The following is a 125,020-nucleotide window of genomic DNA, read 5'->3' as shown; positions in this document are numbered from 1 at the left end:
GAAGGGGAGGGGCAGAGAGACGGAGAGAAAGAATCCCAAGCAGGGTCCGTGCCACCAGCACAGAGCCCGACGGGGGGCTCAACTCAAGACCTGTGAGATCATGACCTGAGCAGAAATCAAGAGTCAGACGCTTAACTGACTGAGTCACCCAGGAGCCCCGTTCCTGCCAATTTTAAAAAATGAGTTGTCTCGGGGCGCCTGGGTGGCGCAGTCGGTTAAGCGTCCGACTTCAGCCAGGTCACGATCTCGCGGTCCGTGAGTTCGAGCCCCACGTCAGGCTCTGGGCTGATGGCTCAGAGCCTGGAGCCTGTTTCCGATTCTGTGTCTCCCTCTCTCTCTGCCCCTCCCCCGTTCATGCTCTGTCTCTCTCTGTCCCAAAAATAAATAAATGTTGAAAAAAAAAATTTTTTTAAATAAATAAATAAAAAATGAGTTGTCTCTTGTTGATTTGTAGTGGCTCTTTATATATTCTGGCTACCAGTTCATTGTCAGATACACATATGACAAAGATCTTCAGCCGTGTCTAAGGCTTTGGGAAATTTTGTCGCTTCTCTGTGTCTCTGTTTCCTCATCTGTGAAATAGAGATAAAGACAAGACACACCTCATAAGGATGTCATGAGGCTTCAAGGAGATAATGTCGAAAAAGTGCTCAGAAAGATGCCCGCATGTGGTAAGTACTCGTGTTGTCATCAGGCCTGGCATCGGCCAATCCAGGAAGAGGGAGCTCCTTGGATGGTCCTGAATTCAAGGGGAGCAATAAATGGTCTTTTGCCAGGGTCCACAACGATTTTGTACAGACGTGCCCTGGGACAATGGCCCTCCAAAAAGAAAGTTCTGCTCTGCGGTGTTTGCTAATTGCCATGGTGTAAATACTCCCTTCGTGGCCACTTTGAAACTAACGTGGTTTCATATCCGGCTCGCAGAAGCAGACAACAAGACCCTCCCTAGCCAAGATACGCTGGGGGGGGGGGGGGGCGGAGGCGGTGGAGAGGAGTGACTGAGATAAACAAGGGAACACGTGAAATAAAAGAATCGTGAAATAAAAGAATCCCAAGAGCTACAGAGACAACAAGGGAGCTGTGGTGTTAGGAGGGGGATTACTTTGGCTTCTCAAATGTGACATCTGATCAGAAACAGTCTAGTGCCAACCCGGTGGGAAGAGCATTTCAGCAGAGGGAACAGCCGATGCAAAGTCCTGAGGCCACAGCGAGTTTGGCTTGAGGAACAGAATGAGGGCCGCGGCAGCCGGAGCTGAAGTGAATGTTTGAGGCCGGCAGCGACATCAGTGTGCTGGCTTGTGTGCTTAGTGGTTTTTGATCTGAAGGTGGAGACAAAGGTAGACCAGGGCACCGCTGTGGTCAGAGCAGTGCTGGGGTGGGGGTGGGGGGTGGCAGCTCTAACTGGGGAGAGTACTGAGGACAGGGACAGGGAGGAGGGGACAGAGTAGAAACCGTTTTAAAGGCAAAACCGGAGGCTCTTGCAGAAAGACTGGATGTGGGGGCAGGAAGGGACGATAGATGTGCTTGTGAAGTCAAACAGCCCCTGTGGGGTGACTTAGAAACTCCTGACCCCAAATGTCACAGACTGGGAGGCTGAGACTTCCCTTGCTTCAGAGGCCTGTGGCGGAGGGGTGGGGGGAGGGCGAATGGGGACAAGCAAGCCTCTCCTGGTGGGCCCAGGGAGAGAGGACCCGAGAGGGAGGACAGTACCTAGGAAGTGAGTACATGGTGGGACCAGGAGGAAAGAACTAATCACACGTAGTTGGGAGACACCGAGGTTCTGGGAAGAGAAGGGACTCATCTAAGGTCACACAGCCAAGTAAGTGAAAGAATGGGGAGTCTAGAGTTTCTGCACCTGAGCCCTAAGCCCTGGGTTACCATCTCCTCCCCACTTGCATGATCAGGTCCTGGTCCTGCCCCATTTCCCCTACTATCCTGAGGATGAGGACTGGAGTGAAGAGAAAAAGGAAATTTCACCCCAAAGGCAGTGTTATTTGTGAAATAAGAGGAACTGGGATCCTGGACTCCAGGGTCTGAGGGAGGAGGGGCTGGGGGCAGGACTTCTGGGCCTGAGGGAGGAGGGGGCTGGGGGCCTGGACTCCTGGGTCTGAGGGAGGAGGGGGCTGGGCGCAGGACTCCTGGGTCTGAGGGAGGAGGGGACTGGGGCAGGACTCCTGGGTCTGAGGGAGGAGGGGTCTGGGGCAGGACCCTTGGGTCTGAGGGAGGAGGGGGCTGGGGGCAGGACTCCTGGGTCTGAGGGAGGAGGGGGCTGGGAGCAGGACTCCGGGGTCTGAGGGAGGAGGGGTCTGGGGCAGGACCCTTGGGTCTGAAGGAGGAGGGGGCTGGGGGCAGGACTTCTGGGCCTGAGGGAGGAGGGGGCTGGGGGCCTGGACTCCTGGGTCTGAGGGAGGAGGGGGCTGGGGGCAGGACTCCTGGGTCTGAGGGAGGAGTGGGCTGAGGGCAGGACTCCTGGGTCTGAGGGAGGAGGGGCTGGGAGCAGGACTCTAGGGTCTGAGGGAGGAGGGGGCTGGGAGCAGGACTCTAGGGTCTGAGGGAGGAGGGGGCTGGGGCAGGACTCCTGGGTCTGAGGGAGGAGGGGGCTGGGGGCAGGACTCCTGGGTCTGAGGGAGGAGGGGGCTGGGGGCAGGACTCCTGGGTCTGAGGGAGGAGGGGCTGGGGGTCAGGACTTCAGGGTCTGAGGGAGGAGGGGGCTGGGGGCCTGGACTCCTGGGTCTGAGGGAGGAGGGGCTGGGGGTCAGGACTTCAGGGTCTGAGGGAGGAGGGGGCTGGGGGCCTGGACTTCTGGGTCTGAGGGAGGAGGGGGCTGGGGGTCAGGACTTCAGGGTCTGAGGGAGGAGGGGGCTGGGGACAGGACTCCTGGGTCTGAGGGAGGAGGGGGCTGGGGGCAGGAGTCCTGAGTCTGAGGGAGGAGGGGGCTGGGGGTCAGGACATCTGGGTCTTAGGGAGGAGGAGCTGGGAGCAGGACTCTAGGGTCTGAGGGAGGAGGGGGCTGGGAGCAGTACTCCTGGGTCTGAGGGAGGAGGGGCTGGGAGCAGGACTCTAGGGTCTGAGGGAGGAGGGGGCTGGGAGCAGGACTCCAGGGTCTGAGGGAGGAGGGGGCTGGGGCAGGACTCCTGGGTCTGAGGGAGGAGGGGGCTGGGGCAGGACTCCAGGGTCTGAGGGATGATGATATTGGGCCCCGAAGCAGAAGGGAGGTGGGCTCAGGAAGTGTCCCCGACCCGGGGTTCTGGGGATCCGAGGTGGGAAGACGTGGGGACGCCCCGGGCGGGAGGGGGTAGGGGCCGGGCCGCAGTAACAAAGGCCTCTCCCTCCAACAAGCAACCCCCCCTCGGCCCCGCCTCCCCGGCCCCCCGCCTCCCCTGATTGGTCGGCCTTCCTGCCCGTCAGCGCCGCCCCCCTCCCCGGGTCTGCAGCAGCTCCGGCCGCCTCGTCGCGCCCCCCCAGCCCCCTCCCCCCGCCCCCGCCGCCCCCCGGGCCGGTGCAGCCGCAGGCGGGGTCCCCCTCCCCCTCCCCCTCTCCCCCCGGCCTCGCGCGCCCCGGACCGGCCCCCCCTTTCCCCTCCCCCTTCGCGCCGCCGCTGCCGCGATGCCCCCCCCTGCGCCCGGGGCCCGGCTCCGGCTTCTCGCCGCCGCCGCCCTGGCCGGCCTGGCCGTCATCAGCCGAGGTACCGCAGCGTCGGGGGCGGGGGGCTCGGCCGGGACGCCGGGGTCCCGAGAGGGGACTGGGGGTGGGGGGGGGGCCGCCTCCCGGGCGAGGAAGGGGAGGGCCCCGGACGCCGAGGTCTGGGCCCGGGGGCGGGGGCTGCACCCCCTGGCCGGGAAGGGGGTCTCGGACGTCTGGATTCGTGCCCGGGGGCAGGGTTCCGCGTCCCGGGGGCTCGAGCCTGGGCCTAGGGGCGGAGGTCGGCTTCTCCCGGCCGGCGAGAGAGGGGTCGCGGACACCTGATCCCGGCCTGGGGGCGGGAGTCTGCGGCTCCCTACGAGGGAGGGGGGATCAAACGCTAAAGTAAGGGTCCCTGGGCAGGATCTCTGAACTGAGTTGGGGTGCGGAGGGGAAGCGAGATGCCCCGTCGGGGGTCTTCGTCTCTGAGTGAAGACGGTCCCTGAGGGGGGTCCTGGCCTGAGGGCTGGGGTAGGCGTTTCTGGGCAAGGGTGGGGGGATGGTGCCTTCCCAGGGTCTGTAAGAGAAGGCGGCAGGGGTGTCCGCAGAGCTCCAGACCAGGGCCAGGAGAAGAAGGGGGGCTCTGGGCTCCCAGCTGGGTCATCTAGGTTGGGAGAAAGTGTTGGTGTTTGGAAGGTTGCAGTTACGTGGGAGAAAGGAAGTTGGGGACCCCGGCTGGGGACTCAGATGTGGGAAGCCCCTGCTGGGTAGCAGGGTTCAGAGGCTGGACTGAGAATGGGAGAGGCAGATGGAGAAGCAAGGGAAGGGAAGGGTTAACATGGGGTCAAAGGGTTAATCTCAGTCCTGGTGGTGCAGGAGCAGGGGGCTGGGGGTTGTTTGTGTGGAATGGGGAGGGGTGACCTGGGCCATCTCTGGATAGCAGGTGTGCAGCTGGACTTTGTGTGTCCCCGTTGGGCCAGCAGCCCAGAGATGGTCCAGGAGGTGCCCCCTGAGGACAGGAGAGAGAGCAAAGAGGCAGGAGGCAGGCACCAGGGTTAATTCGGTGCTTCTGGAGGATTCCCCCAGGCCCTGCCCCGAACCGAGGATCACAGAGTCTGGGACACAATCGGGGACAACATAGAGTCCTCAACAGTCTCAGGGAGGCAGCCACTCTCAGCCTTCCACCCACACACAGCGGGTCACGCACAGACACATAAACACCCGTCACCGAGTCTGACCCAGAGCCGCACCCGCAGACACCCACGGTCTCACAGACATGGCCCCGTGTGTTCAGGACGCCTGTTTCCGCACTCGGGACCCCCAGCCCCCGGGCCTCAGCTGGCTGGAGGCTCAGTGGGTCTGAGGTCGGAGCGTTCCTCCAGCCTGACCTGTCTGAATCACCGTCTGACTCTCTGACTGCTTGTCTGCCTCTCTGTCTCTGACTCTCTCTAGGTCATTTCCAGAGGCTCCCTAGCTCTGGGGGACATCCCATTTGTCTCTTTCTCGGGGTCTCTGTCTCTCCATCCCTGCTGGTCTCAGCACAATTTGACATCTGTCCCTCCCTGCCTGGAGAACTGTTTCTCATTGTCACACACGCGTGTCCCTGTCTCTTCCTAGCCCCCCTCACGTGCGCCTTGGTCCGTCCGTGTGCCTTTCACTTCTGGGAATTCACGTCCCCCCTGGCACCTCTCATTTTTGTCCTTGTCCTCCCCTTGCCTCTTGCCTTCTGCTTCTCCTTCCCCCACTCCTCATACCCTGTACCCTCATGACTCCCTTCCTCCCCCCCCTTCCCTTTCCCACCCCCTCTTTTCCTTTGATCTCAAGATAACTTCCCATTTTCCACTGAGTCTTGCAGATCCCAGAAATCACTGTTGTACGCACATCCTGGGCTGGGAGCTTCTTGGAGCCAGGAGGCGGTCTGTGACCTAGGTCAAGTCCTTTCCCACTCCTGGGCCTTGGGGTCCCCGGGGGACAACAGGGGACGGGGCGGGGGAATGCGGGCTGAGACAGAGCCAGGTGGCAGCCAGACAGCCCCACCCACTGTCATTTGGGGCGCTCTGAGAAAAAGCCTGGGTCCGTGTCTACAAAACTGCATCTTCTCTCCTCTTTGATTCATTTGCTGGTTTCCAAATTCCGGAAGGAATGCCTGCAAGGGAGCAATCCACCACGAGTCTGTAAATCCACCTTGTCCCCGCCCCGCCCCTCCCAAAACGCACACTCCACACTCCGGAGAGAGCCGGTCCCGGCTCTCCCCCTCGCCCGTGCGAAGTCAGACACGCAGAGTTGCACTTATACGCAAGGTACTGGTTTGTTTGTGGATGTTTCTCCCGAGATAGAAACAAAATAAGCCCATTTCTCTGCCACTGGCTTTTTTCCACTTAACCTTAGTTCCCTGGCATCCATAGATATCATTCTGTGTTTCATTTCTTTCCTAAATTCTTTATGCCAACACACACACTCACACCCACGCTGACACACCCACACCCACACATATGTATTCACTTCCAGAGATGGTGCAGGCGGTTCCTTTGCTTCCTGGCCGGCTGGCGTGGGGTATTAGGTGGCGTGGGGCCAGCGGAATGAGGCGTGCCAGCCACTGTCCACGGGGCCCTCCGGACCCCCGGTCTGTCTGGACTGGATATTTGACAAATATTTACTGAGCACAAAGTCTCCTTTCTGGGCACTGGGGATCTATCTATACGTACACAGCAGTGAGCAAGCCAGACGAACTCAAGGAGCTCTCAAGGAGCTTCCATCCCAGTGGGACGGAGAGAGATCAAAACCTCAAAACAAGCACGGAAGGCAACAGGTCATTTCAGAGAGTGACGGGTAGCCTAAAACAGTAAGACTGACTCAGGACGCGCTGCGCATGTGGTCTCTGGTGGTTGAGGAAGCCCTCTCTGAGCCGCTGGGAGGGGAGTTTGGACTAAAAGGAGAGCAGTCAGCCTTTCAAAGATCCCCAGGGAACAGTGGAGGCAAAGGTCCTGAGGTGGGAACCAGCAGAAAGGAGCAGTCAACACGTTGTGGAAAGTTCCAGGGCTCTTGGCTCAGCGTCCAGACTCCGGGAGTCCGGGGCATCGGTGCTGGGAAGGCCTCTACACTTCAAGCTCAGCTCAGAGGAAGAGGGGGTCTTCTCACCGGCTCTTCCCTGCCGGAGCCACACCCCTCCCAACACCTCCCCCACCCCTCCCTCAGGCCAGCCTCCCCTCTGCCACAGCTCCCAGAGTGACCTTTGCAAAGTCACACAGCTTGCGGGCCTTGGCTTCCTGTCGGGGGAATCCAAGCATCCCCCCATTGGAGGGTCCCAGCTTCACTTATGTCCCTTTGAGGGGTGGCCCAGGGGCCTCCATCTTGTTAGAAATCTCCTTCTCTCTTAAGGAGAGGAAACTCACCTAGCCGTGACCTTCATCGCTTGATCAATCAAGCCCTCATACCTGCTCCCTGGCCAGCTACTAGTCCAGACTGGCAGAGACCTGAGTGGTCCTTCTGGTCACCACCAGCCCCACCCCCAGGACAGGCTGGCACCTGCCGCCTCATCACCCCAACAGCCGGCACACCTATAGCTGTTGGCTAGCACCTAACCAGCAGGCTCTGCGTTGAACCTGTTGCTTGGATGACCTCCTTTCATCCTCACCACCACAACTCGGGGGTGGGAACCCTGAGTCCCAGGGACCTGAAAGTAATTTGTGCAACTAAACGGCAGAGCTGGGACTCGAACCCCGAGCAGCCGGGTTCTCCAGTCTGTTCTTTCAGCGGCCTGGCCATGCTGGCGTGGTGGTGTGAGAGCAGATGCTGACAGGGCACCTGTATGCCAGTCGCCGACTCGGGGGTGCTGGGCATAGAGCGACCTACACCCTGCCCCCACCCCCACTCCCACCCCCAGGGGACTGACACCGAACCAGGGATAGCAATAGATGTTTCCTAAAAAAGAAGGTACTGTTAGGAGCAGCTCGCATTTATTGGGCCCTTTCTGCATGCTAAGCGCTGAGTTAAACGTTTTTCTTGCATGTTCCCATGAAATCCTTCACAAAACCCACAGAGGGAAGAGCTGCTCTTTTCCCCCTATTCAGAGATGAGGAAACTGAGGCTCAGACTGCCCGGGGGTCCCCCGGCCAGGAAACGGTGGCGCAGACATTTGATCGCGTGGCACGGATTCCTCGGGGCTTTCTTATCCAGCCTCTCAAGACCAGTCATTCTCCCTACAAACACGTCCCTGCTCTGAGCTAAGCCCAGCTCCGGGGGACACAGCCAAGAATTGGGCCCCTGGGGAACACCTGGTCAGGTGGGGGAGGCGCCCTTGAACACTGCCCCAGCCGAGTCAGAGAGGATCCAGTAGAGAGTGGAGACACTCTCGGTCTTGAACAGTCAGGGAGGTCCTCCCGGAGGAGGGGGCATTTGAGTTTGGGTCTTGAAGAAGGAGTAGGAGTTCAAGAGCTGGAGACACATGTTGTAGGTATCTCTTTACGTTCATCCTTCCAGTAAGTATTTCCCAAGGCCTTCCAGGGTCAGGCCCTGTGCTGGGAGATGCTGAGGGTACATACAGACCTGAGTCAGACCCAGGCTCTGCCTTCGAGAAACTTCTAGTCTGATGGGGGAAACAGACACAGATGGTCACCACAGTGTGTGATATGAGCTCTAAGGGAGGTAGTCCAGGCATTGTGGGAAAACAGACCAGGCTTGGAGGGGTAGGGAGGGCTCCCCAGAATTGAGAGAGAGTTTTCCAAGCGGAATTCCTACCGAGCGGATCTCATGTGCACCAGCTTGCTTATACATTAAACATCTCGCGAGGCCTCCTATGGGCCAGGCCCAGAGCCAGCAATGCTGGAACCCTGGAGGTGGGTCAGACACAGGCCCCACCCGGAGGGGCTCCCATCTGGTGAGGGAAGCAGGCTCAGACAGGATCCAGGGTGATCAGGACCGAGAGAGAGAGGCAGGAGCCGTGCTCAGCGACCAACTGGGTGTGAAATGACTATTCCCACCCCCACCTCCACTTACCAAAGCCCAGAAAAGGGAAGGGACTTGCCCAAGGTCACACAGCAGGGAGGGGGTTCCTGATCCTGGAGTCTGGGAATTGTGTGAGACAGAGTCACGGACCCAAGACATCCCGATTTATAGACACGGGGACCAGGAATCCAAGACCCGCCTGAGACGTGGAGTCCTTCATCACAAAGTCTCCTGGGACTGCCCTCGGCTGAGCCTGGAGCTGGGTGTGCCGGGGACACAGATGGTCTGAGCCAGGCTCTGGCTGGGAGGAGCAGGTTGGGGAGGCAGCTGAGTCTGATCCAAGGTGCCCTGGGAGCGGGGCAGGAGCTCATCCCGGCACATATGGGCTGTGTCTCCTAGGAGAGGCCTCATTATTCCAGACCCCTGGAGAAGGAGAAACATTTTGCCATAAATGGTGGCAGGATGAAGAGAAAGGTGGGGAACACAGAGCTGGGCCACACATGCACGAGGGGAGACAAAGCAGGAGAAGCGACCCCAGGGCCCCGGATCCAGGTTGCGGGGCTGGGCCTTTGTCCTGGAGGCAGCAGGGAGCCACGGGAGGGGCCCCGGGCAGCTCTGAGGGTCGGGGATTTCCCTCTGGAAGGAGTGTGTGCCTGTGTCTGTCAGGACATATGATTAAGGTCCTGCCTGCCTGTGTCTGTGGGCCTAGCTCCTCTGGGTGGCTCCTGGCTGTGGTCAGGGGCTCAGCCCAGGAGCCCTCAGTTCCCAGGGGACCTGGGACAGTTCCGTCCTCACCCCTAAGCCCACGTTTCTCCTGTAACCTTGGACAGTGGTTGTCACAGGGGGCGGAGGGGGGATTTTTGCCTTCTAAGGGGCATCCGGCGATACCTGAGGCATGTATGGTTGTCACCGCTGTGAAGAGGGGGGAAGCTACTGTCATCTGGTGGGTAGAGGCCAGGGATGCTGCTGAACATCCCGCACTGTGCAGTCCCCACGGGGAAGAATTGTCCGGCCCCGGCTTGGGAGTGTATGAGCAGGAGTGTGACCAATCCTCTGTGTGTGTGTGTGTGTCTGTGTGTGTGTGATCCGATCGTAGGTGACAGCGTGACTGTGTGCACCCGATTCTTGGCCCAGGGCAGCCCCTTTGTGTTGCGAGGCTGTGGCCGTGTAACTGTCTCATTGCACACCGTAGCTTTCTGCACGACTTTCCAGAGGGCAGGGGCGTGGGCTGCTGAGCATGGCCCTCAGGCTGGCAGTGTCAGTGTGACTGATTAGGCCAGCGTGGGGGGCGGGTGAGAGAGAGAGAGAGAGGTGGCCCCCTGGATGGGGCTGTAACCGCTCGTGCGTAGACTGCACCTGCGTGTGGGGGGCTGTTGGCATCAGCACGATTGTGTGGGTCTAGTTGTGTGTGGTAGGGTGACCTTGGGCTGGCTGCGTGTCCTGGGCTGCGTGTCAGCGGGACCGTGTGCGCCCCCGTGCCTCTGAGCAGGCCCCATCGCCGTTCCTGTGTCGGAGTGCGGGACCGTTTCCCCCTCCGGCCCTGGCTCCGTGTGCCTTCCCCGGCCCTGGTACTGTGTCTGTCCCTGTGTGCGTCCGTCCCCTGGCCGTCTCCTGCTGCCACCAGGGCCGTGTGGCAGCGTCCACCGCACGCAGCTCGGGGAGTGACTCTGGCCGGGCTAAGGGGCTGCAGGGTCCACCCGAAACCCCACGACCCGGGGAGCCCACCGCACTGGCTCTGCCCCAACCCGGTCCTGAGGGGCTGCTGATGGAGAGGGCCCCCGGGAGTCATTGGGGACGGCACGGGCAATTAATTCATTAGATTAATTAGCTCCTCATGCCAGGGCGGGGGCAGGGCGGCCCCGTTGCGAGGCCCTCCTTCCCCAGGCGTCCAAGGTCATCCGGCCTCCTCTCCCCCGCCTGATGCCGTCTCCAGCCGCCGCCTCCGAATGCCCAGCCCCCACTCCCTGGCCCCAGTCCAGCCCGCTGGCCACGGTCCACAGAGAGATGAATGGGTGGGGGTGGGGGCTGTGCCGGGCGACGGTGCCCATGAGCGGCGCTGGGGGGGCGGGGGGGTGCGGGCAGGCGTGGGCGGGCCCCTGCAAGTGTGCCCCGTGGCCACGGGCAGGCGGGCGTGTCTGCAGACACGTGTGTCTGCCGAGGTCTGCGTGTGGCTGTACACGGTGCCCAGGGGGTGTATTTGTGCGTCTGTGATAGATGTGCGTCAAGTGGATATACGCGTGCGTCTGTGTCTGCGTTTACGCGTCTGGGTGTCTGCATCCGCATGTGTGGGTGGCTCTGTGTGTGTTTCCGTGTATTTCTGAATTCGTGTGCCTACGCGCGAGCACGTGAACGTGTCTGAACATGTGTGCGTGCGCCCAGGTACACGGCTGTCTGTGTCTCTGCACGTGTGTGTCTGTGTATATACATTTAGGTACTTGTGAGTCTGTGCATGTGTATGTATGTGTCTGCGTGCAGTATCTGTGTGTGTGTGTGCGCGTATATCCACACGTGTTTATAAGCTGTCACCGGGGTGCTGTCTTAGTATCTGGAGGCGTGTAGGTCTGTGCGTCCAGGTCCGTCTGGATCAGTGTGGGCTATGGGAAGGAACACGTCGCATGTGCTTGCTCTGCGCGCGTCTGCCGTGCGTCTCGGGAAACACCGAAGGATGCGTGTGCCCGCAGGGTTGGGAGATGCCTGTGTGGGCCAGGGCACGTGCGTGTGTGTGCACATGTGTACGGTCCCCGCTGAGCTGCTGAGCCGAACTGGCCCTCCCGTCCGCAGGGCTGCTGTCCCAGAGCCTGGAGTTCAGCTCTCCAGCGGACAACTACACGGTGTGCGAAGGCGACAACGCCACCCTCAGGTACCTCCCCCCGCCCCCCCATCTCGGGGACTCAGAAGATCACCCAGTCCGACTCTTCACCTTCCTTAGGGGAAGCCAGTCCTCACCTGCAGAAGCAGCCTGGTCCCTGTCACTCAGGAGAGGTGGTGAGGGGCACGGACTCTGGGCCTGGCTTCCTGTCTGGGCCTCCGTGTCCCCATCTGCCAAATGGGTAGAGGAATGATAACCACTGTAGAGGCTGTTGTGGAGATTCAAGATTTTGCACACACTCTCTGAGTTTAGAAAGCAAGGCATATTGTGACTGCTTAGCAAATGAGAGCCAGCCTTATTTCCCCCCAGATCAATGCTGCTCCCCACACTGGGTCTGCCCCCCTCTCCGGGCCTCTGTCCCCTTCTCTGGATCTCTGCCTCCCTCTCTCTGGATCTCTCTGTCTGCCCCCCCCCCGGGTCTCTCTGTCCCCCCCGCTCCCGGGTCTTTTTCCCTTCTCCCCAGGTCCTTGTCCCCCTCCCCCTGAATCTCTGTCCCCCTTCCTCTGGATCTCTGTCCCCCTCCTTCTGGATCCCTGTCCCCACTCTCTGGGTCTTTGTCCCCCCCCCCCCCGGGTCTCTTTCCCCTCTCCTCAGGTCCCTGTCCCCCTCCCCCTGGATCTCTGTCCCCCTCCCTCTGGATCTCTGTCCCCCTCCCTCTAGATCTCTGTCCCCCCTCTCTGGGTCCCTGTGCCTCATCTCCTGCATTTCCGTCTCTCTTTCTCCCAGAGTGCCCCAGATACTTTTCCAGTTTCTAGCACCCAACAATCACTCAGTAACCATCAGCTACCATTTCATTGTGCACTTAGGCTCACACTTTCCCTCTCTGAGGCTCAGTTTACCCACCTGGAAAGTGGGCACAGTCACCTCGGCCTCACGGGGCTTCAGTGGGAACTGACCGTGCAGGAGGCCTTCCTCCCCCCCACCTCCAAGCCCCCACGACGGTAGAACCTGGGGGGACAGGCGGGGGTGGGGGAGACAAAAACCGTCCTCCCGTGTCCTCCCTGAAGCTGCTTCATCGACGAGCACGTGACCCGCGTGGCCTGGCTGAACCGCTCCAACATCCTGTACGCTGGCAATGACCGCTGGACCAGTGACCCGCGGGTGCGGCTGCTCATCAACACGCCCGAGGAGTTCTCCATTCTCATCACCCAGGTGGGGCTCGGCGACGAGGGCCTCTACACCTGCTCCTTCCAGACCCGCCACCAGCCATACACCACTCAGGTCTACCTCATCGTCCACGGTGAGCCCTCAGCGGGGCCCTGGGTGGCGGAGAGGGTGGAGGGCGCCGGGGGGTGGGGTGTGGGGAGACTGTCCGTATCCTCGCCAAGTGCCCGCTCCCCGACCCTGGGGACACGTGGTGTGCGAGGCGGACACACCCCCTGTCCTTGCAGATTTCAACCGAGCAGAAGGAGGGACGGGCACCCGGAAAGTGACCCTTCAGCATGACAGCTGCTAGGACAGGAGAGCTACAGGGGTGAGGGGGTGCTCCAAGGAAGATCGCGGTCATTCGCTCAGCTCTGTTGGTTGAGCGCCTGCCATGTGAAGGCACTGCTCCAGGCCCTGGGGCTCGAGGGGGCAGGAGACAGAGAGAGTAACGGGACAGAGCTCAGGGGGCTGCCCCACGTGGCACCAGAAATGGTCTGGAGGGCCGGGGGCCGGTGGACAGACAGGAACCCAGAGACGGAGACAGCCCAAAAGGGCCACGACGAGGCCCGACTCAGGAGCCAGACCACCCCCCCTGCTGAGGGACCCTGAGCATCCGAGGAGGCCTCGGACTCGCCATCTGCAGAGCGGGGAGGACTGTCACACGTCAAACCCAAGACTTCGTCAACTGGAAGGGGCAGCTTCATTTTACGCTCTGCCAGAAAAGACAGAGAGAAAGCACCCCGTCATTTAAACGCTGGCCTCTCATGTGGTCTGATTGGAGCCACGTTCAAATGGCTGGAAGAAATAGCCGTACACATTCGAGCTGCCGACCCTGGCAATCTCTGGGGCACCTGGGCGGCTCAGTCGGTTAAGGGTCGGACTCTTGATTTCCGCTCCGGTCACGATCTCACGGTTCGTGGGATCGAGCCCCACGTTGGGCTCTGTGCTGACACTGCACAGCCTGCTTGGGATTCTCTCTCCCTCTCTCTCTCTCTCTCTCTCTCTCTAAATAAATAAATAAATAAGTAAACTTTTTTTTTTTTTTTTTAAATAGCAACATTAACCTCAGAGGGTGGTAGGGTAGTGAAGGTTTAATGAGCTAACTTTTGTACAACATTTAGAACGGGGTTACCACGCTGGAAGCACCATATGAGTATTTGTTATATCAACTAATTGTTTAATATAAGAATAATAACAATTAATAAATAAACGTAGACAGAGATAAGGGAGAAAGTCAAACCAGAGGGCAGAGGAACCAAGTTAGGAGGAAGGTAGAGAGAGAGACAGAGACTGAGAAAGAACGAGAAAGGCAGAGATCAGGAGTTAGACAAGGAGCCAGACCCAGAGGCAGAGGAGAAACACAGAGGAATTCTTACAGAAAGACAGAGGAAATATTGGCTGGACTCCTGGGTCTGAGGGAGGAGAGGCTGGGGGTCCGGACTCCTGGGCCCTGGGAGGCCGTATTCACCCTCTCGCGACCTCTCCCCTCCCGGCCTGCAGTCCCCGCCCGCATCGTGAACATCTCCTCGCCCGTGACGGTGAACGAGGGAGGCAACGTGAACCTGCTCTGCCTGGCCGTGGGACGGCCGGAGCCCACAGTGACCTGGAGGCAGCTCCGAGGTGAGGACCCCTCCCCTGACCCAAAGCCCCTTTCCCCCACTCCACAATCTGGGCCCCTCGATTCCCCATATCCCTAGCTAGACTCCCGGACTCCTCCTTTCCCCCTTCCCTGGTCCCCCTAACCTTTGTCATGGTTTGATTCCCCCACCCCCACCTGGTCCCATTATTTTACCAACAGCCCCCAGAGCCTTAGAGCCTTCACCACCTGCCGTCCCAGGCCTGGGCCATTTCCTCTGAATCACCTGCTGGATTCCAGCCTGCCCCCTGTCCCCACCGCTAGTATCCCTGGTCTCCCCCCAGCAGCTCACATAATTCTGGGTTCTGAATCCCTACCACTAACCCTGAGTCAAGCGATGGCCAGTGGCCCCCATCCCTATTCCCATCTCCTGGTCACCTCACTACATCTCGCTGGATTCTCTAGCCCATCAGTTCTCGAAGTTTGGTCCCCAGACCAGCAACAGCAGCATCACCTGGGAGCTTGCCAGAAACGCACATCCTGGACCCATCCCAGACCTAATGAATGAGAACCCCACCTCACCCCACCTGATCCCCAGCTCCCCGCCCATACCACCACCACCAGTCCGTTTTAACAAGCCCTTGGGATGATTCTGGTGATCGAGCTGAGAACCACTGCTCTAGACTACCCCCAAACATAGCAGCAAGGTACCGGAGCCTGAGATTCCAGATCGCCGGATCTCTCTCACCACCGTTTTCACCTGGATCTCCACCACCATCCCCTAGATCCTCATTGACTGGGTCTTTGGAGACCAATGGTGCTTAGCACTCAGCCCAATAACTAGGTGTCAGATCCTGGATCCTTTCCCGCTGGGTCATCTGAGCCCCACAAGCCTGGGCTTGAGATCCTGGCTTCCTGGATGCCCTTAGTCCAAAATGTCTTCTGAGCCCAGTGATGTGTCATAAGACCCCAAATACCCGGATTGCTGATCCCAGTCACTAGATCCTGATTCACTGAACCCGAGAACTAGATCCCAGAACTCTGGATCTGCCCCCACCTTCCACCCTCACCCCTGCCTTGGGTCCGTATTATCTGGAGCTTTCCGAGCACCAAGGTCCTGGGACTGTCCCCACTGGGTGCTCTAAGCCTCATGATCTGAATCATGAGCTCCCAGATCCCTGGATCCTCCCATGCACCCCCCAATTCTAGGACCCTCCCCGTTGGGTTCTAGTTACTAAGCCCCAGACCCTCATTCCCTGCCAGACCCCTAGCAAGAGATCCCAGGTTGCTGATTCACCCCCCACCCCAAACCTCCCGCAAACCCTTCCTGGCTCCCACTGACCCGGGCACTCCAGGCCCTGCGGTGCCTGCCCCGCTGATGTGTGTCCGTGTTGTGCCCGTGTTGTCCCGTGTTAAGTGTTTGTGTCTGGCCCCGCCCCCACCCCTTCCCTCCCCGCACAGACGGCTTCACCTCAGAGGGCGAGATCCTGGAGATTTCGGACATCCAGCGGGGCCAGGCCGGCGAATATGAGTGCGTGACTCACAACGGCGTTAACTCTGCGCCAGACAGCCGCCGTGTGCTGGTCACAGTCAACTGTGAGCCCCTTGGCACTGGGCACGAAAGGGGGGGCAGGCCCTGGGTCCCTGGGGAGGGGGAAGGGGAGTGCTGGACTCCTGGGAAGGAGGGAGGAGGGGGATGGGGACGGAACCCCCGAGGTCCCGCCTGGCTAGGAGAATTCGCTCACTCTCACCCCTCGCCAGATCCTCCGACCATCACGGACGTGACCAGCGCCCGCACAGCCCTGGGCCGGGCCGCCCTCCTGCGCTGCGAAGCTATGGCGGTGCCCCCCGCGGACTTCCAGTGGTACAAGGATGACAGACTGTGAGGACAGCACCGGGTCCGGCCCGGGTGGGGGTGGGGAGGTGGCCGAGCCCTAGGTCTCGAGAACTGGGGGAGTCCAGCTTCTGGGGGATGGGGCCCAGCTTCTAGCGAGACTGTGGGGACTTGCTGAAAACTTGGGTGTCACAATGATGAGCGTTGGAGCCTGGTCTCAGGCTGTTCAGGGAGAAGTTCAGGGGTCGATGCTGAGGCTGTGGCGGGGAAGCTTCAGAGGACCATTGGGGCTGGGGTCCAGCAGAATCTGGGAGCCCGTAGAGATTGGGGGCCCACGCCAGGAGAGTCCAGTGTCCCTGAGGGGCCCCTAGGGGTGCCTGGAGAGAGGGGTGTCAGTGCGAATGGCCCAGAGATCCATAGGGGGCTAGAGCCTGAGGCTAGGGGCCTCTGGGGTAGGGGGCAGAATACGGGGTCTCTGGGAAATCAGGGAGCCCGAGAGCTGCGTGCAGTGGGATCTGCGCCCTGAGGGGGTCCCAGGCCAGGGTTCCAAGGCCCGGTCCCTGACCCGGGTCCCCGGCAGGCTGATCAGCGGCACAGCCGAGGGCCTGAAGGTGCAGACGGAGCGCACCCGCTCGATGCTTCTCTTCGCCAACGTGAGCGCCCGGCATTACGGCAACTACACGTGTCGCGCCGCCAACCGGCTCGGAGCGTCCAGCGCTTCTATGAGGCTCCTGCGTGAGTCCGAGAGGGAGGGGCGGGGCCGGGGCGAGGGGGCGGGGATCGGCGGGGGGGCGGGGCCGGGGTCGGCGAGGGGCGGGGCCGGGACTGTCCCCCAGACCGACTGCCAACTTAGGAAAGAGGTCGACCCTGAGACCCAAGCAAGGCGACTGAGCAAGAAACCCATTCCCTCAATGAATGTCGATTCACTGAGTGCCCACTAAGGGGAGGGCTTTCGGCGCTGGGGACACAGCAGTGCCCAAAGGAGACAAGGTCTGGGGACTCGCAGAGCTTATGGCCTAGTAGTAGTAGAAAGGCAGTAAATAAGTAGACACTTAAATAAAATAAAAAGCAAACAAAAACGTACATAAAGAAGCACCAAAAAAAAAAAAAAAAGTGGATATCGATAAGGGCGACAGAGAAAATAAATAAGGATTGGGAATGGTAGCGTTAGATAAACTCATCATCAGAAGTTTCCTAGAGAGGGTAACATTTGAACTGAGACCTGAATGGTAAGAAGCAGCCAGCCCGGCCAAGATCTGCAGGAAGAGCTTTGCAGGCAGAGGGAACAGTATATGGAAGGGCACAGTGAGAAGGCTAGCATGACCTGAGCACAGTGATCACGTGAGGCTGAGACGAAAGAGGAAGGGGGGCAGAGTCTCATGGGCCATGGAAAGGATTTTGGATTTTATTCTACTGCAGAGTGAGGCCACCAGAGGCTATTAAGCAAGGGAATGACCTAGTGGTTGGTGCTTCAAAAGAGAAATCACTTTGACTGCTATTTAAAGAATGGCCTGTGGGGGGGGGGGGTGCAAAATGGAGGCAGGAGGCCCCGCTCTGTGGCACAAAGTCTCTGTATGCGGAGACGTTTTGAAGGTGGAGGAAGAAGGAAGTGGGGGTCGAGGCGATCACAGGTTTCGGCTTGAGCACCTGGGTGGGTGGGCATGTAGTAGTAAAGTATTGAAGTGGAGAGATGCTGGGACAGGTGCAGTAGCCAGTCTCGGGGAGGAAAGTCAAGAGGACCATTTTGGATGTGCCGACTGCAAGACCCTTGGTGGCCATACTGGATAGACCAAAACTGTACGACGGAGAGACCGACGTGGAGAGAGCCCCGGGCTGAGGCGGTGAAAAAGAACATCTGGGAAAGACGGAAAAAGAGAGAGGGACTGAGTGGCAGACAAAAACAGTATCGATAAGTGTCTTAGCGTCTCTGCCCCCAGAGACAGGGCAGACACAAGGCACCGGGAAACACACATGGGGTCTCCCCTTCCCAGGCCACCCCCGCGACCCTCTGTCTTTCCCCAGGCCCAGGATCCCTGGAGAACTCAGCCCCGAGGCCCCCGGGGCCCCTGACCCTCCTCTCCGCCCTGGGCTGGCTGTGGTGGAGGATGTAGGAAGAACCCAGCGCAGCTCGCCTCCCCCCTGCGAGGGGCCTGAGGCGGAGAGCGAGAGAAAAAGGGAGAGCCAGCGCCGTGGGTCTCGAGGGGGCGGAAGAGCTCTCTGCCACCGAGGAGGAAGAAGAGAGGAGGAGAAGCAGGAGGAGGAGGAGGAGGAGGAAAGCTCTTTAGAGAACCCATCACTGTGAGGGATAACGCAAAATTATGCATCTTTCTACAGCCATTTTCGCCACCGTTCACGTTTCCGATTGCGACCCACCCCCGGCCACCCCACACCCCTCTCTTAGCTCAGGCTGTCAACTGGATCGTGTGTATGTAGTGGGTGTGTGTGAGCATGAGCCTGCACGTGTGTGTATGTGTGGGGGGAGGGGCTCAGCAATCTTCCCTCCCCTAACACCCCCATGCCCACTGCCCCCCAGTGCTGCTGCCTCTCTCCTCTGGCTGGAGGTAGGTATGTGGGCTTCGCGGCTGGAGCTGTGAGGGGAGGTTTTCCAGGCCCCCTGCTTCCCCAGTGTATGCACGCACCCCACCCCTTCCCCTCCCGGTTAAAAGAGCGTCTCCTGGGCAGGTTGGGGGTGGGGAGGGGTGTCACGCTCGCCTGTCAAGCTATCATTCAGCCTCTGTGAGCAGGTGAGCGATCTCCATCTTGGCCCGGGGCCTCATTGCTGTCAACCACCAGCTGCCTGTAGCCAGAGGCCCCATCGCTGGCTCAGCAGCCTGAGACCTTCCCACTTTCCCTGCCCCCCACCCCGACTTTCTGGCCCCCTCTGGGCCAATCGGTGCTTCCATCCAACTGTCAGACCGGTGCCTGTGGCCACCTGTCTGTCTCAGTGCTTTGCCCTCCCCGACCCCCGACTCCCCTTGGCCGCCCGCAGCACCAACCAGCTGCCCTCCGTGCCCCCGCAGCTTCCCACGGGTGTGGGCTTGCTGGTCCCCCACTCCCCCACTCCCTGGCCTCTCTCCCAAAGGCTGACCTGACCGCCCTCACACACACTCACATAGACACACACACACGTACCAGCGACCGTGGCCAGCAATAGGCCCCCGGGCTCCGGCTGCACTGCAGCTGGTGACTGGCTGTGTTCCCCCCGAGGGTGGGCAACTTGTCAGGAGGGCGTGCTGAGAGGCTGTAACCCCAGCTCTGAGGTGGGAAGACACGATCTTGGCACACATCACACAAAGTGAGGGAGAGAGAGGCGTCACACAGGCATCCCCAGTCCAGTCCAAGATGTCAAGTCTCCAGCTCCGACTCCTGGGGGACCCGCTATAAACACTCACCCCAAACCACACTACCCAGAGCTTGGTGGGGGGAGGAGCTCAGAGCAGGGGCAGGGGGGCAAGGGGCAGTGACTGTACCTCAGACGGGGGCGTGGGCCCCATCCCACATTGTCTTCCATTCCCAGGGTCCAGGGGATGGGGAGGGGAGGGGGAGGGATGCAAGGGAGGGGGCGGGGGGCCCTGGGGGCCGTGTGTTCCGATTCATGGGGAGTGTTGAGACCACCACACCAATAAACGCCTTTTTCCAAAGTCTCTGCCTGCAAGTATCCGTGTCATTAAGGATTTGAGTGAGTGGAGGGCAAAGGGTCATGGTCATTGGTGGTGCCTCTCCAGCATCATTTCTGCCTTCTCTGTCTTTGGTAGATTTTGATTGGCTTCAGCCCCTCGGCTAATGAGTTCCAGAGCTGTATGGATTCACAAGATGCTATTCCACTGGATAATGTAGCTCAATGGTGTGAGGTGTATCTAGATGAGTTGCTTTTCTCCATTACATGGAAGATCTTGGGTCTGTGGGGATAGCAATGGTGGGGAAGATAGCACGTAGAGCCTGAGAATGATACAAACACTGAAATACAGAGTGGCGGGGGGAGGGGGAGCGAGCTAAAGAAACTGAGCCCACAATGCCATCATTTGAGTAGCTGGATCAAAATTTACCTGATGCCCACTTTCACTTACATAAGCAACACAGCCCCCTGTATGTAGAAGCCAACGTGTGTTAGGTTCCTCCCTCTAGTGATTAAAAAGGAAATGAAAGCTCTGATACAGAAATGATATCAAGGATCCAGGTACCCAGGACCCCAGGCTTCACCTTTCCAAAAAGATCTAAGAGCTCTATTTCCCAAAGGCCTCTTTCACCCCAATCTTTAACCAGAATACCTCACAGCCTTTCCTTCCCTGAGACAGATACCGGTTGCCCTTGCTTTGGTTGTTTCCTCCTTCTTTGCTCTCAGACCCGCCTCCCACGACACAGGCTGAGATACTTGGTTTCCCAGCCTCACTTGCAGTGACGTGGCTAGTTTGGGGTCAATAAGGGGACTTTGCCAGTAGGCTTCCAGGAAAGTTTTTTCCTCGCTAGTGAGGTTGGTCGAGGGAAGGGGTGTGGGAAGGGAGCCTTGCTCCCTTCCTTTTGCCTTCAGATACAGTTGTGTGAAGAGGTGATGCCTGGCACTGTGGGAGCCATCTTGCTACATAAGACAATATGCCAACCCACTGGGGGTGGCCGAGCAGGATGTAGAGAGCTCAGGTCCTTGATGGGGTCACTAAGTTGCTGAGCCAGCCTGAAACCACCATCCATTTTGCCACCATTTATTTTGTTTCTTGCGGCCAAGGGAATCTTCATTGATGCACTCCCTAAATTTCCAATGAGAAACCCAGCTAAAAAAGAAAGACATCATTGGGGACAGCAGCTGCAAGCCCAGCCTTTCGCTGGCACCGAAACATGGGCAGTATTTATTGATTGCCTGCTATGTGCCAGGCTCTGTGTTAAGTGCTGGGGATAAAATGACACGCACATTCTCTGCCTTCCTGAAGTTCTCAGTTTAGAGACGGAGTCAGAGGCTAAACAAGTACTTCTGTACTTATGTTCGAGGAGCAGAAGGGTCAGGGTCAAGGCAGGTTAGGGTCATGGGTTAGGAAAGGGTCTCCTAAGCTTGTAATGGTTACATTTTTAGGGTTTCTGGACCTGATCGCAACATTGGGGGTTCCCCCTGTGAGAAGTAAAGGAGATGATTCATTTTCAGAAATATCAAATAAAAGCTGTGCTGTCTAATTAACAATAGATTTACAACCTATTGGAAATATGTACGCACCTCCCCCACCACCACAATGGACTCCCAAACTCTTAGACACTTCACTTCCTGGTTTTTCCCCTCTCCGCTTTGCGGGCTTTGCAATGGGCATGCAATGGGCATGCGCCAAAGAACAAAGGGAGAAGGGACTGAAAGTCTCTGCATCACCTCAGGGAATGTACATTTATTCCAATCAGTCTACTGTTTGCCTTATATGGGCATAGGCAACTTCCGGGTCAGGCTGTAACCTGTAGTACTCAGCCAATGAGGAACCAGGGGAGGGACTTGCGTGCTAGGAGATAAATCGTCTGCTGTAACTGCCCCAAGTGTGCCTGTCAGTCAGATACTCACTCTTGCAAGAACATTGATTAAAGCCTCGCTTCGCTGTGCTCTGAATCTCCACATCCCTCCTTTGATTGGGTTGATGGGCTTCTTTCTAGCAGCCCAACACCAAGCAATTCTCAGACACCAACTCAATTCTGACACTCTGCCCAGAGGTAGCATCAGATTCTCCAGGTGAAGGGTGCAGTTCTACGAGATTACCACCTCCATACCCCACTTCAGACACCAGCTGCAAGCCCCAAACTGCTACCTGTGCTCCTGACCGACTGGCTACACATCGGAAGTTCCAAAGACCTCTTCCTTAGATTTGGTTAATTTGCTAGAGTGGCTCACAGAACTCAGGGAAACAGTTATTTACATTGATCAGTTTATTAAAGGATATGATAAAGGATAGGAATCAACAGCCAGACAAAGAGATACACAGGGCAAGCTCCCAAACAAAGGAACTTCTGTCCCTGTGGATCTTGGAGTCCAGCTTAGTGGTACGTGGGAGCACTCTGGTTCACCAAGAGTGGAGGCTCTCCCAAAATGGACCAAAGCACTGTTCCCTTGGGTTTTCATGGAGGCTTCATTATATAATTATGATTGACTAAGTCACTGGCCATTGGCTGATTCAACCTCCAGTCCTTCCCCTTCCTGGAGATGGGGGTGGGGGGGGCCGGATATGGGTCTGAAAGTTCCAGATCCCCCATTTGCAGGTTTGACCCTCCAGGCAACCAGCCCCGCCTTTGGGGGCATCCAAAAGTCACCTTCATTAATAGCAAGAAATGGGTATTTTGCTTTTATGGCTCTGAATCATTTTCAGAAACTGTGGATCAAGACCAGATATATCTGCAAAACATATTTTGGTCATCTGAATGACCAAATATATATTTCCTATAAATCACTGAAGTGGACAGCACAGGGCAAAAAGTGGTATTTCAAGCAGAGCAACCTCTGGGGCAAAGCCCTGGAGGCCAAATCCAGCATCTGGTGAAAAAAAAGCCTTGTGTTAATCAAGTAGCAGGGGTAAAAGTGAAGGAGGGGGTGGTCAGAGGCCAAGAGGCCAAACCATAAGGCTTTGAAAATCACAGTGAGGATTCAGGAAGATTTCTGAAGGGCAAAGGGCAGCCACGGAAGGGTTTAAAGAGAAAAGGACCCAGTCTGAGCTGTTTTAAGATGAAGACCCTGGGGACGCCTTAGCGGGCTCAGTCAGTTAAGTGTCTGACTTCAGCTCAGGTCACGATCTCACGGTTCATGAGTTTGAGCCCTGCATTGGGGTCTCTGCTGTCGGTGTGGAGCCTGCTTGGGACCCTGCCTCCTTCTCTCTCTACCCCACCCCCACTTGCACACGCTCTCTCTCAAAAGTAAACATTAAAAAACAAAAAAAGACAAAGACCCTGGGAGCTGCATGGGAGTGGCCTGGAGAAGCAAGTGGACGTAGGAAGGCCCCTCGCTTGCCTAGAGGGTGTGCAAACCACACTGGTAGATCAGCGGGGGTCTCTCCCAGCCCAGGAGCCACAGCGGCTTGGTTGTGCAAATACAAGTGGAGTCTTCTGCACTGAGAAGGAGACAGGAAGTCCCACTTTCAGGGTCCAGTCTTTAGTCACAGCAGGACAGGATGGCCCTGCCTACCAGGAAGTCCTACCCAAAAAATCCTGTGCAAAGCAGGTCACACCTGTGTGGCTGCCCGAACAGTCCTTGGGCGCCCACCCAGAGAGATGACTGGACTGGGGCCAGTGGCCTGGAAGAGAAAGGAAGGGAAGGAGACAACCTCAGAGGTTACCCTGAATGTGACATGCTGAATGTGACATGACTCACGCTTTTCTAGCGCTAGCTCACGCTAGTCAGAAATTAGCCGGGTTCCCTCCACTTGCAAATGGAGAATAAAAAAAATGTTCACCCACCCTTGGGAGAGACAAGACATGCAACAACCCAGCTTTTTCAGGGAAGAAGACATTCCCTCCCACTACAGAAAGAAAACGGGAGTTTTGCCAATTTTTATGGAAGAGTAAAGGAGTATTCTCTCCTTTGGAGGTAAGCTGGAATTTCACTCTTAACATGACAAAAGTTGGGTGGGAATTCCCGTCCGATTTCTATATATTAAAAAAAAAAAAAGGGTGGGGGGAGGAAATTTACTAATTTTGTAAACCAACAAGTAAACCTGGAGGAAGAGAACTCAGACTGTCTCCTCTCCCTGATTAAAACATAAAAGGGGAGGGGCGCCTGGGTGGCGCAGTCGGTTTAAGCGTCCGACTTCAGCCAGGTCACGATCTCGCGGTCCGTGAGTTCCAGCCCCGAGTCAGGCTCTGGGCTGATGGCTCAGAGCCTGGAGCCTGTTTCCGATTCTGTGTCTCCCTCTCTCTCTGCCCCTTCCCCGTTCATGCTCTGTCTCTCTCTGTCCCAAAAATAAATAAACGCTGAAAAAAAAAAAAAAAAAAAACCATAAAAGGGGAGACCGGGTGGCTCAGTCGGTTAAGCATCCGACTTTGGCTCAGGTCATGATCTCACAGCTCATGGGTTTGAGCCCCGCGACAGGCTCTGGGCTGACAGCGCAAAGCCTGGAGTTTGCTTCGGTTTCTGTCTCTTTCTCTTTCTCTCAAAAAGTGAATAAACGTTAAAAAAATTTTTTTTTAAATACAGAAGCAAACAAACAAAAACCATAAAAAGTTCCACCCCTATTCCAGAAGGACACTGGGGCACCACTCACCTGGTGAGCCTTGTTTGGGCTAGGGTCCTCCAACGGGACTTTGAGGGGCAGAGGCAGTGGCGTCTGCACTGGGGTTACACTCTGCATCTTCTTTTCCAGTGGGGGAACCACAGGTGGCAAAGAGGGGGGATGCTTCTTTTTCTTCAGAGAGTCTCCTGGAAAGAGGAGGAGAAACACAAACATGCGATTGGCTGTACCAACATACTAACCCAGCCAATGAGCAGGGAAGCAAGGTTGAGAAGTGGAGCCTTACTGATTGGCTGATATGGAGGTGGAGGCGGGATGAATGACCTGTGACTGCGCTGATTGGTTCAGCCAGGTCTCCAGCGGGTCTCTTCCTAGGACCCTCCCAGATGGCCCCTCACTTACCCCTAAAGCTGCACAGGCAGCAGATGCTCAGGTAGAGAAGCGCTGCCAGGAGCGCCAGGCCCAGTAGGGAACCCAGGACGATGCCAGCAATGGCCCCTGGGCTCAGGGTGGGGCCTGGAAGACCAGAGAGGATAATTAGAAGCAGGAAGAACCAGAGCTGGAGCCAAGTTTCCTAAGCTCCCTGCTCCAACGATTTTATAGGACCCAAGAACCTGGGACCCCAGACTCTTGATTCATTGTGCATTTACTGAGTAACTGTGGTGTGCCTGGCACTCTACTGGTAACGATCCATTGGTGAGCAAACCCAGATCCCTACTCTCATGGGGATTCATTTTCAGGGAAATCAGAAATGAAGGCACAAATTAATATCCTAATTATGGGTTATGCTATGACAAAAACTAAATGTGCTATGACAGAAATAATGTGCTATCATAGATATAGAGTCAATCTTCTGCAAAGACTCTTATTTCCAAATAAGGTCACATTCACAGGTACTGAGGGTTAAGATGTCAATATAGCTTTCTGGGGGAGACACAATTCAACCAATCAAGTCAAGATGAGATCATGAGGATGGGCCCGAACCCAACCGGACTACTGTCCTTACAAGAAGAAGACAGAGGTGTGCACAGGGAGGCGGAGGCTGTGGAAAACTGGAGGCAGAGACCAGGGCGCTGCAGCTACAAGCCAAGGAACTCCAAGGATTCAATCCAAGGACTAATGGCCATTATCAGAAGCTGGAAGAGGCCAGAAAAGCATCTACCCAGAGTCCCAGAGGGAGCACGGCCCTCATTTCCATTAGAAGGAGGACTGCCGAGTTGTGAGAGAGTATCTTTCTATTGGTCCAAGACACCCGGTTCATGGTACTTTGTTAAAGGAGCCCCAGAAAATGGATACAAGCAGAGAAGGGGGATAAACGAAACAGACTGAGGGTAGCAGCCCAGGAGAAGCCTCCAGCAGCCCCAACTCACGGGCCTGGTAGACTTGGCTTTGTGATGGGGTCCCTGGCTGGCCCCCCAGGGTGGGCAGGATACGGAAGGCCCAGGTCTCAGGGTTCCGATGAGGAAGGGGCACCACAGCTGACCGCTCCTGAGGCTCCAGGGTGAGCAGGGTGATCCAGTCCCTGTAGGTGGTGGCTCTACCCAGGTTGGGGCCTTCTGTTCGTGCCTGGACCTCAAAACCACTGATCAGGGCCCCGCGTTCCACATCCCAAGTCAGCACTGCTGCATCCCGGGTTCTCTGCAGCCTCCACGAGGAGATGGAAGGTCCTGGGGGAATTAAGGTGGGGGCTGGATTTGTGGGTCCTAGATGGGAGAGGGAAGGGGGCCGTGGACCTGGACCCATAGGTCCTGGGGTAGAGGGTCTGGAGATCCAGACTTCTAGGCCTACAAGCGGAAGGGGACTGAGGGCTTGGACTCTTGGATCTGATGGAGAAGGGGCTGGGGACCGGGTTTGAGGGAAGAGAGGACTTCTGGGTTCTGGGAAAGGAATGGACTCACCAATGAGGGTGATCTGGTTGCCCCCGGCACCCAGCGCCCCGCTGCACAACACGGAGTAATTTCCCAGGTCCCAATCCAGGCTGAAGTTGCTAATGAGGAGCCTGCGCCCATCTGGGCTGAGCCGCAGGCGACCCCCTCCTCCTGGGGCCACGGGCCGCCCTTCCCGGGCCCAAGATGCTCTGGATGGTGGAGGACAGCCAGTGACCTCCAGCGCCACCTCTGCCTCCCCCGACCGTGTTTCCTCCACTGCAGGACGCAGCAGCACCTCCCGAGGGGCCTCTGCAGGTAGAAGAAACCGGGCCGAGTCCAGACCTGACCCTGGAGTCAAAGACCAAGTCCTGACCGCTTTGGTGAAGCAAAGAGCTGTCAGCCAAACGAGGAAGCACTGCCCATGTCTCAGTCCATCATCCCCTGATCTCCTTAGCAAGGACTTATTAGATACATACTATGGCCCAGGTGCTGGACTGAGGAACTCATATTATTCTCAACCATTTATTGCTCTGGACACGTAGGAAGATGTCAGCCCTCTTCCTGGGTCCAGGAAAGAAACTGTGGCCCCTTCCCCTGCTTGAGGTACTGGTGCTTCTGTAGGTTTGAAGACAAAGGAAATCTCTTTTCCTGGAGTTAGAAGTCCACCTTTCGCATTTCCTAAAGGAGCTAAAATGTATACCCCTTCCCCAGGAAACAGGAAAGAAACCCCACCAGCTCTCACCCGGGGTAACCGTGCAGGTGCGCGTGGTCACCAGGTGGCGAGCGAGGCAGGTGACGGGGACGCCGCTGAGCCGGGGGTGAGCGGGGACAGCCGCCTGGAGCGCAGAGGGCGTCGGCCCTGCGCGGACGCCTTCAGGGAGACCCTGGAACTGCAGGGAGGCCGCGGGGACCCCGCCGGGCCACGAGCAGCGGAAGCGGAGGCTGCGGTCCCCTGGACCGCCTTCCACTGAGCACTGTGGGGACCCCGGAGGCAGATCTGTGGAGCAGAGGGAGAGAACAGGGGCTCGGCCTCTCTCCCCTCGCCCCTCGAGCCCTTCATCTCCGCGCGTTCACGCCCACCCCTCTTCACCTGGACCCGCCCCCTAGGCGTCCCTTTTCCCAGAAACTTCCGGGCTGAGTGGGCAGCGGCAGCCCCACTGACTGCCCCTCTCTCCTAGAAAAACATCTTTGCACGGATTTCTTTCCTTGCAAACATAACCCCCCCCCCTTCCTTTCTAGTCCTCCCCCTTCCACCAAGTTACTGGGAGCCATCAACCAGACATCTATCCCCCTACGGATGCGACACCCCTCCCCCCGACCTCTTCTAAGATAACTCGGCCCTTTCTAGAATGGCCCAGCCCCCTTCTCTTATGACTCCTCCCCTTTCCCCAGGTAATTTTTTAAAAAATATTTATTTATTTTGAGAGAGAGAGCATGAGCGGAGGTAGGGGAAAGAGAGAGGGAGAGTCTCCCAAGCAGGTTCTGCGCTGTCAGCACGAGCCCAAGGTGGGGCTCGATCTCACTAACTGTGAGATCATGACGTCAGTTGAAATGAAGAGTCGGTAGCTCATTGACTTAACCACCCAGGGGCCCTCAGGTAATTTATTTGCTGATCCCACTTAACAGGCCCAAGCAACTGAAACTCCGTCCCTTTCCGGCCTCCACTCTTCACCATTTGATCCTCCTCTTAATTTGTTGAGATTGCTCCTGGCCCGGGAATCTGGCCCCCTCCCCTCTCGTGACCTTCCTCACCCAGTCGAGCAAGTCCCGCCGGCCCTCGTTGGCCCCGCCGCTTATCCCGGGCATCCCCGCCCCTTTTACGGGGAGTCTCCTCCCTCCCTTGCTGGCCCCGCCCCTCTGCTGCGGCCCCGCCCCCTCGGCGAAGCCCGCTCCGTCCCCGCTCACCTGCCACGGTGAGGTTGAGCAGAGAGCGGCGGCGGCGGCCTGTGCGCGGGTTCGCGGCGAGGCAGGCGTAGGCGCCGGCGTGGCCCGGCCCGACCGCGGGCAGCAGGAGACGCGGGCCGGCGGGCACGGCGGCCTCCGTCGGGTCGGCCAGGCTCCACGCGATGTCGGCGGGCGGCCGCGAGGCGGCGGTGCAGCGCAGGGTCACGTTACTGCCCTTGGTGACATAGAGGGCGGGGGTGGCGTCGCGGTCCGAGGAGACCTTGATGACCGGAGGATCCGGGCCGTCTGGGTGGGGGAAGGGGTCGGAACCGGGAGAGTTGGGGTCACCCGGGACTCCGCCACGACCCGCGAGGACTGGACCTCCAACAACCCCCTCCTCCCCAGGGAGTCGGGACCCCGAGCGCCCAGATCCTAGCCCCCGACCGGAGGCATATCCCGACTCACAGAAGACACTGACGTCGGCCGCAGCCTCCGCGTGGCCGAAGGGGCTGCGGACGCGACAAGTGTACCGGGCGTGGTCGCTGCGCACAGGGTGCCCGATGAGCAGCTGGTCGCCCTCTGTGCGGATCCGCGGTGGCTCCGCTCCCTCAGGGTCCGCTGCCTCCAGGGTGCGTCCGTCCCGGCTCCAGCTCAGCTCCCCGCGACCCGGCCCCCACCCTCTGCAGCGCAGCCGGAGTTCGGCCGCCCCCTCCTCTATCTCCGGGGCCTCGGGCTGCACAGACAGCTGGGGCAGGGGCTCTGGGAGAAGGGGAATGGGCTCAGGACCCGGTCCCTGGCCCCCTCGTCCCCCAGATCCAGGGCTCCAGGCCCCGGCCTTCAATCCTCACACCCAGGACTTCAGGGTCCCAAGCCCAGGATTCCTGCTTCTCAGGGACCCACTAAGTCCCCCAGCGCCCGCCCCCCCCCCCCCCCGCCCTCCCTTCCCCCACCCCCTCTTCTCCCAGAGACCCGTGATTCCAAGTCCCCAGGAGTCTTGATCCCCAGGCCCAACTTCTCTCAAGAACCCCTGTCTTGGCCCCCAGCCCCTATTATCCTTCCTCCCTCTAGCCTAGAAGTCCTCTCTCCCCTGTCCAGGAACCCCTTCCCCAGGGGAGAAAACAGGTCAGACGGCAGTGATCTGCCCAAAGGTCTGGCAGAGCAGACCCTGCGGCCTGCACTCTGGACCTCAGTGCCCACTTACCATATACACCCACCATGAACTCCCGAATCTGCCGGGAGACCCCAGCCCGAATGACCTCAGCGGTGTAGACCCCAGCATCCTCTAGCTGGGCAGAGGCAAGTTCCAGGCCCCCCTGGGCCTGGTCAAATCGTAAGCGGTCCCGGTGAGCAGGATCCAAGCTGATCAGGGGGGCCCCCGGCCCCAGGCCTCCAGCTGCCAGCACCTTGGAGCCTCGGCGCCAGACCACCAGAGGCGCGGGAGGGCCAAGGCTGGGAACTGGAACCAGAGGGAGCTGGATGGTGGTCCCCACTAGCACCGACAGAGGCCTCCCCACCTGCTGGGGGAAGGTTTCCACTGGGTGGGCTACTGCAGTTACTTTGGATTCGGGCTTCTGGGCAGATATTTTAAGATCCTGATCCTTAGGGGAGAATTGTGAACCTGGGGTCTCAACTTCAGTCTCCAGGGCCTGAGCAGAAATGTTTGAAGCTGGGGTCTTAACCGAGGACGGCTCTGAGTTTTCGGCAGGAACTTGAGAACCCAAGATATCAGAAAATACTTCGGAACCAGGGACCTCAGGGAAGGTAGGAGGATCCGGGCTCAACTTTTGGCCCTCAGCAGAAACGTTTGACCTAGGCACGTCGTTAAAATTTGAGGCCTCAGGAAACCGTTTGGAATGAGGGATAGCAGCAGTGGTTTTTGAACCTGGAGACTGCTCTGGAAATTTCCAGTCCGGGGGGTTGATGGAGGAGACTTTCGAACCTGGGCCCTGGAAAGAGCTTTCTGAGTCCAAGGAGAAATTGGTTTGCTGAACTCCAGAAGAGGCTCTGTGGGTGACGACCCCTGCTCCGGAGGCTGCAAGAAGAGGAGGGGAGGGCGTTGGGGAGCTGCCAAGAGGGCGGACTGGTGGGGAAGGGGCTGCGCAGGGGACTTACCCAGGAGCAGGAAGAGCAGCAGAGCCCGTGAGGTGTCCATGGTGCTGGCCGCACCTGTGAGGACACTGCAGCGAGACTCCAGGACCTGCACCTGTGCCTCCCAGGTCGACAAGTCCGACAGGACTGGTAGCTTCCTGGGCGGGGAAGGAAGCCAGACCCAGAGGGAGGTGCCCCCACCCCCAATCTAGTGGCAGAGCCAGCCACCCCCACCCCACTGGTCCTCGTCAGCTGGTCCCATCTGACTCTGCACTCCCCACATGCGAGGTGAAGATGGCGAGAAAGGAGTCCCAGTGGAAACGTGGAGGTAGCAAACCCATGGGGGAAGGCAGCCAGGAAGACTTCTTGGAGGAGGGTGAGGTGACCCTTCAGAGAGTTCCACCTCTGATGGCCTTGGCCTCAGTTCGGGCTTCCTCCTCCTCAGCTTCCGGCTTCGAGTCCACTCTGTCCTGCCTGCAGCACCTGCATTTGACCCTGCTCCTGCTCTGCTCCAACTCCTCCCATGGCTCCCTGCTGCCCTCAGAACCAAGTCTCAATTGGCTCCCTCCCACCCAGTCCCTCTCCAGAGACCCATAGCTGCATCTCCGTGCCCCCCAGGGCCTCAAGTGCCCTGCATCCCCCGAAACTCAGCGTCTTCCCTCCAACACAACCCCCTTCCCGGGCTCTCCATCTCAAGTGCCGTTGCACCATCTACCCAGAGGCTGTGGGGCGTCTTCCCTCCTCTCTCCCCATCCCCTCCTGCTCTGCCCCCTGAATCTCTGTCACAGCCTTTCCTCTGGGTTCCCACTGGCCAGACCGTAGCACAGGCCCTATCTGCTCTCTGCCTCCTCCCTCCAGCCTCCAAATCTCCACCAGTGCCAGTCCCTGGATCCTCACATGGCCCCTCTTTCTGCCCCTGCCCCTCCCACAGCTCCCCTGTGCCCTCAGGAGACATCCAAGGACCCTTCCAGACCCTGAGTGGCCCAGACCCACCCACTCCAGCCACACCCTCCACCCTCTCACTCTTTGAATACCTTGTCATTCTCATGCCCCATCTCTCGCCTCCCAGATTTGTGGGCACTCTTCTCTACCTGGAATGTTCTGCTCACTCCCTGCCCCCCCCCCCCCAACAACTTGTCCTGCAGCCTCACCTGATTAAGAATCATAATAATAATTACCACCTCTCCCGTGCCAGGAACCATGCGAAAGCCTTCCCAGGCATTATCTGGCCAAACACTTCCAAACACCCTGTGAGCTGAGGGTCATTATCCTCGTGTTACAGGCTAGGAGACTATGGCTCAGAGAGGTCAAGGGACCTGGAGGAGGTTGCACAGCCAGAGAGAGGAGTTGGGCTTTGGCTCAGGATGGCCAGACTGCTCACTCCTTCAGAAAGCTACCACCCCACGGGGCATCTGGGTGGCTCAGTCGGTTAAGTATCCAACTTCGGTTCAGGTCATGATTTCACAATTCGTGGGTTCGAGCCCTGCATCAGGCTCTGTGCTGACAGCTCAGAGCCTGGAGCCTGCTTCAGATTCTGTATCTCCCTCTCTGTCCCTCCCCCACTCATGCTCCATCTCTCAAAAATTAAAAAAAAAAACCATAAATAAATAAATAAATAACATAAAAAAACACACAATGAAAACAGAAAGAAAGAAAGCTACAACCCCATGCTGGGCTCAGGATCTCTGCTCAGCATCCAGTCCCCTGAGCTCACCCAGGGAGTTCTCACCATGCTGATGGTAATGACAAGGGTAATAATACATAGTGAGCATTTTCTGTGCGTTAGGTGTGGTTCTGGAGGTGCTACATTAATTCCCTCAAAACCTCATGGGGGAAGTTTTGTAACTTAAAGATGCCAGCAAATTCCTCCCTTACGGAGTCTATGTCCCCTCCCCGTGGATCCAGGTAGACTCTTACTACCAGACCAAGAGACTACAGCAGAAGTGCTCCCGTGCCAGTGTCTGCATGGAGGCCCAGAGACGGGCATAACCCACCTCACGGGTCGTAGAACACTCCCTCCTGGAAGCCAGCCACCATGCCGTGAAGAAGCTCGAGCAGCCCCCGGGAAGGAATTGTGGCCCCTGGTCAACAGCCAGCTCAAGCCAACAACCCCAGCCAGCCAGCATGCAGGCCAGGTGACTGAGCCATCTCGGACACGTATCCCCGGGCCCCATTTGAGACCCCAGCTGACGCCGCGTGGAGGAGAGGCGAGCTCTCCTGCCAAGCCCTGCCCAGCTTTCAGATGTATGGGCAAACTAATGATTGGTGGTTTAAGTCAGCGAGTTTTGGGGTGTCTCGTTATGCCACATCAACCAACCAGAACACGGGTATTATTACTAACGCCACCTGAGGGAGGAGGAAATTGGCGTTCGGAGAGGAGGAACTTGCCAGGGCCTCAGGATCCAGACCCCAAGCCCTTAACCACTACACTAAGCTCTTACTATTTTGATCAGCCGGATGAGGAAACCGGAACTCAGAGATGCAAGGTAACTCACTCAAGATCCCACAGCTGGGAAAGTTGAGGGAGGATCTAAAATCAGGGGCGCCTGGGGGGGCTCAGTCGGTTGAGCATCTGACTCTTGATTTCGGCTCAGGTCACGATCTCACGGTTCGTGGGATTGAGCCCCGCGTCGGGCTCCGTGCTGACAGCGCAGAGCCTGCTTGGGATTCTCTCCCTCCCTCTCTGCCCCTCCTCCGGGCACGTGCACACGCGCTCTCTCTCAAAAATAAATAAATACACTTCAAAAAAATAAAATAATGAAATCAGAGTGTGACTCCAGGCCCCGGCTCCTCATCCCCACCTTACATGTTGTCTGTGTCCCCAACCAGAACTTCCAGCCGTGCTGTCTCCTGTTCCCCAAGTCTCCACGGGGGCCTGGCACCTGCGAGTTCCCAGCAAAAGCTCTGCAGCGTGACACCCCCTCACTGATCTTCGTCCTTCAGGAATTCAACTAGGATGCCATCTACCTGGGAAGTCTCCGACCCCACGTTCCAGGTCAGACGCCCCAGGTGGGCTCCTCAGTGTGTGGTGTCACCTCTGCTTACAGCTGGCTCTGCCCACGTCCATCCCAACCACCCCCCCCCCCCCCAACGTGGAAGCTTCTCAGGGACTGGATGTGACTCACCTGGGTCCCCGGCATCACCCAGCACAGGGCCTGGCACACGGGAGACTTAAGTAAATGTTTGTTGAATGAATCAAAGAACAGGTCTCCACGGAATGAGTTAACAGAGACGGTCGTCGGGAGGGTCATAGTTTTATTGCTGAGTGTCAGGGAAGGGGCTCAAATCCGCCCAATCTCCCTCAGCTTGGCCACCAGGTCCTCCGTGGTCTCCACCTTGACGCCGGCCGTGCGCTGGGGCGGGTCCTCCACACTAACCACGGAGAGCTTGGAGGTAAGGTCCACACCCAGGTCTCCGGGCTTGATGACCTCAATCTTCTTTTTCTTGGCTTTCTGCACATGGGCAGTGACAGTTCACAGGGCTGCTGAAGCCCTGCCCAGCCTCCCACAGCCTCCCACCCACGAGTGCCATGTCTGCAGAACCAATCCCATTGCCCGAACTTTTCTGGACCCCGCTAGCCAGACAGACATGACCTACTGGGAAGCCCTTCTGCTGAGGGTCCCTGTTTACTTAGCTGTCTTGAGAAGCCCTTCACGGGCTGAAATGGACTCCCAAACTCAACCTTCTAGCTTAATGAGTCCGGCCCATCTGACCCACGGAACCCACCCTTCTGAGACGACCCACTGAACTCTCCCTGGTGGCTGAGATGATCCACTGAACCCTTCCTATTGGCTGAGATGATCCACTGTACCCTTCCTATTGGCTGAGATGATGCCCTTCCTATTGGCTGAGATGATCTACTGTACCTTTCCTATTGGTTGAGATGATGCCCTTCCTATTGGCTAAGATGGCACACTAAACTCTCCCTATTGGCTAAAATGACCCAATGAACCCATCCTACAAGCCAAGATGAACAGTAAACTCTTCCTTTCCGCAGGGTGATGATCCCTTCCTTCGTACAAGAAGTCCCTGGGCGTGCAATGCACTCATGCATCCTTGGGCCCTTGGTGACCCATCTGCTAAGTGCTCACCATGATGTTGGGCAACGTGGCATAGCGAGGTTCGTTGAGCCGCAGGTCGGCGGTCACCACGGCAGGCAGCTTCAGGCGCAGGGTCTCCAGGCCCCCGTCAATCTCCCGCTCCACTTTCACCTTGTCCCCTTCCAGTGTCACCTGGGAGGCGAATGTGCCCTGGGGAGATGGGAGGGTGGGTGAGGTTAATTCACGGCAGGCACAGAGCGACGTGAGCACATGCACAGGTGATTGAATGAATGAGAGAACAGAAGAGAGTCCTGCAAGGTAACCTTTAGACATCAAGTTCACAAACAGGAAGATGCCACAGAAAGGGAATCTCAAAAATCTGTACTTTCACTGGCAGCCAACGTGTAGGTCTTAATGACCTGAACCTGCCAGTTAGGTTCCGACCTATTATTAACCTTCCTTAATAATGATGAACATGTATTGCGTGTAAACAACTTCCACGCACTAAGTCATCAGGCCCTCAGGAACTCTATACGGGAAACGCTATTATCCCCACTTTACAGATGAGGAAAATTGAGGCAGGGCGAGGCTCAAAAATGTGCTGTCACCCAAGAGCTGGCAGTCTGGCTCTAAGCTCCATGTCATGCTCCCACTACCCACCATTCTGTCCCCAGGAGTTCCCTTCGAGGCCCCTCTGCTGGGGTAACAACAGACTCATGTGCTCACCTTGACCCTCGAAACACCTGCTGGGACCCCATCTTCTTTGCTCAGCGCCCACGCCCACACTCTCGCCAACGCCCCTCTGTGCCTCAGTCCTGAATCAACATTTCCTGATGTACCTACACCCTCTCTGTCTAATCAGCCAGTTGTCTCCATTCGCTCACTCACTGGACAAACCTTTCAAGTCTTAGCCGGGATGTTCCGTCACCCCTAGTCTCATCCGAACACCCCATGAGCCAGCCCTGGGGATATACAGTGAACATGACCAACAAGGCCTGGGCTTTCACGGACATTTATCCTGGCCGGGAAGACTGCTGGTAACCAAGTGACCGGTAACCAAGTAATAACGGTAATCAAGTGGACTCACGCGTGTTCTGAGCATGTGAAATGTGGCTCGTGTGATTGAGGGATGGAATTTTTCATCTTACTTTATTTTTTTTTTAAGTTTGTTCGTTCGCTTGTTTGTTTGTTTGTTTGTTTGTTTAGAGAGCATGTGCGTGCATGCATGCAACCGGGGGAGGGACAGAGAGGAGGAGAGAATCCCTAGCAGGCTGTCAGTGCAGAGCTGGATGCCGGGCTCGATCCTACGAACCGACAGAGATTAGCACCACCCCCGCGCAAGGATGACACACAAATTCGTGAAGGGTTCCGTATGTTTGATGTAAATTTTAAAAAATAAAAAATAAAATTAAAAAGAAAAAAAATGTGCAGTTTATTGTAGACCACTTACATCTCAACAAAGCTATTTAAAAAAATACTCAATGCGATCACTGGAAAACTTTGAAGTGTGTTTGGGACAACCTGGGTGTGTGAATCTACGTTTTCAACTGTGGATTTTAGGAATCTAAATTAAGTATTTCTGATGAAAATTCAGCATCTGAATGGAGATGTGCTGTAGATATAAAATCCACCCTGGAGGGGTGCCTGGGTGGTTCAGTCGAGTACTCATCTGACTCTTGATTTCAGCTCAGGTCATAATCTCGTGGTCTGTGAGTTTGAGCCCCATGTTGGGTTCTATGCTGACAGCAGGGAGCCTGCTTGGGATTCTCTCGTTCTTCCTCTCTCTCTGTCCCTCCTCCACTCTCACTCTCTCTCAAAATAACTAAACTTAAAAAAAATAAAATAAAATAAAATAAAATAAAATAAAATAAAATAAAATAAAATGAAATAAAATCCACACTGGATTCTGAAGACGTCATACAAAAAGAAAAAAGAATATGACAGAGCTCAGGAGTTTTTATATTGATTATATGTTGAGATGATAATATTTTAGATGTGTTAGGTTAAATAAAATATTATTGCAATTCATTTTGCCGGATTCTTTTTACTTTTTTAATCTGGCTGTGAAAAATTCTAAATTACCTAGGTGGCTCGTGTTTCTACTGGACTGGCAGAGGTGGGGAGTGGGGAATCTGGAACTGAGGAGGGGACATGAGGATTTCATACAGGGTGGGTAAGGAAGGCCTCTCTAAAGAGGTAATAACTGAGCACAGACCTAAAGGAGAGAGTGGGAAAGGCATGAGGCAATCTGAGGGAACCATGTTCTGGGTTGAGCAAGTGCACAGGCCCTGAGGCAGGGATGACGTTGATGTGTGGTTGGAGAGTGACAGGGCTGAAGACAGAGCACCAAAGGCCTGGACGAGGCCTGGCGTCCTGGCTGTGCACTTCTCCTTCCTGCCAGCAGGAGTAGCCATCCTTGCACATGCCTTCCTCCAGAAAGGCAGGGACAAGGGTGGCCCTGTTCTGAGCCCCCAGGTCTAGCCCGCAGAAGGTACTCCTCACTCCAGCCTCACCTGTGGCCAGTCTAGAAATCCAGCGGTCATCTGCCCCGTCTGGTTACAGTCATCATCGATGGCCTGAGTGGAGAAAGAGAGAAGACTGTATGACAATGGGTCTTTTCACACACCGTTTGGGCCTTTGTCTAGATGGGGATTAGCAAACATTTTCTCAATATCATGCGGTCTCAGTCACAGCGATGCAACTCGGCCACGGTGGTACACAAGCAGCCATAGATAGAAATGTGCCTGTATAAAGCAACAAGCTTGGTGGTTGTTTATAAAGCTTTATAAAATCAGCGGTGACCATGGGCCATAGTTTGCTGACTCCTGGCCTAGAATGACCCCATCCCTTCACTTGGGCCTGGTGAGAGGCAGTCACCTGTCCCGGGGCACACAAGGACATCTGGCATCCGCAGTGCCAAATCTTTGCCCCCTGTATAATTCACAGAAGCCTCCTATGAGCCAGAACCCGGGCCAGCTGCACTGGGGAACTGAGTGAGTAGGAACCACCCCTGACCCTAGTGATTGGTTCAGGGATTGGTACTTGACTCAAGCTGGACCAATGAAGAGTCAGCTCTGGAAGTGTTCCTGAAGCTCTTGGGAAAGAGGCTCTTTTGTTTCTGCTGAGGTTGCTGGGCTCCTGAGATATGGGCCTGGAGGTGCAGAAGGTAAAAAAAAAACAAGACAGAGGAGCGGAGCCTAGAGCTGACATGTGAACCTGGATCAAGCCATGCCTGAAGCTTGAATTATATAGCTAACAGGTTCACTTTTTGGCTTCTGCCAGTTTGATTCTGACCCTGCCACCTATAATAAAGACTGTCCTGGGGCGCCTGGGTGGCGCAGTCGGTTAAGCGTCCGACTTCAGCCAGGTCACGATCTCGCGGTCCGTGAGTTCGAGCCCCGCGTCAGGCTCTGGGCTGATGGCTCAGAGCCTGGAGCCTGTTTCCGATTCTGTGTCTCCCTCTCTCTCTGCCCCTCCCCGTTCATGCTCTGTCTCTCTCTGTCCCCAAAATAAATAAACGTTGAAAAAAAAAAAAAAAAAAAAGACTGTCCTGACCAGTTTATCCTGTATCTTCCCAGTTGGAGGCCCTGGTCCCAGAAACTGTCCCTGACAACCAGGACAGGCAGGACATGAGTCTGAGACCCACCAGAGAACGGAGGGGGCATCAAGAGGCCACGATGCCAGCACCAGTGTCCTGGGGCGCTGGTGAGAGACCTGGGTCCCCAGAGCCCTGAGCCTACCCAGACCGTGCCTTTTTGGCCTGTTCTCTGGTTAGGCCCCCTGCCTCAGCTTACTGACTTCTACTGATTCCTTTGCTGTTTGTCATCTCTCGTTTTCCACTGTCTGACTTGGGCAGGACACCCAACAACCTACATAGACTCATCAGCCTCTGCCTCTCCCCAGGGACCGATCCAGCCTGCTGGGATCCCTGTCTTTTCCCACCAGGGCCCTGGCTCTACCTCTGAGCCTCCCGTGCGATCCCAGTGCCCTGTCTGATCTCTCAGTCTCTCACATTCTTTCTCAGCCTTTGTCCCTAAGCCCCCGCCCCTAGATCTCTCCCCTCCCACTACTGTCTTCTGGGTCTCTTCTGAAGATCCTCTGCCCCTCCCTGGGTGAGGCCACAATGTCTATCTCAAATGGGAGGGTGTGGGCAGGCTACCCAAAGGAAGGCTGTCGTTTGCCCGGCCTCCAGAGGGAACAGCTGAGCCAGACACACACCCAGCCCAGGTGGGGGTGCCACGTGGTAGGTAGCGTTCTAGCTCAATGTTAGCCCCCAAGCTCCTCCCCAAGCCCCTGGCCTCCAGTCTCTCCCCTTCCAGCCTATTCCTCACAGCCTCAGTTCTCCCACAACTTTCCTCTCTGTCCCTCCCAGCCAGACCCCAGCACCACCTTCACCTCCCCTCCGCCTCCCCTCACTCCCTGCAGCTCAAGCGCTGCCCCTCCAGCCACAGGTCTCTCTGCTCTGTCCCATCAAGCCTCTCTTTCCCCCACCCAGACCATTGCCACAGCCCCCAGGGCTCCCACTTTACCCCATAGGACCCCCCCCCCCACCACCCGTCACCCTGCCCACCCTGCTCAAACTCTCCACCCAGCCTGGGTCCCCTGAAGCCTCAGCTCCTGCCCACCCGGCCGCCAGTCCTGAGCAGGGATGGGGGGGGGGGGGGGGATGGGCACACTTACCTGCTTGCCCAGCAGCACCAGGTCTACCTTCTCCTTCTCTGCCAGCTTGGCCAGGACCCGGGCCACCTGCAGGGGACCCAGGCGATCTGCCTCTGCAGCGGGCACCTCCACGTGGATGCCTCGGTCTGCGCCCATGGCCAGAGCAGTGCGGATGGTCTCCTGCCAGGAGAAGGGCCTCGGCTTGGCTTGTAGCCCCAAGGGGTACCCAGGAGCCTGGTCCCGTCCCTCCCCCCTCAGACCCGGGACTCAGGGTCCCAGCACCCTCTCCCACCTGGCACTGGGCAGGCCCACAGCTGACAGCGATGACCTCTTTCACCAGCTTTTTCTCCTTGAGCCGCACGGCCTCCTCCATGGCGATCTCACAGAAAGGGTTCATGGAGTGCTTCACGCCATCTGTGACCACGCCCGTCTTGTCAGGCTTTACCCGGATCTGCCCAGCCAGGAAGGGAAGGGCCAGGGTCAGGGGGTCGGGGAAGGCAAGGGCCGAATGGGGATGACAGGGAAAGGGGCAGGGCCTTGCCCAGGGTCCCACAGGCAGGTGGAGGGTCACCTTCTCATTGTGTCATTCAGACATGTGCTAAGCACCGGGGACCTCTGACATCTCATCCTGATCCGTCACTGCTCTGTTCCTTGGGCCTTGAAAGCATGTTTCGCCAATTTCTGTTTACCATAACCCACGGTGAGAAATGCATCTTCAATACTCAGGAGTATATTACAAATACGTAACATAGGGGCGCCTGGGTGGCGCAGTCGGTTAAGCGTCCGACTTCAGCGAGGTCACGATCTCGCGGTCCGTGAGTTCGAGCCCTGAGTCAGGCTCTGGGCTGATGGCTCAGAGCCTGGAGCCTGCTTCCGATTCTGTGTCTCCCTCTCTCTCTGCCCCTCCCCCGTTCATGCTCTGTCTCTCTCTGTCCCAAGAAAATAAATAAACGTTGAAAAAAAAAATTAAAAAAACAAACAAACAAACAAAAAAAACAAACACGTAACATATACCTGCATATAAATACGAATGCCACCAGAATGTGAGGTTTGCTGAACAATACTTACCCTTACTTTGCACACCATACCCTGACATTTCCTTTTAATTTTTTTAAGGCTTTAATTTATATTTGAGAGAGAGAGAGAGAGGGAGAGAGACAGCGTGTGAGTGGGGGAGGGGAAGAGAGAGAGGAAGACACAGAATCCGAAGCGGGCTCCAGGCTCTGAGCTGTCAGCACAAGCCCGACATAAGGCTCGAACTCACGAACCACGAGATCATTACCTGAGCCAAAGTCGGACGCTTAACTGACTGAGCCACCCAGGCGCCCCTATGCTGTACTTATATAGATTTACTATCGATCTTCTCTCCCTTAGAATGTCAAGTCCCTGAGGACAGGGATTTCTGTCAGCTCTGTTCACGACTGTACTCACAGGTCTAGCGTAGCACCTGGCATATTGTAGGTTCCTGCACAAAAAAGAACTTGTCAGATGCACGTGTGAGAACCTGCATTAAAACTGCTCAAACACTTGTAGGGGCGCCTGCGTGGCTCAGTCGGTTAAGTGTCCGACTTCGGCTCAAGTCGTGATCTCACAGTTCGTGAGTTCGAGCTACGCGTGGGGCTCCGTGCTGACAGCTCGGAGCCTGGAGCCTGCTTTGGATTCTGTGTCTCCCTCTCTCTCTGCCCTTTCCCCTCTCACAAAGTGTCTCTCTTTCTCTCGAAAATGAATAAACATTAAAAAAAAAAAAAGAAGAACTGCTCAAACACTTGTAAACAGCATAGAAACTAAAACACAAAAGGGGCAACTGGGTGGCTCAGTCAGTTAAGCGTCCAGCCTCGGCTCAGGTCATGATCTCATGATTTGTGAGTTCGAGACCCACATCGGGCTCTGTTGTGACAGCTCAGAGCCCGGAGCCTGCTTCGGATTCTGTGTCTCCCTCTCCCTCCCCCTCTCGCTCTCAGTCTCTCTCTCTCAAAAATAAATAAAAACATGAAAAAAAAATAAAAAATAAAACACAAAAGCCCTCTTGTTACAAAAATAAAATCCAAGACATAGGTCTCCCCTTTAAACAGGAAAGCAGCCCCCCGCAGTAAGAGGCTGGCTGACGGGCCAGGGGGCTGGTGGAGGGCCCCGAGCCCACTCTCGCTCTGGCAAGACCCCGGGCACCAAGCTGCCCACGCCCAAGCAGAAGGGGATGAGAGCCCTCTGGCACCGGCACCAGGGAAAGGTGCCCGCTCATCTTCTCCACGGAAGACCTTTCAAGCCAGAGATTTGAAGCTTCGAAAACACTGTTGAGTTCAATTATCTAAGTCAGGAAACAATGGATGGTCTCAAAATTCAGTGCCGGTCTTTTTTTTTTTTTTTTTCTTTTTTTTTCCAAATTATTTTAAATAATGAGGTTTTATCAGTCAAAGGAGATGAGTCAGGACGTGTGTCTCTTAAAGATGCAAACTATTAACGTTCAACAGAAACAGCCATGACCCCGGCAGGCATCGACTGCCCCGAGGGCTTTATTACGTGCGTGAACTCATGTAACTGTCCTGACAGCCTAGGAGGTTAGTTACTGCCATTCCCATCCCTACTGTACAGATGGGCCAACTGAGGCACAGAGAGGCCAAGGGCCTTGCCCAGGATGACACCACAAGGAAGTAGAGCCTCACTCCAAGTCTGACTTGGGAATCGTGAGACTCTCCAGGCTGCCAGATGGGCCCTCGAGAGGTAGGAGAGCCGGTCCTACTATCCGTGGCCCAGGACACAGGAGCAGGTGTTCGTAAAGTGACTTCTGAAAGCCGTCCCTGAACTCTTGACACAGCTCAAGGACTTCTCTGTGATTCAGGACGGCCAAGGCCAGACAGTGAGGCGATGGGCAGGGAGAGATGCCCACAACCGACGGTCAAGGTGGTGGTCAGGACTGAGACCCTTCTACGGGAGATCGCGTCTGGGGCAGGCAAAGAGGACCAACATCCTCACGGAGGTGACAGGTGTGACCTGAAGGAAGAGGAGGTGCCAGCCGTCCCAAGCGCAGAAGGAACAAGGGGAAGGGGAAAAGGCCGTGTCCTCCCAGAACCGAGGAACACATGGCTGGTTGAGGTAAGGCCCAGAGATGGAAACAGGTTTTCTGGGGCCTGAGGTTTCTATCCTTTGGAGGATCTGCTTTAAGAAAATGCAGCTGGGGCACCTGGGTGGCTCAGCTGGTTGAGTGTCCGATTTCGGCTCAGGTCATGATCTCACGGTTCATGAGTTTGAGCCCCACGTCGGGCTCTGTGCTGACAGCTCAGAGCCTGGAGCCTGCTTTCAATTCTGTGTCTCCCTCTCTCTCTCTGCTCCTCCCCCACGTGTGCTCTGCCTCTCTCTCTGTCTCTCTCTCTCTCTCGGTCTCTCTCAAAAATAAGTAAATATTTAAAAAAATAAAAAATAGGGGTGCCTGGGTGGCTCGGACAGTTAAGTGTCCGACTTCAGCTCAGGTCATGATCTCACGGATCGTGGGTTCAGCCTTGGGCTCTGTGCTGACAGCTCAAAGCCCGGAGCCCGCTTCGGATTCTGTGTCTCCCTCTCTCTCTGCCCCTCCTCCACTCATACTCTGTGTGTGTCTCTCTCTCAAAAATAAATAAACATTAAAAAAATTTTTTTTAAGAATAAAATAAAATATGGCACAAAAACAGAAACATAGACCAATGGAATAGAATAGAAACCCCAGAACTAGACCCACAAACGTATGGCCAACTCATCTTTGACAAAGCAGGAAAGAACATCCATTGGAAAAAAGACAGTCTCTTTAACAAATGGTGCTGGGAGAACTGGACAGCAACATGCAGAAGGTTGAAACTAGACCACTTTCTCACACCATTGACAAAAATAAACTCAAAATGGATAAAGGACCTGAATGTGAGACAGGAAACCATCCAAACCCTAGAGGAGAAAACAGGAAAAGACCTCTCTGACCTTAGCCGTAGAAATCTCTTACTCAACACATCCACAAAGGCAAGGGAATTAAAAGCAAAAATGAATTACTGGGACCTTATGAAGATAAAAAGCTTCTGCACATTAAAGGAAGCAACCAACAAAACTAAAAGGCAACCAACGGGATGGGAAAAGATATTTGCAAATGACATATCAGACAAAGGGCTAGTATCCAAAATCTATAAAGAGCTCACCAAACTCCACACCCGAAAAACAAATAATCCAGTAAAGAAATGGGCAGAAAACATGAATAGACACTTCTCTAAAGAAGACATCCGGATGGCCAACAGGCACATGAAAAGGTGCTCAACGTTGCTCCTCATCAGGGAAATACAAATCAAAACCACACTCAGATATCATCTCATGCCAGTCAGAGTGGCCAAAATGAATAAAACAGGAGACTATAGATGCTGGAGAGGATGTGGAGAAACGGGAACCCTCTTGCACTGTTGGTGGGAATGCAAACTGGTGCAGCCACTCTGGAAAACAGTGTTGAGGTTCCTCAAAAAATTAAAAATAGACCTACCCTATGACCCAGCAGTAGCACTGCTAGGAATTTACCCAAGGGATACAGGACTACTGATGCATAGGGGCACTTGTACCCCAATGTTTAGAGCAGCACTCTCAACAATAGCCAAATCATGGAAAGAGCTTAAATGTCCATCAACTGATGAATGGATAAAGAAATTGTGGTTTATATACACAATGGAGTACTACAGGGCAATGAGAAAGAACGAAATATGGCCCTTTGTAGCAACATGGATGGAACTGGAGAGTGTGATGCTAAGTGAAATAAGCCATACAGAGAAAGACGGATACCATATGTTTTCACTCTTATGTGGATCCTGAGAAACTTAACAGAAACCCATGGGGGAGGGGAAAAAAAAAAAACAAAAAAAGAGGTTAGAGTGGGAGAGAGCCAAAGCATAAGAGACTCTTAAAAACTGAGAACAAACTGAGGGTTGATGGGGGGTGGGAGGGAGGGGAGGGTGGGTGATGGGTATTGAGGAGGGCACCTTTTGGGATGAGCACTGGGTGTTGTATGGAAACCAATTTGACAATAAATTTCATATACTGAAAAAAAAAAGAATAAAATAAAATAAAAAATAAGAAAAATATAAATACATAAATAAATAGAAAATGCATACCAAATCATGAATGCAAAATCGACTTGGCCTCTCCCCGGGCCTTGAAAGAAACTCTGAAGGGTACAGCCTCATGGGCCAGAACTGAGTGTCGCTGGTTGCCTATTGAGTAATACCCTAAACACACAATCACAGACGTGCACACGGACACACACTGAGCACAGCATCTGTTTCTGAACAAATGACTAAATAAACTTGCATTACTAGTACTATCAATAATAACAATATTCACTGCGTGCCAGCCAACACTTGTTTTTGAGAGAGAGAGAGAGAGACAGAGTGCAAGTGGGGAGAGGGGCAGAGACGGGGAGACACAGAATCCGAAGCAGGTTCCAAGCTGTCAGCACAGAGCCCAAGGCGGGGCTCGAACTCACAATCCGTGAGATCATGACCTGAGCTGAGGCTGGACGCTCAACCGACGGAGCCACCCTGGCGCCCCATAGCCAGGCACTATTCTAAGAGCTTATCCGATCTTCACCGCCACCCAATTCAGGAGGTACTCTTGTTATCCCCGTTGTAGGGTGGAGGAAAATAAGGCTCAGAGTGGTTACACAGCTCCCCAAGGTCACATAGTAGGAAGCTGACCCAGGCAGCTGGCCTGGAGTTGGCTCTGAACCGTTCTTGTGAGGGAACCAATGACTAAGACAGCAGTGACTACATCAGACAGACCCTCCTCCCCTCCCTGGAGCTGGAATTCTGGAAGGAGAGACAGACACTCAAGAGAGCAATCAGTAAATGAGAGATTACAAAGAGACAAGAGTATGGGTGAAATTACAGCCAGGGAGGGGACGGGAACAATGGGGGTTGCAACTTTAAGTCAGGATCCAGGGCAGGCCTCCCAGAGAAGGTGACAAGTGAGGCAAGAGTGGAACCAAGTGCATGCACCCTGAGGGGCCACCAGTGGGGGGAGGGGACATCTGGGTGGACAGAGGATCCCAATCCAGTGTGGGAGAAGAGTGCAGAGAGGCAAGCCCAGGGGGCTGCAGGAGTGTCCAAGGACACAACAAGGAGCATGAGAGGGTTGGGACAGGGGATACCAGAGAATCACTAAATGCCGATGCGATTGACAGATCGGCGTTAAGCGGGACAAGGGAGGTACAAGTAGGGCTGGAGAGGGAAGGGTATCCAAGCAGAAGGCCCAGCGGGGACAAGGGCCCAAGCCAAGAAGGGGCCCTGTCTGTCAGGAAAGATTAGGTGGGAGCTATGGAAGCACAAGGGGTAAGGGAGGAACAGGGCACCGTGGACGGCAGAACAGGGGCCAAGGCTGGACCACGAAGGGTCTCAAACACTGAGGGGCTGGGACTTTGTCCTGAGGTGCTGGGGAGCCTCGGGGCAGCTCCCGGTGCAGGAAGAGCTGTGAGGCTGGGAGAGGATGGAACGGAGGGACAGGACAGCAGCTGACACCCCCCTCTTTGTTCTCTCATTCGGCACACACCCATGCCAGTCCCCGTGCTGGATGCGGCTGCGACCCAAAGCCCATGAAACTGGAGCCTGCCGGGTCGGGGAGACAGATATGACCTAGGCATCTCAGGCCATGGAGACCAGGACTGGGGCAGAAGGAGACCCAGGGGGCGACGGAGCCCGAAGGAACAGTTACAGGTCGGAGGAAACGAGGAGGGCAGGTCCCAGAACCCCGAGCAACATCCCTGCCATTTGCTGTCATCAGGCCTCCCAGCTGCTGAGTGAAAAGGAGAGGAGGAGAGACCAGAGCGGGACTTGCCTGCACTTGTGATTCTGACTCTGGCTGCCTGGAGTGGGGTGACCTGGCAGGTAACAGAACCTCCACGGTTCTCAGTTTCCTCACCTGTCTAACGGGACTGATAATACCTAGCAGCTTTTGAAAGCACTGAATGGGTTAATCTCTGCCAAGGACTTGGAGCCCTGCTCCTCCGTAGTAATCGTAGTAATCGCTCACTACACATGGGCAGTTATGATCACTGAAGCTTCCACGCCAAGCCCGGCTGCCGGGACCTCCTGCCCACCCCACCCCCCAAACTGGCAGGGGCCCTGGTTTCATGCATCCCGAGGCCTCTGGCAAGCTAGGTCCTATGCTGGGCAATGCTGGAGACGCAGAGGTGGAACCCCAGTCTGATGGTGGGGACACACGTGGATGGGCAGTCACCACCTTCAGTCTGCTTTAAGCCAAGTAATAGGAGACACGGGCCTGCGAGACTGCGTCTGATTCACCTCTGTCCAGACCAGCTTCTCTCTGGGGGCAAGCCAGGCCCTCAGAGACGCTGCCCCCAGCCCCCTCATGGAGAATGGGGCTCATTCCACCAGCTCAGTCCGACGGGATTCCGTCTCCAGCAAACACTTCACCCTCCCTTCCCAGCAGGACCTCTTCACTCACCCTGTGGCTACGTAGGGTAAAAGACAGTTTCTGGGTTCCCACAGCGCCCGGTATTGGAATAATCAACGGAGTGTGCAAAGCAGCCTAAAGGTTAAAGTGTGGCTTGTGTGCAAAGCATTTAGTTGGGTTGAGGAGTCAGACAGACCTGGAGCGGAAATCTCAGCTCTATCCCATCCTAGCTGAGTGACCTCTCGGTGCCTCAGTTTCTCCATGTGTTAATAAATAGGGGCCATGACACCTCCAGCAGGTAAGAAATAGAGAAGGTAACTCGCACTGCACCCTATGAAGACAGCGAGTCCAGACTCGAGAAAAGGGAACGGGGTCATGACCCCAGAGGGGCCTGGTCTGAATGAAGAGAGATCTGAAGTCTGAACCGCACAGTCCTTGATCTTTGCCCTCTGGTGTACTTTGACGTTTGGGGGAAGAGCGGGAGAGATCAGAGGTACGAGAAGACCTCCCATACAGTGACCCCGGAAGCACACGGCCGCAGGATTCGGGGAGGTTGGGGGGGGGCGGTCACCTTCACAGCGAAGTCGATGACCCTCTTGACAGCCACGAGCGCACGCAGCTCCGCCATCTTCCTGCCTCTGCCACCTGCCGGGGTCAGTGAGCTCGCTGGGCGCCCAGATCGAGACTTCTCGTCCCGCCCCCGCACCCCGCCCCTCTCTGCGCCTGCGCCCCACGCAGCCAGCCAGTCAACCGCTGTGGTGCCCGCCTCCGCCCCAACAGAGGACCAACCGGAGGCCCGGAAGGGAGGCAGGTGTGGCAAGAGGATCGGGGCCAATAGGGAAGGAATCTTGGACAAAGAGGCGGGACCCGAGGGGAAAGGAAATGGACCTAGAGGAGGGGGCGTGGCCGGGAACTAGGGGAAAGGCCGTGAGCGTATGGAGATGCTCCCGGAGTGGAGCATCGTTCCTCCCACGAATTCTAAACTTTTCCCAGTGTCCTCGATTTATCCCCTTCCCCAGTCCCCCGCCTTTTCCTCAACTGTACAAGTCGCCATGCTCGTGTCCCCTACGTCCTCTTGTGTCTCCCCATTTTCTTTTTGCCATGTTCCTCGTCCCATGATCATGCCCCTTATGTTCCCCTATACTCGTTTACCCTGCAAGTCCCTACATCCCCTCCAAACGACCTTGTGCGCTCCTGACCCCACTACCCCTGATTCCCGTTCCCCCTCCCAGTCCGTGTGCCTTGTCCACTCCAAGCTCGTGTCCCCATGTTCCACGTTCCCTGTAGGTTCATGTGCTTATGTCCTCCCTGAGGCCCCAGGGATCCCCGTGTCCCGGTCCCCCGTCCTCTTCATATCCATGTTCCCACGTGCGTTCGTGCGTTCGTGTCCCCCACGTGTTCCCACGTGCGTTCGTGTCCCCCAGAAAGACACACGAGCCGCGGCGGTGAAAGCCGTTCCTTTATTCTGCCCCAGGCAGGCTGCGGTCACAAGCACACGGGGAATCCGCTGATGGCGTCCGTGCTCTGCACGATCATGTCCGCCAGCAGAAAGCAGAAGCCTGGCGGGAGAGGAGCGGAGGGCGGGTGGGGGACGGTGGGTCCTGGGGCGGATGACCGGGAGCGCCCCGGGGACGGGGGTTCGGAGCTCTAAGGGCGATCCTGCCGGGTGTGCGGGAGTCGGGAGCGGAGTGTGCTGGGGAGTCCCTGGGAGGGCGACGGGGAGTCTATGGGGAGGGGGGTGCTCAGGGCAGTCTCCTCCACCCTCTTCCCGCTGTCCAGGTTACCCGCGAGAATAGAGAAGGGTAAAGCCAGCCACCCCGAAAAATAGGACCATGAGAAGAAGACGTCGTTTTTCCACGCGTTCTTGACGGTGTAGCCTGTCAGGGCGATCAGCAGCAGCAGCCCTGGGCCCCGCGCCCGGGGTGAGCGTAGCCAGGGCGCAGCGCGGAGGCGGCCCTAGAGCTCGCCCGTCGCCCAGGCCACGCCCCCTCCTCCCAGCCACGCCCTCCTCTGGGTCTCCGGCCCCTCCCCTCATTCCCTTCCGAGAGCCTCCAAGTGCAAGACCCTGGGTCCCTGCCCCCCGCAACTCCCAAGCCCGCCCTATGCCTGGGGGCCCGCTACCATCTCACCGCAGAGGAAGAAGGTGCCGCTCATAGTCTGGCCCCGCGAGTCACCCTCGTGGCACAGAATCCGCAGCCCCATCACCAAACCCGCGACGCCGGAGCACGCCGCCAGCACCATGCACGCGCCCGCCACCGCCAGCATGGCTGGAGAGAGCGGCCGCCTCAGCCGCGCGCTGGTGCCGCCCCGGGCCACCACCCCCCACCCGCCGGTCTAGTTTGGATAGGGACTCGCAAGTTGCTTCATGAGGGGCGGTTAATGTCCCAACAGGGAAGCAGATCCCAAAGTGGGGGTTCGTGGTAGTCTTTGTCGCGGAGGAGCAGGTGGATCTGAGACTGGAGAGGAAGGGGTGAGGGTGGGGGCGCCGCAGGATGTGCCCAGCTGTTGTGAGAGGCGAGGGGGCCAGCTGTGCTCAGTGCCGGAGGGGGGGGGGGTTGCTGTCTGTCTAGTGGGGGACATCTGGGCGGGCGGGGCCTCACTCTGGCAGGGGATGTTGGAGCAGATGCCGCCATTACACTCCTTCCACAGGCCACTGTGGCCCCCGGGGTAGTGAATCCAGTAGTTGGTGGCAGTGGAGAGAATCGTGAGGATTTGGGCCAAGAAGCCCAGCAAGGTGCCCCCGCTCTGAAGGCGCCGCTTCATCCCCATGCCAGGGAGGCTGCTGCAGAGGGTCACACACGCAAGATTGGCCAACACCCCTCCCACCCCCAGGCCCCTCTTTCAGCTCTTTCAAGCCCTTGAGACCCACACATACATGTCCCTACATATCCCAGACTTCACCCCAGCACCCCTGTCTGGGGACCCCTCCCTCAGGCCCTTCCCAAACCCAAGACCTCCTTCTCCCATGTCCTACTGCTACTATTGGACGCCTTGAGACCTTACCCACAGGGAGTCACAGCTTAAGGACCTCTCTGTCTTTCAAAGATCTCCATCCTCCAGTGGAGTGTGCCTCTAACCTGTCCAGTGCCCTCCCCCAACCCCCATGCACACACCCACCTAAATGACTGACACCCTGCTCAAGGGGCTTCTTAGACACAGAGTCCAGAGGTGTGGGGGAAGGGAGACTGGGTCTCTGTGAGGCAGGAGGAGTTCCAGAACCCCCTCTCCCATCAGCCACTTAAAGAGATAACCACCCACCCACACCCACACACACACCCCCCACACACACATAAACCCCCCCACACACAGCTTTTCTAACAAAGTGACAGCTCAGAGTCAGATGGCCATGACACGATAGACCATATCCTTCTGAAAATTCTTCCTTTGACCCCAGAAGCTCTCCAGGCCCCCAACTCTCTGGCTGTGCCTTCTCAGACCCCCATGCAGGCTCCTGTTCTTGATCTTCCCTCCACTTCCCAGGGCTGGTTTTCCTGGAATCTCCATCCTGCACCTTCTTACCCAATGAGTTTCCCTCGCAGCCACGGCTCCCTCGGCCACCGATTCTCTGATAGCAACCCAAACCATCTCCAGCCCACTTCTCTGTCCCAGACCCCTGCCAACCACATCCCAACTGAGCTCAACATCTCCCACCAAAACAGGGATGACCCCACCATCCCACCCAAGTTGGTTGCACCAGAACCCTGGGCACTAACCTGGCCCCCTCCTGCCCATCACTCCACAAAGCCCTTGGATCCCTGTGTCCCATTCCTTCCGGCCCCTGAATCTTTCTGGCCCCTTCCCTCTTTTCCGTCTCATGCTCCGGTCCCAGTCATACCCATTGCATTGCCAAGCTCCTTTGTCCTTTCTGACCTCCCTGCATGTCCCAGAGGGATCTATAGGGCACCTGCAGCTGGCGCTGTCCCTCCCCACCTCACGACCTTCTTCTAGCCCCCCATTGCTCTCAAGAGAGAGTCACTGTGGCCTTAGGGGCCTGGCTCTCACCCACCTCTCCACCCTCACACCCCAATGACCTCTGCATTCCACATTCTGCCACAGAGCACTGTTCTCCATCCCCTGACAACCTCCAGCCTCTCCACACCTTTGGGCCCCACTGCCCGGATGACTTTGCCTTGGCCCTCGAGAAACCCCTAAACACCCTCTCCCCAGAAAGCTCACCTCCCCCCCCCCCCGCTGCCACCGCCTGACTGCTGTCTCAATTCCCCCACCGGACTTGCAGCCCCCCGTGGGCAAGGCCCAGGTCTCAGGTTCCCATCAGCATCCCCAGGGAGACCCAACAGAAAGGATGAACTCAGGAGAAGCCAGCTGAAGGAGTGAATGAATGAATGAGTGAATGAGTGAATGAGTGAATGAAATGAGCAAGGAGGACCAGAGTGAAGACAGGGGTGGCAAAAGCAGGGAGAAAGAAGGAAGGAGCACTAATGTGGGAAAGACAAAGGACAGGGTCTTGAGGTGGAAACAGGGAGAAAGGCAAGGCCTGGGGAAGGGAGCTGACACGGGGCCACAGTGGCCCCTATACCGGCTGGTAGCAGACGGGTGACAGGTAAGGGCTCTGAGTCCTTTCTGTCACCCAGCATGGAGCTGGCTTGCCCTCCGCTTATGTCATGACGGAATTAATCCCAGAATTACCAGATCCCAGCAAATGTTTGTTGAATGGGTAAAGAAGCAAATGAAGGGGTTGGGGGAGGGCTGGGGGTAAGGGCCGGAGGCGGGGCTGCGGGGGCCGGAGGCTCCTGATGGTGTCTTCAGAGAATAGCGCCTCATCTTGCTGTTGTCGCCTCTCTCGCTCACAAGGTGTCATAGCCAGGCCGGGGGGCACTGCAATGAGCACCCAGACTCAGGCTACCTGGGGTGACAGAGAGAGGTTAACACCTGCCCCACCCTGCTCTCTCAGAGGCCCCCCAGCCGGCGTCTCCAGTTCCTGGAGCAGCAGTTACCTGCACAGAGGAAGAGAATCATCGAAACCCAGCCCAGGTAGAAAGACCAGGAGAAGAAGGACTGGATCTGGGGGTGTTGGGACTGGTTCCACCGCTCACTGGTGTAGACGACCATGGCCACCATCACGAAGATGGCTGAGGATGAAGACAGGAGAGACTGCTCAGCACCTCTGTGGGAACTCACCAGTCCCCAGTCCCCAGGTACAGCCTGGAGTCTACCTGCAACAAAGGCTGTGACAGAGGAGGCAAGGGGCCCGCGGCCCGGAATGGACACTGAGGGGATGTAGGACAGGACCATGAGGATCACCGACACCAGGCCACACAGGGCGGCCAGAATGCTGAAGCTCTGTGTCACGTGGATGTAGGCTGTGCAAGAGAGAAGATTTGGGTGCCCGCCCCTCACGCAGCCCCTCTGCCCCCCACCAAAAGAGACTGCCATCCCTTACCTGCCACCATATTGTGAAACCCCTCTGGCCAGAGGCCCGAGTGAAATGAAAAGTTAGGCCCCACGGCCACAAACCAGAAATCCGTGCTCAGAGCGATCAGGATGGACACCAGGCCCAGGCAGCCAGTGAATAAGGCCAAGGACCGACAGAGCTCCATGGAGATGAGCAGTTGGGTGTCTGGGGCCTGGGAGATGAAGAAGCTGGTGATCGCGTGTCCTCTGAGCTCCAGAAAGAGAAGCCTTTAAGCCTTTGAAGCCAGGCTGGTGTGGTCTCCTGCAGTTCCCGGTAGCTGACTCTTGCAGTAAGCCCTCCCTTCCTGGTTACCCTGACAACGCCCTCCCCCCAAGGAGATTCAAGTCCCCTCATAGTGTGTGGTGGAGAGTGTCATCTCATCAGTGGTTTGAGGGGTGGTTCAGAACTTGCCTGTCTGTTTTAGGTTCTGTACCTCCCACCCTTAGAGCCCTTAACATCAGAGGATGCTTCCTGGAAGAGGTGTGAGAGGCTTGGGGGCCTCAAGGTGGGAGGTGGCAAGTGAGGCCAGGGTGTGAGTTAAATGGGGGATGTGGCCAGAGGGGACAGTTGAGGGTTGTGTCATGCTTTCCTGTGGGTTCTGCAACCTTCCATCCTGGAAGAGAGGGGCCCCGACTTTGGCGTCTGTGCAGAAAGAGGGGGCCGGAGGCCAAGATACTTGGGGCTGAGGGGGCAAGGTCTGGAGGCCTGGACTCAGGTCTCGAGGAAGAGGCAGGCAGGCAGGGGCTCAGATTCCTGGATCGATGGCTTGGAGCTTATACCCAAGGCAAGCAGAGGGTGGAGAATCACAATTCTGAAAGTTTGTGGGGAGAAAGACATGCCCACATCCTTATCTGGTAAGAAGAGTTCACACACAGCTCTGCTTTGAGCTGGGCCTCCAGTCCAGTGGCCTTCATCAGGGTGCCTGAGTGGCAGGGGCAGGGGCACAGGACCCTCCCACCCTCCAAGAGCAAGCCCCCTCCGCCCATACCAATACCAGGTCCTAGGTAATGCCTCACAGATGAGCAAGTGTCAGGTGAAGGTGTGGCAGCCCAGGTAGAAGGCTCAGGCACACTTGACCTCTATGAACCGGGGAATGGCCTAGAAGAGGACCTCTGTCATGAAGATGACCTTGAGCCAGCAGCCCCACAACACAGTGACTCAAGAGCCCAGGTCCTCTTCCATTATCGGAGACTCCAGTTTGCAAACCCCCATCCTTCACCCAGACCCTCACCACTGAGATAGCTGGCCACTCCTGAGAACATGCTCAGAAGGACAGGCTCCCAGAGAGAGATTCAGATCATAAGCGGCAGGGTGCCGACACAAAAATGGCGGTGGATGTAGCTCTAGCGGAGAGCAACAGACAGGCTTCAGGAAGTCTGGGCCGTGGAGGTGTGACGAAGGAGGTGTCAGATCACAGAGCCCATCTGCAGTCTCTACCCCATTTCAAACCCACCCCCATCCTTAACTCCATCCCTATCCTCCAACCCAACCCTATTCTCATTCCCAAACCTGACCGCAACTCAACCCAATCCATAACTTCATCCCTAACCCCAAACCCAGCCCCATTTATAACCCAGCTCTACCCAGCTCTAACAAACTCAACTCCACCTCAATTCCTAAACCAGACCCCACTTTCATCACCAACACCAATGCTAAGGTCAGTCCCATCCCCAAGCACAAGCACAACCTACTCCTTAACCCTGTCCTGCCACCTGACCTAACCTCCATCCTCTTGCTCACAAACCCAGCCCCAAACTCAACCCCAACCCCATCTCCAAACCCCCAACTCAATCCCCAACTCAAACCCATCCTCATCCTGAGACTCAACCTTATCCTCACTCCCATCCCCGTGCCGGATCATATTTCTGGCCCCACGCCCCTCTTCCTCCTACTCCACCCCAAGTCCTATAAATCCTACCTCAATCCCACTCATTTTCATTTACATTCCACCTCCAGTCTCAAGCCTTTAACCCTGGTTCATCTCTTTTTTTTTTCTTTAAGTTTATTGATTTAATGTCTAACCCAACATGGGGCTCAAACTCAGGATCTCAAGATCAAGAGTCACATGCTCTCCCAACTGAACCAACCAGACACCCCTCCTGCTTCATCTCCCTGAGTCCCACCCTCACCACGGCACATGCACACACAGGCACAGGCACGCGTGTGTGCACACACACGTGGCCGCACCAGGCTCCAACAGGCTTCCGCAGTTGTTGGCATCAAAGGCTGACTGTGGGCCCAGGTTCTTGGTGCCCTCCAGCACATGCCCCTCAAGCCAATAAGGACAGACTACAGCCTCCAGGAGAGCCTGAATCAGCTGACGTGACATTGAAAATGGAATTGTCCTCCAGAACCTCCATCCTTTTTCTTGACAAGATGTGTGTGTTGAAGCTTTTCCCAAGACCTCAGGTCCCTGGCTCCCCGACACTGTCCCAGTTTTTGGTCTCCTTGGGTCTCTACCAGTCTTGCCCAAGTGCCACCAGTGTTTCCAGGTCACCCCAGTCCCTTCTAACTTTCTCCAGCCTCTCCCAGCCCCGGGGAATTCCTTCTGAGGTTCCATCCTGCAGAAACTCTGCCCAGTCCTCGGGCCCACCTGGATCACCTAGACACCTGGTCTTTCTATTCTATTGGTTCTGTCTTCAGAGCTGAGGTCCTCCAATCCGAAGCCTCCACCCACAGTCCGGGACGCTATTCCCACACCCCTAGCCCAATTATTATCTCCCAGGACCACCTTTACTTGGCGTGATCCAAAGTGTCTCTCCTTCCACCACTTTCTGCACATGCTCAGACGTCTAGAACTCCAAGGCAGGAACGAGGCCTGATTAATTTGGGGGCCCCCAGGGCCCAGCAAAGGGCCTGGCCCATAGGAGCCTTCTGGAAATAATCCAACCAGTGCCTCTTATAGGTCAGGCAGTATGCCAGGCTCCGGGGAAACACTGGTGTAGAAGGCACATGAGACCCTCACTCTCACTGAACCTACACTGTAGTAAAGAAGTGAATGCTGTTTATAAACAGTTATTATGGAAGATGCCCTCATTTCTACTGAGGCCTACTCTATTAATAATATTTAATGCAGTCTATTATGATGATAAAAAGGTACTAAGTCTGTTAGTTTCCTTGCCGAGTAGAATCTAGCTTAATGTATCCACTCTGACGTAAAAAATAAAGAATGTTAGATGGAAACCGTGAGCTAAAAATAGTGAGCTGAAGGGCTCCTGGCTGGCTCAGTCCGAAGGGCATGCAACTCTTGATCTTGGGGTTACAGTTCAAGCCCCACACCGTAGGTAGAGATTACTTTAAAAAATAAAAAAGAAATAAAAAATACAAATCTTGGCACGCTTGGGTGGCTCAGTTGGTTAAGCGTCTGACTCTTCATCTCACTCAGGTCATGATCTCACGGGTTCATGAGATCTAGCCCCATGTCTGGCTCTGCATTGATGGCATGGAGCCAGCTTGGGATTCTCTCTCTCTCTCTCTCTCTCTCTCTCTCTCTCTCAAAATAAGTAAACTTTAAAAAAAAGTAATAAAAATATCTGCTACCAGGGGCGCCTGGGGGGGGGGGGGCGCTCAGTCAGTTGAGCGTCTGACTTCAGCTCAGGTCATGATCTTACAGTTCGTGGGTTTGAGCCCCACATGGGGCTCTGTGCTGACAGCTCAGAGCCTGGAGCCTGCTTCGGATTCTGTGTCTCCCTCTCTCTCTGCCCCTCCCCTGCTCGTGCTCTGTCTCTCTCATTCTCAAAAATAAATAAATTTTAAAAATTAAAAAGAAAATACCTGCTACCATATGTAAAGCAGGCAATACATGTGTTGTGTATATTATCCATGGAAAAGTAATGCTTTCCAGTTGTGTAGCCTATAATTTACAAATGGGTTATATGCTCTTTCCCTTTATTTTATTATTTTTTTAATATTCATTTTGAGAAAAGAGAGAGTGAGCGCTCACATGCACACAAGCAGGGAAGGGGCAAAGGGGGAGAAAGAGAGAGAGAGAATCCCAAATAGGTTCCACGCTGTCAGTGTAGTCAGGGAAGGAGGATTAAGTCAAAGAGGTGGCAGGGTCTGGAACATGTGGCACCTTGTATGACCTTGATCGGCTAGCTGTTCATCTGAACTGGGAGCCACCTGGGGAGGGGGGGAGGCGATTGGGAGGATAACGTGATTTGAATCATGCTTTCACAAAAATCCCTCTAAATGCTGTGTAGAGGGGCCACTGGGTGGCTCAGTCAGTTAGGCATCCGGCCCTTGATTTCAGCTCAGGTCATGATCTCAAGGTTTGTGAGCTCGAGACCCACATCGGGCTTCATACTGTCAATGCAGAGTCTGCTTGGGATTCTCTCTCCCTCTCTCTCTGCCCCTACCCTGCTTGCATGCTCTCTCTCTTGCTCTCTCTCTCTCTTTCAAAATAAATAAACTGAAAAAAAAAATTTTTTTTAATGCTGCGTAGAGAAAGGACCACAGTGGACAGGCCATGGGTAGGGGCACTGATAGAGCTGGTTGAGGGACTGTGACCCTAAGCCAAGTGAGGCCAGATCAGCAGGGTGACTGGATGAGCAAGGAGTCAAATTCTGGACACACTTTTAAGGTAGAGCCAAGGCTACCTGCTGATGAATCAGACATGGGGTGTGGGACGAAACAAAGCATCTGCGAATGATCCCAACATTCTTGGCTGGAAGAGATGGGTGACAATGGAGCAAGATGGGGAGGCCGTTAGGGACGTGGGAGAGACCAGGATAAGTGAGATTCGAGATCTGCGACGCCTCTTCCTTTCAAGTGGATATTAGAGAGGAGTCTGGAGTTACAACATCATTAGTATTGCCAGGAAAAAAAAAAAAAACACCTATAAATATGACTACTGGCATAAGCCTCAGTAAATATGTCCACTTAAATAGGCCTCAATAAATTATTATTAGAGATGGCCTCAATTGCCATTATTATCAGAGCAAGCCTCTATAAATACGGTACTATTGTTATTTGTGGAGGGCCCAATAAATATTTCCAGGGAGTAAGCCTCTATTAACATGACAGTTTGAGCATAGGTTCTAATTAATATTCTTATCATTAGTACCGGCCTTGCTAAAGAGTCTTATTATTTTATGATAGATATCCGTAAATCTCATGGCAATAGGCATCAGCTTCTTGAATGAGGTAATGAGTGAATGAATGAGAAGATCAAGGTCATGGGGGCGCCTGGGTGGCGCAGTCGGTTGAGCGTCCGACTTCAGCCAGGTCACGATCTCGCGGTCCGTGGGTTCGAGTCCCGCGTCAGGCTCTGGGTTGATGGCTCGGAGCCTGGAGCCTGTTTCCGATTCTGTGCCTCCCTCTCTCTCTGCCCCTCCCCCGTTCATGCTCTGTCTCTCTCTGTCCCAAAAAAAAACAAAAAACAAAAAAACAAAAAAACGTTGAGAAGATCAAGGTCATGAATGGTGTGTGAACAGGCAGGTGCAGGAGGGGGTGCCGATCGGAGATGGGGTGTTTCCACTGGAGGGACCCACACGGGGAGGGGAGGGGCGGGGCGGCTAGGAGAGCTCCGTGGACACGGTGTGAGCGGACAGCGAGGTGGTTTTTCTGTACAGATCTTTTCATTTATCCTGTTTTCGCACCGCTTTGCTGATTCATAATAAGAAACGTGTACATAGTTGGTCTTCGTCCCGTGCCTGGCACAAAGCTGCTAAAAAGCCTTGGAATTTCATAGGTGAGGAGAGCCTTGAAGGTGTATTTGTTACGCTAATGAGGCGACTCACGGCACCGGAGGGTAGGGGGAGGTTGTCAGGGGAACCAACCACGTGACTAGACGGTTGGAAGTTTCAGCCCCTGCCCCCAACCTGGGGAGGGAGGGGCTGGAGACTGAGCATCACCAGTGGTCAGTGATGACGCCTGTGCAATGAAGTCGCCAGAAAAACCCAAGAGGACTGGGTTCAGAGGGCATCTAGGTCGGTGATCACGTGGAAAATGGGGAGAGTGGCCCCCTGGAGAGCATGCCCTTTCCCCACACCTTGCCCTGTGCATCCCTTCTGTCTGGCTGTCCCTGAGTTATACCCTCTGATAGTAAACTGGTGATCTGGTAAGTAAAATGTTTCTCTGAGTTCTGTGAGCCGCTCTGGCAAATTGACCAAACCCCAGGATAGTGGGGGAAAACTCCACTCTACTGCTGGTCGACCAGAAGCCCGGGTGACCCCCTGCACTTGTGACAGCATGAGGCAGGGCCGGGGGGCTGGTCTGTAGGACTGAGCCCTTCACCTGAGGGATCTGATGCTACCTCCACCAGACAGTGTCAGAAGTGAGTTACTTGGTGATGTGGGATAAACAGCTTCAGACGCGCCCAGGGCTCAGTCGTTTAAGTGTCCAACTTCAGCTCAGGTCATGATCTTGCGGTTTGTGGGTTCAAGCCCCGCACTGGGCTCTGTGCTGTCAGTGTGGAGCCTGCTTCAGATGCTCTGTCTCCCTCTCACTCTGCCCCTTCCCAGTTTGTGCGCACGCGTTGTCTCTCTAAATAAACATTAAACACACACACACACACACACACACATCAGAATTGCTGTCAGAATCGGCCCCGACACATCAGTTTCCTAGAAGTTGAAGGGTAGTTAACACCTGGGTGGGGACTGTGTGGTTGATGTCTGTCCCTGTCCCCACACAAACTGAGCGGGTTAGGCCTCAGTAGTACAATTACCCCCACCCCATCCACCGCTCACACCTGTCACCACCCCAACCCCTCAGGAACCACACGTCAGTCGTTTCACATCAGTTTTATTAGACTCTCAAAAAGTCGCTCTAATGGAGATTCCATTTCTCTAACACCCCCCATCATGGGCTGGACCTCGGATCTTCTCAACTGCCTCCCACTAGGCCCCACTCTTCCTCCTTCCCCCTTGGGATGCAGAAATCAGAGGCCCCCCCCACCCAGAGTCCAGGACTGGGCCCCCTCCTGCCCACAAGGAACCAGGATTGTAGCCTCTAGACCCTCCCCCTCTTTTTCAGCGGCCCTATTTTCACTTCCAGATGAAGTCGGGGTACATTGGGCTCAGCGGGGAGCAGACAGGCGCCGACATTCGTGCATCCGGTAGGCACACATGTAGAAAATCCCTGTGTGAGAAGAGATCCCAGTTGACCCCCCAAGTCCTTCTAGGCTGGGCTCCCAACCCAAGACCCCAACACAGCACTCTCTTCCTCCCTGCGTGTCTGCAGACCTGCAGTCTGCCTTCTGGCTCCGTGCTGTGCTGGGAGGCCCGTGTGGGACACCCCATCATCTCGCCCTCTAGAGTGCCGCCCACTCTGCCACGGATACTGACCTTGCCACCCCCAAGCCCCCTTACCTGCGAAGAAGGTCATGAGCAAGGCCACCCAGCCCAGGATGTAAGACCAGGAAAAACGCCAGTCCCCGAAGCGGCGACCGAGGAAGCTGACAGTGACTCCAGTGTAAATGGCCAAGGCCAACAGGACAAAAAAGGCTAGAGAGAGAAGGTGGGGGGAGGGGGGAGGGAAAAGGGGTGGGGTAGGGTTTGCAGGTGAGGGTGGGAATGAGATTGAGGAAGGGGGAGGGCCGGGTGGGGGTGGGAAAGGAAAAAGGTAAGTATGTGAGGGGAGTAGGGTTGGGGCGAGGATGGGCCGGGGCTGTGCTGTGCAATAAAGAATTTGCCTGGGCTGGTCTGGGGCTCTGGTTCCTGGAAGGGAGACGCTAAATCCTTGGAACTTTCTGGGTAATAGGAGTGTCTTTGTTCTTGCTGAGCCTCTCCGGTCAACACGAATTTATGTTGATGAGCTGAGATGACCCTAGGTAGGAACTGGTCACCAGAAAGACCAGCCTCGGGAACAGAACAGACTGGTGGGGCTTTGAGTCACTGGGCATCAGACGAACCTCGGGGGAAGGAAGCTAGAGGTTAAGCCCAGTCATGTGACCAGCGACTCCATCGTGGAGTGCTGGAGCTTTCTGGCTGGGGAACACTTCAATGTGCTCCACGGTGTGCTCTGATCCCCCGGGGAGGCTATTGGGGTGGGGGCGGGGGTCCTGCCTTCAAGCCCCTCTCAGGCTCCACCCCTACGCATCTCTTGATTTAGCTGGTGCTGAGGTGTATCCTTCATGATAAATCCATGATCCGGAGCTTAGTGCTTTCCTGAGTGCCGTGAGTTCTTCTGGCGAATGTTTGAACCTGACCGGGTCCCAGGAACCCCTGAATGTGCAGCAGTTGGTCCAAAGGGCAGATGGCCCGGGGACTCCACCCACAACCCACGTAGGGGCAGCCTGGTTGGAAATGGCACCCTCAAACCAGTGGGGTGTGATGCCGGCTCTGGGTGGTTAAGTGCCAGAACTGAGCCGCAGGGTCGCAGCTGGGGTCAGAAGAGGCTGACTGGCAGGAGGCACTAGAACCCGTCTCGGAGTTGGGGTTGGGGCCGGGGTGAGACTAGGATGGGTGTGGAACCCCGGATGAGAGTGGAGTTCGGGACGGAAACGGGCAGGGAATGGGAGTGGGTGGGAGTGGGGAAGGGGACGGGGGGGGGTTGAAGGGGGGGGCCACTCACTGGAGGCGAAAAACAGGATGCCCGCGGAGAAGGGCCGGGAGAGGCGTGTGAAGGCGGGCTGCTGAGCAAAGGCCAGGATACCCATGATGATGCCCGAGGTGGCGCACAGGGACGACAGGATCATGAAGGCCCGGGTGGCGTTCCAGTAAGCTGTGGTAGCACCAGAGGGTCACTCCCCTGCCACCCCCGCCCTCCGCGGTGAACGGGGCTGCCTCTGAGGCCTGAATGCCTTGCCTCTCTCCACATGCCTGACCTAGCTGTCCCCGTACCTCTTTGCAAACAAACACAGTCCTCTTCACCTGGCAAACTCCCATTGGTCCTCCACAGCCCAGCTCCCAAATCCCCTCTAGGAAGCACCCTTTCAGCCCTCAGGCAACATCCTTCCCACCCCCCCAGGTGGTTTCCCCTTCCAGCATGATGGTTCCCTGAGGATAGGATTCTACATCACAAATACCCCCCAGCACAACGTTCCCTGGGTGGACGAATGAACGTACAAGAACGAATGAAAGCCACTCCCCTCCTGATGATCACTTCCTGTCCTCCTTCCCATCACTCTCCTTCATTTCCTTAACACCACTTGCCCATATCTGAGAGTGGCCTGTTTAGGGGCACCCGGGTGGCTCAGTCAGTTGAGCGTCCCACTCTTGGTTTCAGCTCAGGTCATGACCTCACGGTTCATGGGTTCAAGTCCTGCATGAGTGTCTGTACTGACCTTGGGGAGTCTGCTTGGGAATCTCTGTCTGCCCCTCCCCCTCCTCCCTCCCTCCCTCCCTCTCTCTCTCTCTCTCTCAAATAAATAAACTTTAAAGAAAAAGAAAATGGTCTATTTATTTATTTTTATTTTGTTAACTTTTATTTATAATTGAGAGACAGAGACAGAGCACGAGCAGAAAGAGGGGGAGACACAGAATCTGAAGCAGGCTTCAGGCTCCAAGCTGTCGGCACAGAGCCCGACGCGGGGCTCAAACTCACGAACCACGAGACCATGGCCTGAGCCAAGTCGGACGCCCAACCGACTGAGCCACCCAGGCGCCCCTGTCTATTTATTCTTTAACTTGTTTATATCTGTGTCTCCCTGCTGGTTTCTCAGTTACGTGAGGACAAAGGTCTTGCTTTCTCATTCACCGCAACACCCCTCGCACCCACTGAACAAATGAATGTGGGGCACTGAGCACTATTCTTCTTCGGTGCTTGGCTCTGCGCTGGCCCTTTAGGACATGCCCTGGCAATAACAGTTATGATCTCATTCTCCACTTAGCAGCTGCCAAGTGTGTGCCGGGCATGCATTCCACGCATGAGTCTATTGGTTTCCCTCCCTAAGCTGGACGTTCTGTTTTTATCCCCATTTCTCAGGTGAAGGAGGACTCGGAGGTACAGCGACATGCCCAGAGTCCCATAATTAGCAGTAGGACTGGCCTTGAAACCCAGGCACCAAAGCCCTTGCTCTTAACTGCTTGCCTCTTCTGTCTCTGGGAGCACGGAGAACAGCTGTGCTCCGGGGGCAGAGCTTGGATCCTGCCACCGAAAAGTACAAAGTCCGGGTCTTTGCAGAATGCAGTCTTTTTGTCTTGTGCGAATAACACCAAGAAAAACAGCTGGCTGTTTCTCCATGGATGCTGTGTGGGGTCCATTCGGGTCTCTCCCCGAACCCCCAAATTCATGTGTTGAACCTCTAACCCCCCCCCCCCCAGAATATGACCTTATTTGGAAATAGGGTCATTGCAGCTGTAATTAGTGAAGATGAGGTCATACCGGAGTAGAGTGGATTCCTAATGCAAAATGACTTGTAGCCTCTTAAAATGGGGAGGTTTGGAGGAAGACAGGCGTGCAGGGCGCACCGTGTGAAGGTGAGGGCAGAGATCCGGATGATGCTCGGACACGCCAAGGAATGCCAAAGACTGCCAGATGACCAGCAGAAGCCGGGAGAGGGAGGCAGGCAACAGAGTCTCCCTCACAGCCTCGGAAGGACCCGCTTCTACTGAAACCTTGATATTAGACTTCCAGCCTCTAGAGCCGTGAGACAGTATATTTCTGTTGTTTAAGCCACTTAGTGTGTGGTCCTTTGTAATGGCAGCCCCAGGAAGTTACAGATGCCCGCTGGGTATTTTAAAGTCCGGGGGCACCTGGGTGGCTCGGTCCGTGAAGGGTCAGGTCATGATCTCACGGTTCCTGGGTTCGAGCCCCGCATGGGGCTCTATGCTGAGAGCTTGAAGAGTCTGCTTGGGATTCTCTGTCTCCGTCTCGCTCTCCGCCCCGCCCCCGCTCACGTGCTATCTCTCATTCTTTCAAAAATAAGTAAACTTTTTTTTTTTTAATTAAGATAAAAGCCTGGAGGACTGGGGGCGCCCAAATCTCCAAATTTTTAAATCCTGGCAGACGCTGGGGCCCCTGGGTGGCTCAGTCGGTAAACCCGCTCAGGTCATGAGTTCAGCCCCTCCCCGAGCTCTGTGCTGACAGCTCAGAGCTTGGAACCTGCTTCGGATTCTGTGTTTCCCTCTCTCTCTGCCCCTCCCCTGCTCGCTCTCTACGTGTGTGTGTGTGTGTGTGTCAAAAACAAATACTCAAAAACAATGTTTTTTAAGTTAAAAAAAAAAGTCCTGGCAGACGCTTCAGAAACCTTCAAACCGCCAGACACACAGGTCTGTGGCTGGGTTTGGCCCCTTGCAAGCTCGCGTCCGATTTTGGCGAGCCAGTTACAGTTGATGGGCAAGTCGAGCCAGCTGCTTGGACAGCTCCCCGGCAATCAGTCAGGGTGAGGATGTCCCTGAGGATTTCGGCGTTGAGGTCAGATGAAGCTGCACCGATCTATCGATCTATCGATGTGATCCGTCGTGCTTCCCTCTCCCCCACCCCCAACACAGATAAGATGGGGGGGGGGCTGTCCCCGGGGCTTTCCCAGGCTGAAGCAGGAGAAATGGTAGACATGTGATGAAGGAGACCGCCAGGAATGAAAGGGGCGCGTGAAGTCAGGAGGCAGACCGGGCTCTGGAGCCTGAGGCCGGGGCAAATCTTTCCCCTGCTTCCTGCTTCAGTTTACCCCTACCTGCAAAATGGGCCTCCGGCTGCCTCCCTTAGGCAGGTTCAGTGAGCCGGGGTGGCTGAAATCCGGGTGGAAGGGCTCAGGAGGGTTGTCTCCTCCTCCCAAGCCCCGTAAAGAGAATGTTGGTTTTCTGAGGGCGCATCTCATGTCTTCTTTGCAGAAGTGTCACCCTCAGTGTTGTTGGGAGACCAAAGGGCATTAATCCATGTCAAGCATTTAGAACAGCGTGTAGGACACAACAACATTCAATAAATACCGGTCATTATTACTACTACCACTAGTATTTGGTACCTATAAAATATGTAACATTATATATTATTAATTTGTTAATATATAATGCATGTTATACAATATACATTATGTAAAGTAGCATACAATACACGCAAGCATCTCTCTCCAAATATATATGTATACGTGCATGGATGTACATATATTTTGTATACATATATATGGAGAGAGATAATAGAGATCTATAGTATATCATATAACATTATTTTATATATATATAATATATATGATTATAATATAGCTTTCAAGAACCCTAGGCTGGAAGAGCTTTTCTTATCCCCGTTTTTGCAATATATATTATAATATGCACATATACACGCACATATATACATATGCATGTACTTAGAGGCATATATATTACATAGCCTGGCACACAGTAGGTATTAAAAACTACCATCCAGTACTTAGCAAATTTAGGGTCCATATTACTTCTGTATCCCATAGCACCTAACCTAGTTCTTTTTTTTTTTTTTAACAATGAACGCTTTATTTTTTTTAACGTTTATTTATTTTTGAAAGAGAGAGAGAGAGAGAGCAGGGCAGAGGCAGAGAAAGAGGGGGAAAGAGAATCCCAAGCAGGCTCTGTGCTGTCAGTGCAGAGCCTGACTCGGGGCTCGAACTGACGAGCCGTGAGTTCATGACCTGAGCCCAAATCAAGTGTCAGATGCTCAACCGGCTGAGCCACCCAGGCGCTTCCCTAACCTGGTTCTTGATACACAGTAGATGCTTAGAAAATGCTGTTCTGACAACCCCAGCCCCAAGTGCTGTACCCGACATCTATTTCGTGCCAGGAGATGCCACCTCTCTACTTAACTTCTCATACATCTCCTAACTGTACTAGAAGAAAATACTGAAATCCCAGTTCTGCCCCTTCCATGCTGAGTGATCTTTGGCCGGTCCCTTTCCCTCTCTGAACCACACAGTTCTCCACCTGCAAAACAGGTGGAGAGGTTCTGCCCTGTGGGGGGCTCTGCCCCCTGTCCCGAGAGGGCCTGTGACCCCAGGCACGGCCTCGACCCGGCCCCGGAGCCTTACCGATGCTCTCTGTCTGCAGGTAGCACTTGTTGCCCAGACAGTACCGCCACAGGCCCTGGTGGGCGAAGGACCCGGACAGCCGGTACTGCATCCAGTGATCTGTCGCTGTGGCCACCACCAGGAGGATGGTCCCCACCCAGGCACAGAAGAGGCCGCCACCCATGAAGCTGTACATGGTGATCTATGGAGAAGGCGAGAGGTGGGGTCAGGAGCTGGACTCCCGGGTCCTGGCAGAGGAAGGGACTGGGGGCCTGGACTCCCAGATCCCAGGTGACCAGGGGGCTAGGGGCTGGGACAACAGTTCCCTGGGAGAGGAAGGAGCTGGGGGCTGGGCCCTTGGGTCCCGGGAGGAGGGGCTGGAGGCCTGGACTCCCAGATCCCAGGTGAGGAGGGGGCTAGGGACTGGGACCCCATGAGGCCCCTGGGAGAGGAAGGAGCTGAAGGAGGGACCCCTAGATCTTGGGGGAGGAGGGGTCTACAGGTCTGATGCCTGGTCCCTACCTGAGTGGCAGAGCCTGTGACAAGCCTTCTGTCTGCCTCGGCCCTTCTGTGCAGACTGAGCCGAGCCAGGTTGCTGGCTTCTCTGCTGCCTGGGTCCCCCAAATCCCTTAAGCCTCCCCACACAATGGCCCCGCGGCCCAGAAGCTTCCAGCAGCTAGAAGTGCAGTGGTGGCAAAGGCCGGTGGCAGAGGCCCCAAATAGAATTCGCTGAAACAGGGATCCAGGCCCTCCCTCCCCGCGGCCCCGGCCACCCTGGCCTCTCTCTGTGACCCTCCCCACGACCTAACCCCTTTCACAGGCCTTGCTCACAGCACCCGCTGGGTTAGCCTGAGCTGCGTAAGCACACACACAGAGACACAAGATATGGGGCAAGTCTTCCATTTATTTTTCAACCAGGCTCCCCGCACCGAAGGGCAGGAAAAGGGGTGGGAGGTTGCAGGTCTGTTGGGCCAATGGGGTTCTCTGCCGGTGGGTCACAGGGCATGTCACGGGGTTGGGGCTGGGAAACAGGACGGGATGGGGCTGGCTGGGGTCGAAGGTGGACTGGACTAGGGCTCAAGTGTAGGACACAGTTGAGGGTTGGGTTGGGCCTGAGGTGGGTAGAGAAGCTGGGAGCAAGGGTGCAGATGGGGACAGAAATGGCAATGAGTGGGATTGGGAAGGTGGTATTGAGAGCGGGGACCGGAAAGGGCTTGCAGGGGAAGGTGGGGATGGGAGGGACTGAGGTTGTCACTGTAGATGGGGTTGGAATGGGGGGTGGGGAGTTGGGGATGGCTTGGGGCACGGGGGTGAGGCTCAGGGTTTTCTCTGGTGTGGGATCCTAGGTCGGGTCCATGTTTCATGGGGTGACTGGCAGGAGGCTATGGTTTAGGGGGAAAAGAGATGGGAGCACGATGTTTCTTGGGGCATCTCCGCCATAGCTGAGGTCACCCTGGGGCTCCAGGAAAACCCTCCTGGTGACCCTGAGGGGCCCTCTCAGGAGTTTGGGGAGCTGGACCCTCAGGGTCCTAGTATTCTGAGTCCCAGTTTTCTGCTGCAGCAGTTGGCATGTCCTGGGGTGTCTCCCGACCTCCGGCTTCCGTCTTCCCATCCTGGGCAGGCAGCCTTGGTGGTGAGGCTGGCATCACCGGGGGAGTCTTGGGGCCAGCCCCAGACCCCCCCCGCCAGCCCTTCTCCGGCTGTTCCACCCTTCTGGGTCCCCATCGCGGCTGGCCTTGGCCCCGGCCTGGCCTGCGTCGGACGTCCCAGCCCCCACGTCCCCTGGATGGCCTCGTGGCGGTGCCTGGCTGGGGGCAGCATGCCTGTGAGCTGCAGGGGCAGGAGGGCAAGGACTGTTGAAAGGTGTAGGCCCCCAGCAGGGCACTGTGCAGGAGGTAGGAGAGGGCGTCCAGACGGATGGGGACGGTGACAGAGGCCAAGCTCTCAGGGAGCCCCAGGTGGGCTGGATCTGGGGTCCCCAGGGGAAAAGGCGGCAAGGCTGGGAATGGCCCAGAGGGCCACGGCTCAGGCCCAGGTGATGGCAGGGACGGGTTGTTCCTAGAACGACAAGAGGACAGGTCAGCAGATCTCGGCATCTCTTTACGTCCTTCCTACTGTGGTCCCGCACTTCTCCTGGGAGTCCACTGAGCTGGGCATCCACCTCTGACCTCCTTATCCCCTTCTCTCCATTTCTCTCCCCCTCCCCCCTCCTTTTATTTATTTTTTTATTTAGTTTATTTATTTATTTTTGAGAGAGGAGGAGGATCTCAAGCAGGCTCCGCACTGTCAGCACAGAGCCCGACGTGGGGCTCGAATTCACTAAACTGAGATCATGACCTGAGCTGAAATGGAGTCAGACGCTTACCCGACTGAGGCACCCAGGTGCCCTCTTTCTATCTCTGTCTCATTCTTTCTTTCCGTCTCTCTTTACAGACAGACAGACAGACAGACAGCTCTACCAGAACTTCAGCATCAGACAGAACCCAGCTCCAGGCTGCCTCGCTCACGGTATGTTTCTGGGCTAATCATTTCCTTGTGCTGAACCTTAATTTTTTCACACCAAAAGATGGCCTCGCATAGTAGCAAAGGTGCATATTAAAGACCTGGGTCTGACGATTATTATTACTATTTCTTCAGCCCTGTGACTGTTCCTGACATCACCAATTTCTTCTCATTCCTTCTTGAAATTTCTCCCTGTTCCACAAATATCTGTGTCCCTATCCCTAAGTATCTCGCTCAAATCTGACCACAAGATCTCCAAGATTCTGTTTCTAACAACTGATGACACTGGAAAAAAAAAAACTTTTTTTCCTGATAGTCTCTCTGAGTCTGTCCACTCTGTCTCTGATTTTCTCTGTTCCCTTCCCTCTCTGGTCTCTGTTCTCCCCGTGGGAAGGGTCTCGTGTCTCTTACCCTTCGGGCCCAGTCCCTTCCTCCTGCTGTTCCATCTTTGCAGAGATCTCCCGAGTTTCTTCTAGCACCTTCGCCTGAATTTCTTCAGGGCCCTGAGAGGCGGAGAGAGGTCTGGAAGAAAGTGGGAGGGACTTTGTTCAAAGTGGGGCGTGGCCTTCGGGGCGTGCGGAGCCGCGGCAAAGGGCGCTGGGGTCTCAGGACCTAATTTCTCAACCCCACGTATCTGGGGTCGCAGCTCTCTACCTCCTGAGTCCCAAGAGTACAGCCCCTGAGCTTCTTCTACCCCCAGACCCAGGAGTCCAAGCCCCCAGCCCCAACTCCCTCGGACCCAGGAGTCCAGCCCCCCAGCCCCCTCCTCTCAGACCCAGGAATCAGGGCATTAGCCCCCTTCTCTCTTTCCACCCGCATTTCTGGCCGTTTCCTCAGGGGGCCCATGGTTCTTTAGGACTAAAGGGGCATTTAGATAGGGAATTCTGGACATCTGGACATCCCTCAGGGCAGAGGGGATCGTCAATGGGCTGGAGTCGAGAGCTGGATTCCACCCAGGCCCTGTCTCTGACTGACTTTGTGACCTTCAGTCCTTCTAGACTCTGTGCTTCTGTTTCTCCATCTGAGAAATGGGGTGAATATTACCTTCCAGGTTCTTGTGAGGTTTAAAGATATGACTTGTGTAAAATAGTCAACACAGAGTCTAGACTAATTTGTTTCAACAAATGAGAGTTACTTATCATTATTGCTGCGAGTGTTGGTAGTATTTTATTGGGAAACAATAGTCATTCTTAATCTCTTCATTCAAGAAGTATATATTCAAAAAATAAGTATGTATTCAGTGCCTACTGTATGCTAGGCCCCATACTGGGCTTTGGGGGTGGAGCCCCGGGACAAAATAGACACAGCCCATATTCTTAAGAGAGAACAAGAGGGACAAGACACAAGTATACATTTCCTGGAATAAGTTCTGTGGGGGCGCCTGGATGGCACAGTCGGTTAAGCATCCAGCTCTTGGTTTCAGCTCAGGATATGATCTCACTGCAGGTTCAAACCCCGTGTCGGGCTCCACACTGATAGTTCAGAGCCTGTTCAGGATTCTCTCTCTCTCTCCTCTCTCTGCCCCTTTCTCACTCTCTCTCTATGTCAGAAATAAATTAAACATTAAAAAATTTTTTAAGTTTATTTCTGAGAGAGAGAGAGAGAGAGAGAGAGAGAGAGAGAGAACATGAGTGGGGGAGGGGCAGAGAGAGAGAGAGAGAGACAGAGGATCTGAAGCAGGTTCTGTGCTGACAGAGCAGGAGGCTTGAATTCACCAACCCGGAGATTATAACCTGAGCCGAAGTCAGATGCTTAACAAACTGAGCCATACAGGCACACCTAAAAAAAATGTTTTTAAAAGAATAAGGACTGTGAAAGTGTGAAGACAGGGCAAGGGGACAGAGAAGCACAGGGGGCAGTGAGTTTAGTTGAATAAGATGGTCAGGGAAGGCTACTGTGGAAGGAGCCAGAAGATGTTGGTGTTGAGTATTCCTAGTGGAGGGAACAGGAAGTGCAAAGGTCTGAGGGTGGGAGGAGCACAGTGTTTGAGGCACTGGGAAGGACAGAGCTTGGAGGGGGTGAGGGATAGGTCTCTTTGCTTTTAAATACAATTTTTCTTTTGGAATACTTTTATTTAAAATTTGTTTAATGTTTATCTATTTTTGAGAGAGACACAGAGCATGATCCCGGGAGGAGCAGAGGGCGAAGGAGACACAGAATCCGGAGCAGGCTCCAGACTCCAAGCTGTCCTTACACGGGGCCCAAACTCATGAACTTCGAGATCATGACCTGAGCCGAAGTCATCTGCTTAACCGACTGAGCCACCCAGGGGCCCCTGGAATACTTTTGTATTTACAGAAAAATTATAAAGATAATAAGGAGAGCTCCCATATAGTCCTCACCCAGCTTTGCTTACTGTGTATCTTCTTCCATTGTCGTGGAACACTCATTGCAACTAAGAAACTAACATGACTTAACCATACTCCAGACTTACTGGATTTTACCAGTTCCCACACTAACGTCCTCTATTTTCTGTTCTAGAACTGATGCAGGATACCATTTACCAGACTCGTCTCTGCTGGCTTTTCACAACCTTGACCATTTTGAGGAATACTAGTTAGTCATTTTATACAGTAGAGGTCTATTTTAATTAGTAATTCTAACTCATTTAATCCTCACTTCACAGGTGATCAGACCTTGCCTCAAGGGGTCTAAGTAAGTTACTGGAGGTCACAGAGCTAGTCAGTGGCACAAGTGAGATCTGAACTCCACAGCCTGACTCATATCTGTGCTGTTGGTGGGAGACACGAGCAGGAGCCAGATTACGTAGGACCTGGTAGGCTGCAGTGGAGACACTGGATTTTTTTTTTTTTTTCTTAGAACATTGAGATGACTTTGAACATTTGTAAGCAGAAGTGTGACATAATTTGATTTATGTTTTAAGCAAAGCACAGTGTCAGCGGTTTGGAGAATAGGCTGTGGTGAACGCCAAGGGTGGTTGCAGGAAGCCCAGGGAAATTGTCGCTATCCTCCAGGCAAGGGGTGGCAGTGACTTGTAGGGAGGGGAGTGGGAATGGGAAGATGTGAAGGGATTTAGAAGGTATTTTGTTAGAACCTGTAGCAAGCAGGGCTGCTGGGGGTGATAAGTTAATGAGGAATCGAGGATAATGCAAAGTTTTCAGCCAGACCAGTGAATATGATTTTTCTTTTCTTTTCTTTCTTTTTCTTTTCTTTTTTTTTTTAACTAGAAGGTTCACGACATCCCACCTTAAGGAAGGGAAAGCCCAGATACGAGCTTTCACTTTTTGCCTTTCTCTCCAATCCAGGTCCTGTGCTGGATGATGCTGATGGCTCGGAGGTATCACCGGTCCTTGAAGGGCTGACTTGAGGGGTGGGGGACAGGCACAGAGATGGACGACGGTAGCATTCCAGGGCGATCAGAGCCGGGACACTGGAACAGGCCAGTGAGAGCCCCAAGCCCGGGAGGGAAGGGAATGCCGCCTGGGGGCAAAGGGGTGACGTGAGGGAAGGGGGTCAGGAAAACTTTGCTGCCTGCCAGCAAGGGGCAGGGTTGGTTGGTTGTTTGGTTTCGGTTTTGGTTTTTTGTGTGTTTTGTTTTGTTTAGGGGAGGTGGCCTTTGGGCTAGGTCTAGAGTGAGAAGAAATGGTGTGAGCAAAGACCAGGTGGCTGGACCGAAAAGATTTTATCATTGAAGCCAAGACTTTCTCAGCGAGTGTGATTAGGATTTGGGTCTCATCCTTTGGTTATGTCGTATCCCAAAGAGGCGTGGCTATTTTGTCGAGACAGGGCTTGGAAATGAAGGTTCGAATCCCCGCTCCGCTACTTACAAGTCCGTGACCTAAAGCAAACTGCTTAAACTTTTGGGGTCCCCTGTTTCTTCGAGAGATAGCCCTCCTGGTCAATTCCAACATATGGAATGGCTTTCGATTTTGTTCTGCTACTGTTTCTATTTCTGTGAAGAGGTCCGACGTCGACTTACCAAGGACCTGGCCCTTTAAGGCCCTCCTCCCACGCTAGGGAGCGGAGGCGGGCTCTAGTGTCTCTAAGGGAATGTCCTGCATCCGTTTTCCAACATTGGGAGGCAAGTTCTGCAAGTGACCAATCAACTCCTGCGTCGGGGGCAGCGAAACTTCCGATTCGTGGGGAAACTCCAGCAGCGTTGCGTTTGAGCTCCGCCCACTCCGTGTTAGACAGCCGCGCGAGACAGTCATTCTCGGCTCTGATTGGTGAGTGAGCTCGCGTTGGCGCCGAGTCCCCTCCCCGCATCCCGCAGATCCGCGAGCCGGCACCCTCGCTCTTTAATTGGCTATATTTCTGAGCGCGAACTCGGCTCGCTCTCTGATTGGTTGTCCTCTCTCAGGGCTTACTCCGGACTTTTTTGCTATGGAATTCAATGGAGTCGATGGCTATTGCTTCCGCTGGGTGGCGTCTGCTGCGTCCGGGGATACCTAGCGCAGGCTTGGAGATGCCGAGCGAAGCTTGGAGGGGCGACAGGGCCCCGGGCTGAGGGAGGGAATCCCGCGCAGGCGTCTCCATGGCCCACCAGGGAGCCCCGTTGCCCCATCCCCGCCTTAGGTTCAGCCCCTTCCTTCCACTGCCCCCCCCCCCCCCAGGGCCTCGGGCGTAGTCCCAAGACTGGACTTTCAGGGCCTCCCAGCCTACTGGGCTCACGGGTTCCCTTAAGTCCCCACTTCTGTCCCCCTCCAGGGAACCGTTCCAACTTGGGGGACTTAACAAGTGTCGTTAGGCACCAGGGCCTCCTGGTCTTGAGGGCTTCTCTCCCTGCCGTCCCACCCTTAATACCCCCCTTCCCCCCCCCCACCCCCACTCCCCCGCCGCCTTTCTTGCCTCCCTTGGAGACTCCCCACCTCTAGAGGCTCTGACCTCACTGCTTTCTCCCCATACCCTTCAAGGTAGCGGTGGGGGACTGCTCACCTTTAGACTTTGACCCAGAAGTTATACCTTCTTTCTAATCAGAACCCTGCAGGGGCGCGTGGGTGGCTCAGTCGGTTAAGCATCCGACTTCAGATGTGCTCGGGTTATGATCTCACAGTTTGTGAATTTGAGCCCCGTGTGGGGATCTGTGCTGATAGCTCAGAGCCTGGAGCCTGCTCTGGGTTCTGTCTCTCTCTCTGCCCTTCCCCTGCTCATGCTCTGTCTCTATCTCTTTCCCTCTCTGTCTCTCAAAAATAAACATTTAAAAAAATTTAAAGGGGTATATATTAAAAAGAAAAGAAAAGAAACAGAGGAGTCCAGGGGCTCCTGGCTAGCTCAGTCATTAGAGCATGTGACTGTGGATCTTGGGGTTGTAAGTTTGAGCCACAGGTTGTATGTAGAGATTACTTATTTTTTTTAATTTTTTAAATGTTTATTTTTGAGACAGAGAGAGACAGAGCATGAACAGGGGAGGGTCAGAGAAAGAGGGAGACACAGAATCTGAAGCAGGCTCCAGGCTCCGAGCTGTCAGCACAGAGCCGGATGTGGGGCTTGAACTCATGGACCACAAGATCATGACCTGAGCTGAAGTCCGACGCTCAACCGACTGAGCCACCCAGGCGCCCCTAGAGATTCCTTTTTTTTTAAGGGTTTCGTGTTTTTTTTTTTTTTAATTGAGAGAAGCACGAGTGGGGGGAGGGGAGAGAGAGAGAATCCCAAGCAGGCTTTTCACTGTCAGTGCGGAGTCCGACACAGTGCTTAACTCATGAACCGTGAGATCACGACCTGAACCAAAACCAAGAGCCAGACATTTAACTGACTTAGCCACCCAGGCGCCCCAACACGTAGAGGTTACTTAAAAAAAAATAAAATTAAAAAAAAACAAAACAAAACAGAGGAGTTCAGAAAACCTCACTGGACCCACCCAGGTTCTCACATTCCTGCTCCGCAAGAGAGCCAGTCTTTGGACGCATCCAGGGTTAGCCCGGAGAAGGCTTCAGCCAACAAGAAGCTACTGCTGTGGCCAGTCAGGTCAAGAGTCACTTGTCCCCATGCCCATCCCTCCTCTAGGCCCCCAAACTTTGGGAAATCGGGGCTTTAAATGGGGATGGAGAAAAGATGTGTCCAGGATGATTGGTGTCCCTCTCTTCTCCAAGGAGGCAAGTCCCAGCTTGAACTGGATGGAGAGGAATCTGAGGGGAAGGCTTAAGACCAGGCTGAGCAGAGTATCTGAGACATAGTTAGGAGCTGAGAAGAAAAATATTCTTTTTTTTTTTTTTTTTTTTTTTTAAAGCAGGCCCTATGCCCAATAGGGACTTGAACTCATGACCCTGAGATCAAAAGTCACATGCTCCACTGACTGAGCCAGTCAGATGACCTGAGGAAAGAATGTTTTGAGAGAGAATGATCGGATCAGTGATCAGAAACATAGAGCTGTTTTGTATTTATACTTCCTGGGGCTGATAGTTCCTAGTGAATTGGTTATAGAGACAAGGGGGAAAGTCCAGGCTGGGTCTTCTGCCTCCATATTTTCATTTACACAACGTTGCCCTTTCCCAGAGTCCCGGATAACACCGTCCTCGCTCCCTCCGAGTCCCAAGTCTTTATTGGTAAGTCAGGACCTTAGCTCACATATTTCAAAGTTAGTGACCCCTGGCCAAACCTGTTGCCCTAGCAACGCACTCTTGAAATTTCCCAAGTCAGGGCGCCTGGGTGGTTCAGTCGGTGAAGCATCTAACTCTTGATTTCAGCTCAGGTCATGATCACATTGTTTGCGAGACTGAGCCCTCCGAGTTGGTCTCTGAGCTTAAAGTGCCCAAGCAGCTTGGGATTCTCTGTCTCTCCCTCTCTCTCTGCCTCTTCTCCGCTTGTTCTCTCTCTCTCTCTCTCTCTCTCTCTCTCTCAAAATAAATAAATAAATAACTTACAAAAAAAAAAGAAATTTCCTAGGTCATACAAACTTTGAAAGGTGGCTCTCATAGCAGGATTTGGGGGAACAGGAATGGAAACAGAAGCCCCTCCGGCATCCTCCCCGCTCCAAATTTGTTAAAAGGGATTCATGCTGTGCAATCAATGCTCATCCATTCTAGGACCTGGCTGGGTATGAGTTTCACTTCCTCCATTTTGCCGCACGGCCTTAGGCAAGACCCTGTCCCTCCTTCTAAACCCTGTCTCTAAAATGAGGGGATTGCATTGGGTGATCCTAAGCCGAGTCTGTAATTCCCTCACTCTGTGTATACTGGCTCCTAGTGGCCAACTTGAATCCTTGCACCTAATTCACTGCTGTACTTCATGCTGTCCCCAGGAGCGTTGGCTCACTGAAGAAGGCAAAACAGGTCTGAGGGGGTCTCCCTGGTATATCACCAGCTACCCAATAACAGCCCAATCGGGGCTCCTACGGTGACTATGGGAGGAAGAACAGAAAGAGCATGGGAGACAGTGACCACAGTGCTCGCCCTCACTCAGTATCTTATTCTCCAAAGCTGTTTGCAACCCCCCTGCAGACTGGGGCGCCATGGCTAATGCAAATGGGCAGCCTCTTCCGAGCTGAGAAGATTTCACATATTATAGTTGCCATTCAACAAACGTGAGATTTGGATCCCGATAGATAAATTCTCTGTTCTTCCGAAGGCTCTCCACCATACTTAAAGAATCCTACTTCGTTGTACTCAGATAAGCATAGTTAATGTCTAAATGATGCTTTACAGTTTATACACTATATTTACAGTCTCTATTCAGTCATTACAACCCGCTTTTGAGCAAGGGTGTTACCGTCATTTGAATGCAGGGGGAAATAGAGGCTCCGAGAGGGAAAATCACTTGGCCTACACTTACTCTGCTAGTAAGTGGTAGAATCTGGACACAAGGACAAATCCTTTGTCCTTCCCATGTGCTGTACCTGCCACACCTCTTTTTTTTTTTTTAAGCTTATGTATTTGCTTTGAGAGAGAGAGCGCTCCAGAGAGAGTGAAGGGGCAGAGAGAGGGAGAGAGAGAAACTCCAACTCATGAACCGTGAGATCATGACCTGAGCTGAAACCAAGAATCTTTTAACTGACCGAGCCACCCAGGTGCCCAGCCACACCTCCGGTCAACAATTCACCAGGAGGCCCATATAGGATCATGACTAAGAGCCTGGGCTCGGGAATCAGATTGCCTGGGATTGAATCTGACTAATCGTGTGGTGTTGGGCACGTCTGCAACCCTCCGGTGCCTCAGTCTGCTCAGCTATAAAGCAGAGGTCATAATATCTGCACCACGAGACCCTTGGAAAATTCCATCTCAAAGTCTCCCCCCTCCCCTTTCTTTCTCCCTCTTCATTATTTGCTGCACAGTGATCTTCATCTGCGAACCAGAGTGATTTGTTAAACTGTCACCAGGAGATCTTGGTACCACAAAGCTCAGGCCATTTCATTCACAAGAAGGAAGTTTTGCAAGCTGTGATTAATAAAAGGAAAAAAGTTATGAGCTGGTCTTCAGTTTTCACATCTGGCCCTAAGTCATCAACATTTTTACATGCTAACTTCTTTGTAACACTTGTATTAGAGAAAAGTCAGAACCTGCCCCTTAGTGGCTCGAATGAGGAGAAAAGTTGTGATTGGACAGGAGTCCTGTCAATCATTTCAGGTATAAAGAGAGGAGAGCCCAGGGGCACCTGGGTGGCTCAGTCTGTTAAGCGACTGACTTTGCCTCAGGTCATGATCTCGAGGTCTGTGAGTTCAAGCCCTGCTTCAGGTTCTGTGCTGACAGCTGGGAGCCTGGAGCCTGCTTCAGATTGTGTCTCCTTTCACTCTGTCCCTCCCCCACTCACACTCTGTCTCTCTCTCTCTCTTTCAAAAAAAAAGTAAATAAACAATAAAAAAAGAGAGAGGGAGAGAGTCTGTCACCTCATCTCTGAAGGAAGCAGCGGCCAGACTGTGTCCACGCAGCTGGCCACTGTGGACGATTTGCTTTTTGTTTTTTGTTTTTGTCTTTCTTCTAAGATTATGGGGGGGTGGGTGGAGAGAAGGGATCTTTAGTCCCTAAAAGGATGAACAGAATTAGATAAATCTTGCCAGTAGTGGCTAAGAAACCAGTGCAAGAATCAGCTTATTATTATTATATCATTATTACTTTATTTTAGAGAGAGAGAGAGAGCATGAATAGGGAAGGGAGGCAGAGGGAGAGAAAGAGAGAATTTTAAGCCAGCTCCATGCTCAATGTGGAGCCCCGCACAGAGCTCGATCCCACAACCCTGAGATCATGACCTGAGCCAAAATCAAGAGGCAGATGCTTGGGGTGCCCGGGTGGCTCAGTGGGTTGAACATCCGACTCTTGGTTTCAGCTCAGGTCACGTTCTGGCGGTTCGCGAGTTCGAGCCTGGCATCAGGCCCTGCGCTGACAGTGTGGATTCTCTCTCTCCCTCCCTCTCTTTCTGCCCCTCCCACACACTCTCTCTAAATAAATAAATAAACAAATAAACTTAAAAAAAAACCCATCAGATGCTCAACTGTCTTGAGCCACCGAGGCGCCCCTCAGCTCATTAGTACTGACGATTACCTTGGGTAGACAAATTAAGAGGTTTTGTTAAATTCTTCTGGATTAACATCTGTTCTTTCTTAAAGTTCTGAACCTTTTCGGGCTGCCTTATATGAACCAGTTAATTGGGATCTGGCAAGATGAAGGGAGACTTCCCCAGTCAAAAATTCCCTTAAGAGTTTCTGCGTTGAGTGGGATAATATAATAAGCATTCACCGAAGCGCCTGGCGTAAGTGCTCAATATGTGTTAGTCCGTGTTACAAATGTCTCCACAGATCAATAGCTCTGGAATTTGAGAGGGTTTAGGTGAAGCGGGGCTTATCTGCGAACATCCGGTTATTCTCTCTCTCAGGACACAAAGCCTCAGGACCTTAGCCAAATACCTGGGAAAACATGAACTTGTCCACCACCAGCTCCTTCCTCTTCGTGGGAGCTGTCACCCTTTGAAATGATATGCCCTCCCCTCTAACCCTTTCCCTGCTCTTTAGCTCTTGACCCTGTGGACCACAAGCATCTTCAGAGATGGGCCTTTTATGTCCCAGTCCAGCCAAAAGCCCCCCAAGGCTCCGAGTCCTTTTCGCTCAAGAGCGCCCCCTTCAGGCAGGATGGCAAAGCAGTGGGGAAAGATTTTTAGAGCCAGGCAGCTGTTGGGGTGTGGACACGCTCTCAGTTCCACAGATTTCTCCAGTGTGGCTTTATTTTTATTATTATTGTTATTTATTTATTTATCAAAATTTTAAAATGTTTATTTATTTTTGAGACAGAGAGAGAGACAGAGTGCAAGCAGGGGAGGGGCAGACAGAGAGGGAGACCCAGAATCCGAAGCAGGCTCCAGGCTCTGAGCTGTCAGCATGGAGCCCCACGTGGGTCTCAAACTCACGAACTGTGAGATCGTGACCCGAGCTGAAGTTGGACGCTTAACCAACTGAGCCACCCAGGCGCCCTGTTATTTCTTTATTTATTAAATGTTTGTTTATTTCTGAGAGAGACAGAGAGAGAGAGAGAGAGAGAGAGAGAGAGAGAGAGAGAGAGTGAGAGCCAGGGGAGAGGGCAGAGAGAATCCCAAGCAGGCTTCGCTCTGTCAGCACAGAGCCCCATGCCAGGCTTGAACCCACAACCCGGGAGATCATGACCTGAACCAAAACCAAGAGTCGGCCGCTCAACCGACTGAGCCACCCAGGTGCCCCCAACTTTTTTTTTTTTTTTTTTTTAATGCAAAGGCCAACATCTCTTCTGGGCTTCTCAATTTTCTGCCTGGCAAGTAGCAACCATCCCCCATGAGAGCTTTCGGTGAAGCAATTAGGACTCTGACCTCTGGGGAAGGAGGAAGGACCTGCTCCCCTCGGAGAAATAGACCCATCTTCTCTCTTCACCGGCTGGTCGATTCGGAGTGCATGGTGAGCTTTGCTTTCCATTACATTTTGAGAGGGTTCCCAGTACCATGCCCTCCTGCGATCGTTCTTCCTCAGGTTCATGGGTTGCAGGGCACAATTGCGCCCAGTCTCCACGTGGTGTCCTTGCCCTGAGGGACTTCCTGTCTTGTCTCCCAGCAGGACATCTTTGTGGTGGCTGCTCTTGAACTCACTCTGAACATCTGCTTCTGTTCCTCTTCTGTAAAAATAAGTGGCTGTGTTTACTTTAGGTGAAGATTCTGCAAACTCTTCCTGCAGACGCCCAGACAGCAGACATCTCGGACTCAGCTCTGCCTGCCGTGGGCCAGAGTCCTGCATAAAAGAATGGGCGCGACTGTGATCCAATAAAGCTTTATTTATGGACACCGGAATTGGCATTTCATATCCTTAGCACGTATCGGGAAACATTTTTCTGCTTTCGATTCCCCGCTCCCAACCATTTATTTTATTTATTTTTTTTTTCAACGTTTATTTATTTTTGGGACAGAGAGAGACAGAGCATGAACGGGGAAGGGGCAGAGAGAGAGGGAGACACAGAATCGGAAACAGGCTCCAGGCTCTGAGCCATCAGCCCAGAGCCCGATGCGGGGCTCGAACTCACGGACCGCGAGATCGTGACCTGGCTGAAGTCGGACGCTTAACCGACTGCGCCACCCAGGCGCCCCCCAACCATTTATTTTTTTAAGTTTATTAGTATTATTATTTTAGTAATCTCTACACCTGACCTGGGGCTTGAACTCACCACCCCAGAGATCAGGCGTTGTAAGCTCTCCCATCTGAGCTGGCCCCTCCCCACAACCATTTAAAATGTGGAAAACACTCTTGGCTCGAAATTAGGCAGAGGGTCAGACTTGACCTGTGAGGTTAGCTGGCTGACCCCGCAAAGATGATAGGTTAATTGCCTTTAAAGTCCCTCCCACCTTTGAGAAACTGTGAGCCTGTGTGATCAGCTGCGGGGGGGGGGGGGGGGGGGGCGGTGGCAGAGAAGATTTCTCTTGCCTCTCAGAATAGTGCATCCAGAGAGATGCGTCTAGCTTTTCCAAATGATCGGGTCTGGAATGGGAGGACCCATGCTTGGAGACCAAGAGGGTGAGGGAGACAGAGAGAGAGAGAGAGAGAGAGAGAGAGAGAGAGAGAGAGGATGCTTGTCTTCCTCACCCTCTCCATTCCGCCTACCCCGGATCCCAGCCCTGCAGCCCGGGAGACCGTCAGTGAAACTTGATGTCCTCGTACTCCGGGCCTGTGTCCTTGGACTCCCGGGTGTCCCAGGGTCTGAGGCCCGAGAAGGTGAGGGCGGCATAATGGAGATTCTCTTGGTTACTCTCTGATTCTGAGGCTTGCGTGGATGATCTGGGTCCTGGACAAGTGTGGGGAGCAGCATGTAGCTCCTTCTGGTTTTTCTTACATTCCTGGGAGGGAGCGCCTGGAGGAGAGGCCTGGGAAGGGCTGCTCGGCATGGCCTTCCGGTTCTGGCTCCCATTGCGATTGCGAGCCTGGGAGAGGAACAACCAGGCTTCCTTCCCTCCTTCTATTCTTCCTTCCCGCCTCCCCTCTTTCCTCCCTCCCTCCCCCTTCCTTCCCTCCCTCCTCTCCTTCCTCCCTCTCTCTTTCCCCTCCTTCCTCCCTTCCCTCCCTCCCCTCCTTCTCTCCCTCTCCTTCCTTCCTTCCTTCCTTCCTTCCTTCCTTCCTTCCTTCCTTCCTTCCCTCCCTCCTTCCACAAATACTCGAGAGCTCACCATGCACCAGACACTAATTAAGAACTGGGATTGGGGCGCCTGGGTGGCTTAGTCAGTTAAGCGACCGACATGGGCTCAGGTCATGATCTCACGGTTTGTGAGTTCAAGCCCCGCCTCGGGCCCTGTGCTGACAGCTCAGAGCCTGGAGCCTGCTTCGGATTCTGGGTCTCCCTCTCTCTCTCTGACCCTCCCCTGCTGGCTCTCTCTCTCTCTCTCTCTCTCTCTCTCTCAAAAATAAATAAACATTAAAAAATTAAAAAAAAAAAAAAAGAACTAGGATTACATCTTGGGGCAGGAACAAACAATAAACAATGTCTGTGGCTTAAGTCACCCGGGCTGCAGTCCTTTGCTATGGCAGCCAGAGCGAACACACACAGGCGGATCCGTGCAGCCCACAGCACAGTCAAGACACAGAACTGTTCCTCCCCACAAAGCTCTCCCCACCTGCTGCTCCTGTCTAGTCCTCACTGCCCTCCCGTCCCTAACCCTGGCCACTACTAATCTGTCCTCTGTCTCTACAATCTGATCGTTTGCAGGGTGTTATAAACATGGAATCCTGCATACGTGACCATTGGAGATCGGCATTTTTCTTTTCTTTCTTTCTTTTTTTTTTTTTTTTGTCTCTAAGGTTTTTTCAACCAGTAGCTTCTTTCAATCATTTGTTCCTTTTGATGGCTGAGTAGTATTCCACGGGGGTTAGTTGTCCCTATTTGGGGTTTCTTTTTTTTTAAGTTTATTTAAAGAGAGAGAGAAGGGGAGGGGCAGAGAGAGGGAGAGAGAGAGAAGCCCAAGCAGGCTCTGCACCGTCAGCACAGGGCCTGATGCTGGGCTCAAACTCACCAAAGGTGAGATCATGATGAGCTGAAATCAGGACTCAGACGCTTAACCGACTGAGCCACCCAGGGGCCTCCCTATTTGGGTTTTTAAAGGATACCATGCACACGGAAAGAGAGCCGGGGCGGGGAGAGCGGAAGCAGGGGGACACACACAGGAAGTGGCAGAACCGGCAGGGGCGGTTTGGGTGTATTTGGAAGGGGTCTTGCTAATGGGTTGATCCTGGGGTGGTGGAGGACAGAGGAGCGAAAGACGGGCTTAGGCAGCCGGGCGGACGTGGTGCTGTTTGCCGAGCCGGGCCGCGTGGAGAGCATAAGCAGTGGAGTTAGTCCTAAATTCGACTCGGATGGGCTAAATCTGAGACGCCTGTTAGACACTCGAACAGACATGCCGCCCGGACCGTTGGATAGGAGTCTAAAGGTCAAGGGTGAGTTTGAGAGATGCAAGTTTTGGAGTCATCAGCATACAAATGTTCTCTCCTGGGGGCGCCTGGGGGGGGGGGGCCGGTTGGTTTCGGCTCAGGTCATGATCTGATGTGGGTTCGAGCCCCGCATCAGGCTTTGTGCTGACAGCAGGGAGCCTGCTTGGGATTCTCTCTCTCTCTCTCTCTCTCTCTCTCTGCCCCTCCCCTGCTTGTGCGCATGCGCACCTCCCCTCTAAATAAACTTAAAAAAAGTAAAAATAAAAATAAATAAGTAAATAAACAAATAAATGTTCTCTCCTAAAACTATCCGGCATTTGTAGAACACTTACTAGGTGCCGGCTGCTATTCTAAATGTTTACAGGTACCATGAGCATAGTGAGTACTTAGAATGATCCTAGGTAATAGATACTACTATTTCTCCCATTTTCTTTAAAAAAATTTTTTTTAATGTTTATTTTTGAGAGAGAGAGAGAGAGAGAGAGTGAGTGCAAGCAGGGGAGGGGCAGAGAGAGAGGGAGGCACAGAATCCGAAGTAGGCTCCAGGCTCTGAGCTGTCAGCACAGAGCCCGATGCAGGGCCCAAACTCACAGACCATGAGATCATGACCTGAGCTGAGGTCAGACTCTTAAGGACTGAGCCACCCAGGCGCCCCATTTCCCCCATTTTAAACTAAGGCACAGAGAAGTTAAGAGACTTGTCCAAGAACACACCGCGATAAAACCAAGATTGTACCCGGACGAGCTGACTTCAGAGCCGTGCTCTTAATCACTAAATACACGGACTCTCCATGATATTAAGAATGATCACATCATTAATTAGAATTAGTAACCTCATCGGGGTGATAAGAACGGGCAAGCCGCTACATTTTGAGCAAGTGCATGATGTGTTCTCATCCTCAAACCAGCTCTCGAAGGAAGCAGAGGAAGAAATGGAGGCTCAGAGAGAGCGAGTGATTTGGTCAAGATCTCACAGGACTCAAATCCAACACCCATACCTTTTCCACCTTGATGTCCCTTGGGGGAAAAGGATTGGGACAGGGCAGGGGAGGGGCGAGGGCGAGGGCCGGGAGTCTGAGCAGGGAAAGTAGAGGCAGCACACGGAGCCACTCACCAGGGGACCAGGATTGGGGACCACGTTGATGTAGTCCAGGATCGTGCTTCTCCGCGTGGCCTTGGGCTTCAGCGGAGCCCCTGCCTGGGGCGGAGCCCCTGCCTGGTCCGGAGTCCCTGCGTGGGCCGGAGTCCCTGCCTGGGCCTGTTTCTTCCTCAGAGTCTTCCTGCCCGGGGAACAAGCCCCTTGATTGTGCGCCCTGGCACCTCCCCGGTCCCCAGCCCCGGATCCCACACCCCATCGCGCCGGCTCCCAACTCACGTGACCAGGATGAGGCAGAGGAAAAGGAGCGTCGTGATGCCCATTCCCAGAAATATTCCGCCACCCAACGCCTTTGAGAGGAGTCCCTTCTTATCTGTGCAAGGAGACGGTCAGCCAGCTCTGAGCCTCCCCCGTTAACGTGGGGCCTCACGCCCACCTGCCACCGGGCGCTCAGGTTCCAGCTCCCATTCCAGGAGTTTTATCTGCAACCCCTTCTGTCCAAGTTTTGGAAACCCCTCTGCGCCCCGGACCCAGGCGACAGGCCTTCCAATTTGGATTGCCCTCTGCGTTCCCAGCCGCAGGTGCCACGTGCACCTTCCCAGGTCCTGCTCCAACCACAGGACCTTGCCCCTGCCCCCACTCAGCCTCCACTCGTCGGGGGTGGGGGTGGGGCCTCCAGCTGGCCCGCAGACCTGGCAACAGCAGGACCGCGGCGCTCTGTTCCCCATGTGCATTCCGGGCCTCGCAGCTGAGTCTGAGGCCAGAGCCCAGCGGTCCCCTGAGGCTCAGGGAGCTGTTGGCCCAGGGCCCCTCGGAGCTGGAGGTGACGGTCAAGGAAGCGTCGCTGTGGTTCCCCTCCAGCAGCCCCTCCCCCAGCCGCCAGCGCAGGGTGGGGGCCGGCCGGGCTCGGGAGGAGCAGGTGCAGCCCAGCGCCTCGCCCTCCCAGGAGCAGGAGGGGCCGAGCAGCCGCGGGGGGCCTGCAGGGGGGGAGGGGCAGGGTCAGCGGCGCCTCTGCTCCCCAGGTCCCGGGCGTCTCGCCCCCGGGGGTCCCCACACTCACAGACCACAGACAGAAGCAGGGAGACGTGCTGGGAGCCCAGCGAGTTCTGAGCTCGGCAGGTGAGGACTCCTTCATGCTCCGTTTGTATCTGAGGCAGCTCCAGGATCCCGGGGTCTGCGGGCTGGGAGGGGCCCAGAGTCTGTCCCCGCAGGGCCCAGCTCAGCTGGGCTGGGGGGTTGCTGTGGGCGACACAGAGCAGACGCAAGCTTTGGCCCTCCAGGGCTGGGAGGGACGTGCCATTCCCAAGGTTTTCCAGGACTGCGGGAAGGAAGAGGCAAGCTCAGAGGCTCAGCTGAGGGCACAGGGACCCTTTTGCATGGCAGCATTCCAGACGCCGAGGCCCCCAGTGTGGCACCGAGAGGCCCAGGTTCTCTGTCCCCCTTCATACCTGTCCTGTTTGCTTGTAGCGCCATCACTCTTAGGTTCTCTGGGGCATCTGAAACAGAGACAGGGTGCCGGCTCTAGAAGGGTGGGGAGGGGGGGGTTCCCTCAGGGCAGAGAACGGTCCTTGGAGACAAAGAGGGCAGGGCTGCCGGCCGAGCATGGAATCACCTAGTGACTGATTCTCCACTGAGTGGCCCAAGGGAACAGACTGGTAAGAAGGGCTGGTCTCTATGCTTGTGATTTATAATAAAATATTTAAGGGCACCTGAGCGGCTCGGTCAGTTAAGTGTCTGCCTCTTGGTTTTGGGTCAGGTCGTGAGCTCACGGTTTGTGAGTTCAAGCCCCACATCGGGCTCTCCGCCGACAGCATGGAGCCTGCTTGGGATTCTCTGTCTCCTTCTGTCTCTGCCCTTCCCCTGCTCACACACACACACACACACGCACGCACACACTCTCTCAAAATAAATAAACTTAAAAAAATTAAATAAATATACATATCTCTCCCCTTCCTGGCACAGAGTTCCTAAAACCCTTGGAATTTCCTAAAAGACAAGAGCGATAAAGGTGTCTTGATATTCATAACAAACCCCTTTCAAACCACAACTGGGTTGATGTAAATGAGGTGACCGTTGGAAAGCACCTGGGGGGGGGGGGTGGCTGGTGGCCAGAGAACCAACCTCGGTGACGGTGACGGAAGCTTTGGGACTTTCCATCCCTGCCCTGACTTCCGGGGAAGGGAGAGCGATTGCAGGTGGGATCGGACGGCAGTGGCCAAAACTTTGGTCAATCCTGCCTCCGTGTTGAAGCCTCCATAAAAACCCAAGAGAATGGGGTTTGAAGAGCCTCCATACTGGTACGCGGGCAACGGCCTTGCCCCCCACTCATCTCTTCTGTCTGCTGTTGTATCATTTTATAATAACCCCCCATCCAGTAAGTGCAATGTTCCTCTGAGTTCTGTGCCCCATTTTATCAAATCAATTGAATTCAAGGTGGGGGTGGGGGGGTCATGGGAAACTCCGACCTAGAGCCAGTTGGTCAACTTGGCTTGTGACTGGCCTCTGAGGTGGGGGCCCAAGGAGCGGGGGGGACCTTGCGGGACCGAGCCCTTCACCTGTGAGATCTGCCACCACCACAAGGTAGACAGTGTTCAACCGAGTTGAGTTGCAGAACACCCAGCGGGCATCAGAGAATTGTTTGGTGGTGTGGTGGAAAACCCATGTTGGAGTTGGAATCAGAATTGTTAGCCCCCTCGGCCTGGGGTTCCAGGTCCCTTTCGAGCTCCGGGGCCCTGCCCCCCAGCCCCAGCCCCCCTCTTCCTTCTCCCTTTCTGGAAACCAGGCTCCTGATGGTCGCACTCACACTGCACGGAGAGGTTCAGGGTGAGGCTCTGGGAGCCACGCCCGTTCTCCGCTCGGCAGGTGTAGCAGCCTGAATCCCCAGGCATCACCCGGGTCAGCACCAGAGCCAGGGGGCCGGGGGTCCAGGGGTGAGACCAAGAAAGGATTCTGTCCTCCAGGGCCCAGCTCAGGGTGGCAGGGGACTGGCTCTCGGAAGCACAGACCAGCTGCAGGAACTGGCCTTTCTGGACTTCCAGATGTGGGCTGTCTCCCTGGGGCTCCGGGGCTGCAGAGACAGAAGCCGGGAGAGAGAGAGAGAAGCTGAAGGAGGAACAGAGTCTCCCTCGCCTCCACCCTCCGCAGAGGACCAGCCCCACCCTCCCAGGCCCTCAATACGTACCTGATGCCTTGGCTCTGGAAACGCTGATAACTAGGTCTTTGGGGACATCTGCAACAAGATTGAGACCTGGCTTGGGGGAGGACCGTGGGGCTCCTGGCAGTAAGAGGGAACCCCCTCGGGGGAAAAGAAAGCGTGATATCCTCCGGGAGGCAAGTGACAAACTGGTGTCAAAGATGCTTGTGGCTGGGGAGCGGATGGCGTCCCCAAGCCCCTCCCAGGGCCGAGGCAGCGTGATGCGACTCCCCACCGACCTGTCTGGATGCCCCGCCGGCCACATCCCGCCGTGCCCGTCTGCACACCCTGATGCCCTGGCCACCAGACTCACGGGTGATGTTAAGTCGAACGGTTGTCTCTGTGCTCACGCCCTTTCTGGAGAAGTCTACCCGGCACGTGAGGTGGGTGCCGTGGTCCTGGGGTCTCGGTGTGAGAGAAAGCACTGAGAAGTAGGAGGATTTGCGTCCGGGCCCTGGGGTGGTGACGGCGGCCCCCATCCAGGAGAAAGTAGGGGCTGGACATTCCTCAAAGGCCCAGTTAAACACACAGATGAGTGTCGCCTGGCGCCCTGCTTCCAGGGTCTCTGGGACGTAGACATCGGGCTTCTGTGTCAGGGCTGGGGCAAAGAGAGGGCACAATCCTAGCCCTGGGAGGGGGTGCTGCAGGGGTGACCCCTGATCTGCTCCCCACAGTGTGTGTGTGTGGGGGGGGGGTTGGGGAACGGCAGGGAGGAGGAGAGTTTCCCGCCCAGTCCTGCTGGAGCCCGGTCCATACCTGTCACTTCCAGATAGAGAGGGCTTTCCACGAAATTGTACCGCACGTAACTGCCTCTCTCCACCCGAAAGAAGTACTGTGCCGAGTCCTCCGCCTGGGCGTCTCTGATCAGCAAGGAGCAGCTGCGGTTCCGGGGATCCCCAGTGAGCTGGAACCGGCCCCCGGAGCCACCGTGCTCTTGATCCTGCTTGTTTGTGGCCACCGGTCTTCCCTTGTTCGTGTCTGTCCCGACCACGAACCAGGAGCCGAGGGCGGGGGTGTCCTCCGTCCAGCCTATCCGGGGGTAGGAGAGGGTGCAGGGCACGTGCACACACAGGCCCTCCTGCACCATCACCACGCTCTGCACTTGCAGGGAGAATCCTGGGGCCTGAGCCTGAGACCCTGAAGGAGACAGAGGGCTCAAGCTGCAAGCCCAGCCTGCGCCCCCACCCAGGCCCCTTCTGGCCCCGTGGCCCACTCACCACCCCACAGCAGGGCCAACAGCAGTGACAGGGCCATCTCTGCACGAGGGTGCACTTGGACCTGCCCTCACACAGGCTCGTCCCCCAGACGCCTCCACTGAGGAAGGGGAACCGCCAGTTGCGAAAGCTGTACCCGGGGCCAGGTGACCGGTCCTGAGCCCCACCCCCACTCGCTCCCGCCCCCCTCCCCCCCCCCACCCCCCGCCCCATCTTGTCACTCTCCAGCCCCACCTCACCCACTAGGACTCTGAATCTTTCCTGGGGGGTGGGGCGGGGCGGGGGGAGGCTGCCGGGTGCTCCGGATGGCAGAGCTGGTCCTTCTGGGGGTCCCCTGGGGGGGGGAGGGAGTGGAAGGTGGGTGAGGCCATGGGGGCTGGGTGGGTGGAGGGTCGGAGCTCTCCCGCTGGGCCTTAGGTGGCTGAGGAAGCAGAAGTGAAAGTGTACAATGAGCCTTTCTTCAGACGGGGGCCCCTGGGGAAGGAGGGCAGTGGGGAACAGCAAGAGTGGATGCAGGAAGGGGGTTGTGGGGGGTGGGGGGCTGACGGGTCTTGCCAGTTAAAATTCAGAATCTCCAGTTAAAGTTGACTTTAGAGAGCAGGGGAGGACCAGAGAGAGAGGGGGACAAAGGATCTGGAGCGGGCTCTGTGCTGACGGCAGAAAGCCCCATCAGGGGCTCCAACTCACGAACCGTGCCATCATGACCCTAGTTGAAGCCAGACACTTAACCGACTGGGCCACCCAGGTGCCCCAGTTAAAGTTGACTTTCAGTTAAACGATGAATGATTTTTTTTTTTTTTTAGAAGTATGTCCCGCATATCACAACGGGACATTGTTATACTAAAATTATTCGGCGTTCATATCCGAAATGCAAATTTAACTGGGCGCCTTTGTGTTTTTATTTGCCAAATCTGGTACCCCTAGGCTGGTGTCAGTCCCACCCCTTCCTCCTCACTGGGAGGGCTCGCTGATTTCCGCCCCCAGGTCCACCGGAAGCACCCATGCCAAGACCTCAGTCCACCTCTCAAGCTCCCCTTCTTCTTCTGTCCTAAGGTTGGATGCACCTGCTGGTAATACCTGTTGTGATGGGAGCACCTGCCCCCACAGTCAACCTCCGTGCCTGGGACCTGATGTGTGCAGGTGCCACGCGGCCTCCTGAGGACACAGGCAAATCAGTCACGGTGTCTGCCCTCAAGGGGACCCAGTTTGGTAAATGAAGCTTCTGAGAAATGGAAAAGCACTGAAGTGCTCGTAACTGCTTCCCCTCACTGCCACCCCCCAGCCGATGCTGGGACAGATGTTCACGACAAAGGCGTGGTCACTTCTTCCTGGGGAACCAGAAGAGGCCTCCTGGAGGAGGTGGCCTGTGGCCACCTCTGTCCTTGCTCTCGTGTCACGTGCTTGGGCTGCCGTAACAAAGCACCACAGACAGAACAGCTCAAATGACAGAAAACATCTTGCCCGCAGTTCGGAGGCTGGAGTCCAAGATGAAGGTTGTCAGTAGGGCTGGAAGAACAGGTTGGTTGCTTCCCAGGTCTCTCTCCCTGGGGTGTAGACATCATCTTCCCACTGAGCTCTCACATGGCCATCTCTCTTTGTGTGCCTGTGTCCTGATCTCTTCGTAGAAGGACACCAGTCCTGGGGCGCCTGGGTGGTTCAGTCGGCCAACTCTTGATCTCAGCTCAGGTCATGATTTCACAGTTTGTGAGATCGAGCCCCAAGTCAGGCTCTGGGCTGGCAGCACGGAGCCTGCTTGGGATGCTTTCTCTCTCCCTCTCTCTCTGCCTCCTCCCTGCTTGCACTCTCTCTCAAAATAGATAAACATAAAAAAAAAAAAAAAAAGAAGAAGGACACCAGCCTACTGGATTTGAGCTTGCTCTATGGCCTTGCTTTAACTGAATTACCCATTTAAAGGCCCTATCTCCACATACAGTCACATTCGCAGGTACTGGAGTTAAGGCTTCAACATATGAACGGGGCAAAGGGGGCACAATCCAGCCCCTAATACCCACCTCCTTCTGCACTCTGATCCGGGTCCCCACTGCCCAACCTGGGCTCTATCAGGGGAGAGCCAGGGTCCCTTTTCCCAGGGGAGGCTCTTGTCTAGAGATATCACAGCATGGAGCTCACAGAGGAGGGGCCTCCCACAGAGGAGGGAGGCCTGGGTCTTGACATGGGCTTGCCCTGATTGTGTGCAGACAATTCCTTGATTTTCAGATTGTACTTAGTTGTGGAAGATGATAACACGGAGGAGGGGGGAGATTTGAGTCCACAGGATGTCCCTGTACGTTTCTTTGCAACTCCTGTGAGTCTAAAATTTCTTCAAAATGAAGTTAAACGCCTGGGTGGCTCAGCCAGTTCAGTGTCTGACTCTTTTTTTAAAAATTATTATTATTTTAATGTTTTTGTTTATTTTTGAGACAGTGAGAAAGCATAAGCTGGGGGGACGGGTGCAGAGAGAGAGGGAGACAGGAACCAAAGCGGGCTCCATGCTGACCGTAGAGAGCCTGATGCGGGCTCAAACTCACGAGTGGTGAGATCATGACCTGGGCCGAAGTCAGATGCTTAGCCGACTGAGCCACCCAGGTGCCCCTTTTTTAAATTATTTTTGAGAGAAAGAGACACAGAGAGCATGAGCAGAGAGAGAGGGAGACACAAAATCGGAAGCAGACTCCAGACTCCGAGCTGTCAGCACAGAGCCTGATGCTGGGCTCAAACCCACGAACCATGAGATCATGACCTGAGCTAAAGTCAGACACTTAAATGACTGAGCCACCCAGGCACCCAGGTCTGACTCTTGATTTCAGCTCAGGTCATGATCTCACGATCATGGGATTGAGCTCTGTGTTGGGCTCCATGCTGAGCATGGAAACTGCCTGGGATTCTCTCTCTCTCCTTCCCTCTGTTCCTCTCCCCAGCTCACTCTCTTTATCTCTCTCTTTCAAAAATAAAAATAAAAAGCAAGCCAAAATAGATAACCACAAAACACAACAATAAACGAGCTGATAAGTGTAAATTGTATCTCAGCCCTGACCCTTTCCTGTCTATTAGACACCTACTCAGGAATCTGCAGTGTGCATTTCAAGCTTAACATGCATCATGCAGCACTATTTCTCACCACAAGCCTGCTTTTCATCTCTCTAAATATTATGCGGCACCAAGCCCTGCCCACACCTGAGCATTGGCCTGACGGCTTCCTTTACTTTCTTTACTTTCTTTACTCCCATGTACAATTACCCACAAGACCCATCAGCTCAACTTCTTAGGTATTAAAAAAATTCCGTCCACTTATCCCCACCCCACTACCATTCATTACTCTCATCCAAGATGTCTCAATCTTAGCATCACTGACACTTTTTTTTTTTTTTTTTCAATTTGGGGCAGTTGCCTGGGTGGCTCAGTTGGCTAAGCATCTGACACTTCATTTGGGCTCAGGTCATGATTTCGCAATTTGTGGGAAGAGCCCTGTGTTGGACTCCACACTGACAGCACGGGAGCCTGCTTAGGATCCTCTCTCTCCCTCTGTCTCTGCCCCTCCCTTGCTTCTCTCTCTCTCTCTCTCTCTCTCTCTCTCAAAAATTAAAAAAAAAAAAATTTAGAGAGCGAGCACAGGGGAAAGGCAAAGGGAAACGGAGAGAGAATCTCAAGCAGCCCCCACTTGGAGCTCAATCTCATGACTATGAGATCATGACCTGAGCCGAAATCAAGAGTTGGATGCTCAACAGACTGAGCCACCCAGGCTGACCAGCACTACTGACATTTTGAGTCAAATAGTTCCTGAGGGGTGGGGTCCCTGGCAGGATGTTCATCAGTAGCCCTGGCCTCCAGCCTTCAGATGCCAGTAGCACCCCGTCCACCCTAGCTGTGACAACTAAAAACACTCCAGACATTGCCACCTGTCCCCTGGATGGCAGAATCACCCTCAATGGAGAGTCACTTCCTGGGTCCAACCCATCACCCTCGCTCATCTGTAGGACAGCAGTGACTGATTGATTATTCCTGCTTCTAGTTTGCTCTCTCCATGGTGCCTTGTCAACACAGCAGCCAGAGTTACTTTTCAATTAGGGACACCTGGGTGACTCAGTCAGTTACCCATCTGACTTCAACTCAGGTCATGATCTCGTGGTTCGTGAGTTCGAGCCCCGAATTAAGCTCTGTGCTGACAGCTCGAAGCCTGGAGCCTGCTTCCAATTCTGTGTCTCCCTCTCTCTCTCTCTGCCCCTCCCCTGCTGCCGTGCTCTCTCTTTCTCTCTCTCAGAAATAAATAAACATTAAAAAATGTTTTCAAATATAAATCAGACCGAGTCCCTCTCTTACTTAAAAGTTGCAGTGGTGTCCTGTTATATTTAGGAGAAAATCCAAACTGCTCACCCTGTCTCCCGATGACCTCCCCAAACTCACTTTGAACCCTCTTTTGCTTTGCTTTTGCATTCCACCAGTGATCCCAGCTCTGTTTCTCACATTTACTAAGTTTGTTCCCACTTGGGGGACAGTGATGTGTGACACTTGGGGTTGTCACTTCCAGGAATGCTCTTCCCATGGCTGCCCCTCCCACTGTTCTCAGTTCAGAGTTGTCCCCAACATTTCCCCACCCCCACACCCTTCTGAATTTCCTGTGGCTTCTTGGGGCCCCCTCAGAATTCTCCACCCTTCCTCAGTGTGACCAGATCACCTCTGCCCATCCCCCAGCCTTGGCCAGACAAGGGCCAAGCAGCTTGCTGAGGCCACGAGAATCTTTTTTGGGCCAAAGAATGTTCATATTTTTTCTGAAAGTATTCCTTTATTTAAAAAAAATGTTTAGGGGCGTCTGGGTGGCGCAGTCGGTTGAGCGTCTGACTTTAGCCAGGTCATGATCTCGCAGTCCGTGAGTTCGAGCCCCGCGTCAGGCTCTGGGCTGATGGCTCGGAGCCTGGAGCCTGTTTCCGATTCTGTGTCTCCCTCTCTCTCTGCCCCTCCCCCGTTCATGCTCTGTCTCTCTCTGTCCCAAAAATAAATAAACATTGAAAAAAAAATAAAAAAAAATGTTCAGGGGCGCCTGGGTGGCTCAGTCGGTTGAGCTTCTGACTTCGACTCAGGTCCTGATCTCACAGTCTGTGAGTTCGAGCCCCCCATCGGGCTCTGTGCTGACAGCTCAGAGCCTGGAGCCTGCTTCAGATTCTGTGTATCCCTCTCTCTCTGACCCTCCCCCATTCATGCTCTGTCTCTCTCTCAGAAATAAATAAACATTAAAAAAATTAAGAAAAATAAATTTAAAAAAATGTTTATTTTAGGAGCACCTGGGTGGCTCCTTCTGTTGAGCGTCTGACTTCGGCTGAGGTCACGATCTCCCAGTTTGTGAGTTTGAGCCTGGCACCAAGCTCTGTGCTGACAGCTTGGAGCTTGGACCCTGCGTCAGATTCTGGGTCTCCCTCCTTCTCTCTCTGCCCCATCCCTTCTTGTACTCTGTCTCTCTCTCGCTCTCAAAAATAAATAAACGTTAAAAAAAGAAAATGTTTATTTTTGGGAGAAGGAGAGCCAGCCGGTGAGGGGCAGAGAGGGAGGGAGAGAGAGAATCCCAAGCAGGCTCCGGGCTGTCAGCACAGAGCCTCACCTAGGTCTTGAACTCATCTTGACCACAGCAGAAATCAACTGACTGAGCCCCCAAGGCATCCCTGAACAGATTCCTTTAGAACAAACACCCATCCCTGCAAGCCTCCCCTCTCTTTTCATTAATAGATGTTGAGCATGGGCTCAGGCTCCCTCCGCCCCTGAACTCACAATGGGGTCAAAGGTAGATAGGTGGATGGGTGGGGGTGGGGGGGTAGGTAAAGGGGCAGGAGAGGTTGGGGAGGGGAGAGAGAGAGAGGTAATTAGTTCAGGATTCTGCCCCAGGAGGGTGCAGGGATGTGGACCTGAGGACCAGAGCCATGCGGGGGCGGGGGGGTCCCAGTGCAGGATGAAGAGTCCAGGTCTGGCTGTAGTGGAGGCCCTGAGGGTGGTGAGGAGCCTTTATCTGGGGAAGGGGGCATCTTAGACAAACCAGCCCCCCAACACGCACACACACCAGCCTCTTCCTGCCGCTTGTCCCACACGCGACCTGTCCCGGGGGCTTCAGTTGCCTCTATTGCAGCTCCGCACGTAGCCCCCAGGAGGCGCTCCGTCCCCGCAGCTCCGACCGACCCCTCTGGAGCCCCAGGCACCAGGGTCTGTGCGGTCTTGGTCCTGGAGAATTCGGGGAATATTTCTCCGCTGCCTCACACACTTGCAAACGGGGCTCTTCCCAAAAGGCTGCATTCGTTCTCACTGCACCTCGAAATTATGACTTCTCCTTTCACTGCACCTCAATAAACACAGTCTCTGCCAGGGAGAGCCTACTAAAGCAGTCACGGGAACCACTCTTCTTCCTTCCCCTGCCACAAAATAATTTTATTTTATTTTTTTAATTTAACGTTTATTTATTTTTGTACAAATTCTTTTTTTTTTTTCAACGTTTATTTATTTTTGGGACAGAGAGAGACAGAGCATGAACGGGGGAGGGGCAGAGAGAGAGGGAGACACAGAATCGGAAACAGGCTCCAAGCTCCGAGCCATCAGCCCAGAGCCTGACGCGGGGCTCGAACTCCCGGACCGCGAGATCGTGACCTGGCTGAAGTCGGACGCTTAACCGACTGCGCCACCCAGGCGCCCCATTTATTTTTGAGAGAGAAAGGGAGAGCGGGGGAGGGGCGGAAAGAGAGAGAGAGAAAGAGAGAGAGGAAGCAAGCTTCCTACCTGTCAGCCCAAAGGCCAACATGGGGCTCAAACCCGTGAACCATGAGATCACGACTTGAGCTGAAGCCAGACACTCAGCTGACTGAGCCACACAGGTGCCCCTAACCCCCCCCCCCAATTTTTTTTTAAAAGTTTATTTTTATTTATTTTGAGAGGGAGAGATAGAGAGCAAGTGGAGGAGGGGCAGAGACAGAGGCAGGGAGAGAGAATCCCAACCAGGCTCTACATTGTCAATGCAGAGCCCAACTCAGGGCTCGAACTCACGAACCGAACTCACCTGAGCCAAAGTCAGGAGTCAGAGGCCCAACCAACTGAGCGGCCCAGGGGCCCCTACCCTCCCCCAAATTTAAAACACTTCAGTACTGCCCCTGCTCACACAGTATTCTCAAATGGAGTCCCACCCAGGCACACTCACCATGTGATGGCCGCATAAGAAAACACATTCCTGTGTTATCTGCATCCATCCAGCCCTATAACAGAATTACCACAGACTGGGTGGTTTAAGGAAGGAACACTCACTTGTCTCAGTCCTGGAGGCTGGAAATCCAAGATCTAGGCGCTGGCAGATTCCATGTCTGGTGAGAGCCCACTTTCTAGTTCACAGATGACCATTTTCTAAAACGCCATGCCCTCATGTGGTGGAAAGGGCAAGGGAGTCTCTGGGGCCTCTTTTACACAAGGGCGCTAATCCCATTCATGAGGGCGCCACCCTCATGACCTAATCACATCCTAAAGGTACCACCTCTTACCATCATCACATTGGTGGGTAGGTTTGAACATACAGGTTTTGGGGGGACCCAGTCTATAGCATGTGGTCTTACTCAGGTCCCACTGTCTAGGTTGGGGTCGTGTAATATCACACACAGGCAGCCTCAGCTGGGCCTTCCCTTTTCTCTTCAAGTCAAGATGGCATATTAAAAAGCAAGATGCTGAGAGAAATACTGATCTAGGATACATTTGGATTCGCTAATTTCTAGTAAAGGGAAAATGCTGCAGGTTCAGTATTTTATTATCAGACGTGGTTGCTACTCACTGGTGTGTGTTTTGACACTCAGTGTGAAGTATCCGTTTTCCAAAGTGAAACGCCAGCTCTTTACGTGAAGAACCAAGTCTATCGGTGATGTGATCCCCATTTACTTCTCAACTTCCTATCTTTTTACTCTATTATTTTCATTTTTTCCCCCTTTAATAAAGAGTAAAGCAGACCCTGCTGGCATTCACAGCCAGGCCCCGGTGTTCTCCTATCAAATATAAATGATCATCAGTAAAACTAAAAAGCAACCGACAGAATAGGAGAAGATATTTGCAAATGACGTATCAGATAAAGGGTCAGTATTCAAAATCTATAAAGAACGTATCAAACTCGACACCCAAAAAACAAATAATCCAGTGAAGCAATGGGCAAAAGACGTGAATAGACACTTCTCCAAGGAAGACATCCTGATGGCCAACCGACACATGAAAGAATGCTCAACATCACTCATCATCAGGGAAATACAAGTTAAAACCACAATGAGATACCACCTCACATCAGTCAGAATGGCTAACATTAACAACTCAGGCAACAACAGATGTTGGCGAGGATGCGGAGAAAGAGGATCTCTTTTGCACTGCTGGTGAGAATGCAAACTGGTGCAGCCACTCTGGAAAACAGTATGGAGGTTACTCAAAAGACTAAAAATAGAACTACCCTACGACCCAGCAATTGCACTACTAGGTGTTTATCCAAAGGATACTGGTATGCTGTTTCGAAGGGACACATGCACCCCCATGTTTATAGCAGCACTATCAACAATAGCCAAAGTATGGAAAGAGCCCAAAAGCCCATCAATGGATGAATGGATAAAGAGGATGTGGTATATACATACAATGAAGTATTACTCAGCAATCAAAAAGAATGAAATCTTGCCATTTGCAACTACGCGGATGGAACTGGAGGGTATTATGCTAAGCAAAATTAGTGAAAGACATACCATATTACTTCACTCATATGAGGAATTTAAGACACAGAACAGATGAACACAAGGGAAAGGAAGCAAAAATAATATAAAAACAGGGAGGGGGACAAAACATAAGAGACAATTATGGAGAACAAACAGAGGGTTACTGGGGGGGTTGTGGGAGAAGGGGATGGGCTAAATAGGTAAGGGGCATTAAGGAATCTACTCCTGAAATCATTGTTGCACTGTATGCTAACTAATTTGGATATAAATTTAAAAACATAATAAAATAAAATAATAAAATAAAATAAATATAAATGATCATGGGACACTTGGGTGGCTCAGTCGGTTAAGCATCCGACCTTGGCTCAGGTCATGATCTCGAGGTTCACAAGTTCAAGCCACGCATCGGGCTCTGTGCTGACAGTTCAGAGCCTGGAGCCTGCTTCAGATTCTATGTCTCCCTCTCTCTTTGCCCCTCCCCACTCGTGCTCTATCTCTTTCTCTCTCTCTCAAAAATAAAAAACCTAAAAAAAAATTTTATTTTAATCTCACAGGATATCACACCAGACGAGTCCACTCTGTGACTGAGATGGAACAAGCTAAGAATGAGAATTCTCCATAGTCCTCTCTTAACACAGACATAAACAAGAACACTGTCTAAGCTACAAAATGACCACACAGCAGCCCCCCCCCCACCCCGCCCCTAATCCAGAGTAACATGAATGACTGCACGAATATTTACCAAATGTGGCTTTAGCCTTTGCTATGGACTGAATGCTGTATCTTCCCCCCAACATTCAAGTGCTGAGGCCCGAATCCCGGTGCCATGGTATTTGGAGGTGCGGCCTTTGGGAGGTGATTAGGTTAGGAGGGTAGAGTTTCCTGAATGAGATTTGTGTGCCCTTATAAAAGAGACCCTAGACGGCACCCTTACCCCTCCTGCCACATGAGGACAAGTGAAAAGCCCTCCGTGAACCAGGACGTGTGTTCTCACAAGACACCGGATATGTCGGTGTCTTGGTCTTGAATTTCTCAGCCTTCAGAACTGTGAGAAATAAATTTCTGTTGTCCATAAGCTACCCAGTGTGTGGTGCTTTGTTATAGCGGCCTGAACTGACTAAAACAGATACCCCTGGGAGCTCAGAGACATCACTTGGTGAGCTGGCATTTATTCATGTAACTAAAACCCTTGTCAAGCTATTAAACATTTCTGTCATTCTAGAAAATACTATCCATCATGCCTTCCCTACCAGTACCAGTATTCAGAGGTAGAGCCTCTGCCCTGTGGATAGGGGGCGGCTTGAAGAAGAGAGCCTCTAACTTCTCAGCTGTGTTCACCTGGAATTTAGGGTCTTCAACACGTAGCTGGCAGGGGATGAGAAGTGGGGTAGCCACCTGCCCTTTCATAGGAGGGTGCCGTGGCCCTCAACTTCAGACTTGGAGGAGAGGGCGCCTGTATTCTTGCTTCATCCCACTGGAATGGAGTTTCTATCATCCTGAACCAGAATAGGAATGGGAGTGGAATCAGCAACATTATTCTTAAAAGCCAAAACTGGGAATGATTGAAATGTCCCTCGGCTGGTGAATGCATAAATGAAATGTGGTGTATATTCATAGAATGTAATAACATTGAGAATAAAATGCCACTAACTAATGGCATGTGCTCTAACATGTTTGGACCTCAAAAACCTAATGTCTGGTGAAAGATATCAGGCACAACAGACTTTATATTATGTGATTCGATGTATATGAAATATTCATAAAATAGTTCATTAGAGACTGAAAGCAGATCAATGAGTTCCTGGAGCTGTGAAAGGACTGGTATTGATTACAAATGGGCACAAGGGTCCTCTTTAGGCTAATAAAAATGTGTGACAATGACTACACAACTCTATAAATTTACTAAAAAAGCCATTGAACTGTACACTTACAATGAATTAATTTTGTGTTATATAAGTTGTATCTTAATAAAACAGTTATTAAAACTTCAAGGGGGTGGGGGAGCACCTGGCTGGCTCAGTCAGTAGATTCTGTAACTCTTAATCTTGGGGTTGAGAGTTGGGTGTAGAGATTACTTACAAAAATTAAAATCTTTAAAATAAATAAATAAAAAACATAAAAGACCTAGGAATAAACCTAACCAAAGGGGTGAAAAGTCTATACACTGAAAACTATAGAAAGCTTATGAGAGAAATTGAAGAAGACACACCAAAAAATGGAAAAATATTCCAAGCTCTTGGATTGGAAGAACAAATATTGTTAAACTGTCAATACTACCCAAAGCAATCTACATATTCAATGCAATCCCTATCAAAATAACACCAGCATTCTTCACAGAGCTAGAACAAACACTCCTAAAATTTGTATGGAACCAGAAAAGACCCCAAATAGCCAAAGCAATCCCGAAAAAGAAAACCAAAGCTGGAGGCAACACAATCCTGGATGTCAAGCTGTATTACAAAGCTATAAGTATCAAGACAGTATGGTACTGGCACAAAAACAGACACTCAGGATCAATGGAACAGAAGAGAGAACTCAGAAATGGACCCACAAACACATAGCCAACTAATCTTTGACAAAGCAGGAAAGAACACCCAATGGAATAAAGACAGTCTCTTCAGCAAGTGGTGCTGGGAAAACTGGACAGCGGCATGCAGAAGAATGAACCTGGACCACTTTCTTACACCATACACAAAAAGAAACTCAACATGGATGAAAGACCTAAACAGAAGACAGGAAGCCTTCAAAATCCTAGAGGAGAAAGCTGGCAAAAACCTGTTTGATCATGGCCGCAGCAACTTCTTACTCAACACATCTCCGGAGGCAAGGGAAACAAAAGCAAAAATGAACTATTGGGACCTCATCAAAACAAAAAGGTTCCGCACAGAGAAGGAAACAGTCAGTAAAACTAAAAGGCAACCAACGGAATGGGAGAAGATATTTGCAAGTGACATATCAGATAAAGGGTTAGTATCCAAAATCTATAAAGAACTTATCAAACTCGACATCCAAAAGACAAATAATCCAGTGAAGCAATGGGCAAAAAGACATGAATAGACACTTCTCCAAAGACGTCCAGATGGCCAACCGACACATGAAAAAATGCTCAACATCACTCATCATCAGGGAAATACAAGTTAAAGCCACAATGAGATACCCCCTCACATCAGTCAGAATGGCTAACATTAACAACTCAGTCAACAACAGATGTTGGCGAAGATGTGGAGAAAGAGGAACCCTTTTGCACTGCTGGTGAGAATGCAAACTGGTGCAGCCACTCTGGAAAACAGTATGGAGGTTACTCAAAAAATTAAAAATATAGAACTACCCTACGACCCAGCAATTGAACTAGTAGTTATCTATCCAAAGGATACAGGTGTAGTGTTTGAAAGAGACACACGCACCCCAATGTTAATAGCAGCACTATCAACAATAGCCAAAGTATGGAAAGAACCCAAGTGTCCATCAATGGATGGATGGATAAAGAGGATGTGGTATACACATACAATGGAGTATTACTCGGCAATCAAAAAGAATGAAATCTTGCCATTTGCAACTACGTGGATGAAACTATTATGTTAAGCAAAATTAGTCAGAAAAAGACAAATATCATATGACTTCACTCATATGAGGAATTTAAGACACAGAACAGATGATCACAGGGAAAGGAAGCAAAAATAATATAAAAACAGGGAGGGGGACAAAACATAAGAGACTCTTAATTATGAAGAACAAAGAGAGGTTTACTGGAGAGGTTGTGGGAGGGAGGATGGCTAAATGTATAAGGGGCATTAAGGAAGACACTTGTTGGGATGAGCACTGGATGTTATACATAGGGGATGAATCACTGGAATCTACTCCTGAAATCATTGTTGCACTATATGCTAACTAACTTGGATGTAAATTTAAAAATTGATTGATTAATTAATTTAAAAAAGAAATAAAGATATTTTTAAAATTAAATAAATAAATAAACAAACAAACAGTCTGCTGGAGACTTCTGCTTCTGAGCATGAGAGAGTCATAGGGTCCAGAATTATCCTCCTGTAAACAACTAGAATATCAAACAAAATACAAGAAACTTCTCTTTTCATACATGGAAGAATGGTGATCCTTGAGAGAAGGACAAAAATGAGGTGAACCATATAATCACTGAGGTTTTCCGTGAGGAGTTTGTTTGTAGATAGCAGAGTAAGAAAAAGGGTAAGGGCACCATAAAAGGGACTGAAATTTCACTGAGTTGAGCGGCCAGACTTTGAAGGTTAGGAAGCTGATGTGGCTAAAATATGTAGGTCAGAGTTTCAGACAGGAGTATTGTGGAGAAAGGGTTCAGAGTCTCCATGAAAGGTCCTGGAGTCGTTGGATCTGCACAAGCATAGGGTGAAACCCCATGAACCCAAATGAGAACAATTTCTAAGGAGAGAGCAATTACCAGAGAGTTATTAGTTGGAAGATTCCCAGAGCTCACAAAGGGCTTGGACATGTGTATATTCCCTCCAGCCAGAGTAAAGATACCTTCTTGAATCTATGGAGTATTCAGTGAAAGCTCCAAAAGGGTGATGGCATTCAAGTGAAAGAAAATTAGCCCAACACTAGACCTATCTTAGGAGGGGCTAAAATTAAAAAGTCTTAAAAATATTGGCCCAACATGCTAGTAACCTAACTGCCTTTAAAAAAAAAAAAAGACCAATGTTTTTAAAGAAATACAACAAAAGCATGCAGTCAGCCACATAAAACTGACAGTGTCCAACACTCAGCGAAAACTTACCAGACATACAAAGAATTATAAACACGTGACACTCAACAGAAAAATTCATCCAATGGGATCAGGGTCAGACATGACACAGGAGGCAGATCTAGGAGACAAAGACATTAAAAAGCTTATTATAAGTATGTGCCATATATACTCAAGGATGTAAAGGAAAACGTCACCATTATATGGAGAAGGAGTGTAAGATTAAAAAGAAAGGAAATGTAACTTAAAAAAATTTTTTAAGTTCATTTACTTATTTTGAGAGAGTGAGAGAGAACAAATGGGGAGGGGCAGACTGAAGGAGAGACAGAATCCCAAGCAGGGTCTGCACCGTGAGTGCAGAGCCCAATGCAGGGCTTGAATTCACGAACCGTGAGATCAAGACCTGAGCTGAGATCAAGAGGCAGACGCCTAACCGACTGAGTCACCCAGGCGCCCCAAAGGAAATGCAACTTTTAAAGAAGGAAAGAAAGAAAGAAAGAAAGAAAGAAAGAAAGAAAGAAAGAAAGAAAGAAAGAAAGAAAGAAAGAAAGAAGAAAATATATTATCTGAGATGAGAGTTCCACTGAATAAGATCAACAGCAGATTCAACATTGTAGAATGACCGGTGAACTTGGAGATGTATCAGTAGATCCTGTTCAAACAGCAGAATATAGAGGAAAAAATCTGGAAAATGGCAAACAGATGTTCAGGGCCCTAAGAGATATTATCAGGCCACATAACCATATGTAAAAGGACAGACCCAGAGGATATGAGAGAATAAGAATAGAAAAAAAGAATTGAAATAAATATTGGCTTCAATTTTTACAAGTTTGATCAGTGTTATAAATCCGCGGATCCAAGGTACTCAACAAATTCCAAACAGGATAATATTTTCTCTCTCTTTGTTTTCCCCCTTACCACTCCCCCCATCTTCCTGTCTCTTCCTTCACACACACACACACACACACACACACACACACACACCCGAAGGCATATATTAACCAAATGATTTAAACCCAGGGAAAAAGAGAAAATATTAAAACCAGCCAGAGAAAAAGACAAACTACAAACAAAGAAAGATAAGAATTACAGAATTCTCACAAGACACTATGAAAAACAAAAGAATTTGAAGAACGGAAAGGGAAGACAATGTTATCCTAAAATTCTTTACCCAATAAAAAATATCTTTCCAAGCTAATGTAAACAGAAGCTTTTAGACAAAAAAGAGCTTAGAGAATTCATCACCAGCATACCTATGCCACAAGAAATATAAGAAAATATTTCAGGCACAAGGAAAGCGATGCTGTAGAGAAATCTTAATGTATACAAAGAAATTAAGAGCAATCGAGTGGTTAATATGTGGATAAACATGAAATGGTTTCTTTTTCTAATAAAAGAGATCTCTTTATAACAACTGAGGAAACAACAGATGTTGGCGAGGATGTGGAGAAAGAAGAACCCTCTTGCACTGCTGTGGAGAATGCAAACTGGTGCAGCTGCTCTGGAAAAGAGTATGGAGGTTTCTCAAAAAATTAAAAATATAGAACTACCCTATGACCCAGCAATTGCACTACTAGGTATTTATCCAAAGGATACAGGTGTGCTGTTTTGAAGGGGCACGTACACCCCAATGTTAATAGCAGCACTCTCAACAATAGCCAAAGTATGGAAAGAGCCCAAATGTCCATCGATGGATGAATGGATAAAGAAGATGTGGTCTATATATACAATGGAGTATTACTCGGCAATCAAAAGGAATGGAATCTTGCCATTTGTAACTACGTGGATGGAACTGGAGGGTATTATGCTAAGCAAAATTAGTCAGTCATAGAAAGACAAATATCCTATGACTTCACTCATAGGAGGACTTTAAGAGACAAAACAGATGAACATAAGGGAAGGGAAGCAAAAATGAGACAAAAGCAGAAAGGGAGACAAATCTTAGGAGACTCTTAAATACAGAGAACAATCTGAGGGTTGCTGGTGAGGTATTGGGTGGGGGTGGGGGTTAAATGGGCAAGGGACATTAAGGAGGGCACCTGTTGGGATGAGCACTGAGTGTACTATGTAGGCGATGAATCGCTAAATTCTATTCCTGAAATTATTATTATGCTATATGTTAACTAATTTGGATTCTAAAAGAAGGAAGAAAAAAAGAAAGGAAACATCAAAAAAGAGAGAAAAAAGATCTCTTTAACATTCGCTGTTTTAAAAATAATAATATTATGAGATTTATAACAATATAGTATGGGGTTGAATTATGGGCTTATCCCAACCACATTAAGGTAGAAGCAAAATGTTACAAAGGGGCTACATAATTCAAATTAATAATAACAAAGATTTATCCATCCCCTCACTTGCCCTCTCCCGCCATTGGTGCCGAACCACCAGGGAGCTTCTCGAGCAGCGGAGGTGAAGAGACTTTAGTTCTGGAGAAGAGGCAGGGCCACGCCATCCAGCACCGCCGTGCTCCACAAGAGCTGTGCCAGGGTGAGTCTCGGGATGTGACAGTTGGATGGATCTTCAGCTGTCAGGCATCGGCATCACGGCGAGGAAGGGGGCTCACTTACAACCTGCAGCCTTATCCTCTTTGGAGCCTCTGAACCTGGTGGAAAACACAGTTCTGAAATGAGAGACCAGTTCCGTGGAGGGTTTGCTCTGGAAAGGACAAGGAATGTGACGTCACCCAAGGGGTCACCCAAATCTGGGACGTCTTGAGAAAGGGCTTCTCACCTGGTGTAATAGATCCAGGTGAGGCCATAGGTGAGAAGGAAGCCAGCCCCCATGAGGGCCCCTCTGAGCAGGGTGAGGACAAGAGGCCAGGTGTTCCACGGCTCCCCAGATATCAGGGGGCAGGAACAGGAGATTCCTGGGGCAAGAGGATGGGAGTGAGTTTCCTTAAGTCCACACCTTGGTCCTGTCCACAGCCCCACCTCGGAATGCAGGTGTCCTGCGTGCACTCACCCTGCACAATTAGGTTCAGGGAGACGTGGTTGAAGCCCCACGGCTGCTGAGCTCGGCAGGTGAATTCTCCTCCATCCCCCAAGACCAGCCGGGGCAGCACTAGGACCCCGGGATCTGAAGGCTGGGAGGGGCTCAGGGTCAGGCTTCCCCGGGACCAGCTCAGCCTGGCGGGGAAGTGGCTGTCAGTGTCACAGACCAGGCGTAGGGACTGGCCCTCCTCAACTCGCAGAGAGGTGGCATTGCCCAGGGCCTCTGGGACTAGGGGACAGAGAGAGTCAGAAGGGCAGGACTGGGAGCCCCTTCTCTCCCTCTGTCCTTCCACAGACACGGGGGGTGGAATATAGTGTCTCGCAGACAAGTGTTCCAAGCTAAGGCAAGTAAGAGTGAAGACCCATCAGGGGAAGTGAGGACAGGTACCCGGTGATCCCAGGACAGGCAGATGGACCTCTGAGCAAGAGTTGGCCATGTCTAGACCTGGCAGAGAACATCCCAGGACGTGGACTTTGGTGCGTGATGCCGAGGAGAGGTGTGGACACAGGTAGGTCTGACCACTTGCAGGGAAGATTCGGAGGCTCACACACAGGTGATGCTCTCAGCCTTTCCTCTGAGGGCCACGGGGAGCCATGGGAGGGTTTTGAGCAGGGGAGGAACAGGGTCCGATCTGGGGCATGTAGGGATGCATTTGGGCCCAACTGCAGCGGGCAGGACGGGGAGGGGACAGAGACTGAACAGAGAAGGCTGGACCAGGGTGCAGGTGGTCTCACTGTGTCCAGGTAAGAGAGACAGAGGCCCGAGGCGGGGCTGCTGCTGTGCGGGTGGAGGAAGAGAGCCACTGTGACATTTTCAGGAAGTCCAGTTTGCAAAACTCACTGAGTCATGGGGAGTGTTGGGCGAGGCACAGAAATGTCTAAAGTGACTTCCAGGATATTGACTCAGGTTGTTCCGGAGGAAGGCCCTCCCACCAGTGGCAGGGGAGTGCACTCAGGACGATCGGGACGGGACAGAGATCTGTGAGGGTCTTCAGGGCAGACGTACGACTGGAAGCACCAGGGGACGGGCTTACCCACGGGGTCACGCAGGAAGCAGCCAGAGGCCCGGAGCCTGGCAACAGGAAGCTGTATTTAAGATGCCTTGTGGGACAGTGCAATGTCATGGTCACAGGAGAAGCGGAGAATCAGGAAAAGGGAATGATGGCAAGGAGGGGAGAGAGGTCAGGGGAGAGGGAGGCAGCCGTGGTGACAGCACACGGTGGAATAGGACTCACAGTGATTCTAGAGAGTCCGGCCAGGGGGCGGGACCAGGGAGGGGATAAGGAGCCATGGGGTTTCATTCCATCAGACCCTTACAACATTCCCTTATCTGACCTCTGAGACATCAGTTGTGCCCCAGGTCTCTCCCACCTGTGCTATTTCCCCTGAAGAGGCGGATGATCAGGTTCTGCGGAGCATCTGGAACAGGAACAAATAATTGGTCACCTGCAGTATTGTGAGGTGGTCACGAGCGGCGGGGGGGGGGGGGGGGGGGCGGGTATTCTCTCCATTTGAACCTGTGCTTCCAAGAATACTCCCCAAGTATCCCACCCAAGCCCTGCCTCCCCCACCCCCAGCACCCACTGTCCTCAGGGACCCTGGCGTCCTGGCCTGGCACTCACAGGACACGTTGAGCTGGATGGTCCTCTCTGTGCTCACGTTAGCTCCGGGGAATCTCACTCGACAGGTGAGGTCGGTGCCGTGGTCCTGGGGCCACGGGGTGAGGGTGAGCACCGAGGAGAAGTGTGTCCTGTGGCCCAGGGAGGTGAGGGCATCCCCGATCCAGGAGAAGGTCGGCGGCGTCCCCCTCTTACAGGCCCAGGGCACGCTACAGGTAATCTTCTTGGGCTGGCCAGATTCTAGGGGCCCCTGGATGTGGATGTCAGGTGTCCGTGTGAGAGCTGAGGGAGAAAGAGAGACAGAGACCCAGGCCCTGCGTGTGCCCCCAGAAGCAGCTTCTACACCAGGCCAGCCAGGATTGAAATCAGGGGGTCCCCTCCCGGGCCTGCCCTGGGGCCCTCAGGACCCATGCATGTCCTCTCTTTGACCCCACTCCTTACCTGTCACACGCACAGAGAGCCGGTTCTGTAGGAAATTATATCTCACAGAAGGCCCTCTCTCCACCCTAAAGAAGTACGTCCCCGAGTCCCTTCTCTGTGCGTCTCTGATGTCCAGGGAGCAGTCGTAGTCCCGGGGGTTTCCAAGGAGGCGGAATCGACCCTGGGTCTTCTTCTGCACTTTTCGACCTGGGTTGTTTGTGGCCACCGGAGCATCCTGTGCTACATTGGCCCCTTCCCGGAACCAGTAGCCATGCACAGGGTAAGAGTCATTCCAACTATTCAGGGGATAGAGGAAATTGCAGGGCACGGAGACGCACAGACCCTCCTGCACCACCAGCGACTCCAGAACCTGCAGCCAGTATCTCCTCTCCTGAGCCCGGGACCCTGCAGGGAATGGAGGGTCAGTAGCGGCCCCCGCCCGCCTGGCCCTCTCCCCTCCGCCCACTCACCTGCCCACAACAGGGGCAGCAGCAGAGGCAACAACATCTTAGAGACAGATGTCTGGGCTTCCTGTGGGTGAAGAAGGGAAGGCAGAGGGAGGCTGAGCGGGGCCCACGGGAAGCTGGGGAGGAGCACGAGACCTCACGATTTCACAAAAGGGGAACTGCCGCTGCGGAGCTCACCTCCCATCTGCAAGGTGCTGGTGACCCCCCGCACTCTCTCCTGGAGACCCAGGGAGGAGAGACCAGGAGCGGAACGCTGTGTCCTGCCCCCCATCTCCACTCTTCCCTCCACCAACGGGGCCTGGACCAGGACCTCTGAGAGCATGTGAGGCATGGGACACGGTGAGTCTCCTAAGATCTTCCCAGCTGAGGTGCTTGTCTGAGCAGTGCTGTCTACACCAGGGAGCTAGTCAACTGCTGTCTACACCTGGAGGGTCAGAGCCTCACCCAGACCCTCGAGTGGTCGGTCCTGCAAGGTGGAGGACTCTTGAGGTCTGCGAACATCCGGGGTAGAAGGAAAGAAGGGATGTTGGGTGAAGTGAAGGCAGGAACCATTCATTCATTCATCCATTCCCCAAATGCTTAGTGAACATCTGTGTTGGGGGAGCTGGAAACACGACAGATGAGCCTGACCAGGTCAATCCGGTGACAGGGCCCCCACCCATGGTACCACTTCCTCCCTAGACGACGGTGCTGTCCCCGTGGGGTGCAGAGCTGCAGGCATCTGTGACTTCGCTATGTGTCCTGGTGGCCTACTGGTTATTTTGTAAACATCCAAGTGCAGGATTATTTTGGGCTTGCGGTAAACAGGAACAACTCTTTTCAAGTTGCAGAACTTAAAGCGGTTCCCGTTAAGGAAACACCCCCCATTTCCCCCTCCCCCCAGCCCCGGAAACCACTGTTGTACTTCCTGTCTCCAGGAATTTGACTACTTTAGAGACCTCATATAAGTGGAATCCTTTCAATCGGCCATAACGTCCTCAGGGTTCATCCGTGTGGCGGCATGTGTCAGAATTTCTGCCCTTTTTAAGGCTGAATAATACTCCATGATGGGTTAGAACACATTTCGTTTATCTGTTCAGCTGTTGAGGGACACTTGGGCTGCTTTTTACCTGGCTATCGTGAATAATACTGCTACGAACATGGGTGTGTAAATATCCCTTGGCCCCTGCTCTCGATCCTGCATATGCACCCAGAGGTGGGGCCACTGGACCGTATGGTAATTCTAATACTAATTACACACACACACACGCACACACACACAACACACACAGGGGAGGGGGAGGGGCAGATAGAGAAGGAGAGAGAGAGAGAGAGAGAGAGAATCCCAGGCAGGCTCTGCATTGTCAGTGTGGAGTCTGATGCAGAGCTCGATCCCACAAGGGCGAGATCATGACCTGAACCAAAATCAAGAGTCAGACACTCGATTGACTGAATGAGCCCACCCCGGTGCCCCCGTGTTTAACTCTTGAAGGAAAGTCCAAAGAGTTTTCCACAAGGCTGCACCAGTTTTCATTCCTGCAAGCCATGTGCATGGGTTCCAATGTGTCCACATCTTTGCCAACACTGGTTTCCTTCTTTCTTCTTCTTTTAAGTAGAACATCTGTCCTAACAGATGTGGTTTAGACTTGCATCTCGCTAGTGACTAATGATGTGGATTATTTTTTTCATGTGCTCCTTGGGGGTTTGTGTATCTTCTTTGCCGAAGTGTCTATTCAAGTCCTTTGAAAATTTTTTTAATGTGTATTTATTTTTTTAAAATTTTTTTTTAACGTTTTATTTATTTTTGAGAGAGAGAGAGAGACAGAGCATGAACAGGGGAGGGGCAGAGAGAGAGGGAGACACAGAATCTGAAACAGGCTCCAGGCTCTGAGCTGTCAGCACAGAGCCCGACGCGGGGCTTGAACTCACGGACCGTGAGATCATGACCTGAGCCGAAGTCGGACGCTTAACTGACCAAGCCACCCAGGCGCCCCAATGTGTATTTATTTTTGAGAGACAGAGACAGAGTGTGAGTGGATGAGGGGCAGAGAAAGAGGGGGAGACACAAAGTCAGAAACAGGCTCCAGGCTCTGAGCTGTCAGCACAGAGCCCGAGGTGGGGCTTGAACTGGGGACGAGCAAGAGCATGACCTGAGCTGGAGTCGGATGCTCAACCGACTGAGCCCCCCAGGCGCCCCGACTCAAGTCCTTTGGATGACAGAGATTTTGAAGTTGTGTTCATGGTTGTACCCTGGCACCCATGAAAATGCTGGCACGTAGCAGGTGTTCAACGATACTTCCGGACGAGTCTATGAGTGGGGCTCCTTGATTAAGCCTCCAACTCTTGATCTTGGCTCGGGTTGTGATCTCACATTGGTGAGTTCGAGCCCTGCATCGGGTTCTGCGCTGATGGCGTGGAGCCTGCTTGGGATTCTGTCTTTCCTTCTCTCTGCCCTCCCCTGCTTGTGCTCTCTCCCTCTGTCTCTCAAAATAAATAAGTAAATAAACTTAAAAAAAAAAAGAAACAAATATTTTTAAAAAATAAGTCTATGAGTAAATGACTGGCTATCACTCTTCCAATCAAAACCATACAACCACACATATGCACACAGGTGCGCACGTATGTGCACACACACACACACACACACACACACAGGTGAGTGGCATTTAAGACTGATCCTGAACGTAATTAGGACTTGGAGAGGCAGGAATGGGGAGGGAATGGCATTTCAGGAGAAGGAACAGCATAGGCAAAATCTCAGAGTCAGGAAAACCCTAACCCGGCTGGGTGTGGAGACGTTGTAAGATGCAGGGAGAGGTAGGGACCTGGGCGGAGAGTTCAGTGGGAAAGAGACCACATCAGGTCTTCAAATCTAGCCTGTTTGCCCCTCAGTTTGGACTGTGGAGAGGAATCCTAGGTCTTCATACTGTGGAGAAAGTGGATGATAATGGTGTCCCGAGACTCAGTGTTGAGGACGGAGGGGGAGGCAAGAGACAGGTGCGTTAGAGGCCCGGGGAAAAGAGGAGGCCGCAGGAACAAGCAGGGTCAGGATGAGGAGGAGACGGGAGCTAGGATGAGCTTAGAGGAAGGATGGACAAGACCAGGTGATGTAGTGAACCAGGCAGAACAGAGGGAGGTCATGGTGGAGAACCACACCCCCGGTTCTGGCCTTAGAGATGAGACCATGCCAGCCATGTGAGGGAATCCCAGCAAAGAAGAAGGTTCAAGAGGAACGTGGCAGCTCAACCTCGGCCGTGCTGAGTGAAGCAATCCTGGGGCCATCCTGGAGGAGGTGATGGTGGGATGTTGGGTGGTGAGCTGCCCACGTCACTCACCTGAGGGATTAACTGGGGGTGGTGTTGGCCTCCTCCACGCCCCCTGCAGGCCTGGCTTCTCCTTCCTGAGGAATCTCAGTCTGAGAGAAGACACCGGGGCCTTTCGGTCTGGTCCTGGGAATGCAGGGCCAACTGATTCACTCCGGTTCCCAGTTAAGGGGCTGGAGGGCAGACGAGGTGGCAGAGTGCAGGTCTGGCCCCATAGACAGCTGTGAGCACAGCAGGCGCAGCCTGTCCTGTCCTGGACACTGTGGAATCCTCACACCTGGTCAGCCTCCCCCCTGCCCTGCCCTCTGACCTGTTCAGTCCCTCCTGCGCTGGTTCTGGGACTCGGCCACAATCCCCACCCTCCTCGGGCCTCCCCTCCCCCTGCGGCAGTGCTCACACGAGGACGATGAGGCGAAGGACGATGGATTCGTGGATTCATGTGCTTGACTGCTACACCGTGTCCTCTGCTCCCGGCTGGTCTCTGGACATCGGTCCCCCAGGCCCCCCTGCGTCACCGCTGTGGCACCCCATGTTCCTGAGCCGCACGCTACCCCATGCCCTGGCCTTCCGGCAGCTGGACAACGGGCTCTGGGGCTGCCTGCTCGGGGACCAGTGAGCCAAATGGCATTGAGGGATTAGGGTCCACTGTGCAGCCCCTGGACACTCACCCTGAAGAGAGAGGCTCAGGGAGGCGTGCTGGGAGCCCACCGCACTCCGAGCTCAGCAGGTGTATTCCCCTTCATCTCTCTCCTGTGCCCGAGGCAGCTCCAGCACCCCAGGGTTCCAGGGCTTTGAGGAGCACAGGGTCAGCTCCCCGGGGCCCAGCTCAGCCTGACTGGGGGGGTTGCTGTTGACACAGACCAGGGGCAGGGACTGGTCCTCCAGGACTGAAAGAGATGAGCCATTCTCCAAGGGCTGTGGTGGCGGAGAAAAAGAGACTGAGGGTCAGAGAGACAAAGAAATTGATACAGGTGGACACCAGCAGAGAGGGGCAGACTCAGACACACAGACATGGACTGAGATCGAGACTCTGGGCGTCTCCCTTTGGGAGAGGGATCCAGGGAGAGGCACTGAGCATAAGCCCAGAGGCTGCTCAGGCCCCTTCTTTCTCTGCACTTTACCTCTGACATAGCTTTATCTCTGCCCTGATGGACTCTGTCTGGCCGGATTCAGGCCCCAGGAAGCACAGACAGAGGGTCCTGGGCCTTCAGGACACCCGTGCACGTGGTCATTCCTGCCCTAAATGCCGCATCCTTCCATCAGGACCCACACCGACCCAGCAAACTCTGTCCTTTCTTCGGATTTCCACTTGATACCTGTTTACTGACTTAACAAGTCATCTCCAAGGGGACTTAGTCTTAAATTTTTTTTTTTACATTTATTTAGTTTTGAGAGACAGAGAGAGACAGAGCACGAGGTGGGGGGAGGGGCAGCGAGAGAGAGGGAGACACAGAATCTGAAGCGGGCTCCAGGCTCTGAGCTGTCAGCACCGAGCCCGACGCGAGGCTTGAACTCACGAACCGTACCCCAAGGGGTACCCCAAGGGGTCTTACTCGTAGAAACTCATGGTCTGGTGGGGAACAAGGACCCAGGAACAGGAGCTCCCAACACCACCTGACTCATGTTGAGGTGGTGGGGACGCTGGGCTGGGCAGCCTTGGAGCTGGCAATGTAAATGAGACTGGCAGATCCAGGAGGGCCTCCTGGAGGAGGCAGCTTCTGAAGTCAAGTGCGAGAGGCAAGCAGGGGCGGCAAAATGATGACAGGGCTGGGAAGGGCACGGCAAGAAGGAGGAACAGAGAGTGCAAAGACAACCAAGGACAGAACACGTCCAAAGAACATCTAAGAGGACCTACCGAATCGGTGCTAAGGAGTGTGGGATAGAGGAGGGGCTTCAGAGAGGACACCACAGGAGGAAAGGCAGACAGTTTATTTTTCCAAACTCAAAGTGGTGTGTGTGGGGGGGTGGCACCTGGGCGGCTCAGTTGGTTAAGCCACTGACTTGGGTTCAGGTCATGATCTCGAAGTTTGTGCGTTCGAGCCCCACATCTGGCTCTGAGCTGACAGCTCGGAGCCCAAGGCAATCATTTTGCAACATATACAAATATCCAATCGTGACGTTACACACCTGAAACATTTAATAAGTTGTTATGTGTCAAGTTGTTATGCCTCAATAAGAAAAAAATTGAACACGTGACCCAGCTACTTAACTTTCAGGAATTTATCCCAAAGGCCTAGACACACACCTGAGAAAGTGGGTACGAGTACGAGATTACCGATTGCAGCGTTTCGGTTAATAGAATAAAACGAACGCCGTGATGTTCTGTTAGTGGAAGGCGCACGCGGAAGCAGAACCCGCCCACGTGAAGGAACACTGCGCAGTCACAGAGCAGAAGGAGGACAGTCTGTGCTGCTGACGGCGAAGGGCCCCTTAGATCCTTAGCAAACACACTGAGGCTCAGAGCAGCCTCTGGACACGAGACACTTTCCGGGAGGGAACTGGACATCTGAGGCCGAATTTGCTGTGCGTTATGAATAAGTGTCCGTGTGAATAGATTAGCTGTTCAAAAGCACTCAGATAAACAGTTGGCAGGGAAATAAAAGGTGAGGGCGTCCGGAGGTGCACGATAAGGGGCAGTTCTGCCGGGCGAGTGTCGCCCTGTTCTTGCTCTCCTGATAACAGGGGGGAGGGCAGAAGTGGGGGAGGGAGGGGCCGAAGGGGACAGCTGCTCACGGGGCCATGGGGGCCGGGGAGGGGGAGGGCCCCTGGGGGACCCACAAGAGGGACCCAGCCCTGCCCTTGCTCCCTGCACCCTAGGAGGAGCCCCTATCCTACCTGTGCCGTTTTCTTGGAAGACAGTGACGGTCAAGTTCCACGGAGAATCTGGGACAGAAAGACATGGCAGATTGGCGTCAACGGAGAGGGCTGGTGGACATTGGCCCTCAGACCCCACGGGAGCTGCAGAAATGGGAAGAGGGTGGAGATCCTCCTGACCCCCTCCCAGCCCACATTCCAGGACCCGACACCCAAGGTCCCAGGCCCTGACCCCCCAGCCAACTGCCCTCAGGACCCCATCAGGGATCCGGGTGGCCCTGGCCCGGTTCTCACAGGACACGTTGAGGTGAATGGTCCTCATTGTGGTCACTCCGGTCCCAGGCAAGGTCACCTGACAGGTGAGGTCGGTGCCGTGGTCTTGCAGCCGTGGGGTGAGGGTGAGCACAGAGGAGAGGTGGGTCTTGGGGCCCAGAGAAGCGAGGGCCGCTGACGTCCAGGAGAAGATGGGGGGCGTGCCCCACGCACAGGCCCAGGGCACAGAGCAGGTCAGGTTACTGGGGCGTCCAGACTCCAGGGTCCCCGAGATAAGGATGTCAGGTGTCTGGGTCAGGGCTGGGGGGAGATGGGGAGACACGGGGATCGGGAGGAGGGTCCGAGGTGCAGCCTTGAGAGAAGCCTCAAGCTTTGGTCCAGCCCCTGCCTCTGAGCCCCAACATGCATTACCCCCAGCCCCTCCCGGGTTGTCCTGGGACCCCCAACCTTCCCCTGTGGCCTCTCCCAGTCTGCTCCTTACCTGTCACACGCACGGAGAGCTGGTCCCGTGTGTAAGTATATCTCACAGAAGGCCCCCTCTCCACCCTAAAGACGTATGTCCCCGAGTCCCCTCTCCGTACATCTCTGATGTCCAGGGAGCAGTCGTAGTCCTGGGGGTTTCCGAGGAGGCGGAATCGGCCCTGGGACTCCTGCCACACTTTTCCATCTGGGTTGTTTGTGGCCACTAGAACATCCTGTTGTACACCGGCCCCTTTCCGGAACCAGTAGCCAAGAGCTGGGGTAGACTCAGACCAGCCTTTCTGGGGATAGAAGCATCTGCAGGGCACTCACACACACAGGCCCTCCTGCCCCTTTGCGTCCTGCACTTGCAGCCAATAATCCCCCTGTGGCCCCCTCCCGGCCCCCCTCTGGCCCTCGGCCCCCTCCCTCCCCCAGAGCAGGGCCAATAGCAGCAGAAGCATGTCTGGGCTTGGAGGCGCCAGGTCCCCGGGGAGCCTGTTTCTCCGGGTTTGTCTCTCAGAAGCTAAGAGCTGCAAGACTGAGAGGAGGCCCCGACAGGAAGGTGACAGTGATGTCAGAACAGTGGCCCTCCTCAGAGAAGGAACCTCGCACGCAGACGCTGTCAGGGCCGGGACAGCCCTTGGGAATCAGCCATCCACCACCACATCTCCACTGCTGGGGACCCTGGGCCTAGAGGCCAGAGAGGGTGAGGGCCTCGCCCAAATTCACACCCTGTGCAGGGCTCGAACCCCATCTCCTGCCTTCCTGCCAATGCCCCTCCCTTCTGGGGTCATTTTTTTGCAAAGTGAAAAAGGGTTCCTTCCTTTGGGCCAGACCACCTGAATCACAGGACGTACATGTCTGTGGAAGTCAGTGCTGCCGGTGGGACAGGTGGGGGGGCATCAGGACCTGGGAGATGGGAGAGGCTAGAAGGGGGTGTGAGGAGGCCCACTGTCCTCCCTCCCTCGGAATCCACGTGGTGGGCATCCCTTCCCTGCTCACGAGGTCACACACTAGCCCCGGGCACGGCCTCAAGAGTCACTGTAAAACAGTAAGTGTCCAGCACCTGGAGCTCTCTGTGACAAGTAACTGTAATTCTGTGATTATACGTGCTTTGTGTGTTTCAAAATTCCATTTGTAGATGCCTACATATTACACTTGTATATTTGGGGTGTGTGTGAATTAAGCCTTTGATCTTTATGAAGTGCCCATTGTTTTAATGTTTGTTTGTTTATTTATTTATTAATGTTTATTTATTTTTGAGACAGAGAGAGACAGAGCATGAACGGGGGAGGGTCAGAGAGAGAGGGAGACACAGAATCTGAAGCAGGCTCCAGGCTCTGAGCTGTCAGCACAGAGCCCGACGCGGGCTCGAACTCACGGACCGCGAGATCATGACCTGAGCTGAAGTCGGACGCTCAACCGACTGAGCCACCCAGGCGCCCCGAATGTTTATTTATTTTTGAGAGAGAGGGTGCCCACACGAGAGGGGGAGGGGCGGGGGGGGCAGAGGATCTGAAGCAGGCTGGAACTCACGAACCTTGAGATCATGACCTGAGCACAAGTAAGACGCTAAACTGACTGAGCCACGCAGGTGCCCTACAAAGTGCCCATTCTTAATGCCTTTTGCCTCAAAGACTCATTCATCTGATTTTAGGACACCAACACCAGCTTTCTTTTGTTTAGTGCTTGCATGGTGCATGGTATCTCTTTCGACATCTTGTCATTTCAACCTTTCTGAATATTTCCATTTTATTTTTTTAAGCTTATATATTTGAGAGGAAGAGAGAGAGAGAGAGATACCATGCAGGGCGGGGCAGGGAGAGAGGGAGAGAGAATCCCAAGCGGGCTCTGCCCTGTCAGCACAGAGCCTGATACGGGGCTTGAATTCATGAACCGTGAGATCACAACCTAAGTCAATTTTGGAAGCTTAACCAACTGGGCCATCTAGGTACCCCTACATTTTATTTTATTTTATTTTATTTTATTTTATTTTATTTTATTTTATTTTATTTTAATTATATTTTATTTTTATAATTTTTTAACATTTATTCATTTTTGAGAGACAGAGAGAGATAGACCATGAGCAGGGGAGGGGCACAGAGAGAAGGAGACACAGAATCCAAAGCAGGCTCCAGGCTCCGAGCTGTCAGCACAGAACCTGATGCAGGACTTGAACTCACAGACTGCGAGATCATGACCTGAGCTGAAGTCAGATGCCCAACTGACTGAGCCACCCAGGCGCCCCTGAATCCTTACATTTTAGTTGTGTTTCTCTAAACATGGGGAGGAAGTCTTTCATTAACTTATGTTGCCTTGCATTCTCCAAACACATAGGGAGAAGTCCATTCTCTTCTGAGAGGAGATAGGGGGGGAATTTGACCAGCCAGGACACACTACTTACCATCCAGTGGGAAGCTGGACAAGACACCAGGACACTAGGAAACTAGAAGGAATTGGCAGAAGGGATACGACCAGGACTCTCAAGGTGACTACAGGAGTAGTGTCTTTAAAGGGACAATTTCAGATAAAATGAGGTCGCTAGGGTGGGCCCTAATCCAGTCTATCTGGCGTCCTTGTAAGAAGAAGAAATTGGGGCACCTGGGTGGCTCAGTCGGTTAAGCGTCCGACTTCGGCTCAGGTCATGATCTCATGGCTTGTGAGTTCGAGCCCCACGTCGGGCTCTGTGCTGATGGCTCGGAGCCTGGAGCCTGTTTCGGATTCCGCGTCTCCCTCTCTCTGCCCCTCCCCTGTTCACACTCTGTCTCTGTCTCTCCCAAAAATAAATAAATATTAAAAAAAAATTTTTTTTAAGAAGAAGAAATTGAGGGGCACCTGGGTGGCTCAGTTGGTTGAGCCTCCGACTTCAGCTCCGGTCATGATCTCATGGTTCATGAGTTGGAGCCCTGCACTGGGCTCTGTGCTATCAGCAGAACCGGCTTTGAATCCTCTGTCCTTCTCTCTGTCTCTCTCTCTGCCTCTCCCCTGCTTGCACTCTCTCTCTCTCAAAAAAAAAAAAACACATTAAAAAATGTTTAAAAAAATAAAAAGAAGAAGAAGAAATTGAGACACAGACACACAGAGGGAAGACCAGGTAAGTTCACAGGGAGAAGATGGCCATCTACAAGCCAAGGAGAGAGACCTCTGCTGACACGTGATCTCAGACTTCCAGGCTCCAGAACTAGGAGACCAACAATTCCTCACTTGTATGTCTTGATCTCTGAGTACTCGGTGTTGACGCCTTCCTGTTCCCGAGGCTTCAGCTTGGGAAATCGGAGGAAAGCATAGTGGAGTTCCTGTTCTTCTCCTGAAATGGGGCTAGTCCCAGCAGGAGCTGGGGGGTCTGCAGGGATGTCTGTCAAGACCCGGTGCCGATGTGCCTGAGTGGAAGGAAGAGGAGGAATTTGGAGCCAGTCAGCAGGGTCTGGGAGAAAGCAGCCAAGGGCCAGAAGAGGATGGGCCCTGATGGAATTTTTATCATTCACCCATTCATTTATTTTTGAATGTTTAATAATTAAGGTTGGCCAGCCCTTAGTCGGTGTTTATCTTAACTGCATTACGTTTTTAAATTTTTTTTGTTTTTTTTTAATGTATTTATTTTTGAGGGAATGAGAGCAGGGGAGGGGCAGAGACAGAAGGGAACAGTGGGCTCCACACCGACAGCAGAGAGCCCAGTGAGGGGCTTGAACCCATGACCTGTGAGACCACAACCTGAACCAAAGTCAAAGTCAGGTGCTTAACCAACTGGGCCACCCAGGTGCCCCTACTTTTTTTTTTTTAAAGGCTGGGAGAAGATATTATTATCACATTCATCACACAAATAGTAAAACCAAGGCTAAGAGAGATTATATACATACATTGTCCTAAAGACACCTATCTAGGGGCGCCTGGGTGGCTCAGTCGGTTAAGCGGCCGACTTCAGCTCAGGTCATGATCTTGCAGTCCGTGAGTTCGAGCCCCGCGTTGGGCTCTGTGCTGACAGCTCAGAACCTGGAGCCTGTTTCAGATTCTGTGTCTCCCTCTCTCTCTGCCCCTCCCCCGTTCATGCTCTGTCTCTCTCTGTCTCAAAAATAAATAAAACGTTAAAAAAAATTAAAAAAAAAAAAGAAAAAGACACCTATCTGTATAAATGCACCACTGGGGCTCCTGGGTGGCTCAGTCAGTTAAGCATCGGATCTTGATTTGGGCTCAGGTCATGATCTCAGGGTCGTGAGATGGAACCCAGTGTCAGCAGGCTTTGTGCTCAGCACAGAGCCTGCTTAAGATTCTTTCCCTCCCTCTCTCTCTCTCTGCTCTTCCCCTGATCACTCTCTCAAAACAAAGTAAAATTAAATTAAATTAAATTAAATTAAAAATTAAATTAAATTTAAATTAAATTATATTAAATTAAAATAAAATAAAATAAAATAAAATAAAATAAAATAAAATAAAATAAAATAAAATAAAAGGCACCACTGAGCCAGGACTCAAAACCAATTCTTTCCAATGATAGTACCATCCTTTTTCCAGCCAGTGTGTGAGGTGCAGTGCGTGGGGTGACAAAGCAGATAACAGTTCCTGGTACCACACAGCTTATGGTTTCCTAGGAGAGGCAATTACTAAACAAATAGAAAACAAATACGTTCCAAGTGCTACATCTGGGTTAGGAGACATTTAGAAATATGAAGCAAGGCAGGGATGACATATCCCATTTCTGGACAAGCTCTAGAAGGTGGAGCAGAGGTCAGTTCCCGCAGTCAAGATGGCAACCAGACACCCTCGCCCACACCTGCTCCCTGCCCGTGACACCCCCAGGCGACAGCAGCAAGAAACAAGTTCTCACAGGGGCGCCTGGGTTACTCAGTCGGTTGGGCGTCCAGCTCTTGGTTTCGGCTCAGGTCATGATCTCGAAGTTCGTGAGTTCGAGCCTTGCATCTGGCTCCTCGCTGACAGTGCAGAGGCTGCTTGGGATTCACTCTCTCCCTCCCTCTATGCTCTTCCCCCACTTGCAAGCTCTAGCTCTCTTTCTCTCTCAAAAATAAATAAATAAGCTTAAGAAAAAAGAAACAAGCCCTCACACAGGCACCGAGAGAGGCAAAACGAGAAGTAATTCTCGGATTAAGAGGAAACTGTTGGGCATTTCTCTGGTCTCTGGGGACACAAGCGGGAATAAAACAATAGCTACAAAACAGACCGCTCTTAGGACTTACTCGCTAGAGGAGGTAACGACTCTGACTGTAGTAATGAACGCTGTGCTTACCCCGTGCCAGCTAGTGTTCTAGACACTTCTTGTAACTACCCTCTATACTCTTAACATTCCCATGTCACCAAAAATAAACGGAGGTGTGTGCCACTTGCCCAAGGTCACCCAGTTTGTCCGTAGGGAAACATGGGATTTGAATGCAGGAGTCCGGCTCCAGAGTCTATGCTTTGAACCACTATACTGTACTGACCACAAGAGACGTTCGCTTAAAGGAAAAAAAATTGAGAATTTGAAGGTAAAGAAATGGAAGATGTATGTCGTGATTCACGACAAGATGGGGATTTAGCTCATGTTAAGGGTTCCATTCCCCAAGATCCACCAAGGAGAAACAAGACGGGGAATTACGTAAATTAAGCTTTTAAAATGATATGGGGGGGGCGTACCTGGGTGGCTCAGTCAGTTAAGCGTCCAACTCTTGGTTTCGGCTCAGGTCAGGATCTCACAGTTCATGGGATCGAGCCCCATGTTGGGCTCTGTGCTGACAGCATGGAGCTTGCTTGGGATTCTCTCTCTCCCCCTCTCTCTCTCTCTGCCCCTCCCCTGCTTGTGCTCTCCCTCCCTTTTGAAGTAAATAAATAAACTTAAAAAAAAGATTTTGTGTGTACATGTTCTACCAGTTACGGAGAGAAGAGTTTGAAATAATCAGCTACGATTGCCAGTATGTCTATTTCTCCTTGCTGTTCTGTCAGTTTTCAGGTATACTTATTTTGATGAATGGTGCTCTGTTATGGAAGGAATACATGTTTAGGATTTTTGTGTCTTTTCATGAAGTGATAGAAACCAGATAAATTAGTAAATATTGCATGATTCCTTTTTTTGTTTTTAGTTTTTTTTTTTTTTTAATGTTTATTCACTTTTGAGAGACAGAGAGGGAGCATGAGCACGGGAGGGGCAGAGAGAGGAAGACACAGAATCCGAAGCAGGCTCCAGGTTCCAAGCTGTTAGCACAGAGCCTGACACGGGGCTAGAACTCACAAACTGCAAGATCATGACCTGAGCCGAAGCCGGACACATAACTGACTGAGCCACCCAGGTGCCCCTGCATGATTCCTTTTATATAAAGTCCCAGAAGGGACAAAAGTAATCCACAGTGATAAAAATCAGTGATTTCTGGAAAGGTTGAACTGACTGGGCAGGGGAACAAAGGAATTTAGGGACATGATGGAAATGTTCTACATCTTTTTTTTTTAATGGTTTATTTCTTTTAAGTTTATTTATTTTGAGAGAGAGCTAGAGAGAGAGCAGGGGAGGGGCAGAAAAAGAGAGAGTCAGAGAATCCCAAGCAGCTGATAGCACGGGGCTCGGACCCATGGGGCTCGAACCCATGAACTGTGAGATCATGCCCTGAGCCAATCCAAGAGTCAGACGCTTAACCACCTGAGCCTCCCAGGTGCCCTGGAAATGTTCCACATCTTGATCAAGAACATGGTTACATATGCTCTTAACATTCACGTTTGTCAAGGGGCGCCTGGGTGGTGCAGTCGGTTAAGCGTCCGACTTCAGCCAGGCCACGATCTCACGGTCCGTGAGTTCGAGCCCCGCGTCGGGCTCTGGGCTGATGGCTCAGAGCCTGGAGCCTGTTTCCGATTCTGTGTCTCCCTCTCTCTCTGCCCCTCCCCCGTTCATGCTCTGTCTCTCTCTGTCCCAAAAATAAATAAAAACGTTGAAAAAAAATTTTAAAAAAATAAAAAAAAACATTCACGTTTGTCAAAATTCACATTCAAATGGGTGCATTTTATTTTACGTAAAGTGCATATAATAAATGAGGTTGATATTTATCTACCATTGACAGTGGTAGATTTGAAGGATGCAAAATGGGAGTGATGCGCAAAGTGTGACTTCGGGGTGCCCCAGTCTCTACCCTAGGGCTCGAGTCACCACTTCCCTACTCAGTGGGTCTCACCCACGCTAAGCTAGGGCCCTTATGCTTCTGGGTAACCAACGCCACAAGAAAAAGGCTAATATTCCAGGGGAATGCGATACTACTCTGACATAGGAGGCATAAATGCCCCTCAACGAGCAACCGGATTATATCCACACTCCATCAGAAGCAGAAGGATTAGAGCAGTTGAATCAATAATTTAAAACTGCTACTGGAGCAAGTGTTAGATGTTAAAAAGGGAAATGCTCGACTATTCGCTGAGGGCGGCTTCCAAAGGGCATAGGCTGGATAGGAGCTCGTGGTCTGTCACTCACCCCAGAGCCTGAGTCACCGGCTGGGTTCAAATCCATGATTTGCACTGGCTGGGCTGCTCTCTTCCTGAGGGTCTTCACTCTAAGGGAACAGCCCCGGGACTTTCAGCCTGGTTATTTGGGGCGTGCAGCGGACAGACCATCCCCTGCATCCCACGAAGAGCATAGAAGGAGGCAGGTGGGTGTGGGTCCAGTCTCCAAGTGCTTCCCCTAATCCAAGAGCTGGACCAGGGGCTGGGAAGAGAACCCAGGCTTGGCCCGATTGGCTACGGGATGCTTCACTCCACCACGCAGCCTCCTTCCCTGGCTCTTGGAGTTCCCAGCAGCCCGAGTTCCTCTAGCTCGGGCTCTCTAAGATTCCATGACCTCATGCCCTTTCCACTCCAGGCCTCTCCCTCCATCCCTGGAGCCCACTCTCACCTGAAGATGAGACAAAGGCAGAGAGAAAGTAGCAGGGTCATGATGCCCGCTCCCCCGACGGCTCCCAGGACGCCACTGGCCCTGGGTTCTGGTTTATCTGCAGAAAATTTGAGTTCTGTGTAAGCTCCAGTTCCAATACATGACATCCTCCAACCCTCCACTTCTCTCCCTCTGTGTCCCTTTAGTATAACCCACCACCCATCGCATGGTATTCCATTGCCCTGTGGACGCTGGACCGGCCCCTTCCCCTGGCCTCAGGACTAAAGATCTTAAGCCTACAGCTGCTCCATTTGGGGCCTTAGGTGCCTCCCCACCCCAGCCCCATCTCTCTGAGGCTCTTGGGGGCTGAATTGTGTCCCCTGCCAAATTCCTATGCTGAAGTCCCAGCCCTCTGGTACACCCCTCCACCCTCACAATGTGACTTTCCTTGCAACAGGGTCTTTACAAAGGTAATCAAGTTAAAATGGGATCGCTAGGGTGGGTCCTAACCCAACATGACGAGTGTCCTCATAAAATGGGGATATTTGGACACAGACGCACACCCAAGAGGGTGCCAGAAAAACATGAAGGCGGAGAAGGGGTGACGCTTGCACAAGCTGAGGAGCATCAAAGATTGCCAGCAAACCCCGGAAGCCAGGGGGAGGCTGGAACAGGTTCTCACAGTCTCAGAAGGAACCGATCTGTGGACACCTTGATTCTATCCAGAACTGGGAGAGAGTAAATCTCCATTGTTTGAACTGCCCAGTGTGAGGGACTTTGTCACAGCTTCCCTAGCAAGGGATGTAGTGCAAGGACCAAGCTCCTAGTCCTCCAGATAACACCCCCCCCCACCCCACCTCCCCACAGCCCCCAGACCTGGCCGCAGCACCAGGACGGCGGTGCTCTGGGCCCCGTGCTCATTCCGGGCCTCGCAGATGAGTCTGAGGTCAGAGCCCAGCGGCCCCCTGAGGCTCAGGGAGCTGTTGGCCCAGGGCCCCTCGGAGCTGGAGGTGACGGTCAAGGAGGCGTCGCTGTGGTTCCCCTCCAGCAGCCCCTCCCCCAGCCACCAGCTTAGGGTGGGGGCCGGCCGGGCTCTGGCGGAGCAGGTGCAGCCCAGCGCCTCGCCCTCCCAGGAGCAGGAGGGGCCGAGCAGCCGCGGGGAGCCTGCAGTGGGGGAGGGGCAGGGTCAGCGGCGCCTCTGCTCCCCAGGCCCCAGGCGTCCCGCCCCCCCCCCCGGGGGTCCCCACACTCACAGACCACAGAGAGACGCAGGGAGACGTGCTGGGAGCCCAGCGAGTTCTGAGCTCGGCAGGTGAGCGTTCCTTCCTCCGCAGCCCCGACTTGAGGCAGCTCCAGGATGTGGGTCGTGCACATGGGGGTGGCATTCAGGGCAGGGGACCCCCGGAACCAGCTCAGCTTGGCGGGGGGGTTGCCGGCGGCAGCACAGAGCAGCCTCAGGTCCTGGCCCTCCCGGATGAGAAAGGACGAGGTGTTTTGCAGAGTCTCTAGGGCTTTGGGGGAGAGAGATGAACAGAGGGAGAGAGGAGTTGGGTGAGGCCGGTGACTCTCTCCTCTTGTGATGTCCACACTCGCTCTGAGGAGGGGACTGGCAGAGTCCAGGCAGCAGGCCTGCAGTCGAGGCTGGGATGATTTGCCCGGGAGCTGCCCCCACCATCCAGCAGATGGAGGCCCGAGGGCTGAGACAGGGGATACATATGGTGCACAAACATTAACTTCAGGGAGTCCAAGTTTGTGCAGGCCTCTGGCCGGCCCACCGCTCCCTTTGTCTGAACTCAGTGTCCGGCTTCTTGTATGTGTGTCTCAGGCCTGTTCCTGGCCAGCAGAAGCTTGAGAGCCAAGTAGGGCTGTCCTGGCAGAGCCCAGTTTCCACCCCAGCCCCGGAGAAAAGAGTTTTTTTCTTACCTATTCCGTTTCCTTGGAAGATCCTGATGACCGTGTTCTGTGGAGCATCTGGACAGAAGGATGAGGCTGCCTCGGCATTCATGGCAACGGAGGAGTGGGTGGTGGGCCATTCCCCCAGGACCCGGGGCCACAGATAAGGGGATTTCCTTCCCGCTTAGCTACCAAGACCCCATTGTTAAACCACAGCCTAGCTCTGCCCTGGCCCCACCTCTCAGGCACCTGGGTGCTCCTGGCCCTCCACTCACAGGTGACATTGAGCTGGATGGTCCTTTCCACCATCACACCAATTGCAGGGAATTGCACTTGACAGGTGAGGTTGGTGCCGTGGTCCTGGGGCCGTGGGGTGAGGGTGAGCACTGAGGAGAGGTGCGTCCTGGGACCCAGGGAGGTGAAGGCGGCTGACGTCCAGGAGAAGATGGGGGGCATTCCCCGCTCGCAGGCCCAGGGCACAGAGCAGTTCAGGTCCCCGGGGCGGCCGGACTCCAGGGTCCCCGGGGTAAGGATGTGAGGTGTGTGGGTCAGAGCTGGTGAGGACAGACACAATGTTGGGGCCCCTCAGTGTTTTGTCAGCCCACCCCAGTGTCTTGTCATGGCTGTCTCCACTCCACACCACCCCCAAAAGGCACAGAACCTTCATTTTTCCATCTCTGATGCCCCACACCCTGGGGTCTTTCCCTGGGCCCCTCCCATACCTGTCACATTCAGAGAAAGCATATTATATAGATATGAGTGTGTTTCAACATGTAAGAAGTAAGTCCCACTGTCCCCCATGTTGACATCTGTGATGTACAGGGAGCAGTCCTTGGTCTGGGGGTCCCCAAGGAGGAAGAACCGGCCCTGGGTCCTCTCATGCAACTTCCTGTCTGGTTTGTTTGTGGCCACTGGAGGATCGTAGTAAACATCTGCCCCTTTCTGGAACCAAGATATGGAGATGAATCCAAAGCTAAACCAGGGCAAAAAAAATTTGCAGCGCACGTGGACACACAAGCCCTCCTGGACAGTCACGGACTCCTGTAGCTCCAGCTGGTAGCCCAGAACCCGAAGCAGGGGCCCTGGAGAGAGAGGGAAAGACTCAGCTCGGAGCTTTGATGCCTCCCCCAAATGGGGTTCCCTCTCCCCTCAGTTCACTCACCTCCACACAGCAGCAGCAGCCACAGCGGCATCCCTCTGTCATGCCCTGGGACAGTTTGCCTTCTGTGGCCCCTCTGAGAGAGAAAGGAATCCGTGGGCTGTGGGAGGACAGAGGAAGTTCAGACAGGAAGCCTGTGGTAGGTACAAGAGGCCACAAACCTAGAAAAGAGAACTTCAGACTCACAGTCAGCTGTGATTAATCTTTGAGATAATCTGGTCCCCTTTCTGCGTGGGGCAGGCGGGTCCTGAGACTCAGAGGAGGCAAGGGTCTTGCTCAAGTAAGGCAGTAAGGAAGGACAGGAGCCCCCAAGCCCTGCCTCCTGGGCTCATGCCCAGTTGTCTGTAGCCGAGAGCTGTTAACTGGACAGAAAGCTGGTCCTGAAGTCAGGTGCGGCCGCTCACCGCTTGGAAATAAATAATAGTCATGTCAACCAGTATAACTAAAACTAATATAATACTGCGTGTTAACTATACTGGAATTAAAAGAAAAGAAAAAAAAAATCAATACTCGAGAGACGAGTCGATGGTGCTTTATTCAGGAAGCTGGCAACCTGGGAAGACGGCACAGGAAAAGGGAGGGGAGCTGAGTGCAGGAGAAGCCGGTGCCCAAGTGGTTGGTCACGGACCTCATACATGACCCTGAACAGACTGGCTGGCATCCACGACAGCTGTCTTCGAATGGAGTCCCGCCTCTCTTCTGGGAAAGTCTGGTCCTTCACTCCTCAAGGTCAGTGAGCTGCAAACCTCAAAGAAAGCAAGCTAGTTCTGGTACAGATAGAGGGTCTGAAGTCAGCACACAAGGAGTGCATAAGCTTGAAGCAAGTTCACCCTTCCAGCAGGTCGGAGTGTTGTTACAATCCCACCTGGCCAGCCCCTCCGGGAGAGTCAGAGCCTCGGGACCCTCGTGGAGGTGCCCTCCTCGGGATGGGTCTCAGGCTAGCCTACATAGTGTCAGAGGTATGAAAGAGTCCTCATCTGGACAAGTAACACACACCCTCACTTATATCGTTCATTCATTCATTCACTCACAAACTATCATAGAAAAAAAAAAAAGGACAGATTTGAATCAGTCCTGACCCTCAACTAGTTCAAGCAGTGGGGGCAGACAGACAAGCTTTGAGCTTTATCTGAAGGCAATGGGGAGCCATGGAAGGTTCTTGAGCAGGAAAGGGGCAGGATCAGATAGTAATCAACATGATCCCTCTGAGGCCAGTGTAGGGAAGAGCCGGAAGGGAGAGGCTGGAGGCCAAAAGTTCGGAGAGGAAACTGTTGTGACTTTGGGGAAAAGGAAAACCCAAGCCCACGTGGAGACAGCAGCCTTGGTAATGGTAGCAAGAGTGATTTAAGACACTTTCAGGAACTGAAAATGAAAGACAGGTGCGGTGGGTGGGGGAGGGACTACTGGAGTGACTCCCGGAGCCCCACCCCAACTTCACCCTGACTTGGAGCTCTGAGACCCCACCTCTGCCCTGAGCAGCAGAAACTCCACTTGCATCACTGCCCCAGAGCAGAGTCTTTCTTCCCTACCTGCGCCATTTCCTACCAGGGCCCAACAGCGAGATTCTTACCGATATTTGGACCAGAGAATGACAACATGTTCTAATTCAATGGTGGGAAGGGGCTGGTTTTAATCCTTTGTTTGGATCCACAGAGGGATGGTGAGGGGAGGCTGTCCGTGGGCTTTCTTCTCCTTCCTCAAGCCAGGTCTCTGGCCAGGCATCAAGTCACATAGGCCCTCGGGGACCCAGGTGTCCTGACCAGCAACAGTAGTAGGTGCTGAGCCAGGTGATGGCTGGAGCTTAGCTAAGCGAGATACCTAAGTAGGCAATTGAAGCAACAATGAGTCAAAATGAAAGGTAACAACAAGGCCTTTAATCACACACTGCGATGGTATATCGTACAAGCAAGAAGCTAAATCGGAGAAAGCACCCCCCGCTTTCCATTCCCCCCACCCCCGACAAAGGTGGTTGGGTGCTAAAGGGAAAAAAAATATGATTGTCAAGGAAAAAATCATTTGTGACACTTATTAAGGAAAGGTAAAGACTGTATTTGGGGCCACAGGAACCACCACAATGGGGTGTGGCAGGAGGGGAGAGAGGCCAGTACCCCACTCTGAATACAGTAAGGAAAAGTGGGAATTTATCACCAAGGA

General features: G+C 53.6%; 10 protein-coding genes and 1 long non-coding RNA gene across 32 annotated transcripts; 2 read left to right on the top strand and 9 right to left on the bottom strand.

Annotated features, from left to right (window-relative positions):
• The first annotated feature begins 3,576 nt into the window (after positions 1–3,576).
• Positions 3,577–19,451, top strand: IGLON5 (IgLON family member 5). The gene is made up of 8 exons (XM_023245114.2): positions 3,577–3,685; positions 11,347–11,425; positions 12,442–12,674; positions 14,081–14,200; positions 15,618–15,752; positions 15,918–16,038; positions 16,571–16,725; positions 18,013–19,451. The coding sequence occupies exons 1-8, from the start codon at positions 3,607–3,609 to the stop codon at positions 18,099–18,101; spliced, it is 1,011 nt and encodes a 336-aa protein (XP_023100882.1). The 5' UTR covers positions 3,577–3,606; the 3' UTR covers positions 18,102–19,451.
• Positions 19,452–19,615: 164 nt separating this feature from the next.
• Positions 19,616–31,074, bottom strand: VSIG10L (V-set and immunoglobulin domain containing 10 like). Of its 2 annotated transcripts, none has more exons than XM_045046188.1 (10): positions 30,032–31,074; positions 29,121–29,951; positions 28,385–28,678; positions 27,941–28,225; positions 26,778–27,032; positions 26,066–26,344; positions 25,538–25,834; positions 24,570–24,683; positions 24,201–24,355; positions 19,616–19,889 (listed from the first exon to the last, which is right to left on the bottom strand). In XM_045046188.1, the coding sequence occupies exons 1-10, from the start codon at positions 30,069–30,071 to the stop codon at positions 19,848–19,850; spliced, it is 2,592 nt and encodes an 863-aa protein (XP_044902123.1). In that variant the 5' UTR covers positions 30,072–31,074; the 3' UTR covers positions 19,616–19,847. The 2 variants fall into 2 exon arrangements, with proteins under 2 accessions (XP_044902123.1, XP_023100881.1); XM_023245113.2 differs by lacking the exon at positions 19,616–19,889 and adding an exon at positions 21,865–23,234 and having other exon boundaries at positions 30,032–31,072.
• Positions 31,075–33,245: 2,171 nt separating this feature from the next.
• ETFB (electron transfer flavoprotein subunit beta) lies at positions 33,246–46,840 on the bottom strand. The gene is made up of 6 exons (XM_003997457.5): positions 46,682–46,840; positions 38,999–39,157; positions 38,728–38,886; positions 36,561–36,623; positions 34,099–34,257; positions 33,246–33,459 (listed from the first exon to the last, which is right to left on the bottom strand). The coding sequence occupies exons 1-6, from the start codon at positions 46,736–46,738 to the stop codon at positions 33,289–33,291; spliced, it is 768 nt and encodes a 255-aa protein (XP_003997506.1). The 5' UTR covers positions 46,739–46,840; the 3' UTR covers positions 33,246–33,288.
• A 711-nt stretch (positions 46,841–47,551) lies between these two features.
• CLDND2 (claudin domain containing 2) lies at positions 47,552–50,619 on the bottom strand. 6 transcript variants are annotated; one of them, XM_023245528.2, is made up of 5 exons: positions 49,228–50,619; positions 48,711–48,892; positions 48,240–48,377; positions 47,895–48,014; positions 47,552–47,669 (listed from the first exon to the last, which is right to left on the bottom strand). In XM_023245528.2, the coding sequence occupies exons 2-5, from the start codon at positions 48,877–48,879 to the stop codon at positions 47,596–47,598; spliced, it is 501 nt and encodes a 166-aa protein (XP_023101296.2). In that variant the 5' UTR covers positions 48,880–48,892; positions 49,228–50,619; the 3' UTR covers positions 47,552–47,595. The 6 variants fall into 6 exon arrangements, with proteins under 6 accessions (XP_023101296.2, XP_044902249.1, XP_006940989.2 ...); XM_045046314.1 differs by having other exon boundaries at positions 47,895–47,987; XM_006940927.4 differs by lacking the exon at positions 47,552–47,669 and having other exon boundaries at positions 47,676–48,014; positions 49,114–50,619.
• A 142-nt stretch (positions 50,620–50,761) lies between these two features.
• Positions 50,762–51,926, bottom strand: NKG7 (natural killer cell granule protein 7). The gene is made up of 4 exons (XM_003997485.6): positions 51,512–51,926; positions 51,285–51,431; positions 51,066–51,200; positions 50,762–50,974 (listed from the first exon to the last, which is right to left on the bottom strand). The coding sequence occupies exons 1-4, from the start codon at positions 51,666–51,668 to the stop codon at positions 50,916–50,918; spliced, it is 498 nt and encodes a 165-aa protein (XP_003997534.1). The 5' UTR covers positions 51,669–51,926; the 3' UTR covers positions 50,762–50,915.
• A 6,328-nt stretch (positions 51,927–58,254) lies between these two features.
• Positions 58,255–65,015, bottom strand: LIM2 (lens intrinsic membrane protein 2). The gene is made up of 5 exons (XM_019818667.2): positions 64,905–65,015; positions 64,404–64,584; positions 60,041–60,190; positions 58,837–58,971; positions 58,255–58,606 (listed from the first exon to the last, which is right to left on the bottom strand). Exons 2-5 carry the CDS (start codon positions 64,576–64,578, stop codon positions 58,545–58,547), a joined length of 522 nt encoding a protein of 173 aa, XP_019674226.2. The 5' UTR covers positions 64,579–64,584; positions 64,905–65,015; the 3' UTR covers positions 58,255–58,544.
• LOC102901463 lies at positions 64,011–78,080 on the top strand. 6 transcript variants are annotated; one of them, XR_006590471.1, is made up of 5 exons: positions 64,011–64,602; positions 66,816–66,890; positions 70,151–71,071; positions 73,341–73,390; positions 77,518–78,080. It is a non-coding gene; the product is annotated as an uncharacterized LOC102901463 (long non-coding RNA). The 6 variants fall into 6 exon arrangements; XR_002738470.2 differs by lacking the exon at positions 73,341–73,390 and having other exon boundaries at positions 64,013–64,602; positions 77,518–77,694; positions 77,940–78,080; XR_006590468.1 differs by lacking the exon at positions 73,341–73,390 and having other exon boundaries at positions 64,013–64,602; positions 77,518–77,694; positions 77,851–78,080.
• Positions 65,267–71,892, bottom strand: CE2H19orf84 (chromosome E2 C19orf84 homolog). 2 transcript variants are annotated; one of them, XM_023245553.2, is made up of 3 exons: positions 71,781–71,892; positions 67,296–67,406; positions 65,267–66,440 (listed from the first exon to the last, which is right to left on the bottom strand). In XM_023245553.2, the coding sequence occupies exons 2-3, from the start codon at positions 67,328–67,330 to the stop codon at positions 65,912–65,914; spliced, it is 564 nt and encodes a 187-aa protein (XP_023101321.1). In that variant the 5' UTR covers positions 67,331–67,406; positions 71,781–71,892; the 3' UTR covers positions 65,267–65,911. The 2 variants fall into 2 exon arrangements, with proteins under 2 accessions (XP_023101321.1, XP_044902250.1); XM_045046315.1 differs by lacking the exon at positions 71,781–71,892 and adding an exon at positions 70,825–70,959.
• On the bottom strand, positions 77,733–106,001 carry LOC101094969 (sialic acid-binding Ig-like lectin 10). Of its 10 annotated transcripts, XM_011289724.4 has the most exons (13): positions 105,133–106,001; positions 104,960–105,067; positions 85,745–86,017; positions 85,302–85,586; positions 84,977–85,024; positions 84,599–84,862; positions 83,244–83,291; positions 82,856–83,113; positions 82,488–82,772; positions 82,075–82,168; positions 81,814–81,979; positions 78,886–79,202; positions 77,770–77,908 (listed from the first exon to the last, which is right to left on the bottom strand). In XM_011289724.4, exons 1-12 carry the CDS (start codon positions 105,167–105,169, stop codon positions 78,918–78,920), a joined length of 2,151 nt encoding a protein of 716 aa, XP_011288026.3. In that variant the 5' UTR covers positions 105,170–106,001; the 3' UTR covers positions 77,770–77,908; positions 78,886–78,917. The 10 variants fall into 10 exon arrangements, 8 of the variants coding, with proteins under 8 accessions (XP_019674078.3, XP_011288026.3, XP_019674076.3 ...); XM_019818517.3 differs by lacking the exons at positions 104,960–105,067; positions 105,133–106,001 and adding an exon at positions 86,206–86,349 and having other exon boundaries at positions 85,745–86,125; XM_045046212.1 differs by lacking the exons at positions 104,960–105,067; positions 105,133–106,001 and adding an exon at positions 86,206–86,349 and having other exon boundaries at positions 85,302–85,412; positions 85,745–86,125.
• Positions 106,002–107,563: 1,562 nt separating this feature from the next.
• Positions 107,564–112,441, bottom strand: LOC105261234 (sialic acid-binding Ig-like lectin 8). The gene is given in 5 exon segments (XM_045046309.1): positions 107,564–108,557; positions 108,829–110,558; positions 111,267–111,314; positions 111,540–111,818; positions 112,000–112,441. Coding segments are annotated over 4 exon segments (777 nt in total). The 3' UTR covers positions 107,564–108,557; positions 108,829–110,550.
• A 2,598-nt stretch (positions 112,442–115,039) lies between these two features.
• LOC101094717 (sialic acid-binding Ig-like lectin 5) lies at positions 115,040–124,326 on the bottom strand. Its single transcript, XM_045046233.1, has 10 exons — positions 123,053–124,326; positions 122,870–122,966; positions 122,430–122,789; positions 121,983–122,261; positions 121,738–121,785; positions 121,068–121,325; positions 120,691–120,978; positions 119,836–119,932; positions 119,419–119,497; positions 115,040–115,360 (listed from the first exon to the last, which is right to left on the bottom strand). Exons 2-10 carry the CDS (start codon positions 122,898–122,900, stop codon positions 115,181–115,183), a joined length of 1,620 nt encoding a protein of 539 aa, XP_044902168.1. The 5' UTR covers positions 122,901–122,966; positions 123,053–124,326; the 3' UTR covers positions 115,040–115,180.
• Between the last annotated feature and the right edge of the window lie 694 nt (positions 124,327–125,020).

The sequence above is a fragment of the Felis catus genome, chromosome E2 (assembly GCF_018350175.1).
Source record: "Felis catus isolate Fca126 chromosome E2, F.catus_Fca126_mat1.0, whole genome shotgun sequence".
Lineage (NCBI taxonomy): Eukaryota > Metazoa > Chordata > Mammalia > Carnivora > Felidae > Felis > Felis catus.
This window is presented reverse-complemented; position numbering and strand designations above follow the sequence as displayed.

What these genes read in the sequence shown, in the direction of transcription:
- IGLON5 (XM_023245114.2), top strand. Translation starts at nt 3,607, where the DNA reads ATGCCCCCCCCTGCGCCCGGGGCCCGGCTCCGGCTTCTCGCCGCCGCC. An exon ending in CCTGGCCGTCATCAGCCGAG is followed by an intron (nt 3,686 to 11,346) that starts GTACCGCAGCGT and finishes TCCCGTCCGCAG; the next exon opens with GGCTGCTGTCCCAGAGCCTG. An exon ending in TGGTACAAGGATGACAGACT is followed by an intron (nt 16,039 to 16,570) that starts GTGAGGACAGCA and finishes GGTCCCCGGCAG; the next exon opens with GCTGATCAGCGGCACAGCCG.
- VSIG10L (XM_023245113.2), bottom strand. Translation starts at nt 30,071, where the DNA reads ATGGACACCTCACGGGCTCTGCTGCTCTTCCTGCTCCTGG. An exon ending in CACCTGCACGGTTACCCCGG is followed by an intron (nt 26,345 to 26,777) that starts GTGAGAGCTGGT and finishes TTCTACCTGCAG; the next exon opens with AGGCCCCTCGGGAGGTGCTG. An exon ending in CTGCCTGTGCAGCTTTAGGG is followed by an intron (nt 24,356 to 24,569) that starts GTAAGTGAGGGG and finishes TCCTCTTTCCAG; the next exon opens with GAGACTCTCTGAAGAAAAAG.
- ETFB (XM_003997457.5), bottom strand. Translation starts at nt 46,738, where the DNA reads ATGGCGGAGCTGCGTGCGCTCGTGGCTGTCAAGAGGGTCATCGACTTC. An exon ending in TCATCGACTTCGCTGTGAAG is followed by an intron (nt 39,158 to 46,681) that starts GTGACCGCCCCC and finishes CTGGCTGGGCAG; the next exon opens with ATCCGGGTAAAGCCTGACAA. An exon ending in GTGGGCCTGCCCAGTGCCAG is followed by an intron (nt 38,887 to 38,998) that starts GTGGGAGAGGGT and finishes TTCTCCTGGCAG; the next exon opens with GAGACCATCCGCACTGCTCT.
- CLDND2 (XM_006940927.4), bottom strand. Translation starts at nt 48,879, where the DNA reads ATGGGGATGAAGCGGCGCCTTCAGAGCGGGGGCACCTTGCTGGGCTTC. An exon ending in CTCCAACATCCCCTGCCAGA is followed by an intron (nt 48,378 to 48,710) that starts GTGAGGCCCCGC and finishes CGCTCTCTCCAG; the next exon opens with CCATGCTGGCGGTGGCGGGC. An exon ending in CGGCACCTTCTTCCTCTGCG is followed by an intron (nt 48,015 to 48,239) that starts GTGAGATGGTAG and finishes CGCGGGGCCCAG; the next exon opens with GGCTGCTGCTGCTGATCGCC.
- NKG7 (XM_003997485.6), bottom strand. Translation starts at nt 51,668, where the DNA reads ATGGAGCTCTGTCGGTCCTTGGCCTTATTCACTGGCTGCCTGGGCCTG. An exon ending in GTTTCACAATATGGTGGCAG is followed by an intron (nt 51,432 to 51,511) that starts GTAAGGGATGGC and finishes TCTCTTGCACAG; the next exon opens with CCTACATCCACGTGACACAG. An exon ending in GATTCTCTTCCTCTGTGCAG is followed by an intron (nt 50,975 to 51,065) that starts GTAACTGCTGCT and finishes CTGTCACCCCAG; the next exon opens with GTAGCCTGAGTCTGGGTGCT.
- LIM2 (XM_019818667.2), bottom strand. Translation starts at nt 64,578, where the DNA reads ATGTACAGCTTCATGGGTGGCGGCCTCTTCTGTGCCTGGGTGGGGACC. An exon ending in CATCCTGTTTTTCGCCTCCA is followed by an intron (nt 58,972 to 60,040) that starts GTGAGTGGCCCC and finishes TTCTCTCTCTAG; the next exon opens with CCTTTTTTGTCCTGTTGGCC. An exon ending in GCTCATGACCTTCTTCGCAG is followed by an intron (nt 58,607 to 58,836) that starts GTAAGGGGGCTT and finishes CTTCTCACACAG; the next exon opens with GGATTTTCTACATGTGTGCC.
- CE2H19orf84 (XM_023245553.2), bottom strand. Translation starts at nt 67,330, where the DNA reads ATGGAACAGCAGGAGGAAGGGACTGGGCCCGAAGG. An exon ending in GAAGGGACTGGGCCCGAAGG is followed by an intron (nt 66,441 to 67,295) that starts GTAAGAGACACG and finishes TTGTCGTTCTAG; the next exon opens with GAACAACCCGTCCCTGCCAT.
- LOC101094969 (XM_011289724.4), bottom strand. Translation starts at nt 105,169, where the DNA reads ATGTTGTTGCCTCTGCTGCTGCCCCTGTTGTGGGCAG. An exon ending in CCTGCTTCTGTCTGTGGTCT is followed by an intron (nt 82,773 to 82,855) that starts GTGAGTGTGGGG and finishes CCCCCCCTGCAG; the next exon opens with GCCCCCCGCGGCTGCTCGGC. An exon ending in CTCTGCCTCATCCTGGTCAC is followed by an intron (nt 81,980 to 82,074) that starts GTGAGTTGGGAG and finishes TTCCCCGGGCAG; the next exon opens with GAAGACTCTGAGGAAGAAAC.
- LOC101094717 (XM_045046233.1), bottom strand. Translation starts at nt 122,900, where the DNA reads ATGCCGCTGTGGCTGCTGCTGCTGTGTGGAG. An exon ending in CCTGCGTCTCTCTGTGGTCT is followed by an intron (nt 120,979 to 121,067) that starts GTGAGTGTGGGG and finishes CCCCCACTGCAG; the next exon opens with GCTCCCCGCGGCTGCTCGGC. An exon ending in CGTCCTGGTGCTGCGGCCAG is followed by an intron (nt 119,933 to 120,690) that starts GTCTGGGGGCTG and finishes AATTTTCTGCAG; the next exon opens with ATAAACCAGAACCCAGGGCC.